Source organism: Rhinolophus ferrumequinum, chromosome 14 (genome assembly GCF_004115265.2).
Source record: "Rhinolophus ferrumequinum isolate MPI-CBG mRhiFer1 chromosome 14, mRhiFer1_v1.p, whole genome shotgun sequence".
NCBI lineage: Eukaryota > Metazoa > Chordata > Mammalia > Chiroptera > Rhinolophidae > Rhinolophus > Rhinolophus ferrumequinum.
Genome location: NC_046297.1, coordinates 33,559,613 through 33,703,791, shown reverse-complemented (window position 1 = coordinate 33,703,791; position 144,179 = coordinate 33,559,613). Strand labels below are relative to the sequence as shown.

The 144,179-nt window shown below is 35.1% G+C and overlaps 1 protein-coding gene across 4 annotated transcripts; it reads left to right on the top strand.

The window, feature by feature from the left end:
- Positions 1–37,373: 37,373 nt before the first annotated feature.
- Positions 37,374–131,528, top strand: TRIQK (triple QxxK/R motif containing). Of its 4 annotated transcripts, none has more exons than XM_033126119.1 (4): positions 37,374–37,515; positions 93,168–93,246; positions 122,581–122,666; positions 127,708–131,528. In XM_033126119.1, exons 2-4 carry the CDS (start codon positions 93,186–93,188, stop codon positions 127,819–127,821), a joined length of 261 nt encoding a protein of 86 aa, XP_032982010.1. In that variant the 5' UTR covers positions 37,374–37,515; positions 93,168–93,185; the 3' UTR covers positions 127,822–131,528. The 4 variants fall into 4 exon arrangements, with proteins under 4 accessions (XP_032982010.1, XP_032982009.1, XP_032982012.1 ...); XM_033126118.1 differs by having other exon boundaries at positions 93,165–93,246; XM_033126121.1 differs by lacking the exon at positions 37,374–37,515 and adding an exon at positions 37,524–37,702 and having other exon boundaries at positions 93,165–93,246.
- Positions 131,529–144,179: the final 12,651 nt, after the last annotated feature.

Sequence of the window (144,179 nt, the reverse complement as noted above, 5' to 3'; positions counted from 1 at the left end):
ATTATCTGTACTTGATTCTGAATTTCAAGATAATCAGCAAACAAACTTTTGTAACAGCTAAAAAATTAAAGCAAGGTGAATGGCTGGATACAAAATCTATATACAAAAATCAATACCTTTTCCAAAGTAAAACTAATAGTAAGCCATTACTACAAACCATTAGTAAGCAATTACAAAACATAACAGTATGTAGTAAATGCCATTAATAAAACCACAAAACTAATATTAGAAAAAAAAAAACCTAAAAAGAAATGTGCATGAGCTGAATGGAAAAAAAATTATGAAACTTTAGTTAATGAGCTATAAAAAAAGGCTAGTAATATGAATGTTCAAGAATAAGAACACTCAATATTACAGTGTGTCTAAAAATTGATAATGAATATCAGTGAAATACCCATCAAAATGCCAATAAGATTTTCATGGAACTTGAAAAATTGATTCTAAAATATACATGAAAGTTTAGAATCCCATATTTAGTGATATTATTGGCTTAAATATCCCAAATGACCTCTGAAATTCTTCATGCTGAAAACAACTGAAAATGCTGGAGATATTTGGGTCTAGATCTAGATATACGTATCTAGATCTAGATAACCAAAGAGCTAGTAAGATGAAAGCATTTTTCAACCACAAATATAAGAAGTGTGGCAAATCATATTTTCCAAAGATAGCTAAAATAATTTGTTCATCCCACAGATCTTCTGCAATATGACCTTAACATGTTTCAAAAAAATCCAGTACACACTGAGTGGCTATGTATAGGTCCTCATGTCAAGAGTACCAGCTATAAAGTGCAATCCAGCTTTCCAAACATCCTAACCCAGGTACCAGATATTTATGTAGAGGAGCTCAGAGATGATTCCAACTGCCAGCCACTTGAGTCATTCCCTAGTACTTCAGCCATCCCACCTGAAACCCAAGGCACTGTGAAACAGAAAAGCACTTCCTGTTGAATCCTGTCCAAATCCTGACCCATAAGATTTTTTACTATAATAAAATTATTTGTTTTATACCACTAGATTTGTGGTGGTATGTTATGCAATAACAGTAAATCACAACAGCTATATTTCATTCAGCAAGTAGTAGGAATACAACTGCTTTTGCCCTTAAAGTTTATGTCAAAGCTAGAAATTTCAAGATTTTTCACAGACTTTAGGAGTGAGGGCCCACCCACTGTAGGAAATCTAGTAAGAAACCTTTTTATTTTTTTTAATTTAAGTTTATTGGGGTGACAACTGTTAGTAAAGTTACATAGATTTCAGGTGTACTATTCTGTAATACATCATCTATATATCACATTATGTGTTCACCACCCAGAGTCAGTTCTCCTTCAATCACCATATATTTGACCCTGTATACCCTCTTCTATAACCCCACTCCCCCCCTTACCATCTGGTAACCACTAAACTATTTTCTATGTCTATGAGTTTTTGTTTCTTCATTTGTCTTGTTCTTTTGTTGTTTTCAGTTTTATATACCACATAACAGTGAAATCATACGGGTCTCGACTTTTTCTGTCTGACTTATTTTACTTAGCATAATAATCTCAAGATCCATCCATGTTGTCACAAATGGTACTATTTCATCTTTTGTTCTGGCCGAATAGTATTCCATTGTGTATATATACCACAATTTCTTGATCCATTCGTCTATCGAAGGACATTTTGGTTGTTTCCATGTTTTGGCCACTGTAAATAAAGCTGCAATGAACATTGGAGCACATATGTCTTTATGGATGAATGTATTCAGAGATTTTGGGTAGATACCCAGGAGAAAGATTGCTGGGTCATATGGTAATTCTATTCTTAATTTTTTGAGGAACCTTCACACTGCCTTCCATAGTGGCTGCACCAATCTGCATTCCCACCAACAGTGTATGAGAGTCCCTTTTTCTGCACAGCCTCTTCAACACTTGTTAATGTTTGTCTTGTTGATGATAGCTATTCTAACTGATGTGAGGTGATATCTCATTGTGGTTATTTGCATTTCTCTGATGATTAGTGATGTTGAACATTTTTTCTTATGTCTACTGGCCATTTGATTGTCCTCTTTGGAGAAATGACTCTTCAGGGTCCCTGCCCATTTTTAATTGGATTGTTTGCTTTTTGTTGTTGAGTTGTATGAGTTCCTTAAATATTTTTGATACGGGCCCCTTATCAGAGGCATTGTTTGCAAAAATCTTTCTTATTTGGTTGATTGCCTCTTTATTTTGTGGATGGTCTCTTTTGCTGTGCAGAAGATTTTTAGTTTGATATAGTCCTCATCATTTATTTTAGCTTTTACTTCCCTTGCTTTTGGAGTCAAATTCATAAAATGCTATTTGAACTTGAAGTCCATAAGTTTAGTACTTATGTTTTCTTCTATGCAGTTTATTGTTTCAGGTCTTATGTTTAGGTCTTTGATCCATTTTGAATTAATTTTGGTACATCGTGAAAGAGAGCAGTCTAGTTTCATTTTTTTGCACGTGACTTTCCAATTCTCCCAGCACCATTTATTGAAGAGGCTGTCTTTTCTCCATTGCATGTTTTTTGCTTCTTTGTAAAAAATTATCTGTCCATATTTATGTGGGCTTATTTCTGGGTTCTCAATTCTATTCCATTGGTCTGTGTGTCTGTGTTTCTGCCAGTTTCATGCTGTTTTGATTATTGTTGCCCTGTGGTACAAGCTGAAGTCACGAAGTATGTTACCTCCAGCATTGTTCTTTTTTCTTAGGATTGCTTTGGCTATTCGAGGTCTTTTGTTGTTCCGTACAAATCTAATGATTTTTTTGTTCTATTTGTTTAAAAATTGCCATTGGGATTTTGATGGGGATTGCATTCAATCTGTATATTGCTTTGGGAAATATGGCCATTTCAACTATGTTGATTCTTCCAATACATGAACATGGAATATTTTTCCATTTCTTTGTGTCATCTACAATTTCTTTGAAAAATGTCTTATAGTTTTTAGTATATAGATCTTTCGCATCTTTGGTGAAGTTTCTTCCTAGGTATTTTGTTGTTGTTGCAATTTTAAAAAGAATTGTTTCTTTTTTTTTTTTTTTCATTTCTTTTTCTCAGATTTCATTGTTAGTATATAGGAATGCAATGGACTTTTATGCATTGACTTTGTACCTGGCAACTTGACTGTATTCGTGTATTGTCTCCAATAGCTTTTGGGTGGATTGCTTAAGGTTTTCTATATATAGCATTATGTCATCTGCAAAGAGTGGCAAGTTAACTCCTTCATTCCAATTTGAATGCCTTTTATCTCTTTCTTTTGCCTGATTGCTATGGCTGGACTTACAATACTATGTTAAAAAGCAGAGGTGATAGGGAACAAACCTGTCATGCTCTTGAACATAGAGCAAAGGGCTTCAGTTTTTCACCATTAATTATGATATTAGCACAGAGTTTGTCATATACGGCCTTTATTATGTTGAGGCATTTTCCTTCTGTATCTGTTTTCTTAAGTGTTTTAATCATAAATGGATGTCAAATGCTTTTTTCTGCATCAATTGATATAATCATATGATTTTTGTCCTTTATTTTGTTTATATGGTGTATCACATTGAGGGATTTGCATATGTTGAACCATCTCTATGCCCATGGGTGAACCCCACTTGGTCGTGATGTATAATCCTTTTAATGCATGATTGTATTTGATTTGCTAGAATTTTGTTTAGGATTTTTGCATCTGTATTCAGCAGAGATATTGGCCAGTAATTTTCTTTTTTGTGTTATCCTTACCAGGTTTTGGTATCAGGGTAATGTTGGTTTCATAAAATGAGTTAGAAAATATTGTCTCTTATTCAATTTTTGGAAAAGTTTCAGCAGGACTGGTTATTAGATCCTCTTTGAAAGTTTGGCAGAATTCACTAGTGAAGCCATCTGGTCCCGGACTTTTGCTTTTGGGAAGGTTTTGGATGACTGATTCCATTTCCTTACCAGTGATCAGTCAATTTAGATTTTCAAGTTCTTCATGGTTCAGTCTAGGGAGGCTATATGTTTCTAAGAACTTGTCAATTTCTTCTAGGATATTGAATTTGGTGGCATATAGTCCTTCATAGTATTCTTCGATGATCGTTTGTATTTCTGTGGCAACCGTAATAATTTCCCACCCTTCATTTCTGATTCTGTTTACGTGTGTCTTTCTCGTTTTATCTTAGTGAGTCTAGACAAGGGTTGGTCAGTTTTACTAATCTTTTCAAAGAACCATAAATTTTGGAAGCAAAAAATGTCGCATAAGTTTTTTCCATTGTCTTTTTGTTCTCTATTTCATTTAGTTGTGTTCTAATTTTTATTATTTCTTTCTTTCTGCTAACTTTGGGTTTCATTTATTCTTTTTCTAATTCTTTAAGGTGTAACATGAGGTTATTTATCTGGGATATTTTCTATTTCTTGAGATATGCCTATAATTATATAAATTTCCCTCTTAAAACTGCCTTTGCTGCATCCCAAAAATTTTGGTAGGATATATTTTTATTCTCATTTGTTTCTATGTATCTTTTGATAGCTGTTCTTATTTCTTCTTTGACCCAGCTGTCCTTTAAAAGCATGTTGTTTAATCTCCGCATATTTGTGGTTTTTCCTGCTTTTTTTTTTTTTTTGCTGTTGATATCAAATTTCAAAGCCTTGTGATCAGCGAATATGTTTGGCATGATTTCAATCTTCTTAAATTTGCTGAGGCAGTTTTATGTCCCAATATATGGTCTATCCTTGATAATGTTCCATATACACTAAAAAAGAATGTAGAGTCTGAATTTCTAGTATGAATTGCTCTATGAATCTCAATTATGTCCATTTCATCAAATGTGTCATTTAAGGCTGCTATTTCTTTTTTTATTTTCTGTTTGTATGATGTATCCATAGCTGTCAATGATGTATTTAGGTCCCGTACTATAATCGTGTTTTGGTCAATTTCTCCCTTGAGTTCTGTTAGTAGTTCCTTGGTATATTTTGGTGCTCCCTGATTGGGGGCATAAATATTGATGACTGTTATATCTTCTTGTTGTATAGTCCCCTTTATCATTATGAAATGTCCATCTTTGTCTCTTGTTACCATTTTTATCCTGAAGTCTGTTTCATCTGATATCAGTATGGTTACACTAGATTTTCTCTGGATACCTTTTGCTTGGAGTGTCAATTTCCACCCTTTCACTTTGAGTCTATGTTTGTCCTTGTAGCTGAGACGGTTCTTGGAGACAACATATGGTTAGATTTAGTTTTTTGATCCAATCTGCTACTCTGTGCCTTTTTATTGGTGTGTTCAGTCTATTTACATTTAGGGTGATTATGGACATATGCGGATTTCGTTTCATTCTTTCTTTGGTTTTCTGGTAAGAATGTGTCTCCATTGTTTCTTTGGCTTTTATTGTTGTCCATTATTTCAATATGGCTGTATTCTATGATTTTCCCCTCTATTTCTTTTATCATGTTATATATTTCTGTTCTGGATTTTTTTTTTTTTTGAGTGGTTTTCATTGACTTTATGTAAAAGATTGTTTCGTATTTAGAGTATTCCATTTTCTTCAGCAAGCTTACATTCTCCATTCCTGTATTTTGGCTCAGCCCTTACTCTCCCTTTTATGTTTTTGTTGTCACAAATTATCCCTATTTATGCTGGTCGAATAGTCTCCTTCAGTATTTCTGGTAGTGCAGGTCGTGTGTTAGAAAATTCCCTCAGCTTTCATATGTCTGGAATGGTCTTTATTCCCCCTTCATATCTAAAGGATCTCTTTGGTGAATATATTATTCTGTGCTTATCATTTCTCTCTTTCAATAGTTTAAATATTTGATTCTACTCTGTCGCGTCCAGCGCAACACAGGCAGTGAGAGAACAAGAAGGGGCGGCGAAGGTTTAAGAAAGAAACAGAAATCAAGAAAGTTATGAAACAGGGGACCAAGGGTCTCCAAGCCTCAAAGGACTGAAAGCCCCAAATCGGGCCGCCTTGTTGCTTTTATTGATGTACACACAAGGAAGTAGCATTGTTTTCTCCACGGTCTGTGAGTCTCATATATCATACCAGAAAACTGATTCAAACCAATCACCCTTGCCTGCAAACAGCTGGAATCGAAAGTCCCGTGATGCCTTAACACATGGTATGTGCCTCCCCAGGGACAAAACCTTTATGTTGAAACTTATTGATAAGAATGGAAGGAGAATTGATGTTATCACATCATTGACTCACTTCCCAAGCAGGTTGTGGGAAGGAATATAGCCACATAGGCAGAAGCTCTTCTTCTCTGGAGGACGGTGGGGGGCTGTGGCTACTTCTATCAACCCCGTGAGTTCTTCTGGTGGTCCCCACGCGGATTCACCTGGCTTGGGTTGCTCCTCCCAGGGGGAATCTTACCTGTCATTGGCTGATCAGCCATCCCCTGGGGCCAAACAGAGAGACATAAGGTGTAAGCACAAAGATGGAGCAAAGTCCCTGAAAGGATCACTCTCACACTCTTCTTTCTTTAGGGACAGGCACAAGGGGCCACACGGTTAGGCTGCTACGTGACAATACTTCTCCCTTCTGGCTTGTTGAGTTTCTGCTGAAAAATATGATGATAATCTAATGGGCTTTCCTTTGAAGGTTGCTGTCTTTTTTACCCTGGCTGCCTTGAGGATTCTTTCTTTGTCGTTAATTTTTGACAGCTTCAATACAATATGCCTTGGAGAAGGCCTGTTGGGATTGAGATAATTAGGTCTTCTGCTTGCTTCTTAGATGTGAGGATCCAGTTCTTTCCACAAGTTTGTGAATATACTCTCTTTTTTTTAATATACTCTCTATTCCCTTCTTTCTTTCTTCTACTTCTGGTATGCCCATTATACTTATATTGCTATTTCTAAAGGTGTCAGAAAGTTCTTGTAGAGTTCTTTCATTTCTTTTAAGTCTCAAGTCTCTCTTTTCTTCCATCTGTATCATTTCCCGATTTCTATCTTTGATGTCACTAATTCTTTCCTCCATCTAGTCAACTCTACTACCTAAACTGGCTATTTCATTCTTCATTTCTTTTATTGAGTCATTAATCTCCAGAAATTCTATTTGGTTCTTTTTTAAAATTTCAATCTCTTTGGCATGATGTTCATTTTGTTCTTTAATTGTGTTTCTGAGTGAATTAAATGTTTGTCTGTGTTTTCTTACATCTCGTTGAGTTTTTTAAGAACTGCAATCTTGAATTCTCTGTCATTGAAGTCACATGTTTCCCTGTTTTTAACTTCATTTTCTGGAGAATTTTCCATTTCTTTTTGAGTTGTCTTGTTACCTTGGTTATCTATGGCAATTAGTGAATTATTATTTCTCTTCCTAGGCATCTACAGGAGTGGGTTCTGCAATAGGTTGATAGAAAGAGGTCTTTCTTTTGTTTTCCTGCAGGTATTGGTAGAACGTTTTATTTTCTCTCTGACTGTAGCCTTTTATTCTCTCTCCCACTGTAGTGTTATATTTTCTTTGCACTATTCCAGCTTCTCACACAATGTGGGGATTCCCTGGAAGGTGGGCTTCTCCTTTGTGAACAGTTCATCTGGGTCATAGGGCATTGCCTCTGTAGGGGGAATATGGAAAGCTTCTGGCATTCCAAAGCCCTTCCTGCACCAGATTCAGAGCCTATGCACAAGCTCTATTTACTCCTGCAGGGATACACCCAGATAGGTGGGGACAGGTGCAGGGTGGGTTATGAGAGGTGGCCCAAAGCAATGGTGGTGACCACCACTAGAGCCAGTGCTGCACCCACTACTCCCTCCCCTTCAGCAAAACTAGTTGGGCTGTGGGTCCATAGCTGTGGGCCTCAGTACTCAGGACTGCAAATATTCTGTTCTTTTGATGTGACACTGCTATCGTTCTGCTTCTAGCACTGGGAGGGTGGTAGTGGGGTGAGCTCTGGGACAATGGGGAGGGGGCAGCTAGGCTCAGTGCCTAAACCTTCCCTTGTATGTTTGGCAGTGAGGGCTTAAACCATTGTTTTCACACTTCTTCCCTCAGTCTTGCTCCAAGGTCTGTGCTATGAACATAGGGTTCATTCAGTGAGTTATATGCTGATCCTTCAGGCAGGACTGTGGGCCATAAGTGGAGCACTAGCAGTCTAAGTTCTTCCCCTCCCATGGCTGCAGTAGTTACAGAATGCAGTGAGTTTGGAGCTCCAGAGCTCCACTCTGTGCCATGCGCCCTGAGTCCGCACATCCCGCGTTTCCTCACTTCTTGCTTCCCTTCTCCACTGCTCACCCAATTTGCCCACCTTTAGGTGATTTTTCCGAGCCTCTTAGTCTTGCCTGTCTGCTGCACAGAGCGACCTTTGTGGAATTGTAGTTGTTCAATTTATTGTAATTTCCAGGGGAGATTTCAAGAGGCTCAACCCCGCATCACCATTTTTATGATGTAATCATAAGAAACTCTTAAACTTTGAATTGGAAACCTTAGTGTTAGGAGGAAGCAAAAATAAATATACTTAAACCACTATGGTTGCCTTAACACTGAACAGAGAAAGGGGGGAAAAATCCTTGAGAATTTGCACCCACAAACTATAATTTGCATATATTTGCAGTCAAAATCCAAGGTTCTTACACTTCAATTAAGTTTTAAATGATTCTACATTCTTACCGCCATAATGGGCTTACAGTGGAAACAGAATTCTGCTCTTCAAGGCTGCAACTTCCTTCTACACCCCCTAAAATATGATAATTAATTTTCAAAAATAAAGAAAAGGAGCAGCTCTAAACTTCAGTTCTCAACTATGATTTAATAATAGAGATCAGAGCTAACTTTCAACTAAAAAAACTGGACATCTCAAATAGTGGTTTTTAAACATTAGACATTAAACAGCACAAGACTGTGATTTCTGAGGGAGAGGAAAAAGTGCGGTGAGGGCTATGAATGCCCCAACACTCAGTTAAGACAAAGGAGTTGGGAAGTTCTGGTCAAGATGGCACAGTAGGTAAATGCTGTGCTTATCTTCTGTCATGACCACATCAAAATTACAACTAAACTACAAAACAATCATCATTGAGAATTGCCTGAAATCATGCTGAACCAAAGCTCTACAACTAAGGAAATACAGAGGAAGCCACCTTGAGACTGGTCGGAGGGGTAGAAATGCAGAATGGGCTGGTCCCACACCCTCATGAGACCATTAAAAATTGGGAGGGGCACTTTCTGAGTTCTCCTCCGGATCTTGTTGCAAACGGGACCTATAACCCATCAAAGAAATTTTCGCTCACCACACAATATAGTGGGGAGATTCGTGGATTACTTGAAGCTAAGAAATTCTTGAAGGTACGCTAACTGGATGGAGCAAGGAAAGGAAAAAGAGGAGCGGCGTGAGAGCGCCCGGCCGGCAGCGGCGGAAGAGCCCAGCCCCCAACGGAGCCTCAGCTGGCGGGGGCGAAAACCGAAAACCGCTGAGCCGGGCATGCACAGGATCCCAGGCGGAGCGGAGAGCGCAGAGACCGGGGGTAGGCTCTTTCCCTGCGTCCCACAGCTGATTTCTCCCGCCGGGAAGGCGGCGCGCCCTGTGGCGGACGGGGGGCGCAGTCTCCATACCTGGGCCCTTCCCCCCTGCCCTGCTCTTCCAATCCTACCCCGCCCTTCCAGAGACTGGGACTGGAAAACGCGGTGGAGCCCTGCTGTGCCAGGCACGCACGGGAGCCCAAGGCGGAGCGGAGAGCGCAGAGACCGGGGGTGGGCTCTTTCCCTGCGTCCCATGGCTGATTTCTCCAGCCGGGAAGGCGGCGCGCCCTGCGGCGGACGGGGGGCGCAGTCTCCATACCTAGGCCCCTCCCCCGCCCCGCTCTTCCAATCTTACTCCGCCCTTCCAGAGACTTAAACCCGCTCCTGAACCGAGGACTGGTATCTGAGGCTCAGGCTTTGGGATGCCTGACGGGCAGCCCTGACCCAGGCAGACTGGGTAGTGTGCGTGATTTTGGCTGCGCTAGGAGAGAAGAGACGCCTCCACCCCCAGCCACCACCTTTTCTGGCCTGCGGGAAGAGGGCGACGCACGGCTGGGCTGGGAGAGTGAAGACCCCTCCATCTCCAGCCCCCACCCTTCCTGGCTTGCCTAGGGTGGGGTGGGTGCAGCTGCCGAGACACACCCGGAGATCAACAGTGAGGCAGGCGCAGCTCTGGGCTTTCAGCAGATCAGAAATCTCCCGCCCGCACTCACACACACACACTGAGGAGGTGCCTTAAGACTCAAGAGTTTTGGTCACGTATCTGGTGGTGCCACTCTCAGTGTGCATTTGTGCAGGCAAGGGCAGAAACTGCACTGACATTGTAAAAACTATCATCCAGACCCCTCAGGCCCACGCTTTTAAGTCTGCAGTCCCAAAGTCTCTCTGGGCACCAGGTGACAGGCTCTGCCTGCGCAATAAGCAGGGGGCTCCTTGGTACAGCAGAGAACAACCTGGACATTGCTTGGTGGGCTTAGGCCGAGACTGTCGCTGCTTTTTGTATTGCTTTGTTTTGTCTTGTTTTGCTTTGTCTTTATATCTTTGATATCTTTGCCTCTGTCGAGTGGGGTTATCAGGTGGTTTTGCATGTGAACGTATTTGATATTTTTCTTTGTTGTTGTTGTTGCTGTTGTGCTTGGTGATTTGCTTTGTTCTGAAACTGCCCTGCCGGGGCCCAGCTTGTGAGGCACGGTCAGCAGATCAGAAATATCCCGCCCGCACCCATACACACACACTGAAGGAGTGCCCTAGGTCTCTGGAGCTCTGGACAAAGGACTGGTGGTGCTACTCTCGGTGTGCATACGTGCGGACAAGGGCAGAAGCTGCACTGACTTTGTGGAGACTATTATCCAGACCCCTCAGGCCCATGCTTTTAAGTCTGCAGTCCCAAAGTCTCTCTGGGCACCAGGTGACCGGCTCTGCCTGCGCAATAAGCAGGGGGCTCTTTGGTACAGCAGAGGACAACCTGGTCATTACTTGGTGGGCTCAGGCCGAGACGGTCGCTGCTTTTTGTTTTGCTTCGTTTTGCTTTGCTTGGTTTTGTTTTGCTTTGTCTTCTATCTTTGATATCTTTGCCTGTGTCGAGCGGGGGTTATCGGCTGTTTTTTTTTTTTTTTTTTTTTTTTTTTTCTCTTTGCTGTTGTCGTTGCTGCTGTGCTTGGTGATTTGCCTTGTTCTGGGACTTCCCTGCCGGGGCCCAGCTTGGGTGGCACGGGACTCGGCATATCCGGGGGCCAACTCCAGACCAAATCGGAGTGCAGCCGGGTTTGACCTGCAGGTCACACACCTAGAGGGGGTTCTCGGCAGGCTCTGGAGCCCATAGAGGCCAAATCACATTGGGGTGGTCAACCCTCACGCAGCAGAGTGCCCTGCGGGGGGCAGAGCCAAGTCTCACGGCAGGTCAGTACAGGAGTTGACCCCACCTGCTCATTAGCGGGAAGCAATTAAAGATCTTCTTGAACGGGACAGTGTACACAACACAAGACTCACCTTTGGAGCACACGCAGAGGAGGACGACGTGGTGTGAGTCAAATATAAAGGACACATACTACATAAGATAACCTAGCAAGAACTAAGAACTCTAGGGGATCTACCTAATATATCAAAATAAACACAGTCAGCCAGAATGGGGAAACAAAAATACACGTCCCAAATAAAAGAACAGAAGAAGCTTCCACAACTGGAACCAAATGAAGCAGACGTAACCAACCTCTCAGAGACAGAGTTCAGAACACTGGTGATAAGAATGTTTAAGGAGCTTAGAGAAGACATGAAGAAGGATGTAGAAATCATAACAAACGAGCTTAGAGAAAACATAAAGAAGGATGTAGAAATCATAACGAAAAACCAGTTGGAACTAAAGAACACAATTACCGAAATTAAGAACTCATTTGAAGGAATTACCAGCAGGCTAGATGAAGCAGAGGATCGAATCAGCAACTTAGAAGACAAGGTAGCAGAGATCACCCAAACGGAACAACAAAAAGAAAAACGAATAAAAAACAATGAAGATGGCCTAAGAGACCTCTGGGATAACATCAAGCGCAACAACATGCGCATCATAGGAATACCAGAAGGTGAAGAGAGCAAGCAAGGGATTGAGAACATATTTGAAGTAATAATGTCTGAAAACTTCCCCAACCTGATGAAGGAAACCAACATACAAGTCCAGGAAGTGCAGAGAGTTCCAACCAGGATTAACCCAAACAGGTCCACACCAAGACACATTATAGTTAAAATGGCAAAGCTTAAAGACAAAGAGAGAATCCTAAAAGCAGCAAGAGAAAGACGGAGGGTTACATACAAGGGAACTCCCATAAGACTATCAAATGATTTTTCTACAGAAACATTGAAGGCCAAGAGGGAGTGGCAGGAGATACTTAAAGTGATGGAAAACAAAGGCCTACAACCTAGATTGCTTTATCCAGCAAGGCTATCATTTAAAGTTGATGGAGAGATAAAGAGCTTTCCAGAAAAAAATAAGCTAAAGGAATTTATTACCACCAAGCCAGCATTGCAAGAAATACTAAAAGGACTTCTGTAAATAGAAGAAAGATCAAAACAACCTAACTACAAATTTAAAAATGGCAATATCTATGTACCTATCAATAATCACTTTAAATGTAAATGGATTAAATGCTCCAATCAAAAGACATAGGGTGGCGGACTGGATAAGAAAGCAAGACCCTTGTATGTGCTGTATACAAGAGACTCACCTCAGAACAAAAGACACACACAGGCTGAAAGTGAAGGGTTGGAGTAAGACATTTCATGCAAATGGAAACGAGAAAAAAGCTGGAGTTGCAATACTTATTTCTGACAAAATAGACTTTAAAATGAAGAACATACTAAAAGATAAAGATGGGCACTATATAATAATAAAGGGATCGATCCGACAAGAGGACGTAACCCTAGTAAACATCTATGCACCCAACATAGGAGCACCTAAATATATAAAACAGGTACTGACTGACATAAAGGCAGAGATCAACAGTAACACTATTATAGTCGGGGACTTCAACACACCTCTGACCACAAGGGACAGGTCTTCTAGACAGAAAATCAATATGGAAACAACAGCCTTAAATGATACATTGGACCACTTGGATTTAATCGATATTTTCAGAACATTTCACCCCAATGCTGCAAAATACACCTTTTTCTCAAGCGCACATGGAACATTTTCCAAGATAGATCATATGTTAGGCCACAAAACAAGTCTTGATAAATTTAAGAAAATTGAAATCATACCAATTGTCTTCTCTGATCACAATGCTATGAAATTAGAAATGAACTACAGGAAAAAAACTGGAAGACACACCAATTCATGGAGGCTGAATAACTTATTACTAAATAATGAATGGGTCAAGCAGGAGATCAAGGAAGAAATCAAAAGATATCTCGAGATAAATGAAAATGAAAACACGACGACCCAAAATCTATGGGATGCCGCGAAAGCAGTCCTAAGAGGGAAATTCATAGCTTTGCAGGCCTACCTAAAGAAACAAGAAACATCACTAATCAACAGTTTATCTTCACATTTAAGGGATTTGGAAAAAGAACAGCAAAATAAGCCCAAAGGGAACACAAGGAAGGAGATAATAAAGATCAGAGCAGAAATGAATGAAATAGAAACCAGAAAAACAATACAAAAGATCAATGAATCCAAGAGTTGGTTCTTAGAGAAGATAAACAAAATCGACAAACCTTTAGCCAGACTCATTAAAAAAAAGAGAGAGAGGACCCAAATTAATAAAATCAGAAACGAAAGAGGAGAAGTGACAACGGACTCTGCAGAAATACGAAGAGTTTTAAGAAGTTACTATGAGCAACTATATGCCAACAAATTTGACAATTTGGAAGAAATGGACAATTTTCTAGAGGCGTACAACCTTCCAAGGCTAACTCAAGAAGAAACAGAAAACCTGAATAGACTGATTACCACCAGGGAAATTGAATCAGTAATCAACAAGCTCCCAACAAACAAAATCCCTGGACCAGATGGCTTTACAGGTGAATTTTACAAAGCGTTCAAAAAAGAATTATCACCAATTCTCCTCAAGCTCTTCCAAAAAATCCAGAAGGAGGGAAGACTCCCAAACACTTTTTACGAAGCCACTATCACCCTGATCCCAAAATCAGACAAAGACACCACAAAAAAAGAAAACTACAGGCCGATATCTTTAATGAACATAGATGCAAAAATCCTCAACAAAATATTAGCAAACAGAATTCAGCAATACATTAAAAAGATCATTCACTACGATCAAGTGGGATTCATCCCTGGTATGCAGGGGTGGTTCAACATCCGCAAATCTATTAATGTGATACACCACATTAACAAAATGAAAAATAAAAATCACATGATCATATCAATAGATGCAGAAAAAGCATTTGATAAAATCCAACAGCCATTTATGATAAAAACCCTTAAGAAAGTGGGAATAGAGGGATCTTATCTCAACATAATAAAGGCCATATATGACAAACCCACAGCTAACATCATACTCAATGGGGAAAAGCTAAAACCATTCCCCCTAAGATCAGGAACAAGGCAAGGATGCCCACTATCTCCGCTTCTATTCAACATAGTTCTGGAAGTTCTTGCCACAGCAATCAGACAAGAAAAAGAAATAAAAGGCATCCAGATTGGTAAGGAGGAAGTAAAGTTATCATTGTATGCAGATGATATGATACTATATATAGAGAACCCTAAAGACTCCACCAAGAAGCTATTAGAGCTGATAGATGAATTTAGTAAAGTGGCAGGATACAAAATTAATATTCAGAAATCAGTTGCATTTGTATATACCAATAATAAAACATCAGAAGGAGAAATTAAAAAAACAATCCCATTTACAATCGCTCCAAAGACTATAAAATACCTGGGAATAAATTTAACCAAAGAAGTAAAAGATCTATACTCAGAAAATTATAAGACACTGAAGAAAGGAATGAAGGAAGATATAAATAGATGGAAACACATATCATGTTCATGGATAGGAAGAATTAATATAGTTAAAATGTCCATACTGCCTAAGGCAATATACATATTCAATGCAATTCCTATCAAACTGCCAACGTCGTTTTTCACAGAAATAGAACATATAATCCTAAAATTTATATGGGACCATAAAAGACCCTGAATAGCAAAGGCAATCTTGAGAAATAAGAACAAAGTGGGAGGTATAACAATACCTGACTTCAAATTATACTACAAGGCTACAGTAATCAAAACAGCATGGTACTGGCATAAAAACAGACACATAGATCAATGGAACAGAATAGAGAGTCCAGAAATAAATCCACGCCTATATGGCCATTTAATCTACGACAATGGAAGCAAGAATGTACGATGGAGTAATGACAGTCTATTCAATAAATGGTGCTGGGAAACCTGGACAGACACATGCAAAAAAATGAAGTTGGACCACCTCCTTACACCATATACAAAAATAAATTCAAAATGGTTTAAAGACTTAAATGTAAGGTCTGAAACCATAAAATACCTAGAAGAAAATATAGGAAGAAACTTCTCAGACATTACCCGGAGCAAGATTTTTACTGATATACACCCTCGCTCGAGGGAACTAAGAGAAAAAATAAACATGTGGGATTATATCAAACTAAAAAGTGTTTTCACAGCAAAGGAAACCATCAATAAAACAAGAAGGGATCCTACTGAATGGGAAAAGATATTTGCCAATGATATATCTGATAAGGGATTAATATCACAAATCTATGGAAAACTTACTCAACCCAACTCCAAAAAAACAAACGATCCAATTAAAAAATGGGCAGAGGACTTGAAGAGACATTTTTCTGAAAAGGACATACAGATGGCAAACAGACATATGAAGAAATGCTCAACCTCACTAACCATCAGAGAAATGCAAATAAAAACCACAATGAGATACCACCTCACCCCAGTCAAATGGCTATCATCAATAAATCAACAAACAACAAGTGCTGGCGCAGATGTGGAGAAAAGGGAACGCTTGTGCACTGTTGGTGGGATTGCAGACTGGTGCAGCCGCTATGGAAAACAGTATGGAGGTATCTCAAAATTCTGAAAATGGAACTACCTTATGATCCAGTAATTCCACTCCTAGGTATCTATCCGGAGAAATCCAGAACTTCAATTCAAAAATCTTTATGCACTCCTATGTTTATTGCAGCACTATACACAATAGCTAAGACATGGAAACAACCAAAATGCCCTTCGGTAGATGACTGGATTAAGAAACTGTGGTACATTTATACAATGGAGTATTATGCAGCCATAAAGAAGAATGAAATCTTACCATTTGCAACAACATGGATGGATCTAGAGAACATTATGTTAAGTGAAATAAGTCAGACAGAGAAAGATAAGTACCATATGATCTCACTTATTTGCGGATTCTAAAGAAAAGAATAAGTGAATGAACTAATCAGAAACAGTTTGGGAGACAATGAGGAAAAATTGAGGGTTGCTAGATGGGCGGGAGGGGTGGGGGGTAGGGGGGAGGGTGAGGGGATTGGAGGGCAGTCGGTGACCACAGGATGGCCACGGGGTTTGAAAATTAATCTGGGGAACGTAATTTGGTGGTTACCAGAGCGTAAGGGGGATGGGGGGTGAGGGATGAGGGTGAGGGGGATCAAATGTATGGTGATGGAAGGGGAGCTGACTCTGGATGGTGAACACACAGTGTGATTTATGGATGATGTGATACAGAATTACACAACTGAAATCTATGTAATTCTACTAACAATTGTCACCCCAATAAATTAAAAATAAATTTAAAAAAAAAAATTGGGAGGGATATCTTGGCTTTGGAGGTTTACTGAAAAAGGAAAGGGCCCCAGCCCCTGCCCAGCCTGGGGTTTCAGTGCCAGGGAGAGAAGTCTCCATAATTTCTGATTGTGAAAACTAGTGGAGATTGTGTCTGAGTGAGACCGAGGGCAGTTGGAGTCCCAGGCACTCCTCTTAAAGGGACTGCACGTGGACTTATTCACTGATGGAATCACTGGCTCTGAAATCCAGCACTGGGGCAGCAGCTAGAGAGGTGACAGGGGGAAATGAATTGTCTGGCTTCAGGATAAGGCCTGGCAGAGCAGATTTCTCCTGGACAGAGGAGCTGGTGGAGGCCATTGTTTGCTTGTTGAGCCCTCCACCTTCCCAGTGTGCAGACCCAGGCTGCCACCATACCTGAGTCTCTATCAAGCTGGCTAACACCATTTGCCACACCATAGTGATTCAAGACCCTGACCCGCCCAATTTTTGACACACCCAACCTGCTTCCAGTGGCTTTCTCATATAAAATGCCTTAGCTCATGCTGCAGACTTTCCTAGGGTCTCCCAAAGGTTCATGAAACCCAGACAAGTAGCATCTGCCTTGAGCTTGTCCTGTACTTCTGGCTGAACAACCCTAGCCTGGCATTAGTGCCAGCTGGTCTTGTTGCATGGGTTGGCCTCTCAAGGCAGTCCTAAGCATGGCACAGGTGGTGGCCATCTGTGGATTACTTTGTGGCTCCTGCCATGTGGCCCTGGGTAGGGTATGGGCTGCAACTGAACTTGACATGCAGTGGGTCCCATCCCAGGTGACCCTGGGGCTTCAAAACAAGCTGGAGCACCACCCAGTCACTTTCAAAAATGACACACCAAAGGGGCAGATTGACCAGGCATGAGAGGCCTGCTGAGGCAGATACTGCACTGTAGGGTCTGCCCCTACAGCACAACACCACAACTCTTCCACTTTAGTCAAGTCCAATCCTCACAACCAATGAGCCCGATGACCATTCCCTCTTCTGATGTGCTAATATTAGGTTGGTACAAAAATAATTGCAGTTTAATAGGTTAAAAATAATTGCAAAAACTGCAATTAATTTTGCACCAACCTAATGGCAACCAAGGCTCAACTACAAGAGGAGGGCACACATAACCCACACGAGGGACACAATTAGAGTGCACAGCTCAAGAGACCAAAAAGATTGCACCACTGAACCCCACAGGATATCTACTCTGTAAGGCCACTGTACTGACTCAGAGACATAACAACACTACCTAATACACAGAAACAAACACAAGGAGGCAGCCTAAATAGGGGGACAAAAAAATGTGTCCCAAATAGAAGAACAGAACGAAGCTCCAGAAAAAGAATTAAACAAAATGGAGACAAATAATCCACCAGATGCACAGTTCAAAACACTGGTTATAAGGATGCTCAGTGATCTCAGGGAAATCTTCAACAAACAGATAGGGAACATAAAAATGGAAATAGAAAGCATTAAAAAGAACCAGTCAGAAATAAAAAGACAAACAAAACAACACCAACAACAAATATATATATATATATATATATATATATATATATATATATATATATATATATTCACAATAATGGAAATGAAAAGTACATTACAGGGAATCAACAGTAGATTAGATGAAGCAGAGGATCAAACTAGTGATGTAAAAGATAAGGCAGCAGAAAACACCCAACCAGAACAATAACAAGAAAAAAGAACCCAAAAAACTGTGGAGAGTTTAAGGGGTCTCTGGGACAACATCAAGCATACCAACATTCACATGATAGGTGTATCAGCAGAGAAGAGAGAGAGAGCAAGGAATTCAAAACCTATTTAAATAAATAATGACTGAAAACTTCCCTAACCTGATGAGGAAAATTGATATACAAACCCAGGAAATGCAGAGTCCCAAACAAGATGAACCCAAAGAGGCCAACACTAAGAAGATATATCATAATTAAAATCCCAAAGTTTAAAGACAAAGAAAGAGTCCTAAAAGGAGCAAGAGAAAAGCAGTTAGTTACCCACAAGGGAATTCCCATAAGAATATGAGCTGATTTCTGAACAGAAACTTTGTAGGGCAGAAAGGGTTGGCACAAAATATTCTACATAATGAAAAGCAAGGACCTACAACCAAGATTACTCTATCCAGCAAGGCCATCATTTAGAATTGAAGGACAGATAAAGAGCTTCCCAGACAAGAAAAAGCTAAAGGAGTTCATCACCACCAAACTAGTATTACAAGGAATCTTTGAGGGACTTCTTTAGATTAAAATAAACAAATAAATAATATTAATAATAAATTGGCAATAACTACATACCTATCAATAATTACTTTCAATGGAAATGGATTAAATGCTCTGATCAAAAGATAGGGGAACTGAATGGATAAGAAAACAAGACCCTTACCTATGAAGTCAGAAAATTAAATTTGTGAACTTGTTGCATCGATGTTGGTAACGTTTTTTGATATCAGAGAAACGATTCATTATGACCTGGACAAACAGTTAACCCAATTTACTATTTGGAAGTGCTGAAAAGGCTGCATGAAAAAAGCTAGGTGACCTGAACTTTTTGTCAACAATTCATGACTCTTGCATCATGAAAGTGCACCAGCTCATACAACACTGTCTGTGAGGGAGTTTTTAGCCAGTCAATAAATAACTGTATTGGAACACTCTCCCTACTCACCTAATATGGCCCCCAATGACTTCTTTCTTTACCCGAAGATAAACAAAATATTGAAAAGACATTTTGATGACATTCAGGACATCAAGGGTAATCCGATGATAGCTCTGATGGCCATTTCAGAAAGAGTTCCAAAATTGATCTGAAGAGTGGACTAGGCACTGGCACCAGTGCATTGCTTCCCAAGGGAAGTACTTCTCTGGTGACCATAGTGATATTCAGCAATAAGGTATGTAGCACTTTTCTAGAATGAGTTCGGGAACTTAATTGTCTGACCTCATATGCTGCTTACAAGAGACTCACTTCAGATTGACAGACACACAGACTGAAAATAAAGGGATGCAAAAAGATATTTCATGAAAATGGAAACAAACAAACAAACAAATCTGGAGTAGCAATACTTATACCAGATAAAATAGAGTTTAAAATAAACCCTATAATGAGAAACAAGGAAGGTCCTAGTAATCCCATTTCTGGGTTTTTATCCAAACAAACCCAAAATGGTACTTAGAGGGGACATGCTCATTCATATGCTCATTGCAGCATTATTTACATAAGCCAAGATATGAAGGCTACCTGGGTGTCTCTGAATGGATGAATGGATAAAGATGAAGTCGTACATATATACAATGGAATATTACTCAGCTATAAAAAGAACAAAATTTTGCCATGTGCAGCAACATGGAGGCACCTAGATAGTTTTGTGCTGAATGTAGTAAGTCAGCCAGCAAAAGACAAATGTCATATGATTTCATTTATAAGTGGAATCTAAAGAACAAAATAAACAAACAAACAAAACAGAAACAAACTCATAGATACAGAGAACATTTTGATAGTTTCCAGACGGGAAGGAGGGTTGGGGATAGGTGAAAAGGAGAAGGGATTAAGAGGTACACATTGGTTGCTACACAGTACTCATCGGGATGTAGGATATAGCATATGGAATATAGTCAATAATATTGTAATAACTATGTACGAAGTCAGATGAGTACTAGATCTATTGGGGTGATTGATGGAAGGGGGTTGGGGCAGGGTAAAAAAGGTGAAAGGATTAAGAAATACAAGTTGGTAGTTACAAAATAGTCATGGGGATATAAAGTATAGGGAATATAATCAATAATATGGTAAAAAACTATGTACAGTGTCAGGTGGGTACAAGTCAGAGGGATCACTTCACTTCCTAAATTATGTAAATGTCTAACCACTATGCCCAACATCTGAAACTAATATAAAATGATATTGAATGTCAACTCTAATTGAAAAATTTAAAAAGAGAGGGAGAAATAAAGAAGAATAAGTGGTTCAAAGTTCCAGATATAAGACAAATAATTATTGGGGATATAATATACAGCATAGAAATATGTAGTCAATAATATTGTAATAGCATGGCATGATGTCAAATAGTTGCTGGACTTATCATGGTGATCACTTCTTTAGCATAAGGAATATAATCAATAATGTGGTAATAACTATATATAGTGCCAGGGGGGTACTGTTCAATAATTGATATACATCTGAAACTAATATATTGTGTGTTAGCTATATTTTAATAAAAATCTTAAAAAACAAAAAAGAGAGAAACACAATGGACTTGGGAATTGGCAAGGCAAAGGTAGCTACAGTTCATAGGGACAACTACCAGAGAGGAGGGTACTTCAGAGTGAGAGCTCTACATAGATACAGAAGTTACATTTTGAATTTCAATTGAATACTCATCAATGAATACGTGTGAGGAAGCAACCTGAGTTTGAAAATAGAACTACTTGGAAGAAGCACAGAGAACCATCTGCAAGGCTATCAGAGGGTCAGGAATAGTTTGTCTTCTCACAAGGCGAAGTGGAAAAACAGAATTCAAAGGGTATTGGTTAGAATAAATAGAAGTGTATTCAGTCAGTAGTGGGGAGAGAATAATAGACTAAATGTTGCTCTACTCCTGCCTAATAAAGCTTAAATAAAACAATCCTGAAAAGGATTAAATTGTTCCCAAGTAACAACTATGTTGCAGAGCAAAGCTAAAAAATATTTTAGGAACACAAAAATATCTAGCATCTAACAAGATAACGTTCAAAATATCTGGCATTCAATTCAAACAAACAAACAAACAAAAAACTGACTGGCATGCAAACAAGTAGGGAAATATGAGCAATATAATGAAAAAAGAGAATTCCATCATAGTCACAGACACAGATGATAGAATTATTAGACAAGGATAATAATAAAAGTTACTATAATTATCTTTCAAATGTTCAAGAAAGTAGAGGAAAGGATGAGTATATTAAGAAAGGGCATAACTATACACAATAGCCAAGACGTGGAAACAACCGAAATGCCCATCGGTAGATGACTGGATTAAGAAAATGTGGTACATTTATACAATGGAATATTACACAGCCATAAAGAAGAAAGAAATCTTACCATTTGCAACAACATGGATGGACCTAGAAAACATTATGTTAAGTGAAATAAGTCAGACAGAGAAAGATAAGTACCATATGATCTCACTTATATGCGGAATCTAAAGAAAAGAATAAGTGAATAAACTAATCAGAAACAGTTTTGGAGACAAAGAGGAAAAACTGAGGGTTGCTAGATGGGCAGGGGGGTGGGGGTAAGGGGGAAGGTGAGGGGATTAGAAAACAGTCAGCAACCACAAGATGGCCATGAGGTTTTGAAAATTAATCTGGGGAACGTAATCAATAATGTTGTAAAGTTTTTGTAGGGAATCCGATGGACACGTGTCCCATTTGGGAGACCATCTCAGGGAAGATGTAGATACCTGATCACTGCACTGTACACCTGAAGCTGAACAATAATGAATGCCAACTATAATATTATATATGTATGTATATATATATATATATATATATATATATATACACATATATATATATGTATATATATATGTGTATAATATTGTAAGTATTATACACTTACAAGAGGCGGAGTACAGCATTGGGAGTGGAGACAGTGGAAATGGGATGGCTCGGTGCGATGTCAGAGAGATAGTGGATGGGGGAGGGGGGTCCACAATGTGAGGGATATAAATGATAAACGTCCAAGTATTACTTTGTCTTGTGCACCTGAAACTAATTAAAATAAAAGAAAAAAATAAAAAGAAAAAAAAGAAAAAAAAAAGAAAGGGCATAGGTTATGTAGAAAAGGTATCAAATTGAACTTCTAGACATAGAAAAATATCTGATATGAAAGATACACTGGATGGGATTAACAGCAGAAAATATAAATGAACTTGAAATATAAAGCAACGGAGCACTACAAATTATCCAAAATTATACAAAGAGAGAAAAATATAGAAAAATATGAACAGATCAAGTAGACTAATGTATTTTTTGGAATCCTTGAAGGAGATGAAAGAATGGGGGAATAGAAAAAATATTTGAAGCAATAATGACTGAAATTCTACAAATTTGATAAAAATTATAAACCCAAAGTTTCAAGAGGCTTAACAAACTCTAAACACAAGAAACAAAGAAATCTACATCATGACATATAATCAAATTGCTTAAAGTGACTGATAAAGGGAAAATCTTAAAGTCAGACAGAGAAAACAGAAATCATTACTTACAGAATAACAAATATATCTGATAGCAGATAGCAGACTTCTTTTTGGAAATAATGTATGGCAGAATAAAGTGAAATAACATCTTTAAAAATACTGAAATGACAACTGCCAAAACTTAGATTTCTATACCCAGCAACAACATTTTTCAAAAATGAAGGCAACATAAAGACTGATTAAGGCATACAAAAGGTGAAGAATTCATCATTAGCAGGCATATACCGTAAGAAATGTTAAAGAAATTCCTTCAAGCAGAAAGAAAATAACAGATGGAAACATGCATCTACACAAAGAAATGAAACACACTGCAAATGATAAATACATATATGTGGGTGGATATAAAAGAACTTTTCATATTTTTAAAATATTTCTAAAGAAAACTTGAATTGCTAAGAGAAAAACAATATGTATTGTTGAGTTCATAACATACATAGAAATAAAATGCATGACAACAATAGCACAAAGCTTGGAGAAATGGAAGTATACTCTTTTAAGTTTCTTTTATTCAGTGTGAAATAATATAATATCACTTATTTTCTATGGTCAGAAAATCAGAAGCTCATTAAGAGCAGGCTACATGGAGTAATACCTCTTATACCACTAGGTAACCTTTGTTGTGGGAGTTCCTTTCATGCTCTCTGTTACTGATTGGGGAGGAGGGCCATGCATGGAGGATGGGTGTCTCTAAGAGCCAGGCTTGCCAGAAATAGCATAGTAGAGTTAGATTAAAAGGAAGGTAGAACCCCAAAACCAAAGCTATCTTTCAGTTTCTACCTCAGCTTCTGTAGGAAGAACTAACACCTTCCCTTTCTTCTTGATCAAAATCCAATTCCTGCCCTAGAGACCAGCAACAAGGCCCTGAAGAAGACACACTCTAAACACAAGAAACAAACTCTAAACACAAGAAACAAAGAAACTCTTAACTGGTAAGATTCCCATGGGTACCATTGCATCTCCACATCAGTTTACAGTCTTCTAGGGACCATTGAATTAGTTGCTATCTCCAGTTTCATTATGTGTCAAGTGGATAAATGAGTTAGGGCCTGGGGCCAGTATCAAAAGAGGGCTCCAGATGGACTGGGCATTGGCCTGAAACTGCTGAGAATGCCACATGTGATGAAGCTCCTTGAAGTTTTCTACTTCATAATGCAATTTTTGAGATCTATATCTGGATACTTTCAGCCAACTAAGAACCTCTACTGAGAATATCTGTATAGAGCATATAAAATGTATTATATATGTTGGATTGTGGTTTGCAAAACAAGTTGTTTACTAGTAGGGACAGGACTATGGCCACACATGTGTGAGACTAAGAGTAAAGTGAAAGTAAATATGCTTATGTGAGAGCATATACATGAAATAAACATGTTTATGTTTATGTATGAAACTGAGCATAACAAAATTGAGTGATAACACGTTCACCAAAACAACTTCTGGTTATCACCTAAGAGGTAAATAAGTCTAAGGAAAAGAGGATAAAAGCAGAGCTCAAGAGCAATACCATGAGTAGTCCAACTCAGCGCTCCGGCTAAGACACTCTGTGAGGCTCTGAGTGAGACACTCTGGAATGATCCTTCAGGACGTTCGTTTGGGAGATAAAACAGAGTATTTTTCGAGGTACAAGCCACTATATTCTGGGACTCTCCGAAGTTCTTCCTTGCAAGACCAGCTTGCCTCAAACCCTTCGTGGGCCCAGTCATCTCTCCCAGACCAGGGACCTTCTCCACCTCGATTGACTCTGGGACTTGGTTGGTTATTAAATTTTATTCTATTCTGTATAACCTTCTGTGCTTACCAGAGCATTGGCCTCTGGTGGCCTATTTGTTCCCAAATAAAACTGTTTTACTCACTCTATCTGAACCTGTGTGTCAGGATTTTGTTCCCTACTCACGTTACGAGGACCATGAAGGGACATAGGGCCCTGCCAAGGGGTTAATGTCCCCTTGACTATCAGGAAGAGACTGAAATATGGTGACTGCCCGTCCAGGTACTCGCAACAATATATCCCACAACAATCAAACTGAAGACCTCATACACCACCTAGATAGTAATGGACTTCTTCTCCCAAGATTTATAGTCAAGATACCTGTCCCTAAACTAAAGGTAACAAATGGTGATTTTATGTTGCCCTGGCCCTTTTGGAACAGAAACAGCTCATTTTAAAAATGCCTGAGGCTGAAGTGGTTGGTCTTTACCTTCTGTTGGATAGAAGTAGGAGTTATGGGCTGTCACAGGCCCACTCCAAAACACCTTGCACTAAAATAAGTGGATGATATATAGATCATAGCCCTGCAGCTGATGAATGAGCCCACAGTCCGGGATGTCTAGCAGCTAGCTGGTGCATGTAGAAGTGCTGCTTGTCACTGAACATGTCCTTGGGGTCAGGAAAGCGCTCTCTTTAGGCTCTCTTGGCCTAAGAGATCCACCAGCTCCTGTGTGGACTCCGGCTAGCTGTAGAAGAGCTGGCGACCACATGAGTTGCTCTGCTGATGGTATGGGGATTCCATCTTGTACTGGAACTCGGTCTTCTGGCACCATGTGGGGCTAATGAGTAGGTCAGGCTGGAGCTGATTGTCTGCAAAGGACAAGTTGGCAGCCAGAAACCCAAGCTGCAAGTTTAACCAGATATGGAGGAAACAGTTCTCCAACACCAGAAACATCACAAAGTAAATATACCAAAGTGGTGTGGTTTGAGAAAATGGATCCCAGACTTATGCACACTGGGTGGTCATATGAACTCTTCTTTGGGTGAAGTACAGAGTGCCATAGGAGACCAGGTTGTACTGTAAGCCTCAGACTTGGTACCATCCTCCTCAGTTATGTATTCCACTTTCTCGTCTTTCTCCCATCTTGCACCAAAAGTAAGATGAGACTCTGCAGAAGTAGGGTCATTAGAGCATACCTTGTAGATCTTATAAGACTGAGATGGTATCTGGGAAACCTACATAACACATGGGGCTTAGGCAAAATGAAAGTGGGTGGCCCATTATTTAAAAAACAGGAAAACATTGCCTATAAATTATAGATATGAAAATATAAAATTCTTCTGTTCTTTCACAGTCTCTCCCTCAACTTATCATACTGTTTCATACTTATTTAATGCCACTCTAAGTTAAAAAAATAGCATAAATGTTATCATTCACCTTTATATTGAATAATTCTAGTTTTTAATGAAAATATAATAGTATTTACCAATATGCAGAATCACTGAAATTACACAATTCATATTTCATAGCTCATGCATATGTATTTTGTTCTTACTAAAACAGTGGAAATACTGCAGAAAACTAACTCAAATAGTCTTATTTCAATTCCTTATATGTATACATTCTACCAATACTCTATTGGTGTTGCCAGTGACTTCCATAACACACTTACCCTGTACTTTGAGACTTGCTGAACTCCCTTACATCACAGGTCCACCAGAATTCTGTGTTCAAGTGGTATTGTGAATTCTAGATGCAAGTAGGATACAAAGGAATGGTGGCAAACATACACACTATGTATATCTCCTCTGCTCATGAACATTCTCCATCAGCCAACTAGATTTCCTTTATAATAGACAAATTCAAAAATAAAATTATTAAGAATTTTATGTTGGCCACAGTAGAACATTAACCAAACGTGGGTCCCTGCTGAGCACGTGGTCCAGTGTGCCTGCACAGTTCCCATGCCATGATGCTGGTGCTGAGGGATACATCCTACAGCTCGGTGGAAGTTTGGGATTTTATTAAGGGCTCAGCACTTGTTGGCCTTCCACTTGGTGGAATTGGCCTTGTCCATTCTCTCAGTTCTCTTCCCTGTCTCCATGGCTCAGGTATAGAAGGTAGTTGTGGGGACAGAGCCCCAGAAAGCAGTTTCCAGGCTCTCGGCCTCATGTGGAAAGGTGCTGGCTCAGGTAGTAGATGGCCATCAGCTGTGGCTGGTTGGCCGTCAGCTGTAACCATTGAGCCATTGGCCACTAATATAACTGCCGCGGCTACGGAGGGAAGTCGAGGAGAGAGGAGGAGAGAGAAGGAGACTGAAGGAGAATGGAGGAGAGTGGAGGAGAGTCGGTCGGTTGGCAGCAAAGCGGACAGCAGGTCGCACGTTGTGTAAACCGAGCCTCCAGTGAGACCATAGTGGTATGACTTCCCTACCTATGGCTCCGTGGGTGTTCCTTTTTGGCCTAGCCATATCCTGCGTTCTTGTGTGGGGAGCGGGACCAGAGACCCTGCCTGACACCCCGCATGACAGTAGTGTTGTCACACTCCTGGTTGGGGTCATGCCATGTGGCATGATATCAAAAGATGTAGAAAGTTTCTGGTTCCCAATGATCTCCCACTGAAGCCCTGTGTTCTGGCAGCTGTTCACCTGGGCCAACAGCCAGAGCTTCAACTGTACCAGGTAGGACAGTGGGGGCAACCCTGGGGTGAACTTTAACATTGAAAATTATTAATCTAATTCATCACAGTAATAGGAAAAGTTGAAAAACATTATGATCATTTCAAAATATGCAAAAATATTTACTAAAGACAACATCTACTTATGATTTAATAAATATCTTAGAAAAGCAAATACAAAAGGAAAGTTCTTTAATGTAGTAGAGAATATCAAAACATTTACAGCTAACAAATAGTTGGTGATAAAATGTTTAAAGCTTTCCCTTAGATAATATAGAAAAATAAGACTGCCTACCATCATCACTTCTATTCAACATTGTAGAACGAAAAAGAAATAATAAATATTGAAAAGGAAAAACAAAAGTCATTATTACAGATAACATGATTTTGTATAAAATAAAATAATGCAGATAATTTAAGAGAAGTTTAGCAGAACTGCAAGATACAAAATAAAAATTCAAATATCAATGTGACATGTGCTTCATTGCCATGACAGAATAGTTAGCACCAGACTAGACCTTCTATCTCAACAACTGAACAAGATGCAACAGGCAGTATTTTCAGGCATTGGGCAAGAGTCAGCACATGACTGATCCCTTAAAAAGGAAATCATTTGATATGAGTCAGCCCCACATTCACTGCATTTCTTGATCACAGCATAAGGAGCTGAAGCATAAGCAAAGCACATCAATTTCACTGATTTGTAGAGGCAGATTTCAGAGTTTGGGGCTGTTAAAATGTCTGCAATCCACAAGGCAGGAATTTATATTAGAAAGAGAAAAGATACACAGAAGGAAGGAACCAAAAGTCTGTTTGTGGGTTTCCTGTGAGTTTTTGGCCAAGGATTAAGTTGGGCATATACAATGAAAGACTCTGCAAAGCTTACCAAAGACTAGCTGCTATGACACTGGGAAAAGAAAAAAATATAGTAGAGGTTGACCAGAGATAGGGGATGAAATTCCAGCCCAGGTTGAGTGAAAAAAACCTCAGAAAAACTTCAGGGATAAAATTGAGACACCAGAGAGGCCACAGCTTTGGTGCAAGGACCACACCCTAGAGTATGGCATACTCTAGACCTACATTAACAAAGCTTTAAAGCCAGTCTGGACAAGAACATAAGAGAAATCAGTTTGAAATTTCAGTATAGCCAATGTAGAGGGTCTTGAGAAAAACCTTGGAATTTCCAATAATTCACCTTAACAGAGTATGAAACCAAGCTACACAAATGCAAGGTGATTGGATATAATTGTACTTGTTGCTAGAAAAACAACAACAACAACCTCCCCCCCCCATGGCATATCATCCACAACGTCCAGTATACAATAAAAGGTCACTGTATATGTAAAGAAACAGGAAAATATGACCAAAAATAAAAACAAACCACAAAAAAACAAACAAAAAAAACCCCAGCAATCAATAAAAACTGATCTTGAGAAGGCCTAAAGTATTAATTACCAGGTGAAGTATGTAAAACAACAATTATAAACGTGTTCAAGGACTTCAAGGGAAATATGGCCTTAATGAGTGAAGACGTAAGGAATCTCAGTAGAGAAATAGAAATATTACAAACATTTTAATGGAAATTCTTGAAATTCTGCAGTAACTAAATTGATAATTTTACTGAATAAGCTTAAGGGCAGACTAAGGACAGCTGAAGGGGGCATCCAATCTGAAGAACAGAGAGCAACAAAGGCTTGAAAATGAATAGAGCCTCAGTGATCTGGGTGACAAAATTAGCATTCATGTACCTCAAATCCCAAAACAAAAGAAGAATTATGATTGTGCCAGAAAACTTATTTAAAAAATCCTATGGTTGAAACTTCCAAAATTATATAAAGCATTGGCTTATAAATCCAAGAAGTTTAGCTAAATCAAAGCAGGATAAATACAAAGAGAAGTGTACCTATACAACTAGACAGATGGTAGTCACAATGCTGAAAACCAAAGATAACATCTTGAGAGAATACCGAAATGGTGCAGTAGGTACAGGCTGTGCTTACCTTCTCTCAGGACCACATCAAAATTACAAAACACCCATCATTGAGAATCACCTAAAATCTTGCTGATCCGAAGCTCTACAACTAATGACAGGCAGAAGCCACCTCAAGACTGTTAAGAGGAGCAGAGATGCAGAACAGGTTGGTCCCACACCTGCATATGACCATTAAAAATCGGGAGGGATATTTCAGCTGTGGAGGTCCTCCCCAGCCCAGGGTTCCAGTTCCAGGAAGAGAAATCCCAATAATTTCTGGTTGTGAAAACTAGCGGAGATTGTGACTGAGTAAGATGGAGGGTGGCTGCACTCCCAGGGGCTACTCTTAAAGGGACCACATTTGTCTTACCCACCAACAGAATCACTATGTAGCTCTGAGCTCCAGCTCTGGAGCAGCAGCTGGAGAGGCAGCAGGGACATATGATGGGGAACTGAGTTGCCTTGGGGCATGGGCTGTGGCTGAACTTGACCTATAGCATATCCCCTCCAAAGTGGTCATGGTGCTGGTGCCCTCAGTGGCTAGCTTCAAAATCAGCTGGAGCATCATCCAGACGCCTCCAAGCACAACACACCCAAGGGGTGGATTGGGCAGGCATCAGAGTCCTGCTGAGGCAGATCCTACTCTGTAAGGTCAGCCCCTGTACAACAACTCTTCCATTGTAGCCAAGGCCAGTCCTAACAACAAGTAGCCTAAGGGTCAGTCCCTCCCATTGATGTGCTATTATCTACCAAGGCTCAAATACAAGAGGAGGGTACACACAACCCACACAAGGGACACATCTGGAGTTCATGGCTCAGTTAACCAGAAAGACTGCGCCACTGAACCCCATAGCACATCTACTACATAAGGCCACTCTATTAAGACAAGAAGATATAGCAGCCCTACCTGGTACATAGAAATAAACACAGCGAAGCAGCCAAAATAGGGACACAAAGAAACATGTCTCAAATAAAAGAGCAAAACAAAGCTCCAGAAAAAGAACTAAACAAAATGGAGACAAGCAATCTATCAGACGCAAAGTTCTAAACACTGGTTATAAGGATGCTCACTGATCTCAGGGAGAGCTTTAACAAAGTGATAGGACACATAAAAATTGACATAGAAAACATGAAAAAGAACCAGTCAGAAATAAAGAATACAATAATGGAAATGAAGAGTATGTTACAGGGAATCAACAGTAGATTAGATGAAGCAGAGGACAGAACTAGTGATGTAGAAGATAAGGCAGCAGAAAACACCCAAACAGAACAGCAACAAGAAAAAAGAATTAAAAAAAATTGTGGAGACTTTAAGGGGTCTCTGGGTTAACATCAAGCATACAAACATTCACAGTATAGGTGTACCAGTGGAGAAGAGAGAGAGCAAGAATCTATTTAAAGAAATAATGATAGAAAACTTCCCTAACCTGATGAAGAAAATAGATATACAAACCCAAGAAATGCAGAGTCCCAAACAAAATGAACCCAAAGGGGCCAACTTGAAGACATATCATTATTAAAATGCTAAAGGTTAAACTCAAAGAGGGAATCTTAAAATAAGCAAGAGAAAAGCAGTTACCTACAAGGGAGCCCTCATAAGAATGTCAGCTAGTTTTTCAACAGAACCTTTGCAGGACAGAAGGATTGGCATGAAATGTTCAAAGTGATGAAAAGTGAGGACCTACAACCAAGATTACTCTATCCAAGAAAGCTATCATTTTGAATTGAAGGACAGATAAAGAGCTTCCCACACAAGAAGAAGCTAAGAGTCCATCATCACTAAACCAGTATTATGAGAAATGTTAGAGGGACTTCTTTAAGATGGGAGGGGGATAGGGATTGGTGAAAAGGGAAAAGGATTAAGGAGTATAAATTGTTAGTACACAGTAGTCATAAGGATGTAGGGTATAGCATAAGAAATATAATTAATAATATTGTAATATCTATGTATGTTGCCAGATATGTACTAGATCTATCAGGGTGAAAGATGTGAATGGGGCTAGGGACAGGTGAAAAAGGTGAAAGTATTAAGAAATACAAATTGATAATTATAAAATAGTCATGGGGATATAAAGTATAGGAAATATAATCAATAATATGATAAAAACTATGCATAGTGCCAGGTGGTACTAGTTAGGGGGAATCACTTCCTAAATTATATAAATGTCTAACCACTATGTTGTACACTTGAAAATAATGTAAAATAATATTGAATGTCAATTCTAATTGAAAATTTAAAAAAGGGGGGAAAGATCAGTAATATTGTGGTAACGTGTTACAGTGTCAGATGGTTGCTGGACTTATCATGGTGATCACTTCTTTAGCATAGGGAATAAAATCAATAATGTGATACTAACACTGTATAGAGCTAGGTGGGTACTGTTGAATAATTATGATGCACACCTGAAACTAATATGATATTGTATGTTAGCTGAATTTTAATAAAAAAATATTTTAAAAAAGATAACATCTTGAAAGCAGTCAGGAGTGGGGAAAAAAAGAAAGATTGCAAACAGGAATAGTAAATAAATAGTGGCTAACCTCGCATCAGAAACATGGAGGTAAGAAGATAATTAAATGACATATTTAGTGCTCAAAGAAAAATGACATTCCACCCAGAATTCAAAGTAACCTTCAAAAAGGAGAAGAGAGAAAAATTTTCATACAAAAAAAGCTGAGATAAAATATCACCAATACACCTATAAACAATGATAATTCTGTAATATGAAGGGAATTTATAGCAAAAAACACCACAAACGGTAAATACATGAGTAAATATAAATGTTAATTTTTAATTTCCTTTAAAAACGCTGACCATTTAGGTCAAAAGTAATTAAATTTTAAGTTGAGATTTTTAATGAATTTAAAAGAAACATATATGAGAAAAATAATACAAAAGATGGAGAGGGATATATAAATGGAATTATAGTGTTATAAGGTTCTCACATTTGTGAGGTATGGCATATGAATGTGAAGTATGGAGTATTATGTGTAAAAAGCAAAACTCTGGGAACTCAAGCTCTGGAAGACTTGAGATGGGAAGAAAACCGGGGATAGTGTGAAGGAGCAGCATAGGGAGATCACTCTTGAATATGTAATATTAAATGGATAAATATTGATGAATCTTAGCAATAATTTAAGGGTATATATTATTAATTCTAGAATTATAGAACACTACTTCTAACTTTGCAGAATACACATTCTTTTTAAATACACTGGAAACAATTATTGAGATAAACCAAATGCTGGGCTATAAAATAAGTCTCAATAATTTTCAAAAGTTTTGAATCTTACAGAGTATGTTTTATAACAATAATGGAATTATTTAAATCAATAAAAATAAAATACTTAGAAAACCCTCAAATACCTGGAAACTAAACAACACAAATCTAAATAAATAACCCAATGATAAAAGAAAAATTCACAGAAAGGGAAATTAAAAAATATTCCTAAGTGAATGCTAATTAAAACACAACGTATCAAAATTTATGGGCTATCACTAATGCAGCCTCTAGAGGTATTTTCTAGCTTTAAATGCCTGCATTATTAAAGAATGAAAGTTTAAATCAATGACCACAGTTTTTACATTAAGAACATAGAAAAATAAGAAAATTAAATGACTAGAAAAATAATAAAGATAAGAGCAGAATAAGTGAAATAGAAAATGAACATTAGACAAAGTTAATGAAGCCAAAATTTGGTTTTCTGAAAAGATTAATACATTGAAATCTCATAAATACTCCTGTTAGGAGGGCAAAATAACACAACATCTTGGGAAAATAATTTGGTATTTTATTTTCACTTAGAATGTGCCCATGTACTACAAATCTGCAATTTGACTCCTAGTTATAAGCCAAAAAGAAACTTACAAATCTATACCAAGAAACTCATATAAGAATGTTTATAACTACCCTGTTTATTATAGATTAATCTAGAAATAACCCCAAAGCCCCACCACAGAACAATAGATATATGAATTATGGCGTATTCATGCAGTAGAATATTACAAGGAATTAAAACAAATCAATTCCACCTATGCACAACAATTAATTTAACAAAAAACATCTTTTGGGTGTCCATTAGGTGCTAGGCACTGATCTAGGAACTTGGGATACATCAGTTTATAATGCTGACAGTATCTCTACCCTTAAGAAAGTTATATTCGTGAGGTGGAGAAAGATAATGAGTATAATAAGTAAGTAAATTGTGTATTAAAGTACACTAAAAAGAGATGAATGACTATGAACGAAAGAATGTAAGGGGGATCTGGAATACTTGAGTTGTATAAATTGGGTGGGGGGTGATGCACAGTTTAGGAAGATTACTATTAACAATGTGATATTAAATGGATTTAATATTGATGAATCTCAGCAATAATATTGAAAGACAATTGTACATTCAGATGCTGTGCCTCGATTCTGCCCTGCAGCAATGAAAACTCCTATGTAAATCCTCAGTTGCTCTTTTCCCCTGATGTGAGGAATGTGTGAGGAATGTGGAAACCTTGTTTTGAGAGAGAACATGCACAGGATCAAAGCAGCTTGGATCACTGAGTCACCACCTGTATATAAGGAGGCTATCAACTTAGAAAGCCATTATTATTATCATACAAAAAAAGCTGAGATAAAATATCACCAATACACCTATAAACAATGATAATTCTGTAATATGAAGGGAATTTATAGCAAAAAACACCACAAACGGTAAATACATGAGTAAATATAAATGTTAATTTTTAATTTCCTTTAAAAACGCTGACCATTTAGGTCAAAAGTAATTAAATTTTGACCACTAAGAAGGGGGAAAATGTGGTCAGTGAATGATTTCTAAGCTGCATCCTGATTTCAGAAAGGTTGTAGAGTCATTGACATATTAGATTAAATTTTAAAAAAACTGAAAAAAATTCAATATGGACATTTTTAACTGGCTATAAGATATACCTGCAACCTACATGTCATTTGCCAGTTAAAGAAATAGCTGGCAGCTCTACATTTGAAATTATATCCTCAAAATATTTGTAATATGTGACCTATCTTTCTTTCATATACATGGAAAAATTCTCTATATATTCATCTGAAGATTATTTTGAGATACTTTTTTTCATGATACCAGAGGCAATCTTGCATTCAATTATTTAAAAAAAGCAAACAAACATTGAAATATGTAATTCCATGGAGCCCATTATATATTATATATATCCTACATAACTGGATATCCAGATATATACACATATCCACACATATATATATATATTCTCCTACATAACTATGTATATACATTATATATATGCATATATATCCTATATAACTGTAATTTCAAATATTATACAAATCAGTGAAAATTAGTTTTTACCTTTTATTAATTTTCTGAATTTTGAAAAAGAAGTTTTTCTTTATGAAAAGTATACTCATTTTCCAGGTTTTATTAAGTGGTTTAAATATAGTACTATAGGTTAAAATTAAGATTTTCCAGTACAGACTTTGGAGATCACAGGGATTTCTTAAATGAACTTACATGAAAAATCATATTTTAAACAAAATTCATCCTAAACACCTCCTTAATGTTCTAGGATGATTGCACAGGAATAGTAATATGTGTATTGGACCTGTTATGCAACTAATTCCAGCTACTGAGAGAGCTGTTGAATAATTCAATTTTTAAGATTTAAGACAAAGGATTGTTGAACAGATTAAGTAATTTGATGTTATATTTATTTTAATATATTCAATGAATCTCATATATTTTTGACAGTCATAATTTCTGCGAATGATCCAAATTGGTTTCCTCACCCAAATTTCAATCTTTCTCTCTCTCTCTCTCTCTCTCTCTCTCTCTCTCTCTCTCTATATATATATATATATATATATATCATTATATGCTACAGAAATAGCATTTTCATAATATACATTTGGATGTTTTAATTTTAAATTAAGCAATTTACTTCTTGTTCAATGTTCTAAAGGCATATTTTATTTCTTATTTGGTAAATTTGTTCTTCATAATTTCTTTTAATATACATTTGTCTCTACGGGAGAATTTCAAATTATATATGTTCCAAGTATTGAAGCAGAAGCATAAATTGAAAAATGAGTAATTGTGGCATAGATAATATGATTTTTTTACTCCGAAAGTGGAGAGTAAAATAATTTTAATAATTTTAAACATTATTTTTTGGAGTTTAATTATTTTTAAAGATGCTGGAAGACTTTGTAACAGTCATATTCACATAGAGTAAGTTGGCTAGTACCCATTTTATAGATAAGTAAGCTGCAGAACAACTTGCTAGGACAAGCTATTTCATTAGGATTTGTTCAAGATAAGAAATTCAGCAGCATAGACTCATTATTCACTATTCTGTTCTTGTTTCCTCACTGTGGATAGAGTTTTGAAATTTATTCCTATGCATCTGTAGTACAGTATTTTCTACTGGATGTTTAATTAGATACCAAGGTGTAGCGTTCCAGAATTTGAATGTATGCTTCAAACATCTGGAGCTATACATATAGGGAATATACAGCTGTGTTTATTTCAATCTTTACACATTTACAGGCATATAATACAATTATTTAAATGTATAATCTCATATATATGACAATATTTTTAAAAATGCATTTTCTGTACTTATTTGAATATGCAATTGAAATAGGATTCAAATAAATAATTCACCACTTTTATTTAATCTTATAGTATTTATTTATATAATGTACTTATTGATATATAATCATAGCTCTTTTTGGTCTAAATCCGAATATTTTTAAAAAATTAAAGAAACAGTGGGGATCATGAATCATACAAATAAAAAGAAAATTGTACAGAGGTATTCATAGTTAGCAAGTTTCCAGAATTTGGAACTTCAGCAGGAAAGAGAATAAAAGCATTTGCAATTGTAATGTTTCTTTTATTCCAAAAATTTTATAGCATGGTGGATATTGTAATTAAATCTCAAAACACTTGTGCAGAGTAATTGTTTTATTTTTCCATCTTTCGTACTACTACTGTAGTATTTTCCTTCTTTCTTACTACTACTGACAAGATAAACACTTCTGGGTATTGATTTAATATAGAACGAAAAGGGTTTCATTATTTTAACTCCCGCTCCCCAGTCTGGTTAAAAGTATTAAGATAATGTCATTTACCTTTATTTCTGGGAAAGGAACTGGAGACCAGCAAATGATATAGGAGGAGAGAAAATAAAATTTCATCTTGGATTCAATTCCTGGCCTTGATATACGGAAAGATTTCAGAGAAACTTCTAGTTAGTCTCTCAGGTCTTTTGTATGCTATTTCCTTTCTCAAGGGCCTTTTTAAAAAATGAATCTATGAGGGACTGGCCTAGAGGAACGTGATTTATACTTAAGCCAGAGAAAAATTAAATTGTAAGTTGCATAATTTTTTGAAATAAATTTAAATTCAGTTTATCCCAAGTATAAAAATGACTACAGGCACTTTTTCATTAGTTGAATGATTGAATAAATTTAACCTCTCTGAGCCTCAATTTCATCATTTGTGGGCTTTGGATAATAGTATTTCTCACTGGATGTTGTGAGGATTACATGAATGTAAGATATAAATCATTCAATTGTATTCCGAGTTATAACTAATATTTCTTCCCATTGTGTAGATGTGAAAACTGGGGATCTGGACATACCTCCAAACATTATTGATCACGTTTCAGGAATCACCTTTCCTATACTGATTTTAACTCTTCTGTTAAAAGCTTAAATTGGCAAATAACATTGTTTTCTGAGACAGTGCATACTTCCATCAAGGGATGCTCCCTGGAGACTGTGGATGGGTACTATGTGTTAGATGGGAAAAGTACAATAATCAGAAGAACAGACTTATACGTTTTATGTTTATAAAACAAGTCGCAATCCTTAATTGCAATTTCCACAGTCAAATTTGAGACAGTTATTAGAATCTGATACTCCATCCAAACGAATATAAAACCACAGGGCCTTCGCATTTCCGTCCAGGACCAGCGCAGAGGCGGGAGAGAGAAGGTCCAATCGAAGCGCATGCTGAGGACTGGCCCCGCCCCCTCCCATCGAGTTCTTCCTCTTTTCCGTGCCGCTTGCTGGGAGTGGAGTTGTACAGCTAGCTCGTCCCGCCCCTGCCTCTGAGTGACAGGAACCGTGGACAGCAACATTTCCAGCCGGTCACGAAGTTTGTCGGCCTTTGCCTTGGCTGAGCTGAGGTGTGTGTGTCCCTCATGGGCGAGTTCTGGGAGGCGGGGGAGGGTCTGCCCGGGAATCCTACTTAGTGTGCTCCCAAAGCGTTTTGGAGATGACCGTTCCGATCCTGGGAGCTGCACTTGGGCGGGCTGGGCTGACGGAGGCTGTAGAAGAAGAGGAACGCGGGCCCTGGGAAACCCAGTAGATACGGTAATGATTTAAGGACCCCTTCTGGCGAGCAGGGCGCTCGCGGTGGGGGTGGGGATGATCTGAGTAGGGTTCCGGCGGTGGGTGGGCGTGGCCGCCGCAGTTGCTAAAGGAACGCGCGGTTTCCGCCCTGCCGGCGCGTCTGGCGAGGGTGATTTGGCCCCACCTATCTCCGGAGGCTTTCCACTCGAGTAGGGATTGGCTGCTTTGTGGTTTTGTGCGTCAGTTAATTTGCGTCCGTTTATTTCCTTCTTTCTTTCTTTGGGTTCTGTAGTTCTCTCTCTGGCCTTCCTCTCTCATTTTACTCCTCTCCACAGTTTTCTCCGCTTCCCTGTGTTAATGACCAACTTTTTACATTTCAGAGAAGAGCTTTACGGAGCATGAGGTGACTTTATTGGGGATGAGACAGGTTGGGGGGGTCTTGTCTTTTCCTGGAGCTTGATAAATCTCTGAACCCACAAGGTGCTGGTGTCCACGTGGATGACTAGGAAAAGGGGGATAGGATATACGGTTTCTTCTACGTAGAATTCTTTTCCTTGTTGTACGTTTGATCTCAAGGAGCTTCTTTAGAAGTTGCAATTCATTATTGGACAATATATGATCTTTCAGTCCTTACTGTGGAGAGCGGTAATACTAAGCATATAAATCCCTCTTTGGCCTTCATTGGCCCATATTTAATAATTATGACATGGTAACCACAGATAACCATTTCTCATCTCTTCTTTGCTCGTGGCAGCTGGTCCCAAATGATGTAGACGAATAAACATTCCAGAGAGAAAACGAAGGAGCTAAAAGTCGGCTTTTACTTCCTTCTGCTAGGTTTGCTATATACATCCCCAAGATGGAAGCTTTTACTGCTTGTTAACGCTGGGAAAAACCTTGGCCTACAAGTCAGGAAACTGCCAGGATTAGGGGATGCTAGTCCTTGGGCAATAAACCTCATAATTGTTATCTGTAAAGTGGGAATACTTATATGTGCCCTTTGTTCCTGAAAAGTAATGAGGAATAATTGATTGTGAGAGTATTTTTAAAATAATGATGTACACAGATGTAAAATGTTACCGATTACACTTTCAATTATTTTGTCTACATGATAAGAATTTGTAAACAGATAATTATGATCATTCAGCTTAAAGTATTTTCAAACTTCCCTTGTAATTTTTTAAATTTATTTTTAATTTATTTTTTTAATCTTTGGGTTATTTAGAAATGGAGAAGAAACTCACTCATCTCTCCGTTATGGATTCTGTGTTAGTGCTGGTTAGGTAGCACCTGAAATGTCTTGCATGACATTTTTTCCCCCTTTGACATCATTAGGTTTTTTCGAGAATATACATATAGGATTGGGAAAGGATTGGGAAAGATTATTTTATAATCCAATGACGAATGACCTTTTTTGTAACTTTGAAAAGCCAAGGAAAGCTATTGATTTTCTCCCAAGAAAAAACAATTGGAAGCCTGAGTGGACCCTAGATTAAGAACACATGTTTTCGATCAATTTAAGGAATAAAGAAATCAACTCTTTAGCCTTGCCTAACCCCAAAGAGAGACTGGGTAATTTATGTATATACAAGCTTTGTAACTGGGAGCATAGTGGGGTCTTTCTTTTTTCTTCCAGAGTGCATCTTACCATAGCTTACTGTGGGGACAGAGCCCCAAAAAGCAGTTTCCCGGCTCTCGGCCTCACATAGAAAGGTGCTGGCTCAGGTAGTAAATGGCCATCGACTGTGATCAAATGGCCATCAGCTGTGGCTAGTTGGCCGTCAGCTGTAACCAGTGAGCCATTGGGCAATAATATAACTGCCGTGGCTAGGCTAGCAAAAAATGGGGGCTATCAGGAAGATGGTGGCTGAGCTTGCAAGCGGTGCAGTGTGGGTTGGGAATTGTGTGGCTCCTGTTTCCTGTGTCTCCAACCCAGCCTCCAGTGAGAGTATAGTGGTATGACTCCCCTACCTATGGCTCCGTGGGTGTTCCTTTTTGGCCTAGCCATATCCTGCGTTCTTGTGTGTGGAGCGGGACCAGAGACCCCGCCTGCCGCCCTGCATGACACATGGCGAAGTTGGCAGGATCCCCTGCACTACACATGGCGCAGCGAGCAGGGTATGGTGTCGGCCAAAGCTCTCCGAAGGGCGGTGGAGCAGTTTGTGCCTATGAACACTCAGTCTCAGGAAGACCAGGAGGAGCAGCTGCCTGAGAGCTGGAACCCCGTGGAGGGGTGGAAAGACGTGGACGGTTCCCCAACCAGCAAAGGCCGGAGAAAGCGAAGGTCATTGCGGCCCCGTGGGCTGGAAAGTGTTTGCTGAGACAGCCCGGATGGAGGACTTGTAGTCCCCGGAGGAAACGCTTGCTGAGTCCTCCATGGGAGATGAGGGTGAGGTTAAGGTCGTCCCTCACCCCCAGGACAGCCCTGGCGAATGACTATGGACTATGGGGAATTGCCTTCCATCCCTAATTTAATGGACCACTTGACTATTTGGGAACATACCACCATGTAGTGGAACTGGCGGATGTTTGCTTTTGTGTCTTGACCGGCCGCCATTGAGAATATGTAAGCACCTTGACTGTGAGCCGCTGTTGTTCCAGCACGGTACCCTGAGAGGCCCAGAGAGAGTGGCTGTGCCCTGAGAGCCCTGGCTGTGTCCAGGAAGTCTGGCTGAGCCCAGAGAGAGTGGCAGTGCCCTGAGAGGCCCTCGTGTGCCCGGGGAGACTAGTGGTACCCTAAGAAGTCCAGGAAGTCTGGCTGTGCCCAGAAGTACTGGTGGTGCCCTGAGAAACCCTGGCTGTGCCCGGGGAGACTAGTGGTACCCTAAGAAGTCCAGGAAGTCTGGCTGTGCCCAGAAGTACTGGTGGTGCCCTGAGAAACCCTGGCTGTGACCAGAGAGCTTGGCTGTGTCCAGGAAATAGCATTCACCTCCAGGCTCCTCACACAGGGCCCCTCGCGGAAGACGTTTGTCACGTAGATTGTGAGGCGAGACCCTGTAGGGGTGGAGTGTGGGGACAGAGCCCCAAAAAGCAGTTTCCCGGCTCTTGGCCTCACATAGAAAGGTGCTGGCTCAGGTAGTAAATGGCCATCAACTGTGATCAAATGGCCATCAGCTGTGGCTAGTTGGCCGTCAGCTGTAACCAGTGAGCCATTGGGCAATAATATAACTGCCGTGGCTAGGCTAGCAAAAAGTGGGGGCTAGCAAGAAGATGGTGGCTGAGCCTGCAAGCGGCGCAGTGAGGGTTGAGAATTGTGTGGCTCCTGTTTCCTGTTTCTCCAACCCAGCCGCCAGTGAGAGTATAGTGGTATGACTCCCCTACCTATGGCTCCGTGGGTGTTCCTTTTTGGCCTAGCCATATCCTGCGTTCTTGTGTGTGGAGCGGGACCAGAGACCCCGCCTGCCGCCCTGCATGACACATGGCGAAGTCGGCAGGATCCCCTGCACTACACTTACCTTAGTTAGTTCATAGTTATCAGCCAACCCGCAATCCTTTCTCTTTTTCAAACATTTAACAAACAAGACCTACCAATGCTCAATAAATTGTTGCTGTCTTTCAAAACCATGTAAGCTCTATTTTATTACAAATGCCCTTTGACCATTCTCTTAAAGCATATTCCTATATTTAAGCAAGTAAAAAGAGAACTTATCAAATATTATGGGAGATACTAAATTATATTTTTGAAATAAACATTAAACACATAAACTTTCTCTTTTATCAAGCTCCATTTTGGACAAAGAAAAGATGATTACATTTAGTATATGCCACTGGAATATCATTACCTGACTTCTAAGACTGTTTTCTTCAACTTAAGTGAATGATCTTTTAAAACATTTTAATTTCCTGTGGGTAAAAAATATTGTTCTTGTGTCCACTGTGGCTTTTTTCCTGATTTCTATATTAAAATAGAATTCTGTAAGTAGAGTTATTTTCTTTGCTCAATTTCCTTATATAGCTTTACCGATAAAAGTGGGCATCAGTAGTGGATATTATCATCAGATAAAGAAAACATTGAAGAGGGAAAAATATATTGCTTTTGTAATAAACATAAGAAAGTGTACATAGGAGCACCTGTTGTTTCTTTAACACTTACAATTTTACTCATACTGTTTAGTATGTTAAAAGATATTAAAACTTTCGAGAGTTTATTTGAATGAAAATTGAATTGGGCAGCACCCATGTGGGGACAGAGTCCCAGAGCAGTTTCTAGGCTCTCTGCCTCACATGGAAAGGTGCTGGCTGGGGTGGTAGATGGCCATTCGGCTGTGACTGGTTGATCAGCAGCTGTAACCAGTTAACTAATTGTCCACTGATGTAACTGCCGTGGCTGTGTTGGTTGGTTGGTTGACAGGCAAAGAAGCAGATGGCGGATTGCGGATCATGTGGATCCTACTTCCTGTATCTCTCCCGGCGAGACTGGGGTACAGAAAGACCCCTTGTTGGGGTACAGGTGTATGTTTGCTCCCTGTGTTTCCAACCCAGCTGCCAGCGAGAATATAGTGGTATGACTCCCCTATTTATGGCTCCGTTGGTGTTCCTTTTTGGCCTCACCATATCCTGCGTTCTTATGCGGGGATCGGGAGCTGAGACCCTGCATGACAACCCAGTTTAACAGATAGAAAGGAACTCAGAGGAGCTGTACAAAATGACTTTTATAGGCAGAAGGGAGTGGGAATGAGGAATTTATACTGGCAAAAAAAGAAGATTGGTTATTGCAAGGTTACTTTCCTTTAGAAGGTGGCAGGAGCCTATCAGGCAAAAAATGTGACTAGTTAGTACTGATCAGGTGATTCCTGATAGATTAGTATAATATTCCATTTCTGGGAGAGCTGAAATTGTAATTAAGTCTTGGTTTGGTGAAGTGGGGCTTAGCATAAGCAACTCCATTTTGGGTCTGTTATCTTGTTTTTAACAAGTATTTAACAATTCCCTTCTATACACTTCATTTCTGGTGGAGGAACTGCATTAAGGACATATTACACAGAACATTCTAATGGAATTAGAGTTTTTAGGGGATCAGTAAATAATAGGTCTTTCCTACTCTTGAGTTTGTAAGCAGACAGGTGGAGTTTGCCCCCAACTTACACATCCTTTCTCAGAACCTAGACTTTAGTCCAATTGAGAGAAAATTTCAGTGTGCAAAACAGATACACTTACCTAGAGTTACTGCTCTGAATGGTCCAGGGCAGAGAGGGAAGTAAAAGAAGGCAAACCTTTAGTGTTTACAGGCTTATAATTGGTTATCTCTACCCATTAAAGTGATATGGATCAATGGATTTTTGGCCACAGATCAGATAATTCTCCTATTGGGAAGCTATGAATAAGGAGTGGGAAGTCAGGGCTGTTAACCTCCTGCTTTGTTTTTCAATCCTGCATGTTGCCTCTGGGCCATTTGACATAGGAAGTGTGACAATTAAGTTCACGAACTTGTTGCAACGATGTTGCTAACCTTTTTTGATGTCAGAAAGATGATTCATTATGAATTTGTACCAACAGGACAAATAGCTAACCCAATTTACTATTTGGAAGTGCTGAAAAGGCTGCGTGAAAAAAGTTAGACGACCTGAACTTTTTGCCAATAATTCATGGCTCTTTCATCACGATAATGCTGCACCAGCTTACAGAGGATTGTCTGTGAGGGAGTTTTAGCAAGTAAACAAATAACTGTATTGGAACACTCTCCCTACTCACCTGATCTGGCTCCCCAGTGGCTTCTTTCTTTACCGGAAGATAAAGGAAATATTGAAAGGAAGATATTTTGATGACATCAAGGGTAATCTAACGACAGCTCTGATGGCCATTCCAGAGAAAGAGTTCCAGAATTGCTTTGAAGGGTATACTAGGTGCTGGCGTCAGTGCATAGCTTCCCAAGGGGAGTACTTCTAAGGTGACTGTAGTGATATTCAGCAATGAGGTATGTAACACTTTTTGTAGGATGAATTTGTGAACTTAATTGTCAGACCTTGTATATGGAGGTGATTTTAAATTATTACAATGTCTTTAAAATCTACTGGCTTTGGGACTCTAAAGTTTAGGGATGCTGAGTATTGTGTAATGTAGAGATCTACCAGCTCAGTGAGGAATTTCCTTCCCCCACTTCCCACTTCAATGCCCAAAACATCTCCATTGAGTACCACTGTTCCAGTGGAAGTTCCTTCATGTAGAAACATGAGGCTGGGCCAGATTTGGCCCTAGTCTTTGTTCCTATGTATCCATGTTTTTTATATCAATAGATTTGGCTTTAAGTATGAAGGTTTAATAAAAATACTGCTTAGAATATATTTTTTGGTATTCTCCCAGAATGATTAAAATGTTATTAATGGAAAATCGTGATAAATATTTTATCATATTTGAGATTCAGGACATTTCTTACTTAACAGGTAAGGATCATAGAGTCTAGAAGCAAATCTTTTTATATCTATTGCATACATCTAATCCTTTCTTATGTGGTAGAAATGTTAATTATATTTGCAACAATAGAGTTTGATAGATATATGTTTTCATGAAAAAGAAAAGATGATTTCTTAGCTTACCTCTTACTTTTGAAATGTTATACAACCAATAGAAAGATAATACTCTGTACTCAGAGGTTTAAGAAACTCTGTTTTGTTAATCAGGGGGTGCAGGCAGTTATATAAATGAGAGGATCTTATCAATTTCATGGCTTTCAAGCCACTGAACATAGAGAGTGAGCTCATGAATAAAATAGTTTAGTTCTTTTATAATAGTATTATGTAGTGACACAGTTGCAAAAATAGCAGACCAATTAGATTGCACATCTTAAAATTTTGGCAAAGACAAAAGGAAGATGGTTTAATCCAAAGAACATTTTTTTAATATACTTTGCATATTAAAGTATTCAAATATCACAGAATGTGAAATAATAAATTATATGAATACTTGTGGCAAAATCCTAATTGTGGATTACAGTTTATAACGTATACCAGGTAGAAGGTACCCTGGAATTAAAGTTTTAGACTTGGCTCCGCAGTAGATAACTCATTTGTTTAATTTTATGTTTCCAGGCATCAAGTTCTTTCCTTATCCTTGAATAGAAAGTGTTGAAGATTTGTGATCTGCTACCATTTTTTTTTCTGAAGACTATGCTTGGATATTATAATCTCATTGTTCACAGTGATTCAGTAAAGCTATAATCTCTGTGGGAAGGGGCATATCAGATATTTTTCAGGGTGGGAAGTTATAATTTTAAAAAGAACCTCCCGATTTCTGCTTCTATTTTGTTTGTTTTCTAGCGGTCCATTGTCTGTGTCCTCTCCTCAACACGCCCCTCCCTATACATACCACATTCAGTCAACACTGGACTGTGTAGAAATGATCTATACAGTCTGAATGCTAAAATATTCTGGATAAATTTAGCATTTGAAATGAATAAGTAGAACAAAAAAGTCCCACAAAGCCAAGGGAAAAGAGGAAGTCAGCAGAAGCTTCAAAGGCATACCTGTGAAAATCTAAGAAGAATTTAAGCTAAGAAAAACATTTGAGGAAAATTTTTGACATTTAATACATAGCTTCTATGGATAGAAGAGCTCTAAAGAACAATGATTAAGTGACAGTAGGAAGATTGTAAGGTAAAGCGAAAAGATGACAAAGTAAGTAAAAATATGGCAACTATATTAGTTTTATATTCCTGCTGTAATAACTACCATAAATTTAGTGACTAACATAACACAAATTCATTATCTTATAGTTCTATAGTTCAGAAGTCTGACATAGGTCTCATTGGGGTGAAATCATGGTATCGGCCAGCTCCATTACTTTCTGGAGGCTGTGGGAAATAATCTGTTTCCTTGCCTTTTCCAGCATCTGGAGGCTGTCTACATTCCTTGGTTTATGGCTCCCACCATTCATCTTCAAAGGCAGCAATATTGCATCTCTCTGACTGGTCTTCTGTAGTCATATCCCCTTCTGACCACAGCTAGGAAAAATTATCTACTTATAAAGACTCACCTGGATAATCCAGTGTAATCTCTCTACTTCAAGATTCTTCGTTTAATCACATCTGCAAAGTTCCTTTGGCTATGTGAGGTTACATATTCACAGGTTCTGGGAATTAGGACTTGGTTATCTTTGTGGGGAGGGGATATTATTCTGCCTACCAGAATATCATATTAAAACCGTATTTGATGCAGTGAAGAGCAGAATTGATATTACTGTATAAAATTTAATTGGTGTGGGGAATAGACATGAAAAGTTCTAGCTAAAATATTGAATTCATGAAAAGAAGATAATTTATGGAGAAAACAGAATGAAGTCCACTATATGAATATTTGGGGTTTCTGAAGAAAAAGCTATAATATAGATAATTGTCCCTTAAGAAGAAAACAGAGCATTTAAAACAAGTAATAAACAAACAATAATATGAAATAAAACTTTTCTGAGCTGAAAAGACCAGTGAATGCAGAAAGGGCTTTTCTTATATAAGACTCGACAACTCAAAGAGACACAATAGCAAAAATTTTTCAAATTATGATAAAATTTTTTTTTTATATCTAGAAAGAGATAAAAAATACCTTATTAATGTGAGGAAACAAAATTTAGGATGGTCTTATATTTCTTTTCTGTGGCATTAAACACCAGAAGACAACATAACATTTTTAGAGTTCAAAAATTTTTTTTCATAACAGTTTGTATTTCTTGTGTGATGGTAATAGAAAATGATTCCTAAGTATATAAGGGACTTGAAGCTACATCCTGTTTGCTTTTTTGCTGGTCGGAGAGGATAACTAAGTCATACAACGATTAAATGATGATAAAATGTAAACACGGAAGTTCACGTGTATATAAACGGATGGTATATCCTACAGTCCTAGAAAATAGAGGTGGCTCTGTATAATTATGTTAAATCTAGTTAAAAATTGCAAATATAATAAACTGCTTGCAATAGAAGATATATAATGTATGAGATGTGATCAAAAACTATGTGAGTATTTAAATTAAAAAAGATTATTACAGTAAAAGGCACATTGCCATTAATCCCCCTCAAAATACTCCCCCTTACTCCGAACACACTTATCCCATCGTTCTTGCCACTTTCTGAAGCAGTTCTGGAGGTCCTCTTTCATGAGTGTCATTAGTTGCTACTGTCATGGATACCTTGATGTCCTGAATCGATTCGAAATGTTTACCTTTAATGGTCATTTTGACTCTCGGGTAGATCCAGAAGTCGCACGGTGCCAGATCCGGTGAATAAGGTGGATTAGGACACATTGTAATGTTTTTTTTTGACATAAATTGCCAAACCAGAAGCGATGTGTGACACGGAGCCTTTCCATTGTGATCAAGAAATACAGTGAATGCTGCTGCTGAGTGCCATCCAATGGAAAGGCAGGTATCTTCAATATGGGAAGCGATGCGTGGAGCATTAGTAACAGTGTGTGACAAGTTTCAGCTTGTTCCATGCAGTCAGTTGGGTGTGAGTTGTGGTTGAGTGTGCCATAAATCATCCTCCATCATGACAATGCTCCGTGACAAGTATCGCTTCTGGTATATGGCAATTTCTGTCAAATAAAAAGTCCTCATCCACCTTATTCACTGGATCTGGCACCGTACAACTTCTCCAAAGTCAAAATGATTCAGGACATGGAGGTAGGCAGTACGACAGCACATCTAAAGACACCCACAAAAGAGGACTTCCAGAACTGTTTCAGAAAGTGACTAGAATGATGGGATAAGTGTGTTAGAAGTGAGGGGGAGTATTTTGAGGGGATTAATGGCAATGTGTCTTTTATTGTAATAATTTTTTTTATTTAAACATTCACCATATTGTTTGATCACACCTCGTAAAAATTAATTCAGTAACAATAACCTAGATTGAAGTAAACTTTTGTAATCTTCTGATTTATTTATGCCAAAGGTGAAACTAGGTAATTCAAGAGTAAGAATAGATTTTTAAACATACATACCTAACTACTGATTGGCAAGCTGTGGCCCATGGCCCACCCAAATCTGGCTTACTGCCTGTTTTTGTGTGACTTATGAACTAAGAATAGTTTTTACATTTTTAAATGGTTGAAAAAAAATTGAAACAGTATTTGGTGATGTGAAAATTACATGAAATTCAAATTTTATTGTGTATAAATAAAGTTTATTGGAACATAGCTACACCCATTTGTTTACATATTTGTCTTTGGCTGCTTTTGCACTAAAACAGTTGTGTTGAATAGCTGCAGTAGAGATGCAAATTTGGTGCTCTCATTGCTTTGCACTGCTTCTCAGAGCACTACAAATTGCAGTGACACAGTTATAACTTGATTTTGCCTCTTGACTCAAAAACCTTAAAATATTAATGATTTGGCCATTTACAGGAAAAGTTTGCAACTCTTGACCTAAACTATAAATTTTAACGTATACTACTGAATGAACTTTGCTTTTCAGTTCAAGAGACCCAAATTTACTTAGTTATTGACCTTCAATGTTCTGTTTACCCCAGTATCTCTTTGGTCCTATATGGACTAGGATTAAAACCAAGAATCTATTATTTTTTACATTTAATAACCCAATTTTTTCCCTCTACCTTAAATGAAACAAAATTTATATAAAGATTTTAGAATTTTTTTTCCAAAGGCAAACATCAGTCATTACTGCAATATTATAAGAAATAATGAATAGTTTACCATTTTATGCCAAAATTCCCTGTGCTTATAGAGATATGGACGTACAGTATGTAATAAATGAATTACATGTCAATCAGTTAATTGGCAAAGATTTGTTTGGCAGATATAGGTGAACTGAAAGAGGGAATAGCATGGAAATGAGGTCTGGAAGGATGCCTGTGAATTCAAGGTAGAGAGAACTGGGATAAGATAACATCAAGACAAGGAAAACAAGATTTGTAAACCCAACTGAGCAGGCAGTAGTGTCATGTGGTTGGGAAATTAAAGAAGTTCAGTGACTGGAACATAATTTCGAGAAAAGTGGCTGGAGTTAAGGCAGTGAAGACCTGCTAGGCCAGGCAAAGAAGGCGATTATATGCCATGCAATGCAATTTTCACCTTGTAGGCAATGAGGATCCATTTTAGGCTTTTAAACTGTAAAACAACATGATCGATTTGTATTTTAGAATAATGGTTCTTCAACTTTCTTCAAACACAGCACACCCTATAATTTTTACTACTATGACTATCACAGAACAAAGTTTTCTGTGGGTTATGCCTACTTATATCTTATTTATAACAATTTTTTTAATGAAAAAAATTGAAGGAGGATATATAAACAATCCCCTACTTACCCTAGAAACTTAGGTGAGCAGGTTGTTAAATAAATTGAAATCATTTTAAATTTTCAAAAGATTAAGAAGTTACCTGTAAGGTAATAGAGTAATCTGTCTGGTTATATGGGTACATAGAACTGCTTTAAGACCAAACAAACATGATGTGTGTGTGTTTTCACACTATACCACTTTTATATGTGGCTTAATAAAACTATGAAAGCTTGAGATGATACAAGTTATAGACTACTAGAATATATTTTAATTTTCTTAGATATTTTTTAAAAGTTTAATGCTTAGCATTTCTTCTATTAAAATTAACATGTTTGTTTTGAATGCCTGTATAGAATTTGACTAAAAACATATACTATTTTAAACTATGGTTTAGATATATAGTGAAAATAGTTTCCAAATAATATTGTACCAGTTGGAGTTCATTGTAGATGGCACATAATACCTTTCTATAATCTAAAACATCCAAGACACATCTGTACCAAACATTTTAGGTAAGGACTCTAGACCTATTTTATTTTGACTCTCTTATTTTAATAACAGCTTTATTGAGACCTAATTCAGAACCATAAAGGGCACTTTAAAATATACAATTCAGTGATTTTTAGCATATCTTTTGGTATAGCCATCCTGGTGGGTGTGAATTGGTATCTCATGGTGGTTATTTTATTTTTTAAAATATTTTTTTACAACTTATAGTTGGTGATTTCTAGACCAAGTGATTTAACTAACTGCATTATTTAATAAGGTTGTCACATTGTTCATTTGTGTAGCTCTGTTCTTTATTTTTTTTAACATTTATTAATTTAGACATTCAATATTATGTTAATTTCAGGTGTACAGCACATGAAACATAAGGTTAAACATTTGTATAATTTAAGAAGTGATCCTTCTGCCTAGTCTAGTACCCACCTGACGCTCGCTATGCATAGTTGTTGCCATGTTATTGACTAAATTCTCTGTGCTTTACATCCTCATGACTATTTTGTAACTACCCATAAGTACTTCTCATCCCTTCACCTTTTTCACCCTGCTTCCCTCCCCCGCCCAACTATCACCCTGATAAATCTAGCACCCATCTGACACTATAATACTTACTATAATATTATTGATATATTCCTTATTCTGTATACTACATCCCCATGACTGCAGTGTAAAACTCAATTTCTACTTCTTTTTTTAAATTAAATTTATTGGGGGGTGACAGTGGTTAGCAAAATTACATAGGTTTCAAGTGTGCATTTCTATAATACATCATCTATATATCAATCACATTGTATGTTCACCATCCAGAGTCAGTTCTCCTTCCATCATGATATATTTGATCCCATTTATCCTCATCTACCACCCCCTCCCCCTTTACCCTCTGGTAACCACTAAGCTGTTGGCTATGTCTATGAATTTTTGTTTGTTTACTTGTTTGTCTTGTTCCTTTGTTGTTTCCAGTTTTGTATCTCAATATCAGTGAAATCGTATGGTTCTTGAATTTTTCTGTGTGGCTTATTTCGCTTAGCATAATAATCTCAAGATCCATCCAGGTTGTCGTAAATGGCACTATTTCATCTTTTCGTATGGCAGAATAGTATTCCATTGTGTATATATATCACATCTTCTTTATCCAATCATCTATGAAAGGACACTTTTGTTGTTTCCATGTCTTGGCCACCATAAATAATGCTGCAATGAACATCAGAACACATATATTTTTACGGATAAATGTTTTCAGATTTTTGGGTAGTTACCCAGGAGAGGGATTGCTGGGTCATACGGTAATTTTTTGAGGAACCTCCACACTGCCTTCCATAGTGGCTGCACCAATCTGCATTCCCACCAACAGTGTATAAGGGTTCCTTTTGCTCCACAGCCTCCCCAATGCTTGTTACTATTTGTCTTGTTGATGATAGCCATTCTGACTGGGGTGAGGTGATATCTCATTGTGGTTTTTATTTGCATTTCTCTGATGACTAGTGATGTTGAGCATCTTTTCATGTTTATTGGCCATCTGTATGTACTCTTTGGAGAAATATCTATTCAGGTCCTCTGCTCATTTTTTAATTGGATTGTTTGTTTTTTGTTGAGTTGTATGAGTTCCTTACATATTTTGGATATTAGTCCTTTATTGAAAGCACTGTTTGCAAAACTCTTCTCCCACTCGGTTAGTTGCCTCTTTATTTTGTGGATGGTTTCTTTTGCTGTGCAGAAACTTTTTAGTTTGATATATTCTCAGCATTTATTTTAGCTTTTACTTCCCTTGCCTTTGAGGTCAAATTCATAAAATCCTCTTTGAACCCAAGGTCCATAAGTTTAGTACCTATGTTTTCTTCTGTGCAATTTATTTTTTCAGGTCTTATATTTAGGTCTTTGATCCATTTTGAGTTAATTTTGGTGCACGGTGACAGCACTCAAGTTTCACTGTTTTGCACATGGCTTTTCAATTCTCCCAGCACCAGTTATTGAAGAGGCTGTCTTTTCTTCATTGCATGTTTTGGTTCCTTTGTTGAAAATTATCTGTCCATATTTATGTGGATTTATTTCTGGGTTTTCAGTTCTATTCCATTGGTCTGTGTGTCTGTTTCTCAGCCAATATCATACTGTTTTGATTACTGTTGCCCTGTAGTACAAGCTGAAGTCACGGAGTGTGATACCTCCAGCATCATTCTTTTTTTTTAGGATTGCTTTGGCTTTTTGGGGTCTTCTGTGGTTCCATACAAATCTGATGATTTTTTTGTTTTATTTCTTTAAAAACTGCTCTTGGGATTTTGATGGGGATTGCATTAAATTTATATATCACTTTGGGTAATATGTCCATTTTAACTATGTTGATACTTCCGATCCATGAACATGGAATGTCTTTCAATTTTTTTGTGTCTTGTACAATTTCTTTTAAAAATGTTTTGTAGTTTTCAGTGTATAGGTCTTTCACATCCTTTGTTAACTTTATTCCTAGATATTTCATTCTTGTTGTTGCAATTGGAAAAGGTTTTTTTTTTAACAACTTTTTCTGAGATTTCCTTGTTAGTATATGAATGCAATGGATTTTTGTATTTTGATTTTGTAGCCGGTGACTTTACTGTATTCATCTATGGTTTCTAATACCTTTTGCTGGAGTCGTTAGGGTTTTCTATATACAGCATCATGCCATTTGCAAAAAGTGACAATTTAACTTCTTCATTTCCAATTCAGATGCATTTTATTTCTTTATCTTGCCTGATTACTCTGGCGAGGACTTCCACCACTATGTTGAAAAGCAGAGGTGATAGGTGACAGCCCTATTGTGTTCCTGAACATAGAGCGAAGGGCTTCAGTTTTTCACCTTTAATTATGATATTAAGTGAGGTTTGTCATATATAGCCTTAATTATGTTCAGGATTTTCCTTCTAGACCCATTTTATTAAGTGTTTTGATCATAAGTGGATATATATCTTACCAAATGCTTTTTCTGCATCTACTAATATAATCATATGATTTTTGTCCTTTATTTTATCTATGTGATGGATCACATTGATTGATTTGTGTATGTTGAACCATCCTTGTGCCCCTGGGATGAACCCCAGTTGGTCGTAATGTATAATCTTTTAATGCATTGTTGTATTCAGTTTGCTAGAATTTTGTTCAGGATTTTTGCATCTGTATTCATCAGATACTGGTCTGTAATTTTCTTTTTTGTGTTATCCTTACTAGGTTTTGGTATCAGAGTAATGTTGTTGGCCTCATAAAATTAGTTACGGAGTATTGTCTGTTTTTCAGTTTTTTGGAAGAGTTTGAGTAGGGCAGGTATTAGATCCTCTGAATGTTTGGTAGAATCCACTAGTGAAGCCATCTGGTCCCGGACTTTTGGTTTTGGGAAGGTTTCAGATGACTGATTCAATTTCCTTACAGGTGGATCAGTCTATTATTAGGTTTTGCAGTTCTTCGTGATTCAGCCTAGGAAGGCTACATGTTTCTAAGAACTTGTCCATTTCTTCTAGGTTATTGAATTTGGTCGCATATAGTCTTTCATAGTATTCTTGGATGATCCCTTGTATTTCTGTGGTATCTGTGATAACTTCCCCTGTTTCATTTCTGATTTTGTTTATTTGTGTCTTTTCTCTTTTTATCTTAGTGAGTCTAGCCAAGGGTTTGTCAATTTTATTAATCTTTTCAAAGAACCAGCTCTTTGTTACATTAATTTTTCTATTGTCTTTGTGTTCTCTATTTCATTTAGTTCTGCTCTGATTTTTATTATTTCCTTCCTTCTGCTGACCTATGGTTTCATTTATTCTTTTCCAGTTCCTTAAAGTGTAACGTGAGGTTATTTATCTGGGATTTTCTTCTTTCTTGAGATAGGCCTGTAAGGATATAAATTTCCCTCTTAAAACTGCTTTTGCTGCATACCAATACTTTTGGTAGGATATGTTTTCATTCTCATTTGTTTCTATATATCTTTTGATATCTCCTCTTATTTCTTCTTTGACCCGGTCGTTCTTTAAAAGTATGTTGTTTAATCTCCACATATTTGTGTTTTTTTTTCTGCTTTCTTTGCAGTTGATACCCAATTTCAAAGCCTTGTGATCAGAGAATATGCTTGGTATGATTTCAATCTTCTTAAATTCACTGAGGCTAATTTTATGCTTCCATGTATGGTCTATCCTTGAGAGTGTTCCATGTACACTAGAAAAGAATGTATAGTCTGATATTCTAGGATGAAGTGCTGTATGAATCTCAATTATGTCCATTTCATCTAATGTGTCATTTAGGGCTTATATTTCTTTCTTTAGTTTCTGTTTGGATGATCTATCCATAGCTGTCAATGATGTATTTAGGTCCCTTACTATAATTGTCTTATAGTCAATTTCTCCCTTTAGTTCTTTTAGTACTTGCTTGGTACATTTTTGTGCTCCCTGATTGGGGGCATAAATATTGATGACTGTTATGTCTTCTTGTTGTGTAGTCCTTTATCATTATGAAATGTCCATCTTTGTCTCTTGTTACCTTTTTTATCCTGGAGTCTGTTTCATCTGATATCAGCATGGATTCACCTGCTTTTCTCTGGGGACCACTTGCTTGGAGTGTCAATTTCCACCCTTTCACTCTGAGACTATTTCGTCCTTGTAGCTGAGATGTGTCCCTTGGAGGCAGCATATGGTTGGGTTTAGTTATTTTTATCCAATCTGCTACTCTGTGCCTTTTTATTGGTGAGTTCAGTCCAGTTACATTTAGGGTGATTATTGATATATGAGTATTTCCTACCACACTGTCTTTGTTTTCTAGTAGGACTGTCTCCATTGTTCCTTTGCCTTTTGTTGCTGTCTATTATTTCAGTGTGTTCGTATTCTATGATTTTTCCCTCTGTTTCTTCTTTTATTATGTTATATATTTGAGTTCTGAATATTTTGGGGGGAGGTTACAGTTAAGTTTATGTAAAAGAAGGTTTCATATTTAGAGTATTCCATTTTCTTCAGCATGCTTACTTTATCCATTCCCTTATGCCCATTCAGACCTTTATTTTTCCCCCTTTTATGTTTTTGTTGTCACATATCCCTATTTATGCTGGTCGAATAGCCTCCTTTAGTATTTTTTGTAGTGCATGTCATGTGTTGGAAAATTCCCTCAGCTTCTGTATATCTGCGAAGGTCTTTATTCCTTCATCATATCTAAAGGATATGTTTGCTGGATATATTATTTTTGCTCATAATTACTCTTTTTCAATAGTTTGAATATTTGAGTCCACTCGCTCCTGGCTTACAGAGTTGCTGCTAAAAAATCTGATGATAACCTAATGGGCTTTCCTTTGTAGGTTACCATCTTTTTTTTCTGGGCTGCCTTTAGGATTCTTATTTTGTCATTAATTTTTGAAATCTTCAAAACAATGTGCCTTAGAGAAGGCCTGTTGGTGTTGAGGTAATTAGGTGTTGTGTTTGTTTCTTGGATTCGAGGATCCAGGTCTTTCCACAAGTTTGGGACGTTCTCTTCGGATGTTTGAATATACTCTCTGTTCCCTTCTCCCTTTCTTCTCTTCTGGTAAGCCCATTATTCTTATATTGCTCTTTCTGATGGAGAGAGAAAGTTCTTGTAGTGTTCTTTCATTTCTTTTAAGTCTCAAATCTCTCTTCTTCCATCTGTGTTATTTCCAGATTTCTAACCTTGATGTCACCGATCCTTTCCTCCATCTGGTCAGCTCTATTACCTAAGTTGGCTATTGCATTCTTCATTTCTTTTATTGAGTTCTTAATCTCCAGAAATTCTATTTGGTTCTTTTTTAACATTTCAATCTCTTTGGTGAAATGTTAATTTTGGTCTTTGATTGTGTTTCTGAGTTCATTAAACTGCCATCTGTGTGTCCTTGCATCTTGTTGAATTTTTTCAGAAGTGCAATCTTGAATTGTCCGTCATTTAAGTCACATATTTTCATGTCTTTTAGTTCATTTTCTGGAGACTTCATTTTCTTTCTCAGCTGGCTTTTTACCTTGGTTATTCATGGCAATTAGCGAATTATTATGTCTCTTCCTAGGCATCTATAAGAGTGGGTTCTGCAACAGGTTCGTAGGAAGAGGTCTTTTCTTTGCTTTCTGGTAGTTGTTGGTGGGTTGCTTTATTTTCTTTTCATCTGCAGCCTTTAATTCTCTCTCCAGCTGTAGTTTTATATTTTCTCTGCACTGTTCCAGCTTCTCACATGATGTGGGGGATTCTCTGGAAGGTGAGCTTCTCCTCTGTGAGCAGGTTGCCTGGGTCTCAGGGCACTGTCTCTGTTGGGGGATGTGGAAAGCTTCTGAAGTTCCATAGCTCTTCCTGCACTAGATGCAGGGCCTGTGTGTTTCAGAGGCTGTGTTTTCCTCTGCAGGGATCTGCCTAGATAGGTGGAAGTGGGGGCAGGGATCGGGGTGGATTGGGTTGTGGGAAGTGGCTGTGAGCTATGGCAGGCGACCACCAGCACAGCCAGTCCTGCACCCAGGGCTCCTTCCCCTTTGGCAGAACTAGTTGGGCTGGGAATGCAGGGCTGTGGGCTGCAGTTCTCAGAACAGCCAATATTTTGTTCTTTTGATATGACACTGCTACTGTTCAGCTTCTGGCACTGGGAGGGTGGGGGTAGGGTGAGCTCTGGGAGGGTAGGGAGGGTGCAGCTAGGCTGAGTGCCTATGCCTTCCATCCTCTGCTTGGCAGTGAGGGCTTAAACTGCTGTTTTCACCCTTCTTTCCTCAGTCTTTGCTCCTAGGTCTTTGCAGTGAGTGTTGCGTTCAGCCGTGTTATATGCTGATCCCTCAGGAGGACCTATGGGCCATAAGCTGAGCGCCAGCAGTCCAAATTTTTCCCTCTCCTTGGACTGTGGTAGCTCCGGAATGCAGGGAGCTTGGAGCTCCGAGCTAGGTCTGCATCCTGTGCTGTGAGGCCTGCATCTCCACACTTCCTCTCTTTTCATGATGTTGAATATTTCCTGCCAATCCTGTCTGGCCTGCAAAGTTTCTGTTGAGAAATTAGCTGACATTATATGGGAGCTCCCTTGCAGATAAAAAAATTGCTTTTCTCTTGCTGCTTTTAAGATTCTGGTTTTTGTCTTTAACCTTTGGCATTGTAATTATTATGTGTCTTTGTGCCTGTTTCGGTTCATCTTGCTTGGGACTCTCTGCATTTCCCTTGATTGCATATGTATCACCTTCACCAGGTTAGGGAAGTTTGCACTTATTATTTCTTTAAATAGGATTTCAATTCCTTGCTCTCTCAGTCCTCCTTTGGTACCCCTATGATGCGAATGTTGGTTCACTTGATGTTGTTCCAGAGGGCCGTTAAACTATCCCCATTTTTTTAAATTCTTTTTTCATTTTGCTCTTTTGATTATGCATTTTCTGCTACCTTATCTTCTAAATCGCTGATTCATTTTTCTGCTTCATCTAATCTATTCCCTGTAATGTATTCTTCATTTCAGTAATTGTATTCTTTATTTCTGACTGTTTTTTTTTAATGTATTTTCAATCTCCATTTTTACGTTTTCTGTCTGTGTTGAAGTTCTCGCTGAGATCATTGATAATCCTTTTAATCGATATTTGAAACTCTGCATCTAGTAGATTTCTTGTCTCCATTTTGTTTAATTGTTTTTCTGGAGCTTTGTTCTGTTCTTTAATTTGGGACATGTTTCTTTGTCTTCCCTTTTTGCCTGCCTCCCTGGTTTGTTTCTATGTATTAGGTAGGGCTGCTATGGCTCCTGGTCTTGGTAGAGTGGCCTTATGTAGTAGATGTCTTGTGAGATTCAGTGGTGCAGTCTCCCTGGTCACCAAAGCTGTGTGCTCCAGGTGTGTCCCTTTTTTGGGTTATATGGGTCTTCCTGTTGTAGTTGGGCCTTGGTTGCTGTTTGCATGTCAATGGGAGTGATTTACCTGCAGGTTGATTGGTTGTGAGGCCTGGCCATGACTACATTGGACATGCTATGGTGCATGGGCTGACCTTAAAGAGAAGGGCTCCCTTTAGCGGGGCTCTGGTGCCTGCCCAGTCTGCCCTTTGGGAGTGTCAGCTTTGGAGGTGGTGCTGTGATGTTCCGGCTTGTTCTGAAACTGGCCACCAGATTTGCCAATCTAGTCCTGGGGCCTCCTTGAAGGGGACCTGCTGTAGGCCAGGTTTAGCTGCAGCCTGTGCCCAGCCCGAGGCCACCTAATATGAGCCACAAAGCAATCTTCAGATGGCCGCCCTCTGCCTTGTGCTTAGAGAGCGCTCTGCCTTGAGAGGTAAAGCCATGAACCGAGGCTGGCTGCCGCTTATGCTGGGCTTAGGGCAGCTCAGCAAGAGGTATGGGACACACTGAAGCCAGATGCTGCTTGTTTGGGTTTTGTGAACCTTTGAGAGATTTTATGAAAGTTCACAACATAAGCTAAGACAGGGTATAAGCAGCTTGGTGTGCCTGTAAGTTGGGTGGGCTGGGGTCTCGGAATCACTAGGGCAGGGAAGGACAAAAGGGTGATCGTCAGTTTGATGGAGATTCAGATATAGCATCTGCCTGCATTTGCAGGCAGGGAGGGGGAGGGCTGAACAAAGAAACAATGGGTTCCTCCAGCTCCTCTCTCCAGGAGAAAGCTGCCCCTCTAGCGCTCACCTTGAAGCTAGAATATTCAGTTCCTCCCCTTATGTCCCTGGCACCTTTCCAGTTGCTGCCTCAGTGGTGGAGCTCAGAGTGAGTGAGTCTGTTAGCAGATAAGTCCATTCGCAGGTTCTTTAAGAGGAGCACCTAGGATTGCAGCTGCCCTCCAGCTCACTCAGCCATAATCTCTGCTGGTTTTCACAGCCATACATTATGGGGACTTTCCTGCCTAGCACTGGATCCCTAGGCTGGGTAGCCTGGGGAAGCGCTGGGACGCCTCACTCCTCCATGGGGGACCTGTGCAGCCGAGATATCCCTCCAATTTTTAATGGTCACATATGGGTGTGGGATCATTCTGTTTCATGTCTTTGCCTCTCCTACTGTTTCAAGGTAACTTCTTGATGTCTGTTGTTGTAGGAATTCAGTTCAGCTAGACTTCAGGCAATTCTCAATGATGGTTATTCTGTATTAATTTTAATTGATTTGGTCCTGAGGAGGTGAGCATAGCATTTACCTACTCCGCCATCTTGACCAGAAATCTCTCATGGTGGTTTGGTTTTATGTTTCCCTAACGTCTGATGATGTGAAGCATCTTTGATGTGCTTGTTGGCAATTTGTATTTCTTTGAAGAAATTTCTGTTCAGATCGTTTGCCCATTTGTTTCATTGGGTTATTTGTATTTTACTATTGAATTGTAAGTATTCTTCGTATATTCTGGGTACAAGACTCTTATCAGATATGTGTGATTTATAAATATTTTGTCCCATTCTGTGGGTTGTCTTTTCACTTTCTTTATTATGTACATTTAGAGCACTAAAGTTTTTTTTGATTTCATATTGATGAAGTTCAAAGGCCTTTTTATGAAAGTCTGCCTTGTGAACAAAGTGGCATAGTTTGCAACATTTTCCAAGTATATTTGGCCATAGAAACTTAATTCAATTGAACATAGAACAGAATAGCAAACCAAGAACCACCTTTTGCAAAATGCTACCACAGTGATTTTATTTTGTGGACTGTTAGGGAACTGCAGAACATCCATTTAATATTTCATATTAAATTTTGAATTCCAGTAAGAATAAGCAACCAAGAGTGTTATTGTTGGTATCTGGAATTGAATTTGCCAGGAATGTGAGCACAGCTTCCTTGGTAAAGATCTTACCTTTCGAAACATGTTAACCCTTGGCAGCTTTCCACAGTTCAGACTTGGCAGCGTGAAGGACACAACGCTAGGTGTGTTTATTTGATTTAGCATTTGGCAAAAGGTTTTTTGACTTGTGGTTTGTTTTCTTGTTTTGGTTTGTTTCTGGCAATGAACTTGGATTCAAAATGCCATTCTTTCTTATGGAAGGCAGTATAACAATGGCGAAATGATTTTAATTGTATTATTTTGTGATATTTGGGCTATACCCAAATGTAAATGAAGCAATATCCATAGAGCAATAAATCTTTATCTGATTTATTTAGTAAATAGTTTAGTATTATTAGTTGCCTACTAGGATTTGTTGCTACCTTAATTATTTGATCTCTCTTGAGATTTGATACACCATGATACTTTTATACATTACTATATTTTGGTAAATATATATTGGTTATAATTAATGTCCCTGCATAGTAAGTAATAAACAGATTAAGATCCTCATAAAATATCAGTTATTCAACAATTATGTTTAATCTTTCTTGATTAATTGGTACCTTTGTGTTTCACATGTATTCTGGAGAGAGGAAATATATCATGATATGAAAGAATATGGGCCTCCATTTATCTCTGACCCTATCTTCTACTGTCTTCTTCCACCCCTCATTCTACTCAGAATTTTTCAATGGCTCCCCAATTCACTCAGGATAAAAGCTAAATGCTTAAACTGGCCTATATGTCTCTGCAAGATCTGGCCCTCCGTGTTACCTCTCCAATCTCATCTGTAAGCACTCACTTGCTCAGCTATACTGGCTCCTCTGTTGTTCTTTGAACATGCCAGGCATGTTCCCATCTCAGGGTTTTTTCAGTATTCTCTCTACTGAGATGATATTCCCACATGTCTGCATGGACAGTTTACGTACTTTACTTTGAGATTTTATTAAAAGGTCACCTTCTAAAAAAGGTCTTACCTGGTCACCATCCAAATATCCAGGCTCTGTGTTTTCTACTTACCGTGTTTCCCTGAAAATAAGACCTAACCAGAAAATAAACCCTAGCATAATTTTCTGATGACATCCCCTGAACATAAGCCTTAATGTGTCTTTTGGAGCAAAAATTAATATAATACCTGGTCTTATTTTCGGGGAAACACAGTAGTATTTATCACTATCTGGTAAATGATAAACTATGTATGTTGTACTTATTGTCTTGCTTATTGTCAATATTCTTCACAAGACTATTCCTATGAGGGCAGGATTTTTTGTTTGCTCTGGTTTTACTCTCTCTCTAGCAACTAAAGTAGTCCCCTTGATGAGTGAATAAATGAATGGATGAACAGTTAATTAAGCACTTACCATGACTAGGCACTATGCTAGGTGGTGAGCATACAGGGATGAAATACCCAGTTCTTTCCCTCAGAAGTACAGTTTGAAGGGAGATGGATAATTATAGCAGCCATCTTACTACAGTGTTGAGTTATGGTAGGAGTATGGACAGAATGCTATCACTTGGAGAAGAAGCATTTGAATCAGACCTTTTCAGTGAATCAGACTGTGATGGGCTTATGAAAGGCTTCCTGAAAAAGGTAACAGTTTGTATCAGTCAGAATAACCTAGGCTATTCTGTAGGAACAAACAAGACCAAATCTTGTGTCTTTTCACAGACTACATATCCAAAATGGGTTGGCAGGAAACTTCAGTGACCTCAGACATCCAAGTCTTCATCTGGTTGTACTTCCATAATCACTTCAGCAGTGGGAAGAAAGAGTGGTTAATTAGGCACTAGCATTTAGTGTTTCCTTGGTCAAAGCAAATTGCTTAATTTCAAATGGAGGACTGTGAAGTACAGTGTTGTCTCCTACCCAGAGGGAAAGGAAAATTGGAAGATATGTGAGTAGAATTAATGACTGGCATACCTTCCTACTGGTTTAAAGGAGTATAAGATATCCGGGTAAAGAAGTATTTGAAAGCATTTTCAGAGAAAGGAAGAGCCATGGGCAAAGGCAATAGCTGTTATGTAGCGTAATTTTATACTGTATGTAATTCAAAGCAGTTGGAGCACAGTGTCTGTGTGTGAGGGATAAAGATGGGTAAAGAGATTGGAGGGAAAGATTATATCAAACTATGGATTTAACTCTATCCTGAAGGACATAGGGAAACATGAAATAATATACTAATGGGAATTGTTACCCTAGTAACTGCTTGGTCCTTTTGCCCATGCAGTAAATAATTACACAGCAGCAAATACGAAGGTATAGAGTAAGGAAAGTTTATTAGGATACCTTCTAAGGGAAGAACTGGCCAAGTCAACCGAGACAATGGCCCCGAGGGTTTTGGGCTTGAGCTTTCTATTGTTGGTTCTGGACCAGCTTTACAGGAGACCTACAGACTTGGGTCATTTGATTGACGTGTGTAGGTTATGTAACCTATTCTTCCTTTCTGCGCATCCCCTGACCCATAATGCACAGAGGAAAGCCCAAGGGGGTCAGGGGGTAGAGTTGAAACCTCAATGCTAAATTATTATAACTATATTATAATGAGACTAAGGTTAAGCCAAGGGTAAGCTTTAACATTCTGCACAGGTGTCAAAAACCAGGTAATTCTGGTTTGATTTTACTTCCCTCTTATCAGGATGTTCTAACCACAAAATTAGTCCCCAGGCGTTGGACCTGGGCGATGCAAAGTGCTGGTTACATTATCGCCCACCCCTCCTGTCTTTCATGCCTACCTTGTACATAACAGAATTTCTTGATTAAATTTTACTTGTGAGAGATTATTTGCAGGCAGTGTGGGAGATGGATTTGAAGGCAGGAAGACTGGAGACAGAAAGATGGATTATAATGCTAATGCAGTAAGGTTGGTGAGACCTTCAGAGGAGGGCAATGACAGAGGAGATGGAAAGGAATGAAACAAAGGGTAAAAAGATAGGGAAAGTATATATGGGGTGGGTTCCAGTGCAAAGAGGAATCCTTGGCAGGAGAAAGGACACGTCTTACTTTGATATCAAAGTAGAGGTACTGACATGGACAGCATTTGTGTCTGACCATGTTTGTGTGTGAATTTGTGTTTGGTGTCAAGTGTGCAAATATGTTGTGTGTGAGTTAGAATGTGTTGGTGTGTGTGTTATAACAAGCGTGCAATGTGAGTGATTCTTACATAGCGATCTCTATTCTCCTTGTGACAGGAGACAAGCTCATGTGCCCAGACTGAAATGAAGGTGGGTGGAGGACTTCAGGAGAGCCCTGCAAGTTAGAATGACTACTGAGTCAAAAGGGAGATAACTGCAGACTTGGGGCAGATAGGTTGCTGGGCAGTGTTATGCACGCGCTTGTGAAAAATCAGATTATACATTTTACTGCAAAAATTGCGTTGGGAAGCTCATTTGCTTTTTTTCTTTAAATTGTTTAGAGTTCAGCAATACTTCAAAAATATACAATTTAAAAAGAATTTTGTGATTGCTGTTTCCATTACAAGGCCTCATTAGATGTAATCCTGACCCAGCCCCCAAATCTTGGTTAATGTGATAATAAAGACCCATTCATTTCATAGCAGAGGAAAATTTCTTAAAACTAGTGAAATAGTTATCCAGTGCTTTTATAAAATCATTTTTTATGGTAAACTAAGATAGTAGAATGTTACAGCCCACTTTAGTTTTCAAAAAGAAAATAGAAAAGTGATTAGAATACTTATGATATTTCTCTTAAAGGTTTATGGAAGACATTGTTGGGAATGGACTATAATTTAAAGGATATGCTAAAATTGTGTTTCTTGTTTACCATTGTGTATATGCCCAAAGTTATTATATTTTAAACATTTGGAATGCTAAATTTATTATTGCAAATTAGAGTTTTGAGGCCTTGATGACAGAACCAGTTTTATCTAATTTCAGAGTACTGGTCTAGTAGAAAAAACTGTACTGACCTGCTCAGTGCATGTGGTGGATATGTAAGAGAAATATAGACTTAGTAAAAATAATATCAAGAGCTTACAACTCCAGAGGAAAGAAAAACAACGAATTGATGGAACTGTTGACCTAACAAAATTCTTTTCTTATATTGGAGGATAATTTGGGACTTCTGACGATGATTAGAAAGTAAGTTGTCAATTTTAAAAATTAAGACTAGTGTTTAAGTTTCTTTTGTTGTTGTTCAGAAGCCTTCCATTTTAGAAAGTAAATATTTTTGAGTACTGATTATGTATAGATATATAGGTATATCTATTTCAATGCTTATGGACAATATGACAGCATATGTAATCTTGCATCTTAAAAGTTATCCACAGATAATTTTTTGAAGCCACTTAGCTGATGATAGAAGATTGTTAAGAGACCAAATTATACCATGTTTCCATGAAAATAAGACCTAGCTGGACAATCAGCTTTACTGCATCTTTTGGAGCAAAAATTAATATAATACCTGGTCTTATTTCACTATAACATAAATCTGGGTATAATATAATATAATATAATATAATATAATATAATATAATATAATATAATACTGGGTTATGTTTATTTTTTCTCCAAAAGACGTATTAGAGCTAATTGTCCAGCTAAGTCTTATTTTTGGGGAAACGGTAGCAGAAACTGTACAATTTATATATAATTAAGTTATTATAAGCTTAGTGTATTATGAGACTATAATTCTTGTACTCTTAAGAACCTAAAATATAAGGCAGTTCATTACCTGTCAATAAGTGTGAGGTCATCAGGTTCAGGTTGTTTTTTGTCTTAAAAAACTATTTGGACTGTGTGTTGCTTCAACAGTGAGTAACTGATTAAACCAGCATGATGTAATGATACTAATAATATTTATTGAGTACTTACTATGTGGTAAATACCATGTTAAGTAGTTTATATGAATTAGCTATTTAATTTAACCTTTAAATTATTACTGTATTCATTTAAAAAATGGTTAAGAGCTTAGCTTGGTCAACTAAAAAATAACAGAACCAGAAAGGAAACAAGTTAAAGTAGGGATGAGTTAACCCATCCTTTGTCAGGCTCGTAGTCTTATAAAAGGTAGGTTATAGTAATATTTTAAAGCTCAAAGTATTTTTAATTGAGTTTATAATAATTGAGCATAACGTGGAATTTTTAAGTTTACATAACTGTCTTGTGGAGAATATTTACTCAAAAATGTGTTGAGTGTCTACTGTGTGCCACATTGTTTTCATTGTTTGGATTCTTCAGTGTACGAAAAAAAGATCCCTGCTCTTGCGTTACTACATTGTAGTGGAGGGAAGTAAGAAAATAAAAAGTAGACTAAATTTAATATGAAAATGCCTTTTAATTTTAAATAGTTGATAGGTCTAAGGTAAAATGTTTCTTTTGTAACACTTATAATTTAATTGTTCAGTCATTTTGTAATGTCTACATCAAATCATGAAAAAGATGAAATATCGATTGCTGTAAAATGGTTATTTATTTTAAATAATTAATTCAAGATTAAATATTATTACCCATTACTTTAAAGAAATTTCTCCCTCTCCTCCCTCCTTACATACTGAAGTTGCAGCATTCCAAATGATAAATGTCATTTATTATTTGTAAAAAGAACTTTTTTTTTTTTTTAACAATTACAGACCTAGGTGGTCCATGGTGAAAACAGAATGAAAGTGAATTAAAAAAAAAAAAAAAATCTTAGAACATATTTTTCCTATGAAGGACTCATTCAAGTACAGCATTAGCCCCTTAAAATAACTGCAAATGTTCATGATTAAAGTTTCAATTTTGTTTATAGTATACAGATGTGTCTTTGTGTGTGTGTGAGAAAAAGAGGAAGGGAGAGAATAAATATGAGAATGAGAATGAATTATGCCAGAGCTACCTTGGTGCCTTTGTTTCAGTAGCTTTTCAGAGTCCTACCACTGTAATAGAGGGAATTTACATATATTGTTAAAATAAAGGATGCCATTTTTCTTTGTCTTATGTTTTTCGACTTTCTCTTAAACTATCTCAGTGTTACTATACTAGATATTCCTTTATGTAGGTGGACCTAGGATACTACTCTGAACTACTTGGTAAACCATCTTGCATTAATCCTTTTTTGTGTGAATTATTTTAAGAATTAAATAATGGATACGGTTTATGAACTTAATTATTGCAGTAGTGATGATGTGGTATAGTAAAAAAATTAAAATGTTCAATCACAAAATGGTCGTTAACAAAGAATGAAAAATAATTAAGGGCAAGAGAAAAAAGGAGGTTTTAAGATAAATTCCAAACTCGAGTATAAATAAACAAAACAAAATATTGTGTTGAGTGAGCCATAGGAACGATTTTTGCCAGGGATAAAATCTGTATTAACAGAAAAGTCCAGATCTGTTAGTAACTAGATTTTCGTACTGAATGAAATAACATGAAAATCTTTGAATGGGCTCCGAAAAAGTTTTGGAAAAAATATAGGTAATAAAAGTGGCAGATGTAGTTAAAAAAATAAACAGTAACGTGTATGACACATTAAGGAGAAATTGTACAATCAGAGATTGTGATTATGAGCAGTAATGTGAAAAAGTTGGAAAACAACATTTTTTTCCCTTTGTTAATTGCTTCATGCAGTTAATTCGTGGAATGAGAATTGTTTACTTTCATGAAATCCCGTTTTCTGATCTGAGCTAGACAGGGTCAAGTTTAAAGGCAGGGGCTTAGAGTCATTCATAGCCTTTTACTACTACATACATTTAAAAATGCCTTGTTTGAAAGAGAATGTTCTGGTTTATGATTTTCATATTTATTTCCCTTTTAGAAAGAGGCAGATGGCATGAAAACTGGACTCCCTTATTTAAAAGGAATGTTGGTATTTATAACCCAGCTTATCTCCAGCAAGATTTGTTTTTTGCAGCTGTTCGAGGTTAGGAAAAAATATTATATTAAAGCCCTGGCTTGTTTTTCTTTCCGTATTTGGGGGAGAAGGGGAATCTTCAGAATGTCAAAAAGTGATGTTTGATTTTAAACATGAATGTAATGTAAACTGTGATTTTTTTTTTTTTTTTTTGCTTCTATATGTGAATTTTCTGTTTGTATGCTGTAATGATAGTACTTTTTGTTTTCAAGGATCTATTTCTTAGGCATATCACACTTGAGAAAAATTTACTCATCATTTTTGTATCAATGTGTTCTAGGTATTATAGATTTTCATTAAGAGCTAGACTATGTTATCCAATAAACCACTTTCTAATTTTCCATTTTGATATTTTACTTATTTTCATTCTGCCCAGAACATCCTTTTCACTGGGAAATTAACTTTTTCTGTTCTCTTTTAAAGTTATGTTATTTACTATAAAATATATTTTTTTCTTTTTATTTTCTATTATTTGCTTCTATTTTCAATTACAAGTGATACTGTTTTTCTCTGGACATATTCTAGACATTTTATTTTATTATTTAATTGAAAATTAATTGTATTTTATGCTCTAAACTGAATACATAGAGCTCTCTCTTTGGGCACGTGATAACTCTAGAATGAATGTCTATGTCTGTATACATATAATCTTTGTACATATGTGTTCTTTATATGCACCTGCACATAAGCAATTTTCCATACAGTATTTTTATAATAAATATATTGATTTATTGTGAATAAATGTGATTATTAATTTATGTAGAGCTAACTTACACAACTTGCTTGTTAAATTAAAGCAAGCTTCACTATATATATATATATATATATATATATATATATATATATTTATGTAGTGATTATGTTCCTGAATGTGAAATATGAAAATTATGATTGTTAGACTTGTATATTTTTCCTTTTTAATCATTGAAACCAAATCTTTTATTTAAAACTTTTTATTGCCTCTCTATAAATCTTCACAGTTAAATTATTTATTTAACATCATGAAAACCAGAATATTGCTTAAACCAATGAAACCAACCATTACTAGTAGCAAACAATTTAATTATCTCCAGAGAGTTTCTAGCTGTTTCTTGAATAAATTCTTTAAACTTTGACCTTCAATGCATGAAATAATCATTCTCTCTTTAAGCACATAGAATGTGAGTGCCTTTGTAGATTTTATCAGTTTCGTTTATTTCCCATCTTCTTTTATTCTTCCTTTATTCTGTATAATGTTATTCACAGTTAAAAATGTTAAGTGAAAAATATGGGGCTGACCCTACAGAGCAGGATTCACTTTAGCAGGGCTCTGGTGCCTGTCCATTCTGCTCTTGCGTCTGTCATCCCCAGAGGCATTCCTGGCTCGGCTGAAGTTGGCCACTGGGTGTGCTGGCCCTGTGGCCTTCTGTGAAGGGCCCCACCACCAGCCAAGTTCGGCCACTGCCTGTGTTTCCCCAGTGCCACCTGGAATGAGCTACAGAGGTGCTTGGGAGAGGCCAAGCCACAAACCGCGCTTGGCTGCCACTAGTGCCAGGCTTAGGTCTGTTTAGCAAGAGGTACAGGGCACACTGAGACCAGATGCTGCTTTTTGGGGTTTTATGAACTTTCGAGAGTTTTTAGGAAAGTCTGAAACATGAGCCAATATAGGCCATTTGTATAGAAAATCCACTGGAAGCAGTTTGGGTAGACGCACTAGTTGGGTGGGGCAGGGTCTCAGGGAATCATTAGGGCAGGGCAAACTATGTTAGCCAGATTTATGGAGACTCTGATAAGGAGTCTGCCTTTTGTCTGCATGCTGGGTGAGGTGAGAGCTTAGCAAAGGGATAATTGCTTCTGCTAGCACCTACCTTTATCTGGAAGAAAGCTGCTCTTCTAGCCCTTGGCCTGAAATAAGACACTTCATTTCTTCCTCATATGTCTCTCATTTTTTGAGCTGCTGCCCCAGTGCTGGAGCTCAGAGTGAGTCAATCCATCAACTAGTAAGTCTGTGTATGGGCCCTTTAAGACAGACGCCTGGGACTCTAGTCCCCCTCCAACTCACTCAGCCACAATCTCCGCTGGTTTTCACAATCAGAAGTTGTTAGGTTGTTTTTTCCTGGCACTGTGACCTTGGGCTTGGTAGCCTGGTATGGAACTGGGACCCTTTGCTCCTCAGGGGAGACATCTGCAGCTGAGATATCTATCCCATTTTTTAACTGCCACATTTGGGTGTGGGACCAGCCTTTTCCTCATCTCAGCCTCACCTCCCGAAGTCTCAGTGTGGCTTCTTTTGTATCCTTAGTTATAGGACTTTTGTTCAACTAGACTTCAGACATTTCTTAATGATGGTAGTTCTGTAGTTTAGTTGTAATTTTGATGTGGCCATGAAAGTAGGCTAACATAGTGTTTACCTACTCCACCGTCTTGATTCAAAAAACTCTTAATATTACCACTCTTATGCCCAAATTTAGGTATATTCATATATCTTTTAGCTAAATGCCATGGTTTTATCTGTCACCTAAAAGTCCCAGATATTTTCTCTTGAAACTAACCTCAAGTATTGATTTCTGGAACTATATTTTAATTGAATTTTGAAAAACTGTTAACTGTGAAGAAAATAATAGCTATCTAAATTCTGTGGTTGATTGAATGAATAGGCAAACTAAACTAACTTTGTGTAAGATCAAGTAAATTTGCATTATTAGTTGTATATGAACATATTATCTGTTTTATAAGGAAATATTTCATTAAAATGAATTATAATAAAATAATGTTGTAAATACCTATGTCTCACACCCAAGATTTAGAAATAAATTTACGAATTGGAAACTCTCTGTTCTGGTCATAATGGAGTAATAAGTGCCAGACTGCCCACTGTAAATAGGTAACAGTAACAAACTGGTATATTTAAACAGTTTTTAAACATTGGGCAACAGAAAGTATAGAATTGAGATTCCTGAGAGAAGGGAAACAAACAAAGTAAGCACTGGCTTTCTCCCTGGAATTAATTTCCTGATTGTGAGTATAGAGAAGAGGATCCCAGATAGGGCACAGAAACCTCATTGAATTTAGGTGATGGAGATTGAAGTTTTGAGAAATTGAGGGGGCTGTATATTGTGGGGCAGAGTTCTGGAGGGAGCTATATAGCCAAAGCACATCAGAAATCTGCATAGGGGTTCCTCTGAGTCTTTGTTGGGTACTAGGCCATGCCTTTATAATGTAAAACTCTATATGGCAGTGTATAGCATGGTAAGGGAGGTTTAAATTGAACAATTATGAGAGCTTACACATGATAGGGAGATATTAGAGCTCTGGCCAGTGAGACTGGTGTGACTTCATGATCAACTAGGGCATTTAATGGGGAATCTAGAATGGATAATTCCTTAGAAATGAGGACACACACATGGACACACACATGGAGTGATAGAAAGGGGGGGGCAGAAAAAATAGTTGAAGAAATCATGGCAGAAATTTTTCCAAATTTGATGAAAACTTTAAACTCATCAAATCTATCTGTGGGGTGAAGTCTGTGCCAGACCTAACCTAGAAAAACTTAAATAAACCATAATCAAACTGTACTACAAGTAATTTAGCTGCCTTCCCTTCCTTCCAACAAAAACCCAAAATGTTTCAAAGGAAGTAAGCAATAACCAGACACTCAAAAATGTAACATTTGTAATGTCTGTCATCCAATTAAAATGCACTAGACATGCTAGAGAGCAGAAAAATTTGATCCATAACCAGGAGAAAAACCAGTCAATAGAAAAAGACTTGCAAATGACAGATTTGGTAAATCTACCAGCAAGAAAGCAAATGAGTTATTATAAATACTTGTAAATTTTTAAGGAAAACATATGCATAGGAGAGAAATGGAAGGTACTAGAATCAAAGGAACTTCAAGTGATGAAAAATACAGTTTCTGAATTAAGATTTTCACTGGATGATATTAATAGCAGATTAGACACTGCAGAAGAAAAAGTCAGTGAACTTCAAGGTATGATTAAAAACCAGTCCAAAATGAAAGACAGAGCCTCAGTGAGTTATGAGTCACAATGTAGTTATATACACACACACACACACACACACACACACACACACACACACACACACACACGGAGTGATAGAAAGGGGGGGGCAGAAAAAATAGTTGAAGAAATCATGGCAGAAATTTTTCCAAATTTGATGAAAACTTTAAACTCACAGATCTAAGAATTCAAGGAACCCTAGGCAGGCTAAAAATAAACAGACCCCAAAACACATCAAAATTAATTTAGTGAGTGCAGTGATTTAAAAAATTTAAAGTAGCCATTTTGATGTTTGCCACATGGGAGGGGGGTTGAGGGTGTAGGTGTAAAGGGGGAACGGAGTAAGAAGTTCCAATTGGCTGTTACAAAGTAGTCATAGGGATGTAGGGTATAGCATAAGGAATATAGTCAGTAATATTGTAATAACTGTATAGTGTCAGATGGTGCTAGATTTATTGAGGTGATAGATGGAAGGGGGTGTGGGAAGCAGGGTGAAAAAGGTGAAGGGATTAAGAAGTACAAATTGATAGTTATAAAGTCATGGGCATGTAAAGTTAAGCATAGGGAATATAGTCAATAATATGGTAATAACTATGTATAGTGCCAGGTGAGTACTAGAATAGTGAGGGGGATCACTTCTTAAATTATATAAATGTCTAACCACTATGCTGTACACTAAAATTAATATAAAATAATATCGAATGTCAATAAATAAATAAATTTGGTTTCATATCCCACATATCAGTGAAAGTAACAAAGGAACAAGACAAACAAAGTAACAAAAACTCATAGACACAGACAATAGTTTAGTGTTAAGGGGGGAAGTTTAGGGTAATAGTTACCACAAATAGTTCCCTAAATAGAAGTTTAGGGAAATTTAGGGATGTTTAGGGTAATAGTTTAGGGTAAGGTGGGAAGGGGGTGGTAGATTAGCATAACCGGCATCAAATACATGGTGATGGAAGGAGAACTGACTCTGGGTGGTGAACATACAATGTGATACATAGATGATGTAATACAGAATTGTACACTTGAAGCCTATGTAATTTTACTAACCATTGTCACCCCAGTATATTTTAATTAAAATAAAAATTGAGGAGGTAATACTCAACCTTACATGCCCCCCCCCCAAAAAAAAAGAAAAAGAACAATTCTAAAGTAGCTAGAGCAGGAGAAGAATGTGAAGTAAAGAAAAATGATAAATTTGAAGTGTTCATCAAACCTATGCTAACCAGAAGACAAAGGAGTTACATCTTTCAAGTATTGGAAGAAAACAGTTGTGATCATAGAATTCTGTACATGGCAAAATGTTCTTTGAAAATGAAAGACAATATTTTTCTAACAATAAGCTGAGAGAATTTGTTGCCCAAAGACTGGAACTAAAGGAATGTTAAAGGAAGTTCTTTAGGAAAAAGAAAATAAAAATTTAATGTATACAAGAGGTAAAGAATACTAGAAATAGTAAATATGTTGGTAAATATAAAATACATTTTTCTCATTTAAAAAAATTTAAAAAGATATTTGATTGTTTAAAGTAAACATGTTAGCTATGGCTTACAATATGCAATTGTAAAATGTATGACAACAATAGCCCAAAGGATAGGAGAGAGGAATGGAAGACCTTTACTGTTGCAAGACCTTGTGTAATATGAGAAGTGGTAGAATATTATTTGAAGATAGATTGTGCTAAGTTATGCCATGTTTCCCCGAAAATAAGACCTGGTCTTATTTTAATATAGTATAAGACTGGGTCTTATGTAATATAATGTAATATAAGGCTGAGTATAATAATAATACAATATAGTATAGTATAGTATAATATAATATAAATACCGGGTCTTATATTAATTTTTGCTCCAAAAGACGCATTAGAGTTGGTTGTTCGGCAGCTAGGTCTTATTTTCGGGGGAAAACGGTATATGTACATTATAAATTCTATAGTAACCACTATGTAATGACGAGCTGGGAAAAGAAGGAGGAGGGACACACGTTAGAATGGGGCTAATTATTTAATATTTAATCAATTTATTTAGCAATATGCAATAGCAGAAGACAAAGGCAATTAATAGAATGTGCTAATGATAGAAAGTAAAGGTGATTAAGACTAAACTATGTACATTGCTAACAATGTCATGTCAAAGGAGTATACATACATACAAGTTTAAGAGATCCCAACACATGTTTACTATTCCAGTGCGGACAGCACTGGAAAAGTCATAAATCAAAGCCTTGCCAGGTCTGTAGCTGAGAGAAACTCAGGTGTCTCCCACACTACTGTTTGCTAGCTCCCAAGAATGCTGCTGCTGTTGGTGGTGGTGTTCTTGTTTTTGTAAGTTAGGAAGTCTTCTGATACTGCAAGCTGCGTGCAAGTTCCCAAAGATGCTAGAATGATGACAATTCACCAACAAAAGAAGTCTCTACTGTCCATTGAGGCAAGTTCCGATCTCTTAATCTGATACAATCCAATCCTGAAAAGTAGTCCTGAAACAGCAAATCTTCTGAATAGCAAGATTTCTGAATAGCAACATCTCTTGAAATGGCAATCAATCAGTATCAATCCACCTGAGGTCTGTCTTATATATCTCTTTAGATGCACCCCAGAGCCAAGTTTTGTGTTCCTGCTTCTCCTCTCAAGGAATAGCCAGTTCCAGGAGGGTCCGGCAGTCAATGATTTAAAAAAGAAAATATATTACTTATCTGGCTGAAGGGCTAGTTCATCTGGACAAGCAACATCTACTGTTCTTGCTTAGGACATCAGCCCAAGGTCTTCCAAAGCCTGGCAACGTGCCTGTCACGTCGTCCTGATATAATTTAGCTATTTCTTCATCTGCTGATGTGGGCGAAAAGAGGGAATTCTATCAACCCCTGAACAAGAATTTCTTTAACACTAAGCTAACCATCACCTCACAGACAGAAAAGCAACCTCATCTCATATCTCCCCTGCTTGGGAGAATGAGACCAAAGGGGGACAAACAAGCAACCTCATCTCATATCTATCCTGCTCAGGAGAATGAGACCCAGAAAGCAACATCATCTCCTATCTCCCCTGCTCTGGAGAATGAGACCAAAGGGGGAATTTACTCAACCCCTGATCACAGCACAGAAATCACCTCACATGTAGGAACATATAAAACCTAACAGACAAAAGCTCACATCAACCAATGAAGGCAAATTTTCGTCAACATCTACCCTACACATTAAAAATGCAAACTAGAGAGGAATAACTAATAAATTAAAAGTGAAGATAGAATAGAATACTCAAAGTGTTCAAATAATCCCAAAGACTCTGGTAAAGAAGAACAAGGAAAAGAACAAATGTGACAAATAGAAAATAAATTTCATGATAGTGGACATAAACACAGACGTACTATAATTCCATTAAACAGAACTCTAACACTTCATTTAAAACAGATACTTTCAGACTGGTGAAAACACAAGACTAAACTATGTGCTGTCAACAGATCCAATTAAATACTTCTGTGCACGCTATCTCAATTTTCTTTGTTCCCACCAGATAACCAAATAATTTGGTGTTTTGGTGTTTATTATTGGGAAGCAGTAATTATGTATATTTATATATATATATAAATATATACATGTACATGTATGTTATATATTATATGAAATATATAATATATAAGATAATCAGGCATGCCAAAAAAATGTATACACTTTTTAAGAGATGTTATCTATGCTCAAGCAGTAGTTCACCATAATCAGAAGTGTTTGGACGCTGATGGTAACCACTTTGAGCAACTCTTGTAATTGCAGAAGTCAAACGTGACTAGTATTCATCTTTATGTTATCTGTATATATTGAGTATTACAATTTTAACACAGTTTTCCTTTCTTAAAATGTGTGTATGCATTGTTTGGCACCCCCAGATGTGTGTGTGTGTGTGTGTAAAATTTCCCTAAATGTTATCAGCTATTGATTGAATGTTTTAAAATGTTATTTAATGTATTAAAACATATCTTTGTCTGCACATTTTAACTGCTTTATATTTCATTGATGAATAAATTGTGATGGATATACAGGGCTTTTTTCTTTTCAATTTTTTTGCTGTTATTAGAAATGTTGCAGAGAACATTCTTGCTAGTGTTTTGTGTATATATAGGATTATTTTTGTGATTCATATAACTAGCAGTGGAATAGATGGTTGTGGTGTATATATTTCTTAAATTTCACTAACTATTGCTTCATCACTCCCCCAAATACTCATTAATTACTGCTCTTATTGCAATAATCTATTCTCTCACAAATTTTCATAAGTGGTCTTGCATATGTTTTAGAGGTATTCATAGTACTTTTAGGTATTTTATTGCTATAGAAAATTATGATTTTTGTATTTTAGACTTTATATATAGTAACCTTACTGAGCTCTTGTAAAGAATACTATACAGAATTTAATAATTTGCCTGTTTTCTTTTCTCTGCCCCTAGGGAATTCCCCTACCCTTGTCATATTATTTATGATACTTTTTCCTTTGTAATCCCTATGTCCTTTCTCCCCTTGTTTTGCTATATTATAGATTTCTCAATACAATGAGTATTTTTGGCTTGTTTGTGATTTTCAGTATTAAAAATAATCTTTTCTTTCTTTGTTTTCCTATTTATCAACAGAGTAAGAAAGCTCTTTTCTATTCCCATTTCCTTTCTTCCTTCCATCCTTCCTTTCTTCCCTTCTTCCCTTTCTCCTTCCCTACTTTCTTTTCTTCTTTCTTTCTCTCTTTAAAAATCATTAGGTTTTGAATTTAATGATTTTTTTTCTGTGTCTTTTGAGGACGTGTATTTTTTTCTACTCCTCTAATCAGTTAACATGGAGAATATTCTTAATGTATTATCTGATGTTAAACTATCCTTGCATTTTTGTTATTAGCCCAGTTCATCATAGTTAATTTTGTTATTATGATTGTACATACTGGATTTCAATTTAAATTTTATGCTTAAGATTTTTGTATCTTTCTTTATGAGTGAGATCAGCCTGTAATTTTTCATTCTCATAATGTCCTTGCCATGTTTCCATTTTAAAGTTTTGTTAACCTCATGAAATGAGTTAAGAAATGTCGTGCCTATTTGTGTGTCTATATACATATGTCTATATACAGAAGGTGCTAAAAAATGTATATACATTTTAAGAAAGGAAAATACTGTATTAAAATTGTAATACCTAATATATACCAATACCAAAAGATTAATACAAGTCATGTGTATACAATTTTTGGCACCCCAGGTATATGATATAGCTTGTTGTAAGGATTATCTGTTCCTTGAATGGTAAATAGAGCTTACCTCTAAAACTATGTAGTCTTGCCTGTTTTGGAGTTTGTGTGTTTGTGTGTGTGTGTGTCTTTTATTTTTAAGGGTAGATTTTTAAACACAGATTGGATTTCTTTAATAATTATAGTTCTATTCAATTTTACTCTACCTTCTTAAGCTGCTACTGGTGTTTTCTAAGAAGTTTATATTTATCTTAATTTTCAAATTTATTGACAAAGAGTTTTTTATGGTATTCTCTTTTTATATACTGTTAATAATCTGCTGAATAGTTAGCCATGTTCCCTTTTTTATTTATAATGCTGGGGTTTTCGTATACATCTTTTCATATTTTATCATGACAACAGTTCCATGTTATTATTTTTCAAAGGATCTGCTTTTTGTCAATTTTAATCATCTTTTTTGCAGGTTTGTTTTATGTTTCATTTTCTGTTGCTCTTAGTTTATTGTATCACTCCATGTAATTTGGGGAACTTTTCTTTTTCTAGTGTTTTTTTCTTTAGTTTTTTTTCAATCTTTTGTCTATTTTACTTTTTTTTCTAAGTACTGTGTTAGCTGAAACCTGTATATCATTGAAGTATAATGCATATAGCAGCATGCATATAAAACAAGAGTGTATATGGTGGATTTTAACAAAATGAACATTCAAATAACCAGAACTTGATAATTTCTAGATATTTTACAGTTGAAGTGTTTTAATCTACCATGTTTCCCCGAAGGTAAGACCTATCCGAACAATCAGCTCTAATGCGACTTTTGGAGCAAAAATTAATATAAGACCCGGTCTTATTTTACTATAAGACTGGGTATGCTATGATATGATATGATATGATATGATATGATATGATATAATATAGTATATAAACCTGGTCTTATGTTATTTTTTGCTCCAAAAGACGCAGTAGAGCTGATGGTCCGGATAGGTCTTATCTTCGGGAAACACAGTATGTACTCTGTAACGATGATGGAATTTGAAGATTTTTATTGCTTTTTGACTATTTATTTATTTACTGTGTTTCCATTTGATAGCTTTTCTTTAATTATTTCTCTTTTGGGAAACTCAAGGGTCTTACAAAGACCAGCTATCAAGCAGTACTTTGACTTCTTTTTAAATGAAATGCCTTATAAAAGGCATTACACATTTGATATAATACAAATTAGGGAACAGATGAGAGATAGAACCTGCTACAACGTAGAATTTATGATTTTTTTCATTTGTGTTTTCATTCATATCTGGGATATCCTTTTCTTATCTCCTTTGTTTTAGAGACATTTAAATAATACTTTTTAGATTTATAGTTCCTTCTCTATTTTCATTTATTTGTTTCTACATTTTAGAGTTATATTAGTTAATAACCTAGTGCTTCTCCACATTAATTTTTCCCCACATTGTTTTCTCATATTTTTAAACTCAATACTCTTTATTGTATTTCTCTCGTATAATTTGGTGGTTTTATAAATGTGTAATATGCATTATTGTTTGTAAATATAAGTTTTAATAACACAATTTGTTTGAAAACTGCCAATCTGAAAAATTCTTATATTTGTAAAGTGGTAATAAGTACGTGAGACTTCAAATAATGAAGGCATTTTATGCTACTTCTATGAAATTGGATGTATACTAGTTTTTGTGCTTTTCATCTATAATAGCTTTACTAATAAAGCTATTTTTTAGTAAGTTATACTGAATTATGCAACTACTAAGACCAAAATAACCATAAAGGGTATTCTGATGGTTGCCTTGAGCTGTTTATTTCGCCTTATATACTCAAATTAAGCTTACCTCAATGAACATATCTTTCATTGGTTTTAAAAGATATGTTTAAAAAGTGTGTATATATTATTATTGGTTCTATCTTAATATACAAGGATGTGTTTCTAGGCATAAAAATAATTTTCCTTAACCTGAAACATATGCTCATGTATACTAGGTTTTAAAATTTGAAGGAAATTTAGGAATCATTTAAGAAGAAAAACAGCTTGACTTTGCCAAGGTCGTCTAGTTTTTTATTGAAAAGACATGGCTAAATTAAGGTTTTAGGTCTTTTGGTCTGTTTGTTTCCCTGCTATGTTTGTATTTGGTCAAATATTGAATGTTTCTTGGAAACCCTCTGTTTATCATACTAGAACTTTCTTTTTGAATTCATATTCCTGAAGTAGTAAGCCAAAGAAAAAGAAAGAATGAAAGAAAAAACAGACTAATCTAGGTTATTTTTTGCTCTCTCTAAATAGACTTAAGTGACTTTTCCCAGGATATTTTTGTTGAATTTTGAAACCTAATTACTTGAAATAGATAATACACATTGAAATGACTAATAATTAACATAAGTCATGCTTGCCATTAAACTATATCAAGGAAGTTCAGTGAGTTATCTGTATGTTTTACAGTCAGAAAGTGTGAGAATTGTTTTTAATAGATCTTGAACGTTAGCAATTCATACATGCAATCTATTTTTTATGTATGAGTATGCATATATTTTATGCCTACATATTGAAATGACATTTTTAGCTGACTGTTTAGAATCCCCTGTTTATCCCTTATAGGCAAAGAACCTTGATTTTATTCTATTATCTACCCCTCTCACATATAGCCATATGCTTAGGGAAAAAAAGACCCATGGGCAGCATTAGGGATAGGCCTAGTTGGTTTAAGAGCAGTCTCACTCTCTTTACATTACAATGGAGCAGATATCTGTCTGTAAGGTGTAAAATAATGTCATTGGCATCTATGGGGTATTTAATATTTGATATTACTATTCTCAACGTGGTATACACCAGCACAAGTTAGTTATTTGGTAGATTTACTTTGAATGGACTATTGTTCATTGTTTCATAGGTAATCCACAAGTTAAAAAATCTTAGATATTAACTTTTTATTATGAAATATTATGTGAAAATTTAAATATGACTAATTTACATTTGATAACAATGTCAGGTTACTCACTGCCAGAGAAGGTAGTTACAAGTAGAAATCTGGAAAAAGCAAAACTACAATAAATTGAGTGGTGTTGGATTGGAAATTGGAAGTGTTGCGTTCACACCAATATGTATATTACCTTGCTCTGTCCCCTGAGAAGGCTTGGAAACAATAGCATTCTATTAGCAATGAACGTATCTTCTCCCCAGATCTTGATTTCCAAATAGCATTCTTCACTGAAATGGAACTGGGCTTCTGATAGAAATGGCTGATTCCCAGACAGGAGCAGGGAAGGTATAAGATGAACCTCAGTTATTTTATTGTGCCAGAAAATAAGGAGATTCTTCAAAAATGATGGTAATTTGACAAAAGGACACAAATCACTTGAAGGATTTTTCACTGGCTGAATCCAGGACAATTTGCGCCTCAAAATAAACAAATAACATGAATGAATTCTCACCCATTGACTAAAACAGTAATTTATGAGTATATTTTTCTATAAACACAAAAATGAATAAATAATTGGGGAGAATAAAACACTTTTTCATACAGTGGAATACCAACTAATAAATATAGAAGGAATGATGAAAACAGAAAATCATTATTTGGCAACCATCTGAGTATAATTAATTCATTATAAACATCAATAAATACTAAACTAGTAGTTGCAAATTTAGTAAACAGGATATTTACATAGTTTTAAAGTACCTCCATACCAAATACTTATTAATTACAAAGGGGAAAAGACTAAATTCACAGTGTAGAAATCGGCAGGTATCACCTTAATCAAGTGATCAAAGTAACACCACTAGTTGAGGAAAACATGCAATGAGAAGAAAACAATATTACTTCTGTGATATTCCTGTGAGTTTCGTTAGAAAATACGAGGTGTGATCAAATAATATGGTAAATGTTTAAATAAAGAACTAATGACACTCACGAAAGAGGACTTCCAGAACTGCTTTAGAAAGTGGCAAGAATGATGGGATGTGTGTGTTTGAAACGAAGGGGAGTATTTTGAGGGGGATTAATGGCAATGTCTTTTACTGTAACATATATATATATATATATATATATATATATATATATTTAAATTGAAACATTCACCATAGTTTTTTATTTTTTTTTTAAATTAAAGTTTATTGGGGTGACAATGGTTAGTCAAGTTACATAAGCTTCAGGTGTACAATTCTGTGACACATCACACCTCGTAAATGAGGTAGAAAATAGAAAAAAAAAAGCCAGTCATAGGGAGAAATGAGAAATTCAGGTTGGTCATGCTCAGAATGATGCTGAATGTGTGGTGAAAGTCAGGGCTAAGGACGTGTGTGTGCGCGTGTGTGTATCTATATATCTATATATTGTTATATAGATATATGTATATATTTACATTCATTCATTTAGTCAAGGGAATGAGGGACTCGAGGTGAAAATATATAAAATTGATGAACTATGTCGTGGGAGCACCAAAGTTTAATAGGCACATTGAGGCAGATTGAGGAAGAGTGCTTATGAAGGCAGTCAACAAGAAATCAATATGCAGGAGAATCAGGAGAGTACTGGCTTAGAAACCAATGGCTTAGAGTTTCAAGGTGAAGTACTCTGTAGTGCCACCTGTCATAGACAGATTTCATAAATAAGGATGGTTTGTCCCATAGTACAATATGATATCGTAGTATTCTCATATCTGCAGCAAGTATTGTCTAAAATAATCATCTGAAATGTGACTATTCCAGAAGAAGATTTGCCATTCTTTCCTTGTATTGCAGTATCTTATGAATGACAAAACTAGTGAGCTACAGTGTGTTGTGAAAGTACTTGTGTGCTTTGTAGTAGGGCAAGGGTATATCTCAGTTGGCCCAGCAAAGTTCTGGTTTGTATTTATTATCCTGGTGTCATAGGGTGCCTGCTCATCCTCAAAAGGGCCCTGGTTTAGATGGTAAATTACATGGTCACCATATCTAGGTCTCTGTTGACAGAATATTACTTTCATATCTGAATCTGGGGAGCTTATTGATAAGCAAGCACTTCTCTTAGCCAGTTCTTGATATCACTTGTTCATTAACCAGATGTTTGTTCCCTTCCCGTATAATCCTATAAACCAGCTTTGTAATAACCCCTCTGTTTAGCCATGAAACGTAGGCTTCATGGGATAATAATATGCAAAATTAGTAAAGTTAGACAAGTAACATTGTAAATGTGCCATATTCAAGTCCTGCCTTTGAGATCGATAAGGTATATGTAGAGACTCCAGAAAGCTTTTCAGTGGACTTCCCAAACTTATTAATGTGTTGTCCTAAAACTGTTTTGGGAACTTGGTTGATTATTGCTTCAATGTAAAATACATGTAAATTAGGAAAAAAAATTAAAAAAATTACTTTGAATAAGCCAAGCTTGGTTATAAATACTGGTTTTGATAGATTTAGAGTATATCAGAGCATTTCATCTATATTGAACACAGATATATTATTTAGAAGTTCCCAAAATGCATTTAACATTGGGCTAAACATAAGAAAGGAATTTTTTGCTAGTAAACCTTTGTCTCAGGTAACTTATTGAAAGTTCTGAATCATAAGAACTTGCTAATATTTCTTTAGAACCAAGAGGGAGTTCATATTGAGGAATTATGATATATACTCATATATATATTTACTTTGGAATTACAGAGATAAGAATAGATGCCATCTGAGATGTTTGCATCTAGAGCTTATTGGTTTCGCTTATCATTTAGCCATCAGTTTTTGGTACCATGTGGATGGAGTCAAGTTTTTTTTTTAATTATTGATATGATAATTGAAGCAATCTTGTTTCCTATAATTCCCTTAAAATAACAGTGTAAAGGGATTATAAGTATTGAAAAATCAAGGTTTGTGATCTTTAGATCTATAACCCTATTTTCAATTACTCTTTGTCTCATCAGGAAAAACACTCTGAAGGTGTATTAGTTAATGGTCAAAGTAGATATGAATCTGCCCTTTCTTTACTTCAGAATGCCTGAAGCCAAATATACACTTGCTTCTCATTCTTAACTTGTTAAGCTCTTAGCCTGCAGTAATACAAGCTGCCTGCCTTTCTGGTTTTATACTAGAATTGTAGATGTTTTTGCTCTTCTTACATGGTTGGATATGTGTTTCGTATCAGCACTTTGTAATAGTATAAACAGGGTCTGCAGTTTTATTTATTTGGTACCATATTATTGTAACCTTTAGAAACTTTTTGAAAGTACAATTTACATAAAAAATAACCTTTGTTTGAAAGGGAGTAATTTATGTCATTAATAATAACTTTTTAAATTGACTATTAAAAGTTATGTCATATGAGAATTCTAGCTTAACTAACCTATCTCCTTTTACAAATATAATGCAAGAAATTAAGTTATATCATATACTAATTCTAGCTTAACTAACCTGTCTCCTTTTACAAATATAATGCAAGAAATTAACTGAAGTACATTTCCCATTTTTCTGAACTTAAACCTTAGTAAACAGTAATGGTAATTTTTCTGCTTAGGAAAATGATCACTTGATAGAAATTCTCTCCTTCCCAGGAAATGCCTATTCCTTTGATATTGGTGTAAAGTTCAGAATTAAAAAAAAATAATTCCATGGGACCAAGTTAAAGCAGAAAACCCCTACCCCCAATGATGAGCATTATTGATGGAACATGCAAGGCAGCTTTTTGTCTATTCTGGGCAGTAAAAATTTGATGTGTTGTTTTTAAGTATATCATGTGTCCAGATGCCACACAATCTGTGCCTTAAAAAGGCATTAAAATAAAAATAAGTAAAATATTTGTGGGTATTTTTTTGTGAGGGCCTGGGAATTTGTTATACAATTATATTTGGATCAACTAATTCTGTTAGGTTTCAGGAAAAACAAGTGCATTGTTTACTTAGAGCAATTATAAACATTTTATAATACTGATTTATAATATAATACTCCTCCATTCTCATCACTTACCCCATATCTACTTCTCCCTCTATGTTATTTATTTCTGTTAATGACATTAGTATCTGTCTAACTCAATATTTTGCCAAGTATGTTCCATGAAACAGCTGAGTTTGAAAACCCAGGCAGGGATTTGGTGCTTTTTTTAAAATACAGATTCTTTGGCCCCTCTCCAACCTTTCTGACTGGGTATGTCTGAAGAGTGAGGCCTGGGAATTTGTATTTTAATTATCACTCAATTTTAAAAGCACAGTTATCTTCTGCTTTTCTTCTGTCTCATACCGCCTATCCGGGCTGTTCCCAAATTCTAAAAAATCAAATACCAAATATCACTTCCTTTCTACTTGCTTCATTGCTGCCTCAGTGGATTGCCTTGGACCTTAACTAGATTTTTTCCCAGGCTTATTAATTGTCTTCAACCCCCCCTCCCACCCCCAGTCTTTCTAATCTTATTAAAAGGTGTCTGATTTGGTTATGTCACTGCAAACACCCTTTTATGGTTTCTTGTTGAGTTCAGAAAAAGTCTAAAGTTTCAGAAAATCACTGCAAGATTCCATGGTTTAATCATACTGCTCCATTCAGCTTCCACCAAAGGATTTCATAGTCCCTGCTCAGGCCTCAAATCTACTTCCAGCAGTGTTTCTCAAATGATGGCACACAGAAGAATTACCTATGAGTGTTTTTTAAAAAAGTAGTGGTTCTCAAACATTAATGTCCACTGTCCCCTCTGCACCCCCCAAAAATCCAAATCCGAAAAACGCAAAAAAATTGGAGATTCATGGACCTTAGCCCCTGAGATTCTAATTCAGTGGGATTGTGATGGAGCCCAGACATGTGCATTTTAAAGAGCTTCCCAGACAACTCTGATGCTGGTTCTGGATGGATCACATTTTGACAAATGTGATCTGGTGCTCCTGGTGAATCAGTGTGCCTAACTAGAATCTTGAGACCTGAATTTTTCCTCTGATATGCTGGGTTCCAGCCAGCCGACTCTTTCTAGAGGGACTGGGATTTCCCCATTTTACCCAGGCCACAGCTGACTCCTGGGAGGCCTGAGTACTCAATGCAGTACTCAATACTCAATACTTTAAAGATAAGCTAGTTCAATATACTACACATTCCCGTTACCTTTACTTACTGTCCAAGATGACCCATTTGGCCTTTTATCTTCCCCTGAACGCTTATGTCCATATTATTCTTTGTTTTGTTTTATTGATTGTTGATTGATTGATTTATAAATCTCTTGATATTCCCTTCCTTCCCTATATTTTTCTTTATATCCCTCTTGAATCCCATCCATTTTCAAGCACTTTAGTTATTATTATTTTTACCTCTTGACATTAATTGAAATCTAATTCTCTCAGAGACACCATTTCCTTAAAGCCGTCTTAAGTGGAAACTTCTTTTACTCTCCACATACCTATGGATCAATAGGCTGGTTGTTATTATTATTTTTTTTAATTTCCTTATTGTCACTTTCAGATAGTTTACTTTCCCATTAATATAAAAACAAATAAGACAATTGAAACAAAAAAACACAGCTCCTTTGTGGTTAATTCCATTTGACTATAGTGCCCTCTACCTCTTTTTACTGTTATTCGTGGACATTCCTGTCATTCTCAGTCTTCCTAAATTAGTCTTTCTTTTTACCCTAGCCCCAATCCTGCCACCATCCTGGGCACCTTTGTTATTCAAATGTATGTATGATATATGTATTATCCTGGTTTCTCATTTCTTAACTTATCTGCCATAAGATTTTCCTATCACTTTGGTCACCTTGGATCATAATCTGCTCCATCTCAATAAAGCATAAATTACCTCATACATTCTATTAACAACCTTTGTTCTTCTCTAGTAAAAGAAGTTATTTTACTCCTAATACTTTGATTGTTTGACCTTATCCAAATCTTTAAATCCAAAAATTGATTTACTTTCTGCTTAACTCTAAATCCCCTGTTCTCTTCACTTCCTTCTCTAGCTTTAGGTTTCATCTTACATCACTTCAGCCACTTTTTATAGTATCCTGAACTTCTTTGCCCTACTGCCCTTCTGTCACACTTGTTTGGGAAAACCTAGACTTTGCTTAATCCAGCTATCTACCTTTCCACTTTCCTTATACCGGCAGCCAGCCCCAGAGCACTCAGAAAGAAATACATTATTTGCAGTCATGTGGTTTGCTGCTACGTGGATTCATGGTTACCAAATTAATTTGGTCTCTTAAGTGTTTCTCATTAATCCTGTTTTCCCTTTAATCCTGTTTTCCCTAGACAACTCTTTCCATTCCTTCACAGTGTAAATTATAGCCTCTATACTCTGAAATCTCCAAACTTTCCGTCTTCCATTTCCCTTTTAGGAGATAATCTTGCCTTCTACTTGACAGTGAAAGTAGAACTATCAGATAGAGCTCCTTCTGCTTTGGGCTACCAAACCTCAAACCTTACCTGTAGTTTTACCTGTCCAATTTTCCTCTTTCCTGTTAAAGTGAAAGAGGTAATCTGCTATGATTATTCCTTCAATTGTGCACTGAATTCTATCCCTTCCTATCTACTTAGAAACCTCAATTAGGTTTTACTTTTTTTCCTTTATCTTCACCCCCTCATTTTCTACTGGCTTCTACCACTTATTTTGACTAACTCAAATCTCCATCTGTATTCAAAAACAAACAAGCCCTCAAGAATAAAACAAAACAAAGCATAACAAAAAACGTTACTCTCAACCTCAGTTCTTCCCTACATACTATCCTGTCTACCTCATTCCTTTTATTTTGTAATAGATTTGTCTACACTTTTCATTTCTGCTTTCTCACTTCTGACTTACTGCTTAGCCCATACATAGGGAATAAGTGTTTGAATGTATGTATCAGGGAAGGAGCAGTGAGCAACATTGTTAAATGATGTTACAAGGTCCTATAAAACTGATGAATACCCATTCAGTTTAGGTCCAGATGAGCCATTGCTTCTTTTACTCAGCAGAGCATTTTTGAGATTTACCTCCATTGTTAAATATTATCTGTTTCTTTGTTGGGTAGTTGTGGGGACAGAGTCTCAGAGAGCAGTTTCCAGGCTCTCGGCCTCACGTGGGGAGGTGCTGGCTTGGGTAGTGAATAACCATCAACTGTGATTGGTTGGCTATCAGCTGTAACCAGTTAGCCAGTTGGCTACTGATGTAACTGCGGGGCTGCATTGATTGGTTGGTTGGTTGGCAGGCAGAGAAGTGAATGGTGGACTCAGATCCTGTAGCTACTACTGCATGTGTCTCAACCGGCCGCCAGAGAGAATATAGTGGTATGACTCCCCTGTCTATGGCTCCGTGGGTGTTCTTTTTCGGCCTCGCCATATCCTGCGTTCTTATGCGGGGAGCGGGACCAGAGGCCTCACATGCCACCCCTCGTGACCCATGGAGTAGCGAGCAGGGTCTCCGGCATGACTCCCCACACGACAGTAGTGTATGTATATTACATGGTGTGAATAAACTACATTTCATCAGTTCTTCTATTAATCAGTATTGGGCTATTTCCAGTTTGGGCTATTATGAATAAAGATGCTATGAACATCCTTGTTGTACAAAGCTTTTTTTTTTTTTTTTTTTTGTGGGCATATATATTTATCTCTCTTAGATAAATACCTAGGAGTAGAATTGATGGTAGTCAACTTTGTAAGAAATTGCCAAAAATTTTTCCAATGTGGTTGTATAATTTCACATTCCCATCAGCACTGTATGAGAGTTTCATTGCTCCACATCCTCCCAATATTTTATATAGTAAGTCTTTTCTTTAAACATTCTAGTAGGTGTGTAGTGATATTTCAATTCTTATTTTAATTTTGCTGATTACTAATGGTGTTGAGAACTTCTACATGTTCTTATATGGCATTTGTATATCTTCTTTGGTAAAGTTTCTGTACAAATCTTTTACTCAATTTTTATTGGGTTGTGTGTCATATTATCGAGTAGTTCTTTGTACATTCTGGATGCAAGTTCTGTCAGATACAGGTATTATTAATATTTACTTCCTGTCTATAACTCAACTATTTATTTTATTACTGGTATCTTTTGATGAGCAGAAACTAATTTTGATGAAGTCCAATATGTCTTTTTTTTTCTTTGATGGTCTATACCGGGGTGTCCAAACTTTTTTCAACATTTTTTACCAAGGGCCATATGCGGTAAAATACACAAACAGCCGGGCCACTCACTCGAGGTGAAGTACGTATTGCTTCACCTGGTTTATTTAAGTAAACTAAATATATTTTTGGAATTTGCTGCCAGCCAATTAACAATGGATTGCGGACCGCAGTTGGCCCACGGGCCGCAGTTTTGACACCCCTGGTCTATACTATTTGTGTTCTCTCTAGGAAATATTTGCCTACCCAAGTTCGTAAAATAATCTCTTTTTTTTCCTACTAGCTTTATTATTTAAGTTTTTTTTTTGTTTTTTGTTTTTGTTTTTGTTTTTTTTTTTTAGGTCTATGATCTATTCTCGATTGATTTTTGTTTGTGGTGTGAGATAGGGGTCCACGTTTATTTGTTTGTTTTTCTCATAAGTACATATAGTTGTTCCAGCATTATTTGTTGATACTGAATTTATTTTAGGTCCATAATATGGCTGAAGGGTGAGTCTCAATGACTAAGATTACTTTCTGGAACATGAAGTTTTGGAATTACACAAATAACTGTTCTGTGGTTAAGTTTCTTATGTGTTTTTATGTTAGTGTTGGCAAGTGATCAGATTTTAGAAATCACTTTTTTATATATTCAAGTTTTCACATACTCTCTGCAGCTATAAAGGAAATTAATTTAGTGAGGTAAAGATGAGGTGGTCACTTTGATCCCTGAAAACATTGGAAAGACCACTGTTTAACTCTCCAGTTTTATGCAATAGGAATTTGTTCATCCTTGTAATGACTTACCTCAATACTATATTTATGTCAAGGTATACATTGTCTACTTGGATGTTGTACCACACTTTGATAGTTTTTCAAATTAATTATTGTCTTCATTTCTTTCAAGTATAGATAATTATCTCTGGAAACTTGAATTATCTATCCTTGCTTGAAATATTAAAATATAGATTTCACAAGTTGCGGAATATGGAAGTGACATGTTAAGTAAATTGAAGAGTATAAGTAAATTCATGAAAATGTGAATGAACTTGTCAAAATCATGAAACTAAAAGCTGGATTTGATAGTATATTGCAACATGAGTAGGGAACAAATGACAAACTTGGATCATTAATGGTTCTTTATACTTATGATTTTTGCTTTATCTAGGAAATAGGCCATCATTTGGATGACTTAATAAGTATGTCAACTACATGATCAGCTTTGAACTTTTAAAACAGTACTCTGCAAATGATGAATTTACCTTAAGATCAGGGACAAGTGTCTTTTTTATTCACCACTTATTCATCCCAGCATCTAACATGAGATTGTATTTTCATAATTGGTTCTCAATTGTGATCTAGCCATAACCGAACATCTTTTCTACCTACTTATAACTTCACATTTATGTAAGAATTCCTTAAGTAAGGGTGTATCTTTTAGACTTTAAAACTGAGGTGATTATTTTTTCTGGGGTCATGGGTTGGATCTGTTTTTTTTCTTTTTTCTTTTTTTAGTAACCTGTGTTTTAATATCTATATTTTAATGTCACAGTCTGGATTGAATGCTTTATCTGCAAACAGGGACATGTGCTTTTAGAAGGCTTTGAGTTTCTTATTTCTTTATTTGTTCTTTCTAGATTTCATTGAAAAAAGGTATAAATCAGCAGTAAAATAAAGTGGTCAAAATGTGATTGTATATAATACTACCTTTGTTAATAAAGTTCACATATTATGCTTAAAAATGCATGTGGCAAATTGCTACACAAAATCAGTTTAAAAAAGATATTAAAAATAAAACACTCTTTAATCTTAAATGTCCTAAAAAGCGTAAAATTTTCATTAAATAAAAATTTAATTATCAGTTATTTTAATATACAGTTTAGGTATTAAATAAAATTAGCATTTTCTTCCTTATGTGTGTGTTATCAAGTTTCAAGAATGTTAAGAACTTCTTCGATGATTTAATCTGAAATTATTCCTACACCAAAATTCATAAATAATAAATATTATCTTATTAATCCATATTTTAGTTTGGCTAGGTCTCGGAGCAAGTTAGTTCCTCAGGGAATGTAGTGTTCTTTGTAAAACGTGATGAGATGTACTCTCCAAGGTATCAAATCGTGAAAACAATTTGGTATTGTACATGCTAATATGTCTTTTACTCCCTTTCCACATCTATCACAACACATTTTAAATTGTGGCTGATCATGTATGCAAATAGCTGTCTTATTAGAAATTGCAGCTATATGTGCTAATGTCTCCTGGGATTTCTCGGGAGTTTGCCACCTAACCATCAAAGCAATAGAAATGAATGGTGGTTACCACAAGGCTTTGAAGAACAAAGAAAAGTCAACATTTCAGAGGTTCTAGATGTCTGAGGCATTGACAGTTTGCACCATACACGTGAATTAATATCTCTTTAGATTATTTAAAATAGGCTCAATGTTTTTATTAGGAAAGTAAAATATTTTCTACCTTCTTGTGTTTGTTGCAGCTGATAAAATGTGCGTGTGTACTCGTATTTTCTAGGCACTTTTGTTTCAACATTTGGTAGACTGCCATTTTGCTTAAAGAGTAGGATATAGTAATTTCAAAAACAAGAATAAAGTTTAAATGCTTGATAATTTTAATTAGGGATTACCAATCACTAAAAAAATTAGGAACAAAAATTTAAAACTTGTGTCTCTTTAATGTATTTTCTAGGTTGAAATTCTTTTAAAGTTTTTATATTCACAGGTATTATACATATAAAATGTGTCTGTTCATAGAATGAAAGCCCTTATAAAAATTTTGGTTCCTTACCTTTTTTTGGGGTATAATTTTATTTACGTACATTTTAAAATACATAAAATCAATTTACTTTGGTGAAAAAATAGTGTCTATGGATCCCTTAATATTTTTTAGGTATACAGGTAATGAATGAATAAAATACTGGCCTCTAAAGTGTTCTCCGTTGAGATGTTGGTTTAAGTGACCAGGAAGGAATTGGGGGAAGCATAGTGAGTGACTGTTTTGGTAGATAGCCTTAATAATTTGCTTTTTAAAAATTTAGGTTATTCGATAAAGGCAAAAATAAAATTAAAGAGGGAATAATGGGTTTATTCATTTAGATTAACTTCTCTCCTAAAATGGAGTGATATATTTTCAAGCCCCACACAATCAAGATTAAAATAACTTGACTCTTTATAATTAATAAATGCAAAATGCTATGCAAATAGTTGCTATATAAATTAATTACTTTTGACATTTTTATGGCACTCACGTTAACAATTATTTTTAATGTTCTGAAGTATAAAAATTGAGAACATAGGATTAGGTGATGTCCTGGTTTCAATTCTCGAATTTTAAGGATGTGTTTGTTATCTTAGATGTAATAACTACATGGTTTGTGAGGGGTGACGACTTACTTTATTTGACTTTTTGCCTTAGTTTGTACATTTGTAAATATTGTTGTAGTATTAAATCTGAATATTATTAAATAGAAAAATAGATTTTTATCTGAATTTATAATTTTCTTATACATAAATAGAAATTCTTAATTTATTAAATCATTAATTTGTTGAGGTATTTTACTGACTGCATTAGGACCATTGTTAGCATTGCTCTGTATTACTATATATAAATAAACAATACAGTATGATCTGAACAGATTTCAAATCATTTCACATTTGAGAAACTTAATAATTCTCATTAGGAAAATTACAGTTTGATAATTGCATCAGATCGTATAGAGATATATAAACATATTTGTTTAGTTAAGGTGATACTACCTACTGTTACTAATAGATGCAATATATATAGAGGCTCAAATCCTACAAGTTTCTATTTTATTCTTACTGCAGTATGAAAGAGGAAAACAAGTTGGTTGAATAGCTATTTTCTATATAGTCATTTAGGATCCAGGATGTCATAGGCTCTACAATCTTCATCACATTATTTCCAGCATCACTCTGGAGATCATCTCCATTTCAGCCAGATGAATGAGTATAGAAAGTTTTTATAGATTAGTTCTAGGAGTAGCAAACGTTAATTTTCTTATATTCCATTGGCTGAAATCCAGTCACATGCCAACAACTAGCGTCAAAGGAAGCTGGAAAATGTAGTTCAGTATTCTCAGGGAAAAAAAAAAGGAAACACGTATTTTAGTGACTAGCCAACAGTTTTTCCTATGGTCCACCTATCTGGCTATAAAATAACCATACACATCCTTTTTTCTGTCTCCCCAGTAGGGAGATCTTAAAGTTCCCCATTTACTGCATCCAGCACAAAGTCAACGATCTTAAGCCAATGTACAGTCCTCCCTTTCAAGTTGGAATGTGATTCCTTGAGGTTTACAGACTATGAAATTTACCTACGCTTCCCCAGCTTCACCAATACCCTAATAAATCATGCTGAAGCAGAGGATAACTGTTTCATATGTCCAATAATTACTCCCATTTAGAAGAGGAAAAATGGAAAACAAACAGGAGCCATGCATCCATTGTGATGATGAAACCTGCTATGCAGGAGACCACTAAGAATGTCCATTGTACTGAGTAGAAGTTTCTTGCTTATGTTACCAAATGGAAAGAGTCTGTCCACGCGCACTAGCAGAGCCATACACTAAGCACCAGAATTGCAGTGGAGAAATTAGAATCGCTTTATTTTCAGAGCACTGATCAAGCACAATGGGAAAGCTATGTCTCAAAAGCTCAAACTCCCCAATCCAATGTTCAGGGTGGGTTTTAAAGGAATGTAGGGGAACAGGTATGTGGAAGCACTGGCAGGGCAAGTTTTAATTGGAGGAACTTGGAGCTTGGCCATTTATGGTAAGGGGCGTGAGCACTGGATCTTCCTGGACAACAGGACCCTTCGCTTCTGAAAGGGTTTTGGTGTTCAAGTTCCCGTCATGCCCCAGTCCTTTGATTTTGTGATGGGGGTGTTGAGAGTTTGGTTCCAGGAGCAGCTATAGGTCAAGTTTCTGCATTCTGTGCATGCTTTAGCTGGATGACTCATGGTTTGAGTCTGCTGTCTCAGACAAGCAACTCAGTACAGTGGTACCTCGGTTTTCGAACATAATTCGTTCCGAAAGACCGTTCGAGTTCTGAAACGTTCAAAAACTGAGGCATGGTTTCCCCACAGAAGGTAATGCAAAATGGATTAATCCGTTCCAGACCGTTAAAATCAACCCCTAAAACTGCAAATTTAGCATGAATTTTACTATCTAATGATACCATTAGATTCATAAAATTTACAGCGTTCGTAAACCGAAATGTTTGTCAACGGATATGTTCGAAAACCGAGGTACCACTGTATCTTGTTAAATTGGGTACAACCTTTTGATCTGTTTCTGCAGTTACACTTAGATGCTAATTATGGTATTTTCAGAGAAATTCCCTCCTTCATTTTTCTCCATGACTCTGCCTTCTGAATCGTTCTCCTTCCTGGTCACATATGAAGTGGATGTTACAAATCTACAGTTTGCCTTCCCTGAGGGCTGCACTTTGCTGCTTTAAGTTTAGAGGGCCAATAATTGGTTTTCATTCAAAGACATTTTTAGACAGTTTGTAGTTTCCTTGTAAATATAGTTCTCTCAGAATTTAGTAGCCTTCTTACCCTTTCTAGTTAGTTCCATGTGCCAGTAATCAAACTGAAATTTCTTTCCTAGACATAATTCCCACATCTGCTTTCTTTCTATACTTCAGAACTCTTATGCTTTTCTCTTTCACCCAGTAGTGGCTGCCTCCAGGTGATCTGAAACAATAGCATCAGGTGAGAAAGAAACATCCTTAATCTGCTCTTCAAACTAAGGAGTCTTCATTGACCTTTTTTCTTCAACACGTTTCTCACTTTTATTTCCTGTATTTGGCTTTTCAGAGTTGGCTTCTCCAACCTTGTTTATCTCCAAATTATTGAGTTCTGTATTCCCTTATAGTTTTGCTTAAACACTGGTCAATTCTTGCCTGACCTCATCTTTATCTTGTTGCTTCTTTACTAGAAGCAGTGAGAAACAACTTCCAGGCACCAGTCTGGGAAACATTTAGGTCTGTAATAAATAGACCCCACAAATGTGTAATAACTCAATCATAGTAGTTCATTCCTTGTTTAGTAGAGTACTATGATGGTAAACAAGTTAGAGAGAGCACCCTCCTCCAACTCAGGCTGACCAAGATTCTGTGTTCCTACAAATGTACCCTTAGGATTTGTCTAGGGATCATTTCCATTCTAGCCAATTAGAAGTGAAAAGAGAACACAGAATTCAACAAGGGAGATTTTTAATGTTCAGGTCTGCAAATGACACACGTCACTTTCATTCATACTCTATTGACAAGAACTCAATTATGTGTTTGAACTGAAGGTAGGAAATATAGTCTAACTGTGTCAGGAAGAGAAAAAGAATATGGTAGTAGGTTGTCTCTGCCAGAATATTTAAATTCAATAAAAATAATAGGATTTAAAAAATATGTTGTGGATTAAATCAAACAATATATGTAATATAGTAAGCATGAGAATGTAGTTTGTATTGTTTATAGAAAGAGAGCAGAACTAGAATACAGATTCCTAAACTTTTTTTTTACCTATGTCATATTTATTAAAACAAAATTCAAACCTGAGAGTCGAACTTGAGCCTTTTTGTGTAGCAGACGTAATTGAAAAGAACATACTGTTAAAAAGCATGACTACAGCTCCAAATCATTTGAATAAATAGTACATGATTTTCACATTTACAAATAATGCTCTCTAAAAGTGTGATTTAATTATTGATAGTATATGATAAAATAAGTGTTACGAAGAACAAATGATTAGGAAATTGAATTACCAGCAACTGTATCCTTAATAATGTACTTGAATTTTGTGTTCTTTACTGATATCTAATGGGAATGTCAAAGGCATTTTTACCTATTGCTTTAAACATGAATTTTATGGAATAAATTATTCCTGAAGTTTGTAGATAGTTCTTTTGATTTTTTAGGACTTCATCATAATTTTCTTTCTTTGCAGCAGACATTTTGGAGATCAAAGATGGGTAGAAAAGATGCCTCCACTATAAAACTTCCTGTTGATCAGTACAGAAAGCAAATTGGTAAGCAGTGAAATCCCTTTGATATATTCCTACGAATTAATATAAAGATAAAAAAGCAATTAGGTGTGATATTAAGAATGTAACTTTTCCTCAATACATATAATATGCAGAATATGAATAATGAAAGACTGTGTGGAATTCTTAAGGATCAGAAAATAAGTGCAGCCCTGTCTACCAATGGAAAAATACATTTTGTGTACTTGTGATTTTTTCAAAGCTCTTAAAATTTTTAATTTAATAAGAACAAAAATATGTTTATTCATAAGGATAGATGCTTTTAATAGTATTTTAATATTATAATCTATTAAATCTTTTTATCCATTTAAAAATTTTTCTGTTGTCTATTAATGGTAATAATTCGATATCCTCAAAATTCTCTATTAAAATTTTACTTTAGTAAAATGGTGAACTGGAGGGAAGTCCACTCATCACCATAGGAAGATAACAGGAAATTTATGTTTTAGACTATGCTCTAGATGCAGGATTTTCTACCCATTCTTTTCAAGGATGCATGGAATAGTTATAAAAAATTACCCATATATTAGTCACACACCAAGTCCTCCCATTTTAAAGAATCATTGTCCTACAACCACAACTTTGAACAAAGTGTAGTAAATTAGAAATCAAAAGCAAAAAAAGGTAACTCTCCTTCCTCAACCCCTACCCTCTTTTTTTTTTTTACATGTTATTTCCCATTCTCACCCATTTCCACTCCTTTGGGGGGAAAAATAATTTAAAAATTTCTAAATAACTGAAAGATAAACAAATTACTAGTTGCAATAGAAGTCATAAAATAAGTAGAACTAATTGATACCAAAAGAATATATACCTATTTCATAATATGATACAGAAGGTACACTCAATAAAGGAAAAGATATTCCTGCAAAACAAGAGATGCAAGGTGAAAAAATATTTAGAATACATATATCCAATTAAAATTTATATGTAGAAAAATAAAGTCCTACAAATAAATAAAATAGTCTGGAAACCCAATAGTAAAATGGGCAAAAAATACAAAGAGACAGTTCATGAAAGGGGAAATCTAAATAGACAAATAAATAAAATAAAACAACAATTACAATAAATATGAAATAAAAGAGACTTAGGTAAAAATATAACTTACCTAACTGGAAGTCAGATAAATACAAATTAAAAAACAGTATTTCTAACTGGATTAATTTCTTGAGGGAGGGTTTATGATGTTTGATTTCTTTTGTATGCCTTTTCTTCCTTCACTTATAGGATGGCTTATGAATAAACTGTGAGTTCTTTTGTTATTTATATGTTTAAACAGAAGGATTGACTTACCAGCTTGAAGTCTCTGTTCAATTGTGATGTGCTAAGCACATAAAAGAAGAAGAACCATATTGTGGGTCAATCCACAACCCAACTCTTAAATAATACAATTCTTAGAATTTTGACAAGTGTATCTACCGTGTTTCCCCGAAAATAAGACCTAGACAGACCATCAGCTCTAATGCGTCTTTCGGAGCAAAAATTAATATAAAACCCAGTCTTATTTTAATATAATTCTGGGTATTATATAATATAATATAATATAATATAATATAATATAATATAATATAATATAATATAATAAAGGATATGAGTTATCCTGGGTGTATTTTGCAAATGCAGTACTCATATCAAACAAAATATGTTAAGAATAAAATAGTGAGAGTATACTTTTGTTTACTCATTTTAAGGATAATGCTCTTTAGTCTTAATATTCTCATGCATATACTATAGAATACTATTATATATATTACATATATATATATATATATATATATAAGGTTTTTGTAAAGGTAGAGAAAGAAACAAAATAGAAAAGCTATTAATTAATTAATAAAATTAAATAACCAAGATAGTAATTAATCCAAGGATTTTCTCAAGGAAGGATTTTCTAATTTTCTGTGTCAGAGTTTGAAGGTACCACTGAACTCATACTAATGATGATAGATCTGCTATCACTGATACCATCTATTTTAAATGGAGTCCAATGCAGATGTTTCCCAGTTATGATCTAAAATGTGAGGAAGGAATAAAAGCAGCTAGAATAATCTTGGGGAGATATTTCAGTATTGGTATAAAAAAAAGAATGACTGATAGCCAATGGATTGAGTATCATAGTGTTTTGTGAATATTAAAGTTATTAGTAAGCTAATTTAGATTGCTAATAAACTTTCACAAAGAACGGTGGCATTATATGTGTGTAATGTCCCCTTGTTACTAAATCTTAATTATGTCAATTTTGTATGGTCAGTCAATAATTGTATGTGGCAAAAACCAGTCGCATTTTTGAGTGATTATTTTAACATTGCTCTTTAATATTTATCTTCTGCAAAAGTTTTGCCTTTTCAATTATGTATTAAATGACAGTGATTAGTGGCTTTCATAAAAGCCTTTTTTTACAATATTTTTTGCTCAGATAAGAATCAAATGAGGTGACACTGTGACTGGAAACACCTTGTAGTTCAGAATCTTTAAGGTAAATGGACACTGTTTGAATTATTGTAGCATGATCTTTGGAATGTATAGGAAACTGAAATGAAAACCTTTTCACTTTCAAGGAAATAAACTAAGAAAGACTGGCTATTCTGAAATATTGCTGACTACCAGGGGAAGTAAATTGATTTGGGCCTTCTCATTTCTTCAGAAATAATTTTTAAAAAATAGATGGTATTAGATTGACTGATATCACATGTATTAATCTAGAGATAAATCATTTCAAAATTGGAAAATAAGAGAATTTTAAAAATTGTTTTAACATAATTAAGTTATTTTATAAATAGATGTTAGTAAATACGTCAGGCCAAATCATATTTATACGTGCTAGGTGAATTATATAAAAATACAACTAACTTGCTAAAGCTCTATTTTCTTATATAATAGAAGTAGCTAACTATTATTAGGCATCTTGTCCTGGACACATCTTATTTCATCCTTACACCAGTCCTATGATATAGGAACTGTTATTATCTACCTTATTACAGACCAGGAAAACTCGGCACAGATGAGTTAACGAATTTTCCCAAGATTCTACAATCAGGAAGAGTTAGAGCCAGGACTCAATTTCAAGAAATTGACCACAGAAGTCCTTCACTATACTGCATCCCTGGGTCAAAAACTATATATTAGGTACTGGCAAATGCAAAGATAATTAAGTCACAAGATCTGAGTTCATGAAATTGACAGTATAATAGCGTTATAGCTATCATGAGAGTCTCAGGTACCTCTGCTTTTAATTTAGAAATACAAAGTCCAAAATATGATTCTTGTATTTCTTCATTCTCTCTATAGTTACCAAACTCCTTAGACATTACTATAGTTTATTCAGTCAAAATTAATATACAATTGTATACATATTTACTACTTCCTTTTACGTCCCAGACATTTTGTGATCCTTGTAATCATTTTCTTGGTGCCCGATGGTAATTTTTTTAGAATTTCCTAGAATATGTGCCTGCTTGTGACAAATTCTCAGTTTCTTTTATGATACTGACATACATTTTTTTGTTTGTTTTTTTACATACCATTATTTTTGAAATACATTTTTTCTGGTTATAGAATTCTCATTTGGGAGGTTTTATTTTTATTTCATCGTGTGTTCTTTCAATACATGAAAATAACACTGCACTTTCACTATTATTTTTGCTGCTGAAAAGTCAATCTAAGTGTTGCTTCTTTGAAAATAATCCTTTTTTAAATTAAATTTATTGAAGTGACATTGGTTAGTGAAATATAGGTTTCAAGTGTATATTTCTATAATACATCGCCAAGTATTTGACTGACTTTTCCCTGTTCTACCACCGCCCTCGCCCTTACCCTCTGTTAACCACTAAACTGTTGTCTGTGTCTATGAGTTTTTGTTTCTTTATTTATTTGTCTTATCCCTTTCTTGCTTGTTGTTTTATTTCCCACATATGAGTGAAGTTATATGGTTCTTGATTTTTTCTGTCTGACTTGTTTTGTTAGCATGATAATCTCAAGATCTAGTCATCTATTGAAGGACACTTTGGATGTTTCCATGTCTTGGCCACCATGAATAATGCTGCAATGAACATTGGAGTATGTATATTTTTATGAATAAATGTTTTCAGATTTTGGGGTAGATACCCAGAAGAGGGATTGCTGAGTCATATGGTAATTATATTCTTAATTTTTTGAGGAACCTCCATACTGTTTTCCATAGTTGCTGTACCAATTTACATTTCCACCAGCAGTGTATGAGTGTTCCTTTTTCTCCCCAGACTCTACAATCTACAACACTTATTATTATTTGTCTTGTTGATGATATACATTCTAAGAGGTATGAGGTGATATCATTGTGGTTTCATTTGCGTTTCCCTTATAGCCAGTGAAATTGAGCATTTTTTTCATATATCTGTTGGCCATTTATATATCTTCTTGGGAGAAATGTCTGTTGAGGACCTCTGCCCATTTTTCAATTGCATAGTTTGTTTTTTGTTGTTATTGAGTTGTACGAGTTCTTTATATATTTTGTATATTAGCCCCTTAATGGAGGCATTTGCAAGTATCTACTTCCATTTGGTTGTTTGCCTCTTTCTCTTGTTGATGGTTTCTTTTGCTGTGCAGAAGTTTTTTAGTTTAATGTAGTCTCATTCATTTATGTTTGTGTTTACTTCCCTTGCTTTTGAGGTCAAATTCATAAAATCCTCTTTAAACCCAAGGTCCATAATTTTAGTACCTATGCTTTCTTCTATGCAATTTATTGTTTCAGGACTTATGTTTAGGTCTTTGATCCATTTTGAGTTAATTTTGGTACATAGTGACAGATAGCAGTCTAGTTTCATTCTTTTGCATTTGACTTTTCCAATTTTCCCAGCACCATTTATTGAAGAGGCTGTCTTTTCTCCATTGTACGTTTTTGGCTTCTTTGTCGAAAATTACCTGTCCATATATATATGCGTTTTTTTCTGGGTTGTCAATTCTATTCCATTGGTCTATGTGTCTGTTTTTTTGCCATACCATGCTATTTTGATTATTCTTGCTTTGTAGTACCGTGTTTCCCCGAAAATAGGACCTAGCTGGACAATCAGCTCTAATGTGTCTTTTGGAGAAAAATTAATATAAGATCTGGTATTATATTACATTATATTATACCTGGTCTTATATTAAAATAAGACCCAGTATTATATTACATTATATTATATTATATATTATATTATGTTATATTATATTATAATTAATTATATTAGGTTTTTCTCCAAAAGACACATTAGAGCTGATTGTCCGGCTAGGTCTTATTTTTGGGGAAACACGGTCGAAGCTGAAGTCAGGGAGTGTGATACCTCCAGCCTTATTCTTTTTTCTCAGGATTGCTGTGGCCATTTGGGTCTTTTGTGATTCCATACAAATCTGATTATTTTTTGTCTTATTTCTTGAAAAAATGCCACTGGGATTTTGATGAGCACTACATTAAATCTGTATATTGCTTTGAGTTATAGGGCCATTTAAGTATGTTGATTATTCCAATCCATGAGCACAGGATGTCTTTCCATTTCTTCGTGTCTTCTTCAATTTCTTTTAACAATGTCTTCTAGTTTTTAGTGTACAGATCCTTCATATCCTTTGTTGAGTTTATTCCTAGGTATTTTATTCTTTTTGTTGTAATTGCAAAAATAATTTTTTTTTTCATTTCTTTTTCTGCCATTTTATTGTTAGTATATAGGAATGCAATGAATTTTTGTACACTGATTTAGTATCCAGCAACTTTACTGTATTCATTTATTATTTCTAATAGTCTTTTGATGGAGTTTTTAGGGTTTTTGTATATAAAGAATCATGTCATCTGCAAATAGTGACAATTTAACTTCTTCATTTCTAATTCAGATGCCATTGCCCAATACTATGTTGAATAACAGTGGTGATAGGGGGCATCCCTTTATTTTTCCTGGTTTTAGAAGAAAAGCTTTTAGTTTTTCACCATTAAGTATGATATTAGCTGAAGTTTTGTCGTACATGGTTTTTATTATTGAAGTACTTTCCTTTTATACCCATTAAGTGTTTTATCATAAATGGATGTTGTATCTTATCAAATGCTTTTTCTGAATCTATTGATATAATCGTATAATTTTTATCTTTTATATTTTTATCAATGTATTTGTATCACATTGATCGATTTGCACATGCTGAACCATGTTTGTGCCCCTGAAGTGAACCCCACTTGATCGTGATATATAATGTTTTTAATGTATTGTTGCATTTGATTTGCTAGAATTTTGTTTAGGATTTTTGCATCTATTACTCATCATAGATATTGGTCTGTAGTTTTATTTTTTTTGTGCTGTCCTTACCAGATTTTGGTATCAAGTTAATGTTGACCTTATAAAATGAGTTAGGAAGTATTTCCACTTCTTCTGTTTTTTTGGAAGAGTTTGAGGAGGACAAGTATTAAATCCTCTTTGAATGTTGGGTAGAATTCACTAGTGAAGCTTTCTGGACCTGGACTTTTGCTTTTGGGGCGGTTTTGGATGGTTGTTGCAATTTTGTTACTGTTTAGATTTAGATTTTCCAGTTCTTCATGATTCAGTCTAGGAAGGATATATGTTTCTAACAACTTGTCCATTTCTTCTAGGTTATTGAATTTGGTGTCATGTAGTCCTTCATAGTATTCTTGTAGGATCATTTGTATTTCCATGGTATCCATGGTAACTTCTCCTCTTTCATTTCTGATTTTATTTATTTGTGTCTTTTCTCTTTTTACCTTGGTGAGTGTAGCCTAGGGTTTGTCAATTTTATTAATCTTTTCGAAGAAGTAGCTCTGTGTTGCATTGATTTTTCTTTCTATTGCTTTTTTGTTCTTTATATCATTTAGTTCTGCTATAATTTTTATTATTTCCTTTCTTTTGCTGAATTTTGGTTTCATTTGCTCTTCTTCTAGTTCTTTAAGATGTATTGTTAGGTTGTTTATTTGGGATTTTTCTTGTTTCTTGAGATAGGTCTGCAATGATATAAATTTTCCTTTTAATACTGCTTTTGCTGCATCCCAGTAATTTTAATACGATATATTTTCATTTTCATTTGTTTCTACGTATCTGTTGATCTCTCCCTTTATTTCTTCTCTGACCCAGTTGTTCTTTAAAAGCATGTTGTTTAATCTCCACATATGTGTTGTTTTTCTTGCTTTCTTTTTCAGTTGATATCCAATTTCAAAGCCTTGTGGTCATAGAATATGCTTGGTATGATTTCAATCTTCTTAAATTTGCTAAGACTAATTTTGTGTCCCAACATCTATCCTTGAGAATGTTCTATCCTTGAGAATGTTCATGCACACTAAAAAAGAATGTATAGTCTGAAATTGTAGGATGAAGTGCTCTATAAATGTCCATTAGGTGCATTTGGTCTAATTTGTCATTTAAGGCTGGTATTTCCTTGCTGATTTTCTGTTTGGGTGATCTCTCCATAGCTGTCAATGGTGTATTTTTTCCCCTACTATAATTATGTTTTCCACAGTTTTTCCCTTTAGTTTTGTTAGTAGTTACTTTGTATATTTTGGTGCTTCCTGATTGGGTGCATATATATTAATAAGTGTTACGTCTTCTTGTTGTATTGCCCTCTTTATTATTATGAAATATCCATTGTCTCTTGTTACCTTTTTTATCCTGAAGTCTGTTTCGTCAGATATAAGTATGGCTACACAACTTTTCTCTAGATTCCATTTGTTTGGAATATCGATTTCCACCCTTTCACTTTGTCTATATTTGTCCTTATAACTGAGATGTGTCTCTTGCAGGCAGCATATGGTTGTGTTTTGTTTTTTGATCCAGTCTGCTACTCTGTCCCTTTTTATTGGTAAGTTCAGTCCATTTACATTTAGAGTGATTATTGATATATGAGGATTTTCTATAGCCATCTTATGTTTTGTTTTTTGGTACCTTGGTGTCTACATTGTTTCTTTGCATCTTTGTTTCTGTCTGTCATTTTAGTTTGGTGGTATTCTATGATTTTTCCCTCTGTTTCCTTTTTTCTTCTTATGTGTCTCAGGATATTTTGAGTAGTTACCATTAAGTTTATGTAAAAGAATTTTTCATATATACAGTAGTCCTTTTCTTCAGCATGCTTCTTATCTTCATTCCCCTTTGGAAATTGAGGCCTTTAATTCCCGTTTTATCTTTTTTGTTGTTTTCTTTTGGTCACAAATTATCCCTATTTATCTTGTGAGTTGGTTTCTGAGTTGCAGTAACAAAATGTCTTCTTCTTCTCTTTTTCTTTTTTTATATTTTTATCTTCTTTACCCTTTATGTTATGTTTAAGTATATAGTGCCCTATTATGTTTAGTGGTTGCCATTTCCTGCTTCTCTCCGTCTGTTAGTAATCTTGCTCATGACTTTATATTCTTTTGACTTTCTGTTTCAGGTCTAATAGCCTCCTTCAGTATTTCCGGCAATGCAGTCCTTGTGTTGGAAATTCCCTCAGCTTCTGTATGTCAGAAAGGTCTTTATTCCTCCTTTATATCTAAATGATAACTTTGCTGTGTATATTATTCTTGGCTGGTAATTTCTCTCTTTCAGTAGTTTGAATATTTTCTTCCAGTCCTGCCTTGTAGAGTTTCTGTGGAAAAGTCTGATGATAGTCTAATGAGCTTTCCTTTGTAGGTTACTATCTTCTTTTCCCTGGCTGCGTTGAGATTTCTTACTATGTCGTTAATTTTTGACAGCTTCAATAGAATGTGCCTTGGAGAAGGCCTTTTTGGATTGAGGTAAGTAGGTGTTCTTTTTGCTTCTTTGAATTGATGATCCAGTTCTTTCCATAGGTTTGGGAAGTTCTCATCGACTATTTATTTGAATAGACTCTCTGTGCTCTCTCCCTTTCTTCTGCTTCTAGTATATCCATTATTCTTATGTTTCTCTTTCTGATGGTGTCAGACAGTCTTGTAAGAGTTCTTTCATTTCTTTTAACTCTCAAGTCTCTCTTCTTCCATCTATGTCATTTCCAGATTTTTGTTTTTGATATCACTAATACTTTCCTCCATTAGGTCAGCTCTGTTTCCTAAGCTGGCTAGTATATTCTTCATCTCTTTTATTGAGTTCTTCAGATTCAGGATTTCTATTTGGTTCTTTTTTAAAATTTAAGTCTCTTTGGTAAAATACTCATTTTGTTTGTTGATTTTCTTTCTGAGTTCATTAAAGTGCCTAACTGAGTTTTCTTGTATCTTGTTGAATTTTTTCAAAACTGCAATCTTGAATTCTCTGTCATTTAAGACACGTATATCCATGTCTTTAAGTTCATTTTCTAGAGAGTTTTCATTTTTTTCTGAGCTGCCTACTACCTTGGTTATTCATGGCAATTAATGAATTACTATTTCTCTTCCTGCACATCTACAAGAGTGGATTCTGGAGCAGATTGATATGAAGAGGTCTTTCTTTTGCTTTCTAGTACGTATCACTGGAGTATTTTATTTTCTCTCATGTTGCAGCATTTTATTTTTTCTTGCACTGTACTGGTTTCTAGCACGATGGGAGGTTTCCTGGGATGCGGGCTTCTCCTCTGTGGACAGGTCACCTGGGTCTCAGGACACTACCCACATGGGAGGATGTGGTGGGCGATGGGGTTCTGAGCCTCTAAAACCCTAAGCTACCCTTGCAAACCGATGCAGAGCTTGTGTGTCTCAGAAGCTCTGGTTATGCCCACAAGGATCAGCCTGGAAAGGTGGGGGGCAGGGTGGCCTGGTAAAGGCAGCATGTATATCTGTGGCTCCGAGCAATGGCAATTTCCAGCCCACAGTTGTCTTGCCCTTACAGCTCCTTCCCTGTCACCAGAGTTACCTGCGGTGTGCATCTGCCCCTCTGGGACTGTCTATTCAGTTCTCAGAGCTGTAGATATTCTGCTCTTTAATGTGATACTTGTAAGGTATTTTTTTCTGGGGCCTATTTCTAACTCTGGGAGGGTGGGGTGGGAGGTGGCCAGACTTCTGATCTTTGTTTTCTGCCTGGCACTGAGGGCTTAAACCGCAGTTCTCACTCTTCTGTATTCCGTCTTTGCCCCGAGGTCTCTGCCCAATGGATCACTGAGTTCAGCTGTATTACAGGCTGATCTGTCAGGTAGAAATGCTCAGGGCCACAAAGAGTTCACCTGCAGTCTAAATTTTCCCCTCTCCCAAGAGTGCAGTGAGTTCCAGGCTGTGTTCTGAGACCTGTGCATCCTGCGGCCGTGTCTCTGTACTTCCCCTTTCCCTCTTCCCTTGTTTACCCATATTCGCCCACCTTTGGGTTTTTCAACGTGCAGATCTCTCAGACATGCTTGTGTGCTCCATGGGGTATCCTTTGCTGTTCAATTTGTTGTAACTTCCAAGGGAAATTTCAAGGATCACCCCTCATGCCACCATGTTTCTGACGTCACTCAAAAACAATCTTAATATTTTTTAAATATCCACTATAATTTCTATTTTTAATTGCTATTTAATTTTAATATATATCCTTTTTCCTCATTAATATTGAGACTTGCTTTTGTTACTTTAGATCCTATTGTTTTATTCTATAATTCTCTTCATGATTTCCTTCATTGTAATTCTTTAACTTTTCTTTTTTTTTGTAATTATTTGAGTTGAATGCTTTGCTATTTATTTTTCAAACTTTTTTTTTACTAATTATTTAATGGATCTATTTTCTTCATTATATTATTGGCATCATTATATTATTTAGAGCTTTCTTAAATTACTGAATTATATATATTATATATAATTATACAAGTATATATAATTCAGTATGTATAGAATTATATATACTGTGCATATATATGTATTTCAATTGATTTTTAACTTGATTGTTTTTGTTCAGAGCATGTTTTCAGTATGATGTCAGTTTTTGATATTAAGCCTTCCTCTATTGCTTAGTAAGTGGTCAGTTTTGTTAATTTCTGTCTGTGCTTGAAAGGAATAGGTATTCTCTAACATTGGGATTCATTACTGCTTATGTTAATTGTGGTATTCAAATTTGTTTTGAAATTTATATGAATGTTTGAACTGCCATTCTGTGAGAAAGGAGAATTAACTTATCCTTACTAATACTATGGAGACTATGGAGGTGTCAATTGTATTTTTTTGGTTTTTGCTTTGTATATTTTTGAGGTTATGTTGTTGTTGCATAGCATTCCTACATTGTTATGTATTTTTGATAATTCCCCCTTTTCCATTAAATAGTGGCCTACTTATTTATAAAATGCTATTAAGTTTTTTCTTACAGTCTTATTTGTCTTACACTGATATTGATAAATACCTTTGTGTAGTGTGCTTATATTTTTTCCCTATTCCTTTCATCTAGTCCTAAACACTGTTTTACATTTTGAGACAGTATAAGATTCTCTGAGCAAGAAAATTTAATCCTATATCATTTATTGTAAGTGAACATTGTAGCTATCTTTCCATAATTTTATTTTTTATTTTTGATTTGTGGTGGTTTTTCCTTGTTAATCTCTACACTATCCTTTTCTGAAAAATTTTTAAAGTTTTACTTTCAATTTCCCTCTCTCTTTTTTAATTTCCTCAGATTTTATCTGGCACATTTGACTTAATGAAATCTAAAGTGTATCAATATCTGTATTTATCATAAACAATATAAAAATTTTTAACTCTATCTTTTTACTTATTCTTCTTGTTCATGTTGTTTGTATTCATACATCTTTTGTTTTAAACAGCACAAACTCAGTTTTTATAATTATTATTTTTATGTTTTTAGTCACCAGTAATTATTTAAATCTAACTTTATGTTTGCTATCTGTACAAACCAATACCTTTTCTTTTTTATTTTAAATCTTCTGGTGCAGTTGTTTTGCCTTCATGCAAGTATCTATTAGTGGCAAAATTTCTCACTGTCTGCTTCTGTTACTGTGTTCATACTTGAATTATATTTTAGCTGGGTACATAATTTAGTTGATATTTGTATGTGCTTAGAACTTTGAAAATACTGTTCTATTCATTTCCTGTTCCGGTGTTCCTGATGAGAAGTATTCCGTTAGTCTACTTGTCATTTCTTTTAGTTATTTTTTAATCTCCTGTAAGTGTTCGCATTACAATATCCATATTTCTTAAAATTGCTTTTATATTTTTCTTTCTTTATATCTTTATCTTATTCTGTCTGGGTTTATTTCTCAGATCTGTCTTCTCTGATTAGAGTTCACCAATTCTCTCTCTCTTGCTCTCTCTCTCTCTCTCTGTCTGTCTCACTCTCTGTCTCATTTATTTATTACTATTTCTAACTTGCACCCATGGACATATAATGTCAGTGACTTTTTTATGTCATGTGTAAAAGGTCTGTTTGGTCATTTAAAAATCATTTTTGTTTTATTTCTTTTTTTTTCTTCCATAATTATTTTAAACACTGATTTTATATATTCTTTCAAAATCTTCCACTATTCCTTCTTCTTATGTGGCCAACTTTCCCAGTTGTTGTATTGGCTTATTCTACATAATTCTGTTTTCTTCTTCTTCTTTTTTTTTAATCGCTTTGTGCTTTATGGTTCTGACTCTGTGTGTGTGTGTGTGTTTCTTTCTGTTTTCTCCCTTTGTGAAAGTCCTGGCAGTCTGAATTGTGAAATATTCTTACAGAGCAATGTTCTATTTACTTATTGACAATAGGGATTTTATAGATTTTTGGACCATTGTCCTGGATATATTTCTTGGCCTAATATTTCTGTAATTTGTACCTCACACCTTGTTTTGGGTCTAAAAGGCTTAAGATTTGTGTTTCTCACAGGAAACACATCTTTCCTCCTCACCATGAGCTTAGAGAAAGCATTTCTTAAAATTGCTTTTTCTCCAAACAAGTTCAGATTATTTTTCTGTCCTCTTTGTGTGGCTTGGTCAGTCCTTTGAGGACCTCAGCTTTATCCAAATGTCTTCAGTTTCAGCTCCTTTCTCACAGTAGCACTGTACATGCCTGGGCCTTAAAAGTCAATGTGCAGTTCTCTTGACATCTAAAACCAGGCACTAATACACCATCCACCACCTTCACACTTAGGGCTACCATAGTATCAGCTGGAACTACTGTCTTGCTTTGAAATTATTTTGTTGTTCTTGTTTGTTCGTTTCTGGCATTTGAACATTTATTTTCTTTTACCATAAATGCATGTATGTATGTGTGTCTTTGTAAATAGAATAGGTCTAACAATTAAGTTTGTGAACTTATTGAAACAATGTTGCTAACCTTTTTTGGTATCATAGAGATTATTCATTATGAATTTGTACCAACTGGACAAAGTTAACCAAGTTTACTATTTGGAAGTGCTGAAAAGCCTGCGTGAAAAAGTTACACGACCTGAACTTTTCGCCAACAATTCATGGCTCTTGCATCACGACAATGCACCGGCTCACACAACACTGTGAGGGAGTTTTTAACCAGTAAACAAATAACTGTGTCGCGTCCAGCACAACACAGGCAGTGAGGGTACGAGAATGGGCGGCTTTGGGTTAAGTTTTAAGAAAGAAACATACAGAGACTTAATACAGTTAAATCTCAGAAGGCCAGGGGTCTCACAGTTCTGAAAGACTGGAGCCCAGATTTGAGCCGACTGGAGGTTTTTATTGATAAGTATACAAGGGAGTAGCAGTGTTTTTGGCATGGCCTGTGAGACTCACTTATCATGTTATAGAAACAACCCAAACCAATTATGTTGATCTTCAAACAGCCGAAGAAGAAAGTCTTTGAGGTGAGGTATGCAACTCTTTTAAGGGACATATGTCACATGTTGAAATTGTTTCACAGAGCTGAGCGAAGAGAGTTTAATCTTATCACTCTCAAGACTTTTTTCCCAGTTAGGTGAGAGGGAAAAGTCAGAGCTAGCAGTGGCTTTTTCCAGGCAGGGGGAAGCGGAGACAAGGCCCCTTCCCAAATCTTTTTAAGGCACCTCATGGGGGTCTCCATGGGGTTCCGCCTGGCTTGAGTTCCCGGCCTCCCCCCACCCCTCGTGGGGAATCTTACTGGTCATTGGCCGCAAACCCTCTTTTGGAGTCTAGATAGAGAGAAATATATAGTCCCAGAGATGCACAGTCTCACAGACTAATCTTTCCTTAAGAAAAGACGCGGGGGGGTGGGGTAGGGGGGTGGGGGGGCTGGGGGGACAGTCTGCTAGGCTGCTGTGTGACAACATAACTGTATTGGAATACCCTCCCTACTCACCTGGCCCCCAGTGACTTCTTTCTTTACCTGAATAGAGAGGAAATATTGAAAGGAAGACATTGTGATGACATTCAGGTGTCAAGGGTAATATGTTGACAGCTCTGATGGCCATTCCAGAAAGAGTTCCAAAATTGCTTTGAAGGGTGGACTAGGTATTAGCGTTGGTGCATAGCTTCCCAAAGGGAGTAGTTCAAAGGTAGTGATATTCAGCAACAAGGTATGTAGCACTTTTTCTAGGATGAGTTCGCGAACTTAATTGTCAGGCCTTGTACATCCTTTGTTTAAACTACTTTGTTTATATTGGTCTTAGATGCTCTATCATTTCTCTTAAAATAGTAAACAGTATCTTTAACTGACTTGAAAACTTATTGAAATATGCTGTTGTTTAATAATCCTGAAGTTAGTATTTTATCTTCCCTGTGATACTTTTTGTTGTTTACCTTTGGTTTTATCTACCCCAAAGAGTACATTATACATACTAGCAGCAACTTCAAAAAAAAAAAAAAAATTGTGGAGTTTTTCTTTTTGCTAAGTGCAAACTAAACATTGATATACTTTCTAATATCTTCTACTTAACTACATTTCCCTGAATATATAAGTTGTTGCTTGGTTAACATTTTCAGTATAATTTTTTGGGAAATTAATTTATATATCATGAGCAACTTGTTGGTTTATCTTTTTAGCAAACCATAACATGGTCCTTGTTTCTTAGTACTTAATGTAGCATTAAATAGTGGTGTATCCTTTGCAATGTATGATTAATGCCAAGTTCTGTTCAAGCATTGAAAAAGTATCACTGGTTGGAGTTGCCTCTATAACATCGTTTTAAATAGTTTGCATGAGATTTTCATTTTAAAGATTAATTTATCAGCTTCCTCTCTTCTGCCCAGATATTTTTAAATAATTTTGCGAAAAGTACTTTTTGTAAATTTTACTTCTATAGATAACACCTTTTTTTAAAGGAAGTATGTGGCCTCATTTTGCATGTATGGCTAAATATAATGGTATGCTATGCTGGTGATAAGCCACTGGATTTATATTTTCTACTGTGTTTCCTGTTTTGTAATAATTTTGTCTTTATCAACTTGATTAGCATTTTCATATTTTTTGCCTGTGACCATGCCATTTGTGATTTTATTCATCTTGGAGCTCTCAAAACGGAGACCATTTTTTTTGCTGACATAGCTACTGAGCTTGCTATAGGGTTCCATAAGAAAGAACACCGACCCTTGCTTTTGTAATGAGTTTTCTACAGTTATTTGTAGTTTTAATGTAATAACTAAAAATTGTGTTCATATGGCAGTTGGAAAATTACATGATATGCCAAATTGTATTGTCCTTTTATATGTAATATTGGTAACATGAGAAAAGTAAGATTTCAAATAGTGTTTTGATTTTTGAGGAAGGAAAGAGGGATTTGGAGCAGTTAATGAGAAATTATTCTAAAAATGTTGAAGGAAATATAAAAATCTTTAGTATTGATTAGAAAATTTTAATTTTGTCAGTATTTTTGGCATGCTGTAAATAATTCATCTTCCTGTAATTCCTTTCAGCAATTAAATTTAGATTGCAAATTTTTCTTTTCAAATATTTTGACTCTTAACACTTTGTTTTCTATTGTATCTTAATTGGTGTGGTTTATATAAATGGACAATAAATTGCATATCTTTGTTATAGAGATCAGACAGTGAATAGAACTTGGTGTTCATCCCTGACAGAATTAAGACTGAATGTATCTGCAAGATTAAAACACTGAATTTACTTTTTTTCTTATTAAAGACAGTTAAAGATTTCCAGGCACAAATAAAAGACAATGAATTGAGGAATAAGTGTAAAAGCAAGTCCATTTGCAGGTGAAAAGATTTGTCTTTGAAGCAGAACCAGCTGTATTTTCATTGAAAGAATAACAGTTTAGGAAGCTTTTCTACATGTGTTTGCTGGATAGCATAATGTACTCATAAGCAGCTTATGCGGTATTCAGAAAATAACAGTGTATTAATTTTTAAAGCAGCAAAGGCAGAAGAAGAGCAGTACTGTCACATGATGATAATGAATGTGACTAGTATAAAGTCCACTGTTAAGAAAGAAAAAAACAGTGAGCTTCTGAAAAATGAACATTTATAAAACAGTACCCAGATATTCACATGATAGTGAGCTCAGGTAGTAATATCAACCAAGGGCAAAGATACACTTTTATTTCTGGGCAAAGCTGAAGAATCAAAAAGCAAAAGCCAAAAGCAGTTAAGTAATCTATTATTTTATTAAATTAAAGAAACTCTCAGTAAAACCGTAGCATAGTTAAAACTTTCACATTTATTGCATTAAATATGAAATAATTCATGACATAAACATATGATTTTATGTTGTATTAAATAGAGCATATAAATTATCTTTTCCTAATGTGATATGAGGAATAGTAAATGATAATATTAAGGTACCAAAATATTTATGATCTTTATTAAATATGTTTTTATATCTACTTGTTCTTTACAGAAATATATTTAAAGTTAAATATATTAATTATACTGAATAATAAAGGAAATTTTAACATAGATATCTACTTATTAGAAATTATAACTGAAAATAGCTTTTTAAAGTATTCTGTTTAAAAAGCAGATACACAGATTGCAGAATATGTATAAATAAAAATTATGAATATGTGTGGTATCTTTTGTATCAAAAATCCAACCACAATATGAACATTCTTTTGTATCAGTATTTTCTTTTTAGTTTTGATTTTGCTTTTAGTTGGTACTCAATCCCTGTTTAAGACTTGAAGCAGGAAATTCTGTTGATTATGTACCATGAGTTTTCAAGTATATATTTTCAATCTATGTTTCACAGGAAAAATCAGAGACAGACTAGTTTGATTTGTTCAAGTTGCTTGAATTGAGAACTAGACATATATTATTAGGTGAATCTTAGTAGTCTTCTGAAATTTGAAGTAACTTGATGATCTCTTTGGGCATTAAGAATAATTAAAATGAACCCAAGGAAAGTATCCATTACAGTTTTCTCTTGGTTTTGTAAGCATGTGAGCCAGAGCTGGAAACAAGCATGATTCCAGAGTGAAACAAGAAATAGAAACTTGCAACTATCTTCTCTTATCTCCTGTAATTGATCAAAAACCAATTAATCTTCCTTTTTCCCCTTTTCTTCCACCTCCCCCCTCCCTCATTTTCACGCTCTTTCAATTTGGATTTCTGTCATTTATCATGAAAATAAACCTGAAGGGTATCTAAGAAAATCCACAACAACTACTCAGGTGTTTCCCAAGCAAGCCTGGGACTGCTGTTCTCTTAAGTCTAGTATCTTGAGTGATACTTCCTTTCCTTCCTTCCTTCCTTCCTTTCTTCCTTCCTGTCCTACTTCTTTCTTCCCTCTCCTCTCTTCCCCTCCCCCCCTTCTCTTTTCTTCTCTTTTCCCTTTCCCTTTCCTTTTCTTTTCCCCTTTCCCTTTCCCTTTCCTATTGTGACCCAGCCTAAAGGAATGGGAAGAAATATTTCCAAAACTTTGATAATGCTGATTTTAAAAAGAAGTTTGTTGTGTAGAAAAATAGTCATTGCACTCTAGGAGTGAGCAAAGAAATATATAGATTAAGATTATCATTGTCAATTTTCTAACAGGCCATAGTAGTTGTAATTTATGACCTGCCTCCTCCAATATTCATTTTAGATCTTGTCTCTATCAAGCATCTTGGTTTTATTGTTTTGTTTTGTTTATTTTTTTTATTGGGGAATATTAGGGGACAGTGTGTTTTTCCAGGACCCATCAGCTCCATCTCAAGTCGTTGTTTTCAATCTAGTTGTGGAGGGCGCACCTCACTGGCTCATGTGGGAATCGAACCAGCATCCTTGGTATTATAAGCACTGCGCTCTAACCACTGAGCCAACCGGCTGCCCTGCATCTTGGTTTTTTATGAGGCTTTTGCCTTTAGTGAGTAACCCAACTCTTTATTCCTGAAGGTCCTAGGTGATTCTTCTAGTTACAAATTTATATAGAAATTTTATTAAATATTAACCTTGGTCATTGTAATACATGGGATTATTCCAGGAGTTTCCTCACATCTTTCTGTGTTCCTTTTTGCCTTCACTACATATGTATTAACAAACCATTTTATCCTCGATAACCAGCAATTATCTCAGCCAATACTGTGATTCCCCATTTTGCCTGTTTACTGATAGGCATGAAGAATCCAAACTGACTAGGTGGCAGGTTCAGCTTTTGATTTAGGACAACTAATAGTGTATCTTTTTTAGGTTACCTCTCTTTCTGGGTAAAGTGCACAACAAAATATACTGCTCAAACTTTGGCCAGTGGAAGGATTTCCTTACAGATTTTGTTTTGGGGTCATCTATAAGGCTAGCAGTTTAATTCTAGCTGCTTTCAAGCATATTATAAAGAGCAAACAATATTTTAAACTAGTAAAATGGTTAATTTTATAGTTAGTTGTATTAGATAACCTTAATTATGTGTGGTATCTCAGGCCAGATGGTCTCTGAGTCTCATGACCAGGTAGTCAGTCTCTATCAGTTTGGTAGCAACCCAGAAGTTGTTTCTTAGCAGCTGTTACCTGCTGAAGGATGTATGGCAGTGTTCCAAAACCCTAAAGACTGCCACTCCTTTTTTATTGGGACCTGCTAAAGGCTTGTTTTTATGTCTCAGTTAGCTAAAAGCACTTTAGGCCCCATTGACTCTGCCATGTCATAAGCTGTTAGAGATAGAAAATTGCACAGAAATCTACTGAAGAGGCTTTTACTGTCCCTTTCCCTACTCAGTACTAGAAGTTTTTCAGGTTCTCCACATATATAAAACATGTATGTAGATTTAAAAAAATAATCACAAGAGCAACTATCATCCAGGTTAAATATTGGATGTATACTAGTACCTTAGAAGCCTCTTTATGACCCTACCCAATATGATACTATGCCTGAGAGATAACAACCATCTTGATTTTTTATTAACACTGTTTATTAATTTTCTACCTAGATATGTATCGAGCAATATATTATTTAGTTTTAAAATTACATAAATGAAATCATGCTGTATATATTATGTAACTTGCTCCTATTGAACATCATGTTTTAGAGTTTTATTCTTTTTCTATGTTTATAACATTTCATTTTTGTATATACTAATAGTTCTCTATTTATCCTCCTGATTTTGACAATTGGCTCATTCCCAGTTCTTATTTTCTCTGAATCCTATTATGAGCATTCTATGAACATTTTTAGACATATCTGTTCTTTGGTTGCCATGTATAAAAGTTTCTCTATCGTATATACCTAGTAGAAGAATGTTGGATCTTACGTATGGATATGTTTAATTATCAAGTAATACCAGTTTTTAAAGAAGTACCTGTGCGATGGTATATAGAATGTCAAGTATAGGAAGTCGACGTTTCATTCTTGGACACAACCTTGACATGCTTTAAATCATTTGACTTCCATGAATGAGATTTATGTGCAAGTCTCTGTATTTTAGCTGTGTTCTTTCATCTCCCTCCTATGCATATATCTGAATGAGGCATCTCAGGCAGTTCTCATGTCTTCTCTAAGGCTTATATCATTTCATGGTCATTGGGATATATTGTTGGGTGGAGAGGCAGTTAAAGTCTTTCAGGATCAGATTATAGCACTGAAATTGGGAGTTTATCTAGTTCTTGAGTAGGGCTGTAAGTAAACTGCTGTTCCTTACAGTAAAAGAAGATAGTTTCTTGTGGTGACTATGATCAGAACTTAGAAAAATGCATTGACTAGATTAATTAGCTAGTTGTAACCATGTGCAAAAGACTCTCATAATTTAGTATGGTATCTTCCATAAGAAAATTCTGTACCATATGTTTCAACTTATTAGTACTCAGTTGGTCTCCAAGATCAACGAGCCACAGTCAGAAAATAAAGACGTCTGTGAAAATAATCAGTGTAACTGTGTATTTAGTTTTTTATGATATAATCAATCTCTGAAACTTCCAAAAATGTGCATTCCCAGGAGAAGCGTTACTACTTCATTCTTACTTTCAAAATAGCTCTTAAACATCACATATCAGGAAACCAAGCTAAAGACCCTGCCTATTCCCAAGGTTATCGTTTGAGTCCATGTACTCAGAAATTGACAAGTGAAATGTAAGGTCTGTTCTGGACTATTGAGTCTGCTATCAAGAATTGAACTTTTTAAAATTTTATTTTATTACCTATTAAGCTCTCTTTCTGACTTTAGTGACATTTTGGCCCTCCAGGAGTTAGTGTTTTCTGTCTTTGAGCTTTGATATTCCCAGTAATTGGAATTACTCCTGCCAGATAGCCACATGACTTTCTCCCTAATTTATTCAACTATCTGGCTAAGTGGCATCATGATAATGTCAAGGGACATTGTCAAGGACGCCTTTTCTGACCACTCTATCTGAAACAATCTCCCCTTTATTTGTGTCCTGTACCAACTGTATTTTTCTTTTTAGTGCTTTTCATCACCGAGCAAGTTGAATTTTTTTGTTTGTTTATTACCTGTCTTTTTGCAAGTTTCAAGATAACAGGCACTTGGTATGTTTTGCTCACACTATTTTATTTTCAGTACCTTGAACACTGGTTGTTACATAGTAAGTGCTCAATAAATAATTTTAATGAACAAATGAAAGAATTATTTAAGAAAATAGGGTATAAAATTTCTTATGACCGTAAGTGAACATTTTCAATTATGCACAAGGTTAACTAACAAAACTTATAATCAGTGGCATGTCTAATATTACAGTATTTCCAATACTATTCTCAGAGATTCTATCAACTGCTAACCATGAAAAATAATGGCTCGTGAAATTAAGAGCGTGGATGCTGGTAAAAATAGTAAACAGATATATTAGTTTATAAACTAATATATTTTTTTCTTATTTTCCATCGGAGAATAATTAATATTTTGTTACCTGCTACCCAAAATAATCTTACTTCAGAGATCACACATTCTACTTAACAACTACCATGTTTCCCCGAAAATAAGAACTAGCCGGACAATTCAGTTCTAATGCGTCTTTTGGAGCAAAAATTAATATAAGACCCAGTCTTATTTTACTATAATTATAATATAATATAATATGTAATATAATATAATATAATACCGGGTCTTATTTTACTTTAAGACTGTGTCTATATAATATAATAAAATATAATATAATATAAATATAATACTGGGTCTTATATTAATTTTTCCTCCAAAAGACGCATTAGAGCTGATTGTCTGGCTAGGTCTTATTTTCGGGGAAACATGGTATGTACATATACATATAGCAGTTTGGTACTCAGTTGCTGATATTTGTTCAAACAGCAATTTTATGATGTAAATTTCCTGTGTGAAAATGGAAGTTCTAATATTTTTAAATTTTGAAATGCTCAGCTTTCAGCATTAGATCCATTAATTTGGAAAAAAAAAATTGCCAAACTCTATTATGGAATAAATAGCAAAGTTCACACATCCTAAGTATACTTTTTCCCTTATGTAAGTTTTTATAAATCCAGGCATTCATATAAAAGTAAATATGTTTTATTGTTCCAGATCCCAAGAATGATCTTGAGTTTAGTTGTAAGAGGGAAAGATTTATAATGAATAATTCACATTAACAGAAACACACTATTTATTAAGAATCTCAGATTGATTTGAAGGAATTTTAACTCTAATGTCATGAGTTTTAGAGAAATTTTCAATAAGGGTTGGCAATCTTAATAATGCAGTCATCTAAATACATTTTCATTATTAAGAACTATACATATTGGATAATAGAATTTATATTCTTACTAGATGACAAATGTGTTTTCCTATATTATGGAATTTTCTACTAACTATTAATTTTGCAACTTCATCTTACACATAAAAAAATAACAATTTGTTAGTATAAATGTATCTCATAAGTTTAAATTATAATTTGTAGTTATTTTAGAGAAAAATCAAAGAGAATGCTACAGCTGTTTTGATGGAGGTAATTGAGATCAGGAATTAAGAATTACATTTGCCATAATTTATTATTTGTTTCTGTACTTTTTGGTTTCACAGTATCAAAAATTCTATTACTACAAACACATAACTAAAATTAATAATGTAACTTTTTAATAGTACAGATATATCAATTTTAGAATAATCTGAACTGAGTACAAAACTGGAAAGAATAGTAGTAAATTTTATTCCAGAAATGAACCATAGGTATTATCTAAAGACAACTTGAAGTTTTTATGATGAATATAAAATTTCAATAACCAAAGTATAATCCTTTGAACTATGCATGTACCTTCCACTTTTTATTGCAAAACAATAAGCTATAATAAGAACATGCATAAAACAAGGATACCAGTTTCTTGCCTGGCCTTTTTAAGGAAAACACACTTGTGCTACAATAGTATATTCACTTGTGTACTTCTTTGTTTGTAGACATTTAAATGCCTGAATTATTAAAAGTCCACTCTACACATACAACTTTCCCAACCTATAATGCATGTCTAAGTTCAAAAATAAGCACAGCAAAGTCAGTCTAATTCTGTAAAGTCTGTATTCTTTGATAATACAACTAGTAAAACTAGCACTATAAAACAATGTTCTGCTTTTTTCCATTATATTAGAATATGAAATACATTGGATTACATTTTTTAAATAACGTAGAATATGTTTAAAATTAGGAAATTGAATAAAATATTGATTTGAATTAGGTTGAAAAGTTGTGTACATTTTGTAATCACTAGGGCGACTTTAAAACATTCTAAGAGATATGAGGTGTGATCAGCTAATATGGTGAATGTTTAAATTTAAAAAAATTATTACAGTAAAAGATTGCCATTAATCCCCCTCAAAATATTGCCCTTCACTTTGAACACACTCATCCCATCATTCTTGCCACTTTCTGAAGCAGTTCTGGAAGTCCTCTTCTGTGAGTGTCTTTAATTGTGCTGTTATGGCTGCCTTGATGTCCTGAATTGATTCAAAACATTTACCTTTCATGGTCATTTTGACTTTGGAGAAGAGCTAGAAGTCTCATGGTGCCAGATCCAGTGAATGAGGTGGATAAGGACACACTGTAACATTTTTATTTGACAGAAGTTGCCATACCAGAAGTGATGTGTGACATGAGCCTTTCCGTGATCACAAAATATGGTGAATATTGCTGTCAGTGCCATCCAATGGAAAAGCAGGGATCTTCAATATGGGAAGCTGTGCGTTGAACCTTAGTAACAGTATATGACAAGTTTCAACTTGCTCAGTGTAGGCAGTTGGTGGTGAGCTACGGCTGAGAAAGATGTGTTTTAAAGTGTGCCATAAATCATCCTCCATCCTAACAATTATCTGGGTCACACAAAAATTGTCAAAATGAACTTTTTCAGATGTCTGGAAGTTAACAAAAGTCTTATAACAGTTCATAGAATGTTTATTCAAGAAAGAGAGCTGAATCTCAATAAGAACACCAAGCTTTGTTTTGTTTAACTTGCCTTAATCCCATCTTCCTCTCCTTAGCCTTGCAACTATAGAGTTGTGAAAAACAACAGCATTTTGCAGCCTGAGATGAAGAAGGCAGAATGGGTTTGGAACTACCCTAACTCCATCCTCAGAAAATTATCACTATGTTGACCTATCTGGCAGCCTACTGAAAATCCCCGTTCTCAGAACTTGTCTTTATTTGACCCGATTTAGAGCTCACTCTGGTTGAAAAGCCCTTTCGCTGTGGTATTTGACAAAAACAACCAATTGCAAGTGTTTAACATCACCACTACCTGAGTCAGCATTACTCGCTGGGGCCATCATAAGGCTGACCTAAAAACTTTTTAAAACTGGGCAACGAGATGTTTATAAGGTCTTTAAAAATCTCTGACATAAATTCCTGGGAATCATAGAAAGTCATGTGTCTGTGCAGAGCTTTGTCTTGCCCAATAAAGACCTGAAAAGGCTATAATCTCTTACTTCTTGCTGATCTTGAGGAACCTAGCTGGAAGTGATGGCTAAGGCAGAACTATAAACTCCTGTCAGAGCATGGATAATATATAGCAACAAACACACACACAGCCCCTCAATGAAGCCAGAAGACTTACTGGTTCAAGGCATGTATGAAAATTCTTGTCTAGTCATTAGATGAAAATTAAGCTAAGTGTCTGCATATATCAAAGAATACAGACTCTACAGAATTAGAGATTAAACAAATAAACAGTAACACCAACAACAAAAAATGAATAAACCACAACAACAAATCCAGGGAGATCTGATTTGCAGTTGCCACATTACATTATTTTAATATTTCCAGTTTTATACAAAAATTATTAAACACCCAATGAATCAGCAACGTATGGTCCAAACAGAGAAAAAGAATAGAAAGTGTCTCTAAGGAATCTCAGACATTGGAGTTATTGGATAAAGATTTTAAGTCCGTCATTTAAAATATGTTCAAAAACTAAAGAAAACCATGTCTAAAGAATTGAAGTATAAGAATGATGCCTCACCAAATAGAGAATATTATTATAGCAATGTAAATTATGTATCTATAAAAACAAATAGAAATTTTGGAGTTGAAAGATAAAATAACCAATATAAAAATTTCACTAGAAGAACTCCACAGCAGATTTGAACTGGCGGAAGAATCAGGGACCATGAAGAGAGGTTAAGTGAGATTAGATTATCCAGTCTGAGGAACATGAAGAAAAAAGAATGAATGAAGAATGACAAAAAATTAACAGAGACCTGTAGGACATCATCCAGACTACCAGTCTATCCGTAATAATAGCTCCAGGTGATAGGAAAGGGAGAAAATGTCAGAAAGACTATTTGAAAATATCCCCAAATTCCCCTAATTTGATGAAAACCTTTTATTTGTATATCCAAGAACCTTAACAAATTTCAAGTAAGATAAACTAAAAGAAATCCACACCTGGTCACATCATAGTCAAATTGTTGAAAGGTAAACATAAAGAGTAAATCTTAAAAGCAGCCAGAGGAAAGTAACTCATTGCATATGGTGTGCTGAAAGCAAAAGACTGTCAACCAAGAATCCTATATCCAGCACAACTACCCTTCAAAAAAGAGGAGAGATTAAGACATTCTTGGATAAAAACCTGATACTTTGTCAATAGCACACCTGCCCCACAAGCAACACTAAAGGAAGTCCTGCAATCTGAAATGAAAGTACACAAGACAATAATTTTAATCCACAAACTGAAAAAAACAAATTAACTCTAGTAACAGTAATTGCATAGGTGAATATAAAAGAAGTGTATGTGTATTTTTGTGTATAATTTTTTTTCTTCTCCTTGCTGATTTATGAGACTCTACTAAAGCAGTACTTAAATGGAAATTTATAGCTGTTAATGACAAAGCAATAACCTAACCTTCCATCTAAACAAATTAGTAAAACAAGAACAAATTAAACCCAAAAGAAGCTGATGGAAGAAAATAATAAAGTTAAAGTAGAAGTAAACAAAATAGAGAAGAGAAAAATCAACAATATCAAAAGTTTGTTATTTAGAAAGATCAACAAAATTTAATAAATTTTAATTAGACTGAGAAAAAAATACTCAAATTACTAATATAAATAATGAAAGAGTACATAACTATTGGCCTTACATATATAAAATGGATTGTAAAGGAATAAATACTGTGAACATTTGTATTCTAAAAAATGAGGTAATCTAGATAAAACAATATCAAATATTAGTGATGATGCAAAGCTACCAGAACTCCCATTCATTGCTGTTGGGAATGAAAAATGATTTAGTACCTCTGGAAAATGTTTTGGCAGTTTTTTATGAAGTTAAATATATACTTAACACATGAGTTGGCAGTCTTACCCTAGATAAATGAAAACTTGTGTTCACATAAAAACCTGTACACCTGTGTTTATAGTAGCTCTTGTCATACTTGCCAAACACTGGACATAACCCAAGTGCACTTCAATAAATGAATAGAAAAACAAACTCTGCTACCTTCGTATAATGGAATACTAATCAGCAATAGAAAATAATGAACTGCTTATACATACAACTTGGATGGAACTTAAAGGATTTATGCTGAATAAAAGAATCCATTGTTACGTTATTGAAAAAACAAAGCTATAGAAATGAAAGCTAGATCAGTGATTGCCAGCAATTATGGGTGGGAATTGAGGTGGGTATAGAAGGATAGCATAAGGGAGTTTTTTGGAATAATAGAGCTATTCCGTATCCTGATTATGATAGTAGTTGCATGAATCTTTACATGAATGATAAAATTCATATAACTCTATACCAAAAGGAAAAGAATCAATTTCACTGTTCAATAATTTAAAAAAATATATAACTTTGCATGGTGTCAGATGGGTACTGGACTTATGGTGATCACTTCATAATGTAGATAAATGTCTAATCGCTATGTTGTACACTTGAAACTAATGTAATATTGCATATCAACTGTAATTGAAAAATACATTTAAAAAATTAAAATAACATAAAATAGTATTATAGGATTATTTTGGAGGAAGGAAGCATAAATCAGTCAATCAGGAAGCATGGAGATGAGGGGGGTAAAGTAATATTTACCTAAATTATGTCATGGGAAATGACATGAATGCTGTTGTTGCGAATAGATAAACAAGATGACTGAGGCCCAATATTGGCTTCATAGTCTTGAGTTATCCAGCTTTTCTCTATATAAAATGTAATGAGTAATTGATAAAGAGCTACTTAGGTTATTGCATTATTGATATAACCAAAATTGGACCCAATTGTATTCAGAAAACCATCTACATGTAGTATCTAGATGATATAAATGTATGTTTTCTAAGTGTAAGTACTCAGAATGCAGGGGTTTCTGCATTTTATGTATTTTTTACAATCATGTGAACATAGGTATCTTTTTTGAAGCATATATATATACGCTATGTGTATATGTGTGTATGTGTGTGTGTGTGTGTGTATATATATATATGTATATATATATATATATATATATATATATATATATATATATATATGAATGAAACCTCTTTGGATATAATGGTAAGATTTGGTTTTAGTTATAAAGAACTTAATAGATGCCCCTGTAAACATTTTCACTGAGTAGACTGAAACCATGTTTTGCAATACTTTTGGATATCATAGTCAGCAAGAAGAATGCTAAATTAATGACACATTCACTATTTGGAGAATTACTAGCTGTATAGTAATTTTTAAAACTGTCTACTTACTATAAATACAGTTTCAAATGTTCATAACAACTTTAATATAAATCCAGAGAATTCTTCTCTAAGATAATAGGAATTGAATTGAAATAGAACACATTATTTAACCAATGATTATATGGCAAGTAAAATAGAGTGATGAATTCTCACTTTAACATTGATTTTTTGAGGTATATTACAATTTGTTTTATGATAGATGCATCATTCAGAATATTGCATATGTGTATGAAAAGCATATGGTGTAAGATAATCTTTATTCATTTTTCCCAATTGCACCCAGAGATTATTATAGGGCAATAAAATAAAACAAGAATGACTTCTTGGACTCAAATCTATAACCTTCAAATTTGTTTGTAGATTCTCATTAGAAACTTACTTTGTAACCCTGAGTGGAAGCATTTGATATGTCACCATGATCATTGCTCTGAACTGTTTACATCAGCAGGAATAAATGACATGAATAGTCTGACTATTGAGATGTGAAATCAGAGTGAACAATTGTCAAGGTTTTTTCAGCAAAATTAAATGTTGCTAATTTAAAATGGGTCAGAGTAATACTTTTCTGTATTTTGCTAATTCCATAATTTAAATTTAGATTGTTTGATATACATTTTTTACAATCGGTTCATTTCTGGGTCATTAGACCTCTATCATCAAATTACATTTAGTAAGCTTCTGCATGCTCATAGATCCAGAATGACTGCTATACAATAGAGCTTAAGAAAATAGCATATACTCTTTTAAAAAATTGCTTCTTCAGCTAAAGTTTTATGAGTCTAATGAACAGAACTATAGCATTTCTTCATTACTCCCATCCATTTGACTTACTTCTCTCTGCCATTTTTAATTTTAAAAACCTTTATGGAATTTTAAACATACTTTTGAATCATTAGCAGACATATATTACAAGAAATATATTACACATTGAATTTTGATGGTATATTTGAGTTTAGATCAACTACTTTCAGATTTATTTCAGTATGAGGAAGACATGGAAATTAAAGTTAGAAGTTATGTTAATTATATAAGGGATATAAAGGGGTAAGTTTTGGAAACGAACTGATCGCTAAAAGGAAAGGGAGTAAGATGAAAACAATAAGACTGCATAACAAAATATAAACTAGCTGAAGAGATTTTGTGGTCAAATGTTAACTCCCATTCAGAATGGCATATTATACTATTATATTTGAGACTCATTTGTCCCAATTCTTATTTAAGAGTGTGTTTAACAATAAGGTATATTATTCTGGTCCATGCTTTTGTTGTTAAATCTATTTTCTCCACAGGCAGTGTAATAGCTCTTTTATTACTCAATGGAATCTGGAGATGGTACACAAAAAAGGAAATTTGATGACACTAACTCAGTTTTATTCATTTTTAACTGAAATATGGTAGAAAAGGTTGAAACTAATATCTAAACGTAGCTAGCCTATATCTTTTATCTAGCCATATTTGTTCTGCCCTCTATTAAGAGCAAACAAAAGTTAAATACATATTTTATCTAAATAATTCAGTGACTAAAAGTTAATTATTTACAGATCCTTCTTTAGTTTCTTACTTGAAGAAAACTTGAGGATATTTTTCAAATTGATTATTTGAATACTTAATATATCCATAGTAAAATCAATTTAGAATGAGCTTTTATTCTTCAATTACGAAACAAAGTTAACTTTACCTATTAATGGGATCTTATATATGCTCATTTATTTACACATTTGTTTCCAAATGCTTCTAAAAGTTTTACTCTCTGTACTTTCAACATCTTATTCTCTAAAATAAGTTTTATCTTTTTTTGATATTCACTGCACAGCATTTCAAAGATGTCTGTTAAATCTTATTCCTGAAAAAGTAACAGAGGAGGAAAAGTTGACATTAGGGTGACAAGTTTATGGTTTCCATAACTGGAAACTACTTTGCAACATTGTGTCCCACTTTTACTCCTTTTAAACATTCTTTGACATTTCAGATAACTGTTAAACTTGAATTATATATAAGCATAGCTCATTGTCTGAAATTATTTCTTTCTAGGTAAACAGGATTATAAAAAAACGAAACCTATTTTACGAGCAACCAAATTAAAAGCAGAAGCAAAGAAAACAGCAATAGGCATAAAGGTACCTATATTTGATAACTTTAAATTTTGATATATGCATGCCATTTTATTTTCTAAAACTGGATTGCATAAATGTTGAATTCTAAATGTTTTATGACATTTCAAAATCTAAGTTGAATGCCAGAATTGAAGGTTTTTATAAAGAATTTACTTAATGAGAAACATCCTTCCTATCCTGAGATTTTACCAGGTCTTAAAATAAAACGCAATGTCACTGTAAGAACCAAGTTATACTTAAAGTTGCAATTTATTTTTTCTCTAGCTACTGTATATACTTTCCTGTGATTTATGTGGCTTGAATCAAAAACTCTCCTTTTCAATAAATTTCATTTGATGGTTGTTTAAATTTTAGTTGTAATTATATATACTCAGATCATTAATATATATGAATTTACTCTTTGTATTATTATTGTTGTCAGTACTCTCTATGATGAAATTCTAATGATGTTCTCAAGCTTGTTCTTTTAGAAAATCAGTGTTTTAACTGCTTAAAAGAGATAAATGCAACTGAGAATGATGTTAGCCAATATTAATCCAATGTGCTAGTACAATGAAATTCAAGAAATCACATTTATGTTATTACCCATGTCAATTCTTTGCCAAGAATTTAGAGTCAAATTAAACTATAAATAGAAAAATTAATTTGGTGGTTCTACTGTCAAATGTATAAAATTAAAGTGACTAGTACTTATATTTTATTTAAATATTAAAATGTTTAAAGGAGATTTTTATTTTTATCTGACAGATGAAAAACCAATTTTTCTAAGTTATAGTTTGTAGCAAATGCCAAGGTATTACTCCCAAGCTGTAACAGCTGTTGAACTGCCAGATAATATATTTGGTTGTCTTCCAGAATTTGCTATTACGATCATGAAACACTGCCTTGTTTTTACTCCTGATTGCTGATTTTGATCAAGCATTGCCCTGTGATGCAGTATGTTTTCAAAACACAATCTCCTCAGTTAGTGCTGTGTATCATTTTTTAATGAAAAAAGGTAAATTGCCTTTTTGTTTAAAAGAGAGATGATTAATCTTTTGAAGTTTTTTTCTAATTTCTATGAAATTTCATTCATCTTTAAAATTATTTCCATGACATGACCTTTCTAAAAGCCGTGCTTAGTTTTTTTTTGTTTTTCAGTGATGTGACTATTGTCTCTTGTAATGAGAGCATTGTTTGTCCTTTTCCACCAAGGCAATATGACCCATACTTTTATCTTTCACAACATGGTGTTTTGTTTGAGATTTTTTTTTTTAAAGAAAAATACTGGGGTACCAAACTCCACTTGTGCACAATATAATGAACAGCTATGAATTAGAATTAGAAAAATAGTGCAGCCATTTAACTATAAATATATATATACCATTTTCTTATGCACATCCTCTTTTTTATTTGCTTTTATAATTTTTGTTATTGTTTTAATAAGAGGAAATAACTATGTTCCCAGTACAAGCTAAGTCTACCTTATAGTGCAATTATCTGTCTTAAAAAAAAAAAGGTAGAATTTATTCTTTTATGAGAAAACATTTTTTATCTTAGATTTCATTTACAGTGTAAAGTATGTATAAAAGAGTTTCTGACTGAAATTCAAACATAACTCCTTTTTAGTAAGTTAGCTATCATGTTGATTTGTAAACTTATGGGGAAAAAAGCCTTAACTTTAAACACTGTTTATTTTGCTCGAAAATTTGTATGAAGAGCCCATTAAAATATGAAAGTTTTTAGAATCAGAACGATGGAGGTGTTTTTCATTTCAAAACTGGCATACTAATTAGTTTGCCTCATCAAATTTTGATTGCATTGTCATTTTGGCATAAGATTTTAAATAACAAAGTTTCTTTTAGCAATTGCCATTTAATGCTATTTAATTTCCCCAGTGAGTGATTTTATCCATATTGATAATGTCAGAGAAGCAACTAGGGACTAACGAACATCAAACATCTTTCACTCTTGTCTAGTTGGTACAGAATAACCATAATATTATATTTTATCACTTTACTACTTATTCTTTAGAATGAATCATAGTTATACTCTTAAAATAATTTAAATCTACAAAACTATGAGCAACATCATGGAGTAGAAAAATTACAGCAATGACAACCCTGAACACAAAATAGAGAGGCCTAGGATCAAATCCCTCTTGCATCTTTTTCTTATCATGATCTACCTGAGTCCAAGCTGGCACATTTGTAAAATGGAGAGTATGCCAGTTACCTACCTCACAGTGTTGTCAGGGGAGTTAAGTAATACAGTGAAAACACTTAACATTGAACCTAGCACACAGAAATCATTTATGAATTGTTAGCTGATTGAGAAAGTATTTCTTTGAATTCATTATATTACTGGTTTATATAAATAAAACTTTCCTTGGATGTTTGTCATTAGGCTCAAGATCCCCTACTTCAACTAAACCTGCATTATGTCACTGTATTATATATTACAAAATGTTCTGTTTTGTTGTGGGGATAGTATTATGGGTATTACTGTTGTAAAATTTTCAAAGTTTTACGTAATTTTAATATCATAAATCATAGACTGGAGATACAAAGAATTATATACTAGGGTCTTTAACCTCCAAGGCTTCTAGCACTTCTTTCTAAATGTTTGTTTAGAAATAGAAAATGTTTTGAGGGAATAGTGATGATTTAGAATAAGATGTGAGTATAACTGTCAAAATCTGGAATTAATTTCTATTGAGAAGCTATTTTTATTTCCTGTTTCTTACCAATGTAAACAAAATGTCATAATTTATAATCAAGTAATGAAATGAGTGCCACCTAAACCATACCTGCACAACTAATATTTGCTATTTGGTTGCTGTTCAATTAGAAGATTATTTTTCAAGAATTACAAGGACACTAAAAATGTTTTTAAGATGAAAATACCCATGTTTCTCAGTATTTAGAAGGAAAAAGATAATCTGCATTTGTTAATTAATTAGTTAATTTGTGTATTTAAAACGTTTAGCTGAAAGGTATAATCATAATAGAATAATAAGGATCAAAAACTTAATTTCTCTGTTACATAAATTAGATATTCAAGTGTCAGCTACATCCTGCTAACAACCACATGGGATGAGCCAGCAGGAAACATTATTTTTGTTCTTTTTTGTTATTTCTGATCTAAAACTAAAAATAATCAGGGAGCAGAAATCATCAATGCTTACAGTTATGGTTTGTGTCACCAGCATCCTGAAAGTAGTGTTTTCAAATTTTATCATTGTTATAACCTTCCAGACATGCAGTTCATACAATGCTCATCTTTTCAACAGAGTAAGGACATTTTGAAAAAAATGATTTGCTATACCTCCCCATCCAATATTTTTTAAGCCCCCACACCATATATTGAATAGACTTAATTGAATTAATGGATCCTTTGAAGTTGTATTCTGTGAATATTCTCTGCTTCCTACACTTAATACCCTTTTTCATGCGTCTGGATATTCTGAAAATCTACAGTGAAGATGATAGAGTTGTTTGAAAGGATAAGAAGGTTGAAAAGCACCAGTTAGAGATGATTATCAATGAGATGAGTATCATAATCTCCAATCAGGAGTAAAAACTATTGTTGAGTTAAGCTTGTGTGAATGGTGACTGCTGTTGAACAGTTTTGTTGTCCACTACAGAACAGATGGATTTTGCAGTTGTGTGTCACTTGTTTATTACATCCTCTTAAAATTGGTAGCTGTGTAACCAGATGGGTCTGGGAGCACAGCTGTGGAAATAAGAAAATAAATGAAACCTGTCTGATACTACCATGCCCTCTTCGGATGCCAAAGTGTTCCAACTGCAACAAAGAAAAATTCACTTTCATTTGACACTATATTGATATATTAGATTGAAAAAAATCAAATCTTACAAAAATAGTTGACACTGAGTCTTTCAACTCTATGGTTTTATTAATATGTATTTTCATAGTTTGGAAATCTAAATAAATGTAATTATGAAGCTAATCTGTATAATGTATCCGTTTGTAGTTTCAACATTCAGGTAAAAATTTCATGTTGATTATAAACCATATTCATTCTAATGTTTTTAAAGTTTATTGGCATATGTGGAATTACTGATTTTACATTCTTATGAAATGTAAAATGCACTCATGTAAATGCAAATAAGTTGCTTCCTAATAAAATAATTCCAGGAAGGGGTGTGATACTAATGAAAGTTTCAAGGGACTATTAGGCCGTTTAAGATACTGAACTGGCACTATTTGCTCTTTTTTCTATTTAGTCAAATGATATATTAATATGAAGGAAGTTCCTTAATGGTGTGTATATATTTTAAAAGTTTATAGACTTTTTTAGAGGTAATACGAATTTTTTTTATCATTGTAGTAAATTTTTGTCTATTATTTCAACACAATTAATTAATAATTCACATTAAATCACCAAACAAAATACCAAGGACCATCCTTCACAGTTGTGATAAATTACACTGTATCATGCGTGCTTCATGAGCTAAGAGTACTCAGTTTTGTTTCACCACATTATAAACTATAAAATTTAGAATTTAAAAAGTATTTTCAACAAAATAATATTTAATAAAGATATTTACAGAGATATAATCTAGAAACTGGTTATAATTGTTTCTTCCCATTAGAAAAGAAATGATAACTTTAAAAAAAATCTGTGTTGAAATGCTATAATAATAAATTTATTGAAACAAAAAATAAAGTCAAACATAACCAAATAGAGAACAGGTAAACTTTGTAGTCACAGACCACATTGCTTGCCCCCAGCCTTTTGATATCCAAACTATGAAAGTATATTAAAAGTATGAATATTAATTTTACTATTAGGAAACATAAATAAATGAAATAAAAATAATAGAAATGACTCACCCACTGATGTACTTGACATTGCCATGGATATTGTCAAGTACAAAATAAGTTTCCTAATGGCAAAGAGTATTTAAAAGAATGCAATTATTAGGTTCAAATTATTCATTGTGGACTGTGGAATTCTATGCTTATTTTATCTGATGAAACTGATAATCTTAACCAGTTTCATTTCATCGATTTCAAGTCTATTTTTTTTTTTCCTCAGGAAGTTGGCCTTGTACTTGCAGCTATATTGGCTCTCCTACTGGCTTTCTATGCTTTCTTTTATCTCAGATTGACCACAGATGTTGACCCTGATCTGGAACCAGATGAACATTAGCTGAGCAGCAATCAATTCATGATAAGGAAATAATTTTATAAAAGCACCTCCTGGGACCAATACTTTCTGAAGTACTAAAACTACAACATCTTGAATTCTTTCTGCTGGTACTTTCAGTCTGCAGGAATGTCTTTTTAAATAGTTGCATAGGATATCAAGAAAACAACCTTACCTAGCAATGTAGTATAATGTATGCTACTAGATACTTTTATAAATCTTTCTATTTTGACAGGCAACCTATTCCTGGTGTATTTACATAAAATGGAAAACAGATCCTAAATTCTTCAGATGGTTTAGCTAATTTATGTGTGTAACTTCATCATGTACAGATTATTAAGTCCATTTTTGTTCCACATATATCAGTAGTAAAAGTATATATTATTTCCAGAAACATACTCAAACCACACTCAGAGCCTAAGAAAGAAGAAAAAGTCATGGGAAATTTTTCATTTTACAAGGAAGTCCTGCTTTCTTTCCAGATGTATTTTCTATCATTAGAGAGAATATCTGCACATACATCTACAGTAATCTTTTTCCTTCTTTGCCAACTGTTCAGTGCACATGTGCTCCATCAGAAATGGAACCTGGGTGACAGAAGCTCAAAGTCACATATGTCTCTAAAATAGAATTCCTTTCCTCTTGGGCTGTCTAAACTGGTGTAAATAGAAAGTTCAGTTGATCTTGATTTTAATTAACTTATTGTATTAATATAAACTTGGAATCTATTTTAATTATAGTATTCTGGCTGCTTATAGTATCAGTTTATTGCTCTTTTTTTGGGAGATACGTAACCTGTCATTTAATTGTGCAGTCTTTTTCACACAAGAGTACTAGCAAAAGGCCTACCTACTTAGTAATTTTCATGGGTTGTCTCCTAAAACTGAACAATACAAAGTTGTTTTGCAAAATTACACTTTGTCTCTTTAGAGATAATCTGTTAGAACTCTTTCATGAAAAATAATAGAAGAAAATATATATTTCATATTACTTGCATATGCAGTTTTCTGTTTACATAATTTTTTTCAAGGTGTTTTGCATTTGTTGCAACATAATGATAAATACATTCAATATTTTTACTGATAATGGATTTTTTCATATTTTTAGAGCACATGAATACATAAAGCTTAGAAAATGGGAAAATATGTGTCCACAAGAGTTGTTAGCTGCTACCTTATATAAAGATTTATAAAAAGTGAGTAGTTTGAAACATGTGCACAGTGTTCCATAGTATATACATTGTATTTATGAGGAATACATAAAATGTTAAGATTGTTTTCATACTTGCCAAGAGAAAAAAGCTTTGATAAATACCCTGCATATTCTTTGAGACTTTTGCAAATAGTTGAATGTGACTGTGTAGTATTATGTTCTGCAAAATTTTTTCAAGTAGCATATTTTATTTCATCAGTGTGGAAACAGCCAAAATTTCCAATATTCTCACAAATCATTTATGTCAAACATTTGAGGGCAAAATTTAGACTGTTATTTACTGGATTTTTCTCCTTGAAATCACAGACTCAAGAGACAGACTAACAGTTCTTACACACTCACCACAGCGGACCAATCCAAGTGTCATTTTTAAGAAAGGTTACAGCATTTAATGCCATGTGGTATGTCTGTTTGTAAAGTGGGTAGCAAGGGAATATCCAAGCTGGCATTTTGGATGTGATGGGCCTTTTATTTTCCTGAGTGATGTGCCACATGTCAAGAAATGCTGTTTTCCCCAGTCCTATCACATTTACGTGAACAATTTTCATTTAGTTATTTTCCCTCCCATATGGTGTTAAAAACGGTCATATTAAATAAAGTTATTTCTGATTTCAGTGGTTATTTAAGTGAGAGGATGTGTAATAATTGTTTATTAGATACCAATTCAAGTGAGGTATGGCAGAATTTACAGTATTTAAAATAGGTGAATATACTCTTGGAAATGTTTAAGTATTCATTAACCTGAAAATAACTTTACTATCTTCTTCTACTCTTAAGGTATTCTTTTGGGGGAAAAAATGTTGTTGTTGTTGTTTTTTAATTAAGATATAGTTAATATGCAAGATTATATTGTTACTTCTGATAGTAATAAATATTAGTCTAAACATAGTATGATTATAGGCAAGTTTCATCACCTAGTTTTATCAATACCCTTAGTCTATGACTAGGCCATTTCTATGACTGACTGACTTATGATGGCTCCACGCAACTGTAAGTCCCAAAGGTAAAACTCTGATTTTAATAAATAGCAGGTAAATTAAGACAATGTATGTTTATGTAACACTGTTTTCATGAAGTGCATTTTTCATGCTCACAGTAACTGGGAAGCAGCCAATCCTCTGCAGAGAAATCCCAGATTGAGTCTAGTTTTAATCTTTGAAGACAGAGAGGTGATATCCAGCCTGCAGTTTCAGGGGACCACACTTTTGAATAGTAAGTGGTGTTTGGCATAAATCTGACACTGGCACCAGACACAAATATTAAGCATGGGTTTTTTTCCCCTCCAGTAATTGCTTAGAGTAATTCAGAAGACAAAAAGAAAAAATTATAATGACTTTTCAGAATGTTAGAATCTATTACATAACATATTTTGCAGAATAAATTTCAACTAATTCTGCAGATTTAACATATAGCCTATGTGAATGAAGCTTGAAGTGTTGCTGGTTCTTACTTTGCAGGCAAAATAAAAATATATAAAATTCATTTGTGAGGAGATGTTATAAAAATATAACCTCATCTAGAATTTCTTTCAGACAAAATAAACAAAAAGTCTATCTTAGTACCAGCATAGGATTTGTTATTGTTTTAAGGTGGCAAAATACAAGATTTTCTGTCTTTTAAATTTTTCGTAAAGATGCAAGGAATACTCCCACCCTAGGCAATGATTGCAAGATACTGAGAATATGTTATTTATTTCTGTAATTCCAATAATGTAATGATCTGCACATATATAATAAATTCATGTTAAAATTTAAGTTAATATTTTTAGTCCTCTCAGACTTTTGCACAGCTTTTACGTGTAGTAGATTATCAAAATTATTTGCATTTAATAAATAAAACTTAAAAATCACAATATTCATCAACTCAACATTTAGCATTTATGGTCATTGGTTGTATTTGGACAATATATGTTTCATCCTGGTTTTCTTTAAGATCAAGACAACTGGCATTACTGTAGAACAGATGCATTGCTCTTTTTCTAGGAAACCAAATATGCTATTTTTATCTTAGTATTGTAAAAAATCATACTCAATGTTTATAACAGTATACATCTTCATTCCCAATTAAAAAAACTAAATTTTAATTATAATGTTTGTATGTGAACACTAAAGCTCTATATTTTCCAAATTCTAAAATTTATAGTCAATGATAATTCAATAGAGCAAATTATGCTTTAGACATGCTTTAGAAATAAGCTTCTATAAATTAAACTGAAATTTTAGATTTTGATGTATTTCATCCATAACAATGTTGCTGAGCCAGAGACTATCTAAAATAAGATTTTTTCCCTCTTTACCAACAATTAGGTTTCTTTACACTTACCTGAGGCTTCTCTGGGGAAATTCCTACCGCTTCTCCCTTAGCAAGACTGCCTTCTTTTATGAGAATTGCTCCAGTGTAGCCTGTATAGAATGGTGTTTGCTAGATTTTGTTCCATTGACACTCAGTGCAACCCCCATTAAAAATCTATAGCAGTAAGGGGGTTAGGGGGTGGGAGATGAGGGTAAGGGGGATCAAATATATGGTGATGGAAGGAGAACTGACTCTGGGTGGTGAACACACAATGTAATTTATAGATGATGTGATACAGAATTGCACACCTGAAATCTATGTAATTTTACTAACAATTGTCACCCCAATAAATAAATAAATAAATAAATAAATAAATAAATAAAATCTATAGCAGATGAATTCAGTACCTATAGAAACATTGTAACTACTTTGTATGGGCCCTCGTTGTACAGGCACATTAGAGGGAACCTGGAGAGTCACTTAAAGAAACTATACCTGTGTGAAAATAGCCATAGTGAGTCAGTAAATTTATTCAAAACAATTGAACTGCTGCTAAACAATTTTTTTTTTTATCACCAGCAACAGACATGAGATCCTTATTTCAAGGAAAATAAGATACTTTAAATGCCAGAAGATTTTTTGATGACAATACCTCCCCCTATTCTTCATTTTAAAAAACAACAACCAAATTGGTGGGGAGGCAGCCAAAATTTGAGGTACCAATGCCTCTCAAACAGATGTCACACCATTATTTTTTAGCTTGTTTGGATGAATAAACATGTTAAAACTGTGAAGTATTACATTTTAGATTTTTTTTCATTAAAAAAAAGAGACAATCTGTTTACTGTCCTAATTGAGACAACAATCCTGTGGTTGCCAGTTTTAGCAGTCATGACAATAAACTATAAATATTTGGACCAACCAAGTAAATGGTGACTATAAAGGCTATAGCATGTGTAAAGTTCTGTTTTCACAGGCACCCGTAATAGGATGGCATTTTTTTTTCTGACTTCTTCAAATACAATTGTTTGTGTAAATCTGAAGTTTCATGGTAAGCCTAGACAAATTTATTTCAATATATATTTTCATTCTAGTTTATCATTCTTTTTAGTATTCAATTATCCATCTGCTTGTAACAAATTGCTTTTGCAGTTGTTCTATTGAATGTGACGAGGCAGGTCTTCATGGGATTGCCTACTCTGTACCTCCTAGGATAACACAGAATTCAGAGGGTTTTTTTTTTTTTTTTGCTTTCATATTTATAAAGTGAATTTAAAAGTCTCTTAAATGTAAGCAATTCATTTTTTAAGAGGGCTTTATAAACAATGGTAAGATATAATTCTTGCAGTAATGGCCATGAGAAGCCAGTCATAATCTTAGGCTTTATTAGGATGCTTTACATAAAATAACACTGTGGGAGAAGTTGGTAAACCAAAGAGATATAATCCAGACATAAAAATTGTTACTCGAGTTTTCAAACATTTGTAATCCAGATATTGAGTGCCTTTCTAGGCATCTTATTTGTTGCTCTTGCTCCCCTTCTCTTACTCCTCACCTTCTCTCCTATTAATCTTCCTAAATGCTAAATTCTAGGTAATCTCTAACATTCCCTTTCTCAGTGTGTTATGAACCTCACTTTGACCTTTTCTTACTTAATTATGTACTTACTATATTAACTGCCTCTACTCTTTTACTTATTAATAGAATCATCATTGATCCTCACCTATTTTTTTCCACTGTCTCTTACTTTTTTACCTGCTTTCTTTTTTAACCTATCACTAACCACATGCATTACACAAAACTACAGAGACTAGTATAATGAACCTCAGTTTACCCATCACCTAGTTTCAACAATTACTAATCTATTGCCACTCATGTATTTGCCCCATTTTTTGTAACCTGAACTATTTTAAAGCAAACTTCAGATATGGTAACATTTTACATATAAATATCACAGCATACATCTCTGACAAGAACTTTGGTGTTTTGTTTATTTGTTGGGGTTTTTTTCCCTTGCCTTACTAAGAAGCTGTTATTGCAAGTAATAGAATTAAAGTTATTCCTTAATGTAGTTTAATACCCAGGCTATATTCAAATGTCCCTAATTGTCTCCAGGATGTCTATTTATAATAGGTTTTGAATAAAGATCTGTACTGTATTTAGTTGTATGTCTATTACATTTCTTTTGTTCTATTAACAAACTTATTTTTTCTTTCATGCCATTGATTTGTTGAAGAAACTAAGTTATTTGTCCTTTTGAATGTCCAGCATTCTAGATTTGGCCTTTTTCATCATGGTATTCATTTTAGTCCTCTACTTTCCCTGTTTTCTGTGAACTAGGAATTACATTTTAGGGTAGATTAGATCCAGACAGTTTTGTTGCTATTTGTTTTTAAGGCAAGAATGTTTCATAATGTTAATGAGACCCAAAATATCTGGTTGGTATAGTGATGCTGAAATTTATCAATGGGTTCATATGGTAGTACACTGATTCCCTCCAAAATAAAGTTTTTCATCAACATTTTACATAAATTTTTTAGCATCCATTTATAATTGTTTCCGAGGTCTATTATTTTATTAGGTATTGCAATACGGCAATTTTCTATCATTCCTTCAGCCCTTATTAAGTGGAATTATCAAAAAAATTAGTAAACAATTTGGTTACCTGCAAATACATCTCATGCAGGAAAGGAATCTTTGCCCTTATCAATTTTCAGAGTAGTGGGTGAGCCTTCTTTCATGGTGACCAATGAAGATTTGCCATTGGCTTCCTGTTGTTGCTTTTATTATCATTATAAAGCTATAGATTTTACATATGTGATGTGTTTCAACATTGCAATCATCATCCTTTTCAGTACTGAAGTGAGAATTTCATTATACTGCTTAATATTAGAAGTATTCTCATTAAAATCATGCAAGTTTTATGCTTTTACATTATTTTACATTTTTCCAAAGTGATAGCCAGTGCAATCAGATTTTTTAAACAAAATGAATAAGTGGTAAGTATGGAAAACATCTAATATTTGCAGATTATATAATTGGAAAATTAAGAAAATACTAAGATTTATATAACCTGCTCCTTTAGAAAATAACTATGTAAAAAATCAATAGCTTTATCCATCTGTACAATAATTACAATAATTAGCTAAATATATAAAAATATTTTACAATCACAATCAAAATTATGAATTGTATAAAAAATCATTGGCAAGCTATATAAAGAATCTTTGTTGGAAAAAGGAACTTTGCAGAGTAACATAATAAAACTTTAATAAAAAAGAGACCGAAAAAGAGACCAGTGTCTCCCAGGATGAGATGATTCAATATTGTACAAATATAAATTTTCTTCTAATCTGGAAACAGAAAAGAGAACCTTAATTCATCAGATATTAAAGTGTATTATAAAGTTATATAGCTAAATAATACCATAGTCAAGGAAAAGTGGACAAACCAATAGAAAAAATGCAGTGTCGACAAATAAATCCAAATATAAATATTTATTTAGTGTATCTTATAAGTCATGAAGATGGAAAGATAATTTATTAAATGTATTGAAACAACTGAGTATCCATTTGGAAATTAAAAGATGCCTATACTATTACTTAAGATTAATTTCTGATGGTATTTGTGGTTTCTATATGAAAAAAATGAGACCATAAAAACTATTAGAAGAAATGGCAGACAATTTTAGAAACTGTTAGTAGGGAAATTATTTCTTGGCATTAATTTGTGAGTCAGGAATCATAAACGAAATACCATTGGATCATAATACATTAAATTAAAATCTAACATTCAGTCCAATACCTTGCGTTAATTAAGGATGGGAGGAAATGTTTTCTTTCATATACTGCTTGGAGGAATGATAATCTCACACACTTTCAGAAAGGCACTTTTGCAGTCTACATTAAAAGTCTTAAATTTCACATACACTTTAGAAATGTATTTAGAGATAATGTAATGTATAAAAATGCACAAAGTATGTTATCCACAGCATTGTTTATAACATCAAAAAAAAGTGTAAATGTGCAATGTAGGAGTCTTTTAAAATGAATAGTGTTACATCTATAAAATTTGATGTATTTATTAAAATAATATATATTTATACTTACTGACATAGAGGTAAAAACAGTTATAAAAGATTACATGTGATGTAATCTTTTATGATTATGCATATCTGTGTGTATATATGTACGGATGTGTTGGGAGAATAGTCTTTGAGTATTGGGTTTTAAGTGATTTTTACTTCTTTATATGGGGTGAAACTTTCAGTCACCACTATTCATAGAAGGCCTAGAAGGGAATTGTTTTACTAAACTACATCATGAGTAGGTAGGTCTGTTTTTATTTACATTATGTTCTTCTGTTTTTCATTCATTTAATAACCATTTAGTACCTATGAGGTACTAATAAGTCATTTTTCACAATTCTTTATTTATATACAATCTAAGTAGCATGGGGAAAAAGTGGCTCTTCTTTTTTCAGTGATAAATTGAAGAATGTTTCAGAAAGGAACCAATTTTGAGTTGATTCATTATTCATTCAAAAAAAATATTCATTGAGAATTTGCTACATGCCAGAACTGTTCTTTGTTCTTACAACAAATCTATGAACATTAACATCAAACAAAAACAATACTGTTGCTTTTATAACATGTAATCTTTAGAGATGGTGATGGTTTCATCAAACAATAAAGTAAAAAGGTATCATTGCAAGTGAGGAAAAAACAATAAAAGAGTACAAAGACATATTAGTGCTTGGCCTGTTCTAGTTGGAGTCTGGAATTCAGAGTGTATGTGATATAGTGGGGTGGAATGTTGTTTGTTAATGCCTCTTTGTACTCATTGTCACCTTTCCTTCCTCTGCCTAAACCCATTTTCTCTTATTTAATCTGGAAAATGGGTACATATCTATCCTCTAAGATTTATTTGTCTGTTTCCAGATTTTCCTGGACTTGCTCCCTAAAGTTCCCAATCCTTCCTACCCAAGCCTAAATTAGGTGATTCTTCTCTGTCTTTCATAGAATTTATTTCATGATAAATATTCATCTATGTGTCTGATCCTGGACTCTGGATTGGACTGGACTGTGCAGCTTCCTAAGGACTCTGATGACTGGAATCTGAGGTCCTTAAGGAAGGAACTCGCAGTTTCATTGTTGTATCTCAAAGACCAAGCACTGCTCTAGACCCATGGTATATACCATAGTAAATATTTTTGAATGAATAGGTACTACACCTTATTCCCCAGAAGAGGATTTCTCAATCTTGGCATTATTGACGTTTTGAGCCAGGTAATTCTTTGTTGTGGGGATCTGTTCTGTGCATTGTAGGGTGTTTAGCAGCATCCCTCCCTAGTTTCTAGTGTGCAACTAGTTGCTAGTAACACCTCCTTCTGCCCCAGTTATTGTTGGAGGAAGTCATTGAGAGCATGTGACTTCTGATTGACCTGAGAGCTGGACCTAGGCTATGGGAAGATCCTCTCTCCCTTGTCCTTGGAATGTGTGTTCTGCTCACCATTCCCACAGTGGGAACCATTTTGCTGACACCATCTGGACTGTAAGTGACTGACCCAGTTAAAGCCTCTTATATAAACTTTCAAGATTCTGGTAGGCAGGTGCAGAGGTCTACTCACCTTTCGACTGCTCAAGACAAGCCTTTTATGTAACTTCCCTTGCTTGTTAAACCTGCCACCTACCAAACTGCAGTGGCCTGCCTCTTTGGTCTCTCATTGGCTTCCGTGTAAGTTTCAGGTTTCACTGGGGAAACTCCTGAGATTTCGAAACAACAGTTATAACCAAAAATGCCTCTATAGACATTGCCAAGTGTCCCCTGTGGTCAGAATCACTCATATCCATACTTTTGGGAACTACTGCCCTAGAACTATGAAAAATCACAATTCCAATGAGTAGGATGTAATTTTCAAGTTATTTCAAGCTTTTTATTAGACATGTTTAATTTTTTTTTTTAAAGACCAAGCATTCCTAATCCTATACTAATCGTTGACTCAAAGCCTATACTAACTCTGGTGCATGGTGGGAGAGGTGGGCTGGGGTTGGGGGAGGTCACAAGTAAAGAAGAGAGATGTTTGAAAGTAACCCACCTGCTGCTCAAAGCCCTGGTTTTACTGCAACCTTGTTTTGTTTTTTTTCTTGAAAGAAAGGAAAACTTTAAGATGTTGATGTTATCAAATAAATAAGCTAGCATTTTTTCAAGAAATTTTAGACACACTCCTGAGACAAAACTCCTAAAGCAGAAAAGGATTTTCTTTAAATCGTATGGCCCTCCTGCACTTAAATTTTATTAACAGAACATATCAATGCAGCCAGAGAAATTTTATACTTGGGTAGCTAAATCATCAGACTTAGGAACAGATGCTTAATTCTTAGAGAGCTTTTTGAACCTTTAATGTATAAATTCTTTCTCATGGATGCAATGATTACATCTGATTCCCATTTTTCTCTCTGTATTTTTTAATCTGAAATGACTCATAATTTTTTAAAAAAAACACATATGTACTTGCATGTTGTTAAAAGAATAATAATAAAGTGAATACCACTAGTTAGGTCTCAGCTTACTGACATTTGATATTGTCTTGCTATTTTAATTTTTGCCATTTTTGAAGAGTATATAAAGATATTTCACTTTAAAATTTTCATATTCTCAGTTATCATTTTACTTAGTTTTACTATTGATTCTCTAAAGGTTTCCAAGTATACTATCCAATTTGGATTTTTCTTTAATCCAAGTGGTTTTAATAGAAATTATATATATATATATATATATATATATATATATGTATGTATATATATGTATTTCAAAAAGCTTTGTAAGAAGTGTGTGTGTGTGTATATATATATATATATATATATCCTATTATTTAAATTTTTAAGTTCAAGTTTTACTTGCACTGTAATCAGAGTGTTGTTTGCAGTATTTCTATTTTATGGAACTTGCTGATGTTTTCTATTTGACCTCATATGTAATTAGTTTTTGTGACTGATTCATGTACACTTAAAAAAATGGTGTCTTCTATTATAAGGTATAATATTCAATATTGTTACACAAATTCTACCTATACAGCTATGTAGATCTTCTATATTCTTATTTAGTTTTCATTCGTTTGACCTACCTTGTACTGAAATTGGTATGTTAAAGTTTTTCATTACTATGTTTTTATTTCTCCATTAATTTTCTGTAGTTGTTGCTTTTTGAACATGGTTACTCTGCTATTTGATGTATTGCTATTTGGTGTATTGATATTCATAGCTTTTATATCTTTATTGTGGGTTTTGGCTTTTAGTATTATAGAGTATACTTGCTGCTTTTTGGCCTGACTTCTACTTTTCTTATATTCATATCACAATTCCTGTTGTCTTATAGTTTCATTTTACTGATATATCCTTTCCCATTCCTATAATTTCAACCTTTTGAATTACTGGTATGTTAGATGAGTCCCTTACATAAAACCATAAAGTTGAAATTTCCTTTCTGAGCCAATTTGAAATATTTTTCTTGTGATAGATGAGTTAAGCCCATTCACGTTTTTTGATATGGCTGATACATTGCTATCAATTCTGTATATAATTTTATGTTAGTTAACCATATGTATTTTGTTACATACATACTGCATTTCTCTACTTTGTATTTTGGTATTTTTGAACATTGCTATTTTTATTTAGAGGTTTCCCTTGTATTTATACCTTTGTAGTACCTTAATATACTATTTTATAAATAATGTTTTATTCTGGGGACAGTCAATTTTACATGATATCCTTAACTCTGATCCATTATCTATAAAATAGTCAATAATCTTATTCTACTATCTCCTTTGTCTTTTCCTTCTTCCATTTCTAGTTTTCTTTCTGCTTTGCTAGCACATATTATATATAACACATAAGTACACACAATTTTCCACTCGTGCCACTACCTTCTATTTAGGTATTTAACTCAAATTTAACTCTAAAATTAAATATGTGAAATGATTATCATCACTTCTTTTGCCAAAATTTTTCAGATTATTTCCTAGTTGAATGAAGCTCATCAAACCAAGGAAGGGCTTGTGTGTAAAGGATTCCCTACATTTATGAACCTTTAAAATTGTTGTTCTATTGCCTTGACACTTGAGGGGCAGTTGGGTGGTGGTAAAACACTTGGTTTGCAATTCCTTTCCTTGAATTTCTTTAAAATGTTGCTGCACTGTTGCTTTGTTTTGTATGTTTCCCTTGAGGAATTGATGTCAGCCTATTTTGTTTACCCTAGTAAGTAATTGATCTTATTGCTTGATACTCTGAATTTTTTTTTTCCTTTAAACTCTGATTGCTTTTCTAGGACATGACTCAGAGTTTTTTATTTTTGAGTTTTCAGTGCACACAGTGGGCCCTTTGAATATGTAGAAAGATTTTTTTCTTCATTCTGAAAAGTTTTCATGGATTATAGTTTTATAAATCAGTTATAGCGCGTTTTCTTTTCCTTTTTCGGAGACTTCAATTATATGTATGTGGAACTCTCTTTGCATGTCTTTCATTTCAACCATTTTCTTCTTGACTTGTTACTTTATTTCATTTTATATCCTCTTTATTTGTTATCTTCCTTTTCTTTAAAGTGTCTTAGTAAATTTCACTATAATCTATTATACCGTGCGTAACTTTTAATTTATTCTTTATTGCTGAGATGGACTTGTTTTGTTGTTATTGTTGTTTTTGTTTGCTGTTTTAGTTTCTTTACTGAGATCAATCAACCTTTATTGCATTACTTCCTTTTTTCTCCACTTACGGTTTTAAGTTTTAAAATTTCTGATCCTAGTTTTTAAAATTATTAAAATTTCTGTATCTACATCTTTATATATATATATATATATATATATATATATATATATATATATTATTTATAGATTACATCTAATCTATATTTATGTATATCTGCATATCTATATCTAATCTCCAAATGTTTGTTTGAGGATTTTAATTCAGTTCAAAATTGTTTTAGAGTATTCTTCTGTTTTGTGAGTTTGAATTTTTTTGTGTATTTGTTTTCTGATAGGGAGAATTTCATCAGCTGAAGTAGATTGGTTTGCATTTTCTGTTTTCTTCTTTCATTACCTTTGTATAGAGTTGGCTTGATTTTTTTTTTTTTTTCTCTTCCTAATCATTTTTGGGGTAGAGTCCCTAGTCCAGGACTGCACAGTTCTGTCAGTCTAGTGAGGCCAGTTGTTTTGTTTTTGTTTTTGTTTTTTTTTTGTTGTTGTTGTTGTTCTTGTTTTAACGAATGCTCTTAGTGTAGGGGACATGCAAAGGACTGGCATGCCTTGTTTCTGTTTTGTTTTTTGAAGATCCTCAGTTTTCTCCTTACTTCTGCAACATTGTCAAGGGCATAATCTTTTCTCTACTTTTATGATTCTCTCCAGGAAGCAGTACTTTTTGAAGTTTTTGGCTTTTTCAATACCACTAATTTTTAAACCTTTTTCCTATAGCTGGTACTGTGAACTACCAAATGCCCTACCCGCAATTTTGCTCCTTAGTGTTATACTTTCTTTTTCTGGGTCTATGCCTTGTCTGTGTGCTCCACTTTTTAATGGTGTCCTTAAGGTCCCATTTTTCTTACATTCAGCACCCAAAGGCCTATATTAGTCTCAGGAGGACTGTTGGAATGTGATGTTTATCTCTCTATTTATAAGTAACTTAACTATGGTATTTCCTACTTCCTAGTAAGGTGAAAGGTTTGAGTCATTTGTGATTTTATTTGCATTCATTTTTGATATTATTATTTTGGGGAAGGACTTGCGGAGAGATTCAGGTTCAGGAGGATATCATTATCTCCAGTCCCATAGATTTACTGGAAATAGCGTTTTGAAATTGACCATTTTCTAGCTTAAATGTTTAGATTTGTTTTTCTATAGATTTTATTATATTTTGAACTTAAAAATGTTTTTGTGTCTTTAAGTTGTAAATTCCTAATTGGACTCTATATTTTGAGGGGAGGGATCTTGTAGTTTTGATTTACACCATAGTACTTGGTATAATAACCTACACATAATAGTTTCTCAGTATATTAAGACTGTCATTTATTGATATAAGAAAACCTTTTTATATAAGAAATGAGCAAAACATTTGGAATCTATATATATATTTTTTTTCTAAGATTTCTTACATAGATTAATGTTGAGAACTATCTTCTAAAACAAATATTTTTTTCATTTCTTAAATAAATTTCTTTAAAAGAAGCCATATTTAAGGGAAACACCCATCTGAGAACACATTCTTAAGGAAAAAAACTGGAAATAATAGAATAAGTAATTTCTTCAATGCATATTTTTCTCAATATCTTCTCTAAGAAATAAATGAAAACCCATAAATTTTGTTCTTTATTTTAGCATGTGAAAAAATTAAAGCAACAAATAGAAAGAAAATATAACATTATTGTAATCTCTGCTATTTATTAATTCATTTAATTTAAATGCAAATTTTATGTTTTAATAATCATAAATTGCTTGGCATCAGGTTGTTCCTAGTAATGAGCAGTTTGAGTGATGGCACTTTTTTGAAATTCTAATAAAGCATTCCATGGGGCCCTCTTCTTTTGTGAATATGATTACCCCTTGAAATATTTGGAAATGCAGAGCTAAAATGATTTAAAACCTCACAAAAAGGTTTTTAAGGTTGGAATAGGAAGCCACTCTTGGCTTCATGGTTAGATCTGAACACTGAAGTTAAGAAGTAATTTCAAATCAATCTGTAGAAAGATTTTACCTCTGATCATGAGCAAACACAAGCCCTGTCCCAGTAGGTGTCAGGAGTCATGTGATGGACACAAATGATGTCTGCTGCCTTTTATCGTCTGTCAGGCACAAGTCACATTTATTTCCACACAGACAGTGAGAACATTTAATGAAACAAAACATTATTGAGCTCCAGCTTTCCAGATCCTCTTTGGTCCTAGAAATGAGGCTCCAGGTTCATTAAATTATGGCTTGTGGAGGTATACTACAATTATAGTCTATTGAACCAAAAATTATAATAAGATCCCAACACAGGACTTTAATATGCACTCACCTCCTCTATTTCAGAAGTTCAATTCCAGCAAATATCACAGGTTTAGAATGTATGTATAATTTTATCATTCTTTAATGTATAATTGGGTGTTCATTATAGAAAAAATACAAAAACTAGTAAAAAAATTCAACCCAAATCATATTACCCCAAAATATATCCCTAATAATATTTATACATTTGTTATTTTGCTTTTAGCCTTCTAAGCTTTATGATACATTCATATTTTTGTAAAACTATATAATCTATTTGTTCTCAGGCCTCAATAGCCTGTGACTACAGTAATATGCAATTTTTTGCTATCTTTAATCAAAAGGTTTAAAATTTAGGCAAATATAAGCCTACCATATTGCCATATTCTTATTCATTCAACAAATATTCATTACATTTCTACTACATGTAACATACTTTTTAACAACTGAAAAATACAGCAGTGCACTAAAACTAAAATCTCTGTCCACACAGAACTCACATTCTGGAGGAATAAGTAAGCAGAGATGAAATCAATAAATAAGTAATACAAATGTATAAACATAATATGCCAGGTGATGAGAAGTGTTAGGGAGAAAAGGAAAGAAGAGAGGCAGAGAATGAGTGCCCCTACTTGCCCTACTTGCTGTACTATAGCCACAATTCAGACTATTCTTGATTTCACCAGACATGCTGGACCTGAGGGCCTTTGCCCTGACTCTTCCTGCTATTTCACTCTTTCACCTCTTCCTAATGTTTGCTCAAATGTCACCTTCTCTATGATACCTACCATAACTACCCTATTTAAAATTACAACCTGATGCCACCTGTCCTGCCCCAGCACTCCCAAGCCACCTGCCATAGTCTTATTTATTCACTACTTAATGCTTTTTAGTTTTGAGCATTCTTCATACATATTTTACTTATGTATGTTATCTATTTTCAGTCTCTCAACTAGAATGTAAGGTTCAAAAGAGCAGAGATTTTTGCCAGTCACTAATGTATTCCAAGTGCTAAACCTAGTGCCTCATGTGTGCTAAATGTTCAAAAAAATATTTGTGGGATGATTAAAGTGGAGATGTTGAATAGGCAGTTGAATACCTAAGAACTGAGTTTTGGGGGAGAAGTTCAGACTAGAAATACAAATTTGGGAGTCATATAGGGTGACATTTTCAGTTATAAAATTGGAAGAGATCTCCTCGGGAATGAGTGAAAATAGAGGGGAGAGGTCTTTGAAAAAATCCTTAGGCATGTCAATGTCAAGATATCAGCAAGATGAGGAAGCTCCAGGGTAGAAGCCTGAAAAATATGGATAGTAAAAGTAGGAGAAAAATAAACTGAGCATGGCCTTCTATGATCCAAGTGAAGAAAGTGTTTCAATAAAGAAAAGGTCAGCAAATTTGGAATATTTGTCTTTTTATGTTTGTCACTCTTGTTACTACCCTGCAAGATAACCTCTGTATTTCTGGGTAATAAAAACAATTTTTATTGTCATTCCAATATCGTTACAAAGTATTATAAAGATTCTAATTTTCATAAAATTAGCCCCATGCAGTATATGTGCATAAACTGCAGTATGTCTGAGTAAATGAACATCTTTAAAGTCTTAAAATGCACAAATTCCACTTTGGAGATCATTGATCTACAAAATAAGACTCAAAGGGACCTCATATTGAGACCAAAGAAGAATTCATCATCTTCTTTCTCAATTATCTTTGTCCTCCAATGTTTTCTACTCCTACCAATGGCACATCTTTCTGTAGAAGCCTAGCTGTCCTACATAATTCCTCGTCCCTCCCTTTTAGCCAAGGAGCTAGCTGAGTTGCTTCACATCCTATCTACTTCA

Excerpts from the sequence above, each read along its gene's own strand:
- TRIQK (XM_033126119.1), top strand. The coding sequence starts at position 93,186 with ATGGGTAGAAAAGATGCCTCCACTATAAAACTTCCTGTTGATCAGTAC. Across the intron at positions 93,247-122,580 it reads TCAGTACAGAAAGCAAATTG|GTAAACAGGATTATAAAAAA; the intron begins GTAAGCAGTGAA and ends ATTTCTTTCTAG. Across the intron at positions 122,667-127,707 it reads AAACAGCAATAGGCATAAAG|GAAGTTGGCCTTGTACTTGC; the intron begins GTACCTATATTT and ends TTTTTTCCTCAG.